The sequence below is a fragment of the Andrographis paniculata genome, unplaced genomic scaffold (assembly GCF_009805555.1).
Source record: "Andrographis paniculata isolate CXL003 unplaced genomic scaffold, ASM980555v1 Contig59END, whole genome shotgun sequence".
NCBI lineage: Eukaryota > Viridiplantae > Streptophyta > Magnoliopsida > Lamiales > Acanthaceae > Andrographis > Andrographis paniculata.
In genome coordinates, this window is record NW_026137594.1 from 4,319,915 (window position 1) to 4,456,816 (window position 136,902).

The following is a 136,902-nucleotide window of genomic DNA, read 5'->3' on the forward strand; positions in this document are numbered from 1 at the left end:
AGCGCGTCTGCTGAGCAGCTGACCAAGTATGTCTTATATTGTGAATGGTTGATCTATGCTACTTGGAGATTGCAGGACAGTATGTCATCTTTATATCAGTCTATTGGAGCTTGTGAAAAAGTTTTTCAGTTAATGCATCTTCCACCCAGTTTCCAGTTCACGTCAGAAGGCAAGATTTTGGTCCTTATCCTTTTATGCAAAATTCCTATTTTGCTGTTCAATTTTACCTTTTCATTTTCCTGACTTTTTATACTCATATATACTTGGTTTAGCAAATGAAAGAGCACAAATGGCTTTCTATTGTATCCTATTGTCTGTGAATCGAATATGCATTGAAGGAATTCAAATGCTACTGATCTTTTGTTATGGTTACACAATAATTGGAAACTAAACTCTACAGGAGTAACAATGAAAAGCCTCAGTGGTAGTGTTGACTTTGTGAATGTTTCTTTTCACTACCCTTCAAGGATCAAGGTATTCTTCAATAACCTCAGATGTATCTAATTGTACGACTTTGAACTTCTGCAATGTCATTAGCTTGGTGTAGTTTGTTATACATATACATTGAATATTTTTTGGTAGCTTTTGCTATTAGTTTTAAACCAGAAGTGCTTCCTTATTGTTGTCTGACTCATGAACAGGTGCCAATTCTGGAAAACATGAATTTCTCCTTACAAGCTAATGAAGTTGTTGCAATTGTAAGGGATACAACACATACTTCTCACCACATGAATTTTTGTGATAATTCAACCACCAACATATGCTCACTGTTGTAAAGGTGGGTGCAAATGGTAGCGGGAAAAGTACATTGATCAATCTTCTGCTTCGCCTCTATGAACCAAGTTGTGGTGAGGTGAGCAGTAAGATTTTTTTGTGGTTTCACGTTATTGCTTATGTATGAATGCTGCAAAAGCCTTATGATAATTAAAACTCTTACTTGTGACTTCTTATTTTTCATAAACTTAAAACTTTTTAAAATTCATTTTGTAAACATCTTAACCTGCTGAATTATTGAAAGGGAAAGAACTATTTATAAAAAGACATAGTATAAATGAGTGTGTGGTTCAGCCAATAATTTAGAAAAAGCAATGAACCGATGATAAGGTCAATTTCAGACTAAAAGCTTGGACAGAGTGCAATTATATTCCCTCAACTCCTTGTCTTGCTTCATTACTTTTCAATGAATAGAATGACCTTGCATTTGCTAATAATAATTGGCCATACTGTTTTTATCTGACAGCAAAGTTGTTTTGTTTATTCTTACTGATGTTCAATTCTTATGTCCAGATTTTAATAGACAGCATTCCTCTGAAAGTGTTTGATATCCAGTGGCTGAGGAAACAAATCGGATTTGTCGAACAGGTTTGTCTTGAGAAGGCTCTGTTTTTGGTGCAAGACTCGTGCGGTTTAACCTCTGAGAGAGATCTATATGACTAATGAGCAGGAACCAAATCTTTTCCATTTGGATGTCAAATCAAACATAAGTTATGGTTGCTTTCAAAGCATTACACAAGAGGATATCGAACATGCTGCAAAGAATGCCCATGCACACGAATTCATCTCTGCCCTTCCTAGAGGTTATGACACCGTCATTGATGATAACCTACTTAGTGGAGGCCAGAAGCAGCGTATTGCCATAGCTAGGGCCGTCCTTAGAGACCCTGCTATTCTGATACTAGACGAAGCAACTAGTGCCCTTGATGCTGAAAGTGAGGGCTATATCCAGGTAAGCTTATTTTCATTTTTTCTCATCATTCTCATAAGAAAACAAACAATGTTTCTTGTAATAGAAAAAACCCTGGAAACCTGCAGGAGATACTTCTTTCTTTGAAGAAAGACCGCAAAAGGCAGAGGACCATCATCATTATCGCCCACAGGCTGACTACGATAAAAGCAGCAGACAGGATCCTGGTAATGAACGAAGGCCGAGTTGTTGAGGTAACACATTATGTTACTCAAAGCTTCCTTGATCATTCATTTTTATTTTTATTTTTGAAGATGTAAGGTCTGTGGTTGAACCATTTCTTTTCTCCCTTATATTGGGAGATTTTTTCAAATGTTTTCATTTTTCTAGAGCTGAATATTTGGAAGAGATTGATTGAAACTTGGAATATCTCTATTCACCGATGTGTGATAAAAAAAAAAAAAAATGCATTTGCTAGAATGGTGTTTATGTTTGACTAAATCTTGTTGATCATCCTTTCATAGTTTCATAGTTTGCACCCCGGGAAGCTCAACTAGCAAAATGTATATAAATCAACTACTACACACAACCATGAGCTGCAAACTGTCAAGAAACTGAACTCCTTCATACAGGTAGGTAATCATGAAGAACTCCAACTATTCACAATGCAACAAGATGTCTCTGGCCGGGAAGAAGGCCGTGTGGGATGATATCTCAACCTTGTCATGCTGTTTCCAGTGCCCCTGCTCGATTGCCGGTTACCTAATCATGCTGTAAGTATTGATTCCTAATTACATACTTATCTGTCACAAGCTGCCTGCCCGCCTGCCCTGGCTTATAACTTGTCATAGTAACACAAATCTGCAATTTTAATTTTTTGTTGACATTGTGGAGGGTGAGAGTGCCAAGAAAGTGAAAATACTTGGAATTAGTAGGGGACTTGAAGAAATTGGTGCAATTGCAATGGTCTTTGCAAAATTGGAAGACCAAAATCTTTGTACAGGACTTTCTCTCAGCTTTTGGACACATTAATTAAATGTGTGTTTGATAGGGTTAGTTTAGTACTGTGATTATGCTTTTCTCCAGCTTTACTAGGCTCTTTTTTAGGTGCATCCTTTTTCTCCTAACAATTGTAAACTGTAATATAAATATAAATCAAACATGAAGCGCATATTCCAATTTGATATATCAATTTTAATAATTCTAAATTATTATTATTATTAGTTAATCTTGAAAAATGAATTTTAATCAAACAAATATAGAATAATGTTGTGTATTTTTTTATTAGTTTTTTTTTTTTTTTTTTTTTTTTTTATATATTGGGTTTAGTTAGACGACTTTTAAGATATTTATTATTCATAAAAAAATTTCAAAAATATTAAATCAAATTTTTTATTTTTATTACTTCATGTTTTATTAAAATTTAATTATAGATACAAAAGATCACATTAATCCAAATTTATATCAAATCATCATATTTAAAATTTTTTAACTCAAACCCAAAATTCAAATTACCAATCAAAACACACCCAAAACAAATCCTCTCTGTTCCAAACAAGTTGCAATATTTGTTTTTTTCATTGATTTTTAGGTGGATAGTATTAAATAGGATAATTTAGAGATTAGGTGATGTTATGGAGGGAGTAATATATAGTTTATTTTTTTATTTGGATGATATAATGAGAAAAAGCTGGTATAAATTAAGTATAATTAATTATTTTATATTTTAAAAATATTATAAAATATTTGAGAGATTATAAAATATTGCAAGATATTTTGGGAAGGAAGTAGTATATATATATTCAGATCACTTTCTGTCTGCAGCCAATTGCCATTCAACAAGCAATCAACGTACACGTTAGACTCATCAAAATTCATACTACAGCAACTTCCTTCACATTCCCTACCCTAAAAACAAACAAATTAAAGACAAACCCTAATATACTTACATTATACGTATGAATTGATCGATCCATCAAATGAAGAAATTACACACCACCATTCACCAATATATATATATATATATATATTATTCGGCCCGCCTAAAGTTAACGGCGAGTCGAGACTTCCTTTGCCCATGGGGTCGATATCCCCAAATATCAACCACATCGTCTTCCCCAACGCTCTTCTTCAAAATCAAATCCTTCCACTGCGTTTTGATGACCACCACATTCAAGCTCGCCCAGCTCCCAACGCCAAGTTTGTATTCAGTTCCGTCGGAGTCGATTCCCACCACTCGGGCCCCCTCTTTTCCTGCCATAGCCGTCCTCTCCTCTGCCGTCAGAAACCCCATAAGTCTTTCGCTCCTCGTCACAAACAACCTGCTTTGCGACGGATTGATATCCGACGCAGTCAACCTCTTCGAATACAAGAACATCACCGGCACTTCCGCTGCGGCAACCGTCACCCACGCCGGAGTCGCCGGAATATGTCCGGCGTCGTCATTCTTCTTGTTGCGACGCTGTTGTCGTTGTCGCTTTACTGGTGCTGGATTTAGATCAGAAATCGACCTCTTCTTCTTCTTCTTCTTCTTCTTCAGTTTTTTACCTTCTTCAGAAACTGACGGCGTAGGAGTGGGGGTTTTAATTCCAGATGGAGAAGAAGACACGCCATATTCAAATTCAGATTCAGATTGAGGATTAAACCCCTGCTCAGAAGTTATATCAGAAACGACATTGCCGTCTTTCACTTTTCCGGCCACTGTGAATTCCTCCCATGGAATAATTCCTAATTCAGGATGTAAAACCCGTATAGGATTTGGATTGTGAATTGTGGTTAGGGAATGGTCGGTGTTTCTGGAGCTGGAAGGATCGACATTAGCAGGGTGAAAATTACTCTTTTGGATGACATTTGAAGTAAGCAATTCCGGCGCCGGCGGCTTCTCATCGACGACGGGAGATGAATCGGAATGACGCCAAACAATGTGACCGAAGAGCTTCATGAAATTATCCCTCTCCATAGCTCAGTTCTCTCTCTCTCTCTCTCTGCATGTATGTGTGTATTTTTTCTGTGGGTATTTGTAGAAGAAGATCATAATGTAGCTAACTCTTGAATAATGGGAGATTTAGATAAAATAAGACATGATTAGATTTTATTTTGGATTTGATGAGATTTATATATAGCAATATTTGATTTTAAATTTTGTAGGAGTATACTAATCATTTATTATTAAATATTTCACGTTATTACAAACATAAAATTTTATATTTTATAAAGTAATTTATTTCATAATGGAAATTATTATAAAAATTAAATATAAAAATAATTGTTAATAATATAATATATAATAATATAACAATACTATTTTTGTATAGTTAACGAGGCGGCAGCGCTCCAAGAGCCCCGCAGAGACATCCAATTTCGAATCCTTAACGAGGCGGCAGAGCTCCCTGGTAGCCTGATCGACAACCGCCGGTGAGGGAGTGCGAAGGCAGCGGCTAATGGCATCCCGACCTGCATCGGAAGGCGACGTGGAGCGAAACTTTTCGAAGATTGCGATAACAGCAAGCTTCTGGAGCGAGGTCTGTGGAATCCTCGTCTTCTCCAGTAGAGCAGCGTAGGAGGAGTCCACCACACTCCTGCTCATGTTCATCGGCGCCAGGGCCATAGGGCCTTGCCCAGGGCCCATTCCCTCTAGGGCCAATAAGGAGCCTATATTAATATATTTATATATACTCCTATATATTAATTAAAACTGATAAACTAATCTGACACGACAATTCGACACAAAATAATTGAATCTTGACACAAATCCGACATGATAATAAACGGGTCAGATTAGGCTCTCAACTCGAACCCCTCACAACAACCCGATTATAATATATTTATATTTGATTAATATATTTATATATATAAAATAATCATAATTTAATAATTTTTTAATAAATTAATTTAAACTAAGTTCAATTTTAAAATATTCAACCTCAAACCAATAAAAACTAACATAACACGGCAAAACAAAAAATTATTTAATTTGAATCAAGAAATTAGACTTAATTATGTATACAGGTCAACACGAGTTAACCCGAACCCGACACGACACGAACTCGACACGATAATAAACGGGTCGGGTTAGGGTTGATTAATTTAATCCGTTTTAAATATTTAACCCGACACGAACCCAATCGATCCATTGCTGGCTCTAATATTAATATATTATTATTTTTATAGAATATATAAAATAAAATTTTAAATAAAAGTTTATTTTATTATTATTTTTTAAATAAATGATTTCTACATTAATTTTTAAATTATTTATTTGTATGTTTTAGTGTGTTTATTTAATGGTATGATTTTATATATTTTTGTGAATTATGTAAAATTAAGAAGATATGATAGAGTAATATTTTGTGTATTTTTGTTATTTTTATTTTATGTCTATATGTTTAAATTTGTATATTTTATTATATTTTTTAGTAGTATTTTTAAAAATTTGTGTATTATGTAAACACTGGATTTGTTTATTTAATCTAAACTTTCTAATTTTTATTATTAGTACTACGCATTTGAAAAATATATTTTTCTCTCTCACAAACATCCCATAAAATATTATTTTAATATCAAATTCAAACCAAACTTTTTCATAAACTTTTTTGTTTGAAATTTTTTTTAAAAATAACTTTTGATTGTTTATAAAAATGTTCTTAAAAAAATATTAAATCAAATATATTTTTTTATTTTTATATTATACTAAACATGTCACATTAATTTTATATTTATATTTTAATTTTTAAATAAATAAAAAAAATATTCTATTAATATATTTATATTAAAAAAATATATAAAATTATTATTATATTATTATAATAATATAAAAAATATTCAAGGACTCAATATTTTAATTTTGACGGCAGCCTAATAAAGTTGAGGCCTGCTTCGCATGTACACATGATGTTCTTGATGTAATGCGATGCTGCAGTTCCTCAACTGCTCTCGATCTCATCTTATATGAAGCCATCGACCACCGTTTCGAAATCTCTTCAACAGAGACCACACAAAAATGCAAGAAATTTTCTATGTGAAAACACCCCTTTATTTTCAACTTTTTTGGCATATTTTTGTAATTTACTTTGAGCTGCTTAAAAGAATTTACTTAAGGGGGTGTGTTTGTTTGGGTTTTGGATTTTGTATTGAGATTTGAATAGTAAAATTTTAAATTCGAATAGTTGTATGATGTGATTTAAATAGGTGTTGATGTGATGTTTTGAATGTAAAATTGATTTTTAGTATAATATAAAAAATAAAAAATAGGTGTTTGATTTGATGTTTTTTTAAGAGAAAAAATGAAATGAATAGTGGATTGAAAATCCAATCCCCAAATAAACACCCTATATATTTTTATATTTTTATTTATTGTATTATAAAAAATTTTATTCTATACAAACCGATATATATATATATATATTGGTATGATGTACTTGCAACCTTTTTATAGTATCTTGTATATGAAGTTTTATTCATAAATTTCATTTTCTTTTTCCCACTTCACTACTCCAAAATTAGTTTCTATTTACAATAATATTTTTTGAAATTTTAATACTATCTAACTTTTAAAAAATGTCACGTCAAATACAATTTTTTTCTCATGAAATATCACATATGTATATATAGATATTTGAGTGGGTCTCGTTGTATTTGTGGGATTGATTCATTTTTCATTCTACAAAAAGTTATCAACACTTGTCCCGTAAGGATGATCTGGTGGTGTAGAGATTGAAGCTGTGACCATGAGGTCATGGGTTCAAACCCCCGACGCCTCGGGTCACTACACATGGTTCGCCTATGTAAACTCCGTATGAAATCTAAAATATTTGATTTTAAAATTCTGCAAATAATTTTTTTTTAATACTAAACTATCTCTATCCCTGTTACTTTTAAATCTCATGCTCATTGCATTTTAATTTTTACTTTTATACATTTTTATTTAATAAAAAAATTATATTTCTTTTATATTATATTTTTATATGTGATCGGTTTTATAAAAATATAATATTTTATTTAAATATACTACTACAATTACATATATTTATTTATAATTACTAATTTTATTTGTATTTAAATATATTACCAATAATATTTTAGATAAATTAATAATTCTAAAAATTATTTGCTTGGTGTATTAGTTTTGTAGTTTGACTTATTTTTATATTAAGTAAGAAAAAAATATTTTATATTAAATTGTTGCATTGTTTAATGTGTAGATTATAAATTATAAATTTTGTATGAATCTGTATATATTAAATTTTTTTAATATTAACCATAAACTATACTAAAAATATTTTTATTAGAACACCCCAATTTGGTAGAAAAATAAATAAAGTTCACAAAGATGGGTGTAGAGTTTAATTTATCACAATAAATAAAATTAGTGGGAGGACAATTATGTCATTTAAAATATAAAAAAATACAAACCCTTCAGTTAGTCTGTAAAACAAACTGAATTTGAAACATATAGATTATGCATAATTTTACCAACCAAACATAATAAATGATTCTAAATACAAATCCTATCACATATAAATCATACTGTAACAAAACAGCTCCTAAAAAAAAGAAAAAAATAAAAAGCAAATCTTCAAAAAGTAGAAAACCGTCAAACAAGGGCTTCGTGGCACAAATAGATACATTACAAAAAAATTTATTTTTTTGTAAGCAACAAGAGATTCAAATATATTTTTGTTACGGAAATATATCATAAATAAAAAAAATATGGTACAAAAGCTATTTCTGCATTAAACAACTTTTTGTTTCGAAAGATATCCGTAACAAAAAAAAGAAATTGATACGAAAGCAATCTCAGCGTCAAATATATTTTTTGTTACCGCCTAAAAAGCACAACAATATACACTGTATTTATTAAGATTGCATGACAAATAACTTAAATGTAGTTTTTCTCATTATAAATCAAAGATTCATTATGATGCCTACAAATTGACGTGAATTCACCAATGTTCATACACATGGCAATAATAAATACATAACCATTACATACATTTCAGCATAGCCAACAACGACGGTGCCAAATACTCAAATAAAACTTGATAAATCCTGAGCCAAAGACATCCTATCCTCAAATTTATAAAGTAGTAATACGTACACAAATGGATCATTCCAATACAACCGTGGTGCTATTGGATATGAAACAACTAACAGAATCAACTATCTATCGGGGACAAATTGGCAAATTTTACAAGAATAAGGATAGACAACCACATGATTAGTGAATGTTGAACTATTTTCAACCTACAAACGGTGACTAATGATACTAAAAATCATTATCAGATTGCAAAAAAAATGATGCATAGCACTTGATAATTGTGAAAATAAGAAGGAACCATACCCATTCAAGACAAGTTTCAGGTGATCCATGAGACATGTAACCTGGAAAATAAACAAATAGGTATAAAGAATAGATTAACTATAACTTTGAGATGCATAGAAGCACATGATAATTGTGAATTTATAGTCAACTTGCACATGAGGAATCAATTTTGTGAGAGTTCGGATAGCAGCGCAGCCCAGTAGAGCATCCATTTTGAAAATTCGTATGAGCGCAGGAAGAAGTAGATGCATATGCTCATGAAAAGTCCCTAAAGAATAATGTCAAAGTATTTCAACTTTATCCCCGTAAGGTGACAATAAAAAGTAAACCAAAAACAAAAGGATGCCACTAACAGCCAAAAACATCGACAGTGCGCAGAATATCAACTAGATAAGTGTAGTGTTTAAACCTCTCGGTTCATACAACTAAAAAAGCACGGACTTGCCAATCTGTAGAAATGTAAATAGTACCTGGTATTTCTCTAATGTATTTGTTATAGCAACAACATCACCTCTGCACAGATGACAAATTCCGGCATTAAGAAGGTGCCCTTTACTCCATACTTCAATAAGTTGTCTCTTCAAATATCTCAATAGCCTTCTGATACTTAAATAAGGACCCATGACGTATTTCACGACATTATACAGGAGCATGGAAGTTAGAAAATAAGAATACTTATAAAAACCAAAGTGTGATTAATTATGAAGACAAGTGTAAAGAGGGAAAGTAATAGAGGAAGCAATGTGCAAATGGGATCGGCCAGCAAAAGTGGCAGCCAGAAATGTCAATTAATGATGTCCATTTTAAGTTTGATGTAAGCTGGAAGCAAAATAAGTTGGAGATGGTGTAAGGATAATGATAACCCAGTAAATACAATCCATGGTTAAATATATTGCAAAGTTCACTTACAAAAGTTTAGAAATGAGATAATTAAAGATGAAATAAACAATACTCTAAGTTATAATATATGAAAAAATGGAACTAGGCAACCGGATTAAAGAACAAAAAGAAAGATAAACAGCTTGCAATTCTAGTTTGAAGCATGGAACAAGAACAATCAGCTAGATATCACTCCGGAGAGAGAGAGAGAGAGAGAGCACGCAAACTTAACTGTTCTAATTAAGCAGAAAATTCAACAACTCTTTCTGTTTGCATTGATTTCCAGATGCTACTTCTTCACTTTGAAAGAGATCGGCAATTCTTTCATAGTAAACAATAGCCTGCTCCAAATTCTGCCCTTGTTCATACAGCTCAGCTATTTCCTGCCCAGTAAGTACAAATATCTGCTTATTGCCTTTCAACTTACATATTACACAATACACACAAGCGTGCATATCAACGACTTAAGATGCCGATTTTATTTTTTGTTTGCAAGTATGACCAAGGCAAGGAAAATTTCATTATATGTATATATTCCCAAGTAAATTAAACGAGGGGTGGAATCAGATTAACAAGGACAAAAATGTCCAGTAATGACATCAAAAATAGCAAATTACTTACTTTGTAATATCTGGCAGAGATACCAAGCCTTTCAAAATCCATAAATAAATTTAGAGATTGCTCTAGGCATGATATGGACTCTGAAAAATACAGTGCAAATTACTAACAGTATTGAAAATAACAGAGTGTCATGTAGACAAGCAACAAGATGAACATAAACTACAATCATTAGCAATTTAATTTTCTCCAACATTGGTTTATATAAATCATAAATTCTAAGATGAGGACAGTATTTGCGCTCAATTAAGGACAACAAAATCGTGCTCCTGTGTTAATTTACCAAGATCTGAAAATAGTTCTCCGATTCATATGCAAAATTCCATCAACACTTTCTATATAACCAAGAAAAATACACCCATTATGTGCAAATATAAAGGCATACATACTGAACCCAAGGATATCTTTGATGCTGGAGAAGGATAAGTTTGCAGCATATCAAGCTGCAAGCCTACGGATCGGAAAGCTTACTTTCAAGTGACTCATATACACTGCTCCAGCCTGATCCCCTGATTAAATAAATATTTAAATTATATTTGATCAACAATTGTTCACACATCAACAGTTATGATCACCGATTCACCAAGAGGATAGATTTCATGGGAGCAATTTAACATTAATAAAAGTTCTTCACAAAAAAGAACTTAAGAGCATCAAATTCAACCTCATTAGGTACTCTCGCCCATTGAGTTTCATACTTTATTAAACAATTAATGGGGGTCGGCATAAGCCATCGATTTGGGGAGGATCCTTAAAATGAGACTATCTTTTCAAATTCTACTTTAGATTGGAATTCGGTAGGAACTATATATGATGCCTGCAGAACATAATCACAGGCACAATTCCTTGTACAGATTACACAGCACTTTCATTCTTTACTCGATCGAAATCAGTTTGTTTACATATATATATATATGTGTGTGTGTGTGTGTGCGCGCGCGCGCAAGAAGAAAGATATATATGAATTGATATGCATGCATGCATGCATCTCACCAATGACAGACATCCAAAGAATATATTCCATGAAATGAAAGACAAATTCGGATCCGAATACAGAATGAATTGTACCAACAACACAATTATTTGGACAGATTTCTACAACTAAGTAGCTTGAGCGCGCAGTAAGTAATATGTATGTTTGTTTGTTTTGGGAACATACAACAATATCCCACACCACACCACACCACACCCACAATATATCTATATATCCACTGTACTCCACGAGCTAAGGTGAGGTGTTCAAAGAACAATCATGCGATCGATCATATATCACATCAATTATGGTTCTTCCTTATTATATGAATTGAATGAATCATGGATAATAAATGGTGTCCTTGTATTGAAACCCTAATGAACCCCTCACTTGGAAAGTATCACCCGCTACAGGGAAGTCCTCAAATCCAATTAGGATTTTGAAAGTCTTGGAAGCAAGATTGTATTTAAGAGCTTTCCCTGGACTACAATAGAAAACCAAGTATGAGGGTGAGCGCTCGGTGGTGTGATAGCTGCTATGAATCACAGCAATTACACCGAAGCTGCCACAATGAAGACCAAGATGGTTCAATTGATAAGGATGATCACGGGAAAGATTAACCTGATAAGTTTTGGTCCATCCAGTTCCAGTGTTGTAGTCGTTCTTTATGCTCTTCATCTGATAGACACTGAATATCATCGTCGAGCGTCCGATTGGAACAAAAGTTAAGCGGTCGAAAGACTCTCCGAAAAAGTAATTCTCCGTCCAATCTGTCTCGAAATCCTCCTCTGTCATAGCAGACTTAATACTCGGCATTATCTGAAGCGAGCCTGTGTGGACGACGTAATACCAGGAAAAGTCGATATCGCCCTCGCAGATCCAGTGAAGTCTTGCATTGCAGTAGACACCATTTTCAAAGTTGACTATGTTCATGTAATGGGGATAAGAAACGATTGTCTCTAGGAGAGGCCAGTAAACTTCGACCCTGTACCCTTTGCACGGGACATAACGAATGCCGACAATTGTGTATTCATTAGTTTCGTCCGGATCATAGACTACGTACATAAAAGAAAGCCTCGGTAGCTGAAACTCCGGTGGGAGGTCTAGTCTGGAGAAGTGACTGGTGGCTGGATGGTAGATCGCATAGCATGGCTCCATGGAGTTAGAGTCACGAGGCATGTAAGTAAGAAGCAACATGCCACCTGAAGAATGCAGAATGCTGGCGGAGGAAGCATTCTTTAAGAACTTATCGTCGAACATGCCGCTCCTCTCCTGATTTGAGTCGATTCGATGATGATGATTCTCATAAGAGAAATATTGAAACAGAGGGTTCTTGCCCAGGACATTGTTGCACACAAGACCGAGTGCCGGATTTGGTTCAGGGCTGGATGACAACCAGTAACGGGGGTTGGTGAGGATCTCTTCCCAGGCTTTATAGGCAAATTTGAGGCGGACTAAGGATTGAACTGGTAGGTTGAAGAAAACCCTTTCGAGGATATGTTCGAGCCACGGCATCTCCTTCTGTGAATTTGAAGGAGCATACGAAGAACAAGCCAAGAAGTCGGGGGATTCTTGGACTTCTTTTCCGGACTTGTGGCGTTTTGAAGATCTTTCTTCTTCTTCTTCTGAAGCCATTGACGTGGGGCGTTTTGAAAACTTTCTGAAGAAGTTCTTGAATATGAGAGAGATGAAGAACCAGAAGGATTGCAGTTAGTATTTCTATAGCAACTGAATTAAATCGTTTAACTATACATATATACATATATATGTGATATTAGATGGGCTATAATACAAGTTGTGGGCCTAGTTAAGTGATATCATAGAAATAAAAAAGCCCAAAGTATTATCATCCTGGTGAGAGAAAGATTCGGATTCAAAAACCCTGTTGTATTGTTTGTGTTGTGTTGTATTGACTCGGACCTCTTTTTTATCTGGTGTGATGTGGTTGTTGGTTTGCTGCTTCCTATTTTCTTTTCTTTTTTTCATTATGTAATCATAACCTAAAACATTATTATTATTATTATTTTTATTATTATTGTGTCGTCTAGCCAGCTAGCTAAGCCATATATGTTATCCTAATTAATTAATTAGGGCCATGGTTAAGGAGGCCGGAGCCTTCTAATTAGTAGAAGCAGCTGCAGTTAGCATTTAGAAATTTTGATTCCATTCTACAACCAATGGCAATGGGTATACAGAAAGACATACTTCAAGAAAAAGTTAAAAAAGGGGAAAATGTCAAGAGTCCTTAGCCAATGTTGATTTAAGTTTTTTTTTTTTTTTTTTTTTTTTTTAAAAAAAAAAAAAAAAGAAGAAACAACTAATTCAAAAGCCACAAATAATCTATTAAGGGTGTGTTTGGGGGTTTGGATTTTGATTCGGGATTTGAATAGTACAAATTTTGAATTTGAATAATTGTATGATATGATATAAATAGGTGTTGACGTGATACTTTGAATGTAAAATTGATTTTTAATATAATATAAAAAATAAAAATTAGGTGTTTGATTTGATATTTTTGAGGAAAAAAAATTGAATGAATAGTGTAAATCCAATCCAATCCCCCAAACAAGCACACCCTAAAAGGACAAGGACTCGGAGCCTTTATGATTATGTCATAATAAAAAATAAATCGTATTTGCAGATAATAAAAATATGTCTTTACCTTCTAGTTACATTTTAGATATAAAGTTGTAAACCTTCTTTTGATATACGACATTTGGTATCAGAGCTAGCCTACCCATGTCTATAATGGCTAAAAATAGAACCAACGCTGGGAGGCATTAGAACAACAATTCTCTAATTTTGCAGAAGAATAGACTATTCTTACCTAGAAACAGGTTCGACGGGCGGAGTCACATCTGGAAACCAAGCTGGAGGCGTTGGAAATCCGTTGAAAAATCAACTTTTTGCTGCAATTACCGAATAGCTAGCAAATGCAACTTTGCAAGACAGAGAAACCACACCTAATAATCTCGCTAGTACTATTCGTAATTCTGCGGATATAGAATCGATCTCACTAGTATTTTGTTTTCTGCTCCGATAGCGAAAATGAATGATACATAAATTTCACACAGTTATAGAACGCCTACTTTAGATTTTCCAAAGTTTAACGGTGACAATCCTCGATTATGGCTAAGGAAATGTGGGCCTTATTTCACTTACAATCATAACCTGATAACGATAAGCTTAGTTTAGTGGCTATGAATATAAAAAGAACTGCAGACCATTGGTTTTTCGATTATATTGAGGATAAATCTAACTTGACTTGGGCAAAATTCACCAAAATGATTTTGGAGAGGTTCTAGAATCCTTCGGGAGGCAGTATGCAGCAGCTCCCTGCTAAAAGAAAATAATAAACACTTAACTGAAGAATACTTTGTTGAGAGCTTCATTGGAAAGCTAGTGACTATCCAGAAGCCACATACATTTTAACTAAACACATTTTGACTAGTCGGTTATACAAGTAGTTTGTATTAAAGTATTTGATAAAACAATTGTTTAATATTTTAATTGTTAATATATATAGAATGAGATTTTATAGTTTGTATTCTATCTTTAATGATTTATAAAAGGTGTGTTTGTTTGGGAGATTTAGTAGAATTGTCACTATACATTCAATTTTTTTCTTTAGATGACCTTCCAAATTTTTACTATTCAAATAAACTCTCAAAATTTACATTTACTAAAATATATATATATATATACATGTATAAATTAACGATCCAATCTTCCCAACACAGCCCAAACCTCAAAGAAACACGCCCATACTACAAGATTGGGAAAGATGATCTTCTGTGAAAAGTAACACTACATAGCAATGAACACAGAACACTATGTGTTAATATCAATACCGTAACATAATATGGATGGTCTAGGGGTGGGTACATAGATCCATACGATCTAGCAAGACGTGAACCTAACTAACTCTTTTCTTAGCTGATTTAAGACTAAATATAGATACTATTGTAGCTAGGATTTTTATTAATTAGTAGAAGTGTATAGATATATTAACAAATTAAGAGTAACATATATAGGGCTTAAAGTAATTCATTCCCAAAATGAAGTGTATTTATTATATGCTCAAAACCTTGAGGGGCATGGCATACATTGCAAAAGATGCAATTACACCCACCCCTCTTATGTATTGCATGCATCAAATGTCAAGAACTTGAACAAGAGTAATGGAACTGAACCAACCAACTTCATCTGTCTGGTCTGCTCTTATGAGATCAATCACCAACAATTAACTATTACTACTTACTTATTTACTTTTACCATGCTCTTTCTTTATTGTAAGGACAGGATTCCAAGGAAATTAGCTTCACCTTATTCTTCTTCGTCGATAGATTCCATAAGCAGCGATAGTAGCAGCTGCAGCTGAAGCCATGGCCAACATAATACCCGCAGCAGCAGTCCAGGTGGCTATAATTTGTTTAGCTTTAGCTTTAACTGTAATTGGTGCTGGGTGGTTGTGGCGCTCATGGAAGGCCACACTTGATTCGTCATCAGCAATACCCATTTGGCCCCTGATTTAATAAATTAATAATGCATCTATGTAATCTGAACTATCAATCTAAGATAAGAAGGGGATGAGAGGAGTGGAGAAAATATATATATATATATATATAGTTAGAGAGAATTGCTAAACCTCCAAAGCCTCTCAACAATTTCACCCTTTAAGATCTGTTCCTCAATTAATTCAGCAACATCATTAGGCGTGACGTATCCATACCTGCGTAATTAGAGCAAGAACTAGTCGTCTATGATCAATCCTTGCGCAATACCTAACATGAATCTATATACACTGTAATTAAAAGATAAAAGAAATATTGTTGTCTGCACAAACAAGAGTAATAAAATACAAAAATCTTAGTCTCACCAATTGCCAGCAACCTTTCCCTCAGAATCACGACTGAAAATAATCACATTGCCTGCAAAGTAGCTTGAATTCCTGTCTCCTCCTATGTGTGAACTGGCCAGCACAAACACCCTACGTTTCAAATCCTTGGCTTCAATCACTTCGTTGAACTTTTTTATCAATGGTGGGCCACAAGCAGAACATCTTTTATCTCGACGTTTATGAGCACATACAAAGATATATGAACCTCTCAAGTCTTCCAAAAACCCAGATGAGCACCACCTCTTGCCCTTAACAATCACTTCATCTACAAATTCATGGACTTCTGAGGGTTTCAGCCTCAGGCGCCTACATATTGGAAACCAGAAATCACATATATGTCACCAGTAATAATCAAGATAAATAAGACAGTTAGGCACGCTTAAATAGTCTGAAATAACAGCTACTCTTATAATTTAGTGCTTAACGATGGTATGAAGGACATGAAAAGCAGTAATCCTTTGCTCTGTTAACATTTTAAGCTCCCAAAAGGCAACCCGAAGCAGATCATAAACAAGTTCATAACTGAATTTGCTCTGTTAGATCTTAATCATAAACAAGTTCATATGGAACAGTAGTTATTGCTGATCGCAGACAATTTTGAGGTGAGACCTGTATACTTGCATGTCTGGAAATACGAGGACATTTCCATCGAAGATCCTCGCATTTTTGTTTTTCTCGCATATAGTCAGGCGGCTCTGCAGCCATACAATACAATGATACTATATTCAGAATTGGAAAATAATTAAAAATCATCAAGAGCCTAGCCTAAGTCGTCATTATTCATTATATAATTGTTATAGTAGATCATCATCACCGGTTTAGGAGCCCGTGAAAGCGTCCTTATGTTCTCCGAGATAAGCAAACAAGGGACCAGAAATCCCGACTTCTCATCGAAGTATGGCGGCCAGCTTTCATAACTCCCGCAGCAAAAGAAAAAGTGGCGATGGTGAGGGTTAACCGTTCCTGCAAGTTCGAGTTTATACATTCCCTCTCGCTCGAAGCCGTACAGGGTTGATTGGTCCTCCTCTGTTCCCTCCTCAGTGGACGAATCCTCCATTCCAAGGATCAAGGGAGCTACGTCCTTCAGTTCTTCGTTCTCGGTGGATACGTTCGTCGTTCCTCCGACCAAAGCAGCTACATCCTTCAATTCTCCTTTCTCGGTGGATATGTTCTTCGTCCCTCCGACCAAGTCAGCTAGATCCTTCGATTCTGCGTTCTCGGTGGATACATTCTGCGTTCCTCCGACCAAGGCAGCTACGTCCTTCGATCTTCCGTCCTTGGGGGATTCCTCCTCCATTCCTCCGATAGAAGCAACAAAGTTCCTGGCTAGTTCCTGCTTCATCCGTCGGGCATCCTTGTCGAATTCGTCCCTCAATTCTCCAGGCATGGTGAAGCGATGATGCGCAAAACAACAGAAAGCTCAACAAACCAGAAGGTTTACACAAGGTTTTTGGTGCACAGAAAACCGCTTTATGTATGTATGTGTATAAATGCGGTGCGGATCGTGCGGTATACAGTTATACAGTGTTTGGCAAAAAATATATATATATTTTTTTAATTGAGCTTTGATTGGTTAAACAACTAATTTAGATATTTCATAAACTAATTTTTTGGAATAATTTTTTAATTAAAAAATTAATTTTTAAAAACTAACTTATTAAATATTTTGAAATAATTTTTTCAATTTATTTTTTTTATTCTTTATATGTTCTCCAAAATTTATTATATATTTTATATAAATAAATATATTTTAATTATTTATTAATTATATTAGAATATTTATTATATTATAATTTTACTGCTATAAATTTAAAATAATTTATTTTTATATATTAATAATTTTAATTGTAAAATATATAAATTTATTAAAATCAATATAAAATAAAAAATATAAATATTAATAATTTATTTTTATATTAAAATTATATTATATATTTTATAAATAAATTAAATTTATTGAAAATTATAAATATAATGAACTAATTGATAATTAACATAATAAGTATATTTACAAAAATTTATTATTTTATATTTTACATCATTTTCAATAATAATAAAAAAATTATTTATATTTTTTAATAAAAATATATTATTTTTTAAATTTAATTATAATAAAAATAAACACTATTTTATAACACTTTTACAATTTTCAATAACTAATAACAAAAAATTTTAGACATTATAAAGTCAAAAGAATACAATTGAATATATTAGAAAAAATAAAATAGAAATGTCCACACAATTGTCATTTTAAGTATAAACAACTAATATTAAACCGTTGTTTTACCATCAGCTAATGAAACTTGAATCAACTAACAGCTAACAACTATCGTGTCCCAAGGTTTGGTTAGATTAAAGGTGTGTTTCTTTCTATTTGGGGCATTTTTATTTGGATTTAATATCAAAGTAATCTTCAATTCTAAAAATATAAAATATAGAATTTGAAAATTTTAAGGTGTGTTTTTTCTATAAAATACTTATTTTTTAAAAAATATTTTTTTAATAAAAAATTAATATATTACCCACATTATTATTTTTATATTACTTATTTAATTTATTATAATTCATACTATTTCTGTTTAATAATAATATGCTACTTGATGAAAAAAAATATTAATATATTAATATTTATTTTTATCATTATTTTTATTATGTATTTATATAATAATTAGTATTTAAAAATGAATATAAAGAGTATAAAAAATATGTTTTTTAATCATTTCATTAAAAAAACACATTTAGAGGATGTTTAACAAATAACTTTTTTAAGAACTTTTAACTTATTGAACAACTTTTAACTGTTTGACCAGTCAAAAAACTAATTTAGGTGTTTGATAAATTAGCTTTTTGGAATAGCTTTTTGGACCCAAAAAGCTAATTTTTGAAAAGCTAACTTACCCAGCGTTTTGAAATAGTTTTTTCTGTAAAATCTTTTTTATTCCTTATATGCCCTTAAAAATTTATTATACATTTTACACAAATAAATATATTTCAATTATTTATTAATTATATTAGAATTTTTTATTATATTATAGTTTTACTTTTATAAATTTAAAATAATTAATTTTTATATAAAAATTATTTTAATTGTAAAATATATGAATTTATTAAAATTAACATAAAATAAAAATATTAATATTAATAATTTATTTTTTTAAAAAAATTACATTATATAACTTTTATACTAAAAATAAATTAAATAAATTAAATTTATTGAAAATTATAAATATAATGAACTAATCGATAACTAACATAATAAATATATATATGAAAAATTTATTATTTTATATTTTATACTATTTTCAATAAAAAAAATTATTTATATATTTTAATAAAAATATATTATTTTTTAAATCTAACTGTAATAAAAATAAATATTTTTATAACACTTTTAGAATTTTCAATAACTAATAACAAAAATTTTTAAACATTTTAAATTCAAAAGAACATAATTGAATATATTAGAAACAAGAATAAAATAGAAATGTCCTTAATTGTCATTTTACTTGTAAACAACTAATATCAAACAATTGTTTTACCAAATATTTTAATACTAACAGCTAATCGAATCAGCTAGTCAAACCAATTAATTGAATCAACTAACAGCTATCAGCTAATTGAATCAGCTACAGCTAACAGCTATCAGCGAATTGCCAAACACCTTGACAAAAGAAACACTATGAATGGTTTGCATATTTATTTTCTTTAATCAAAAGTTAATTGAGTTTCTTAGATTTTAGATTGTTTAGTTGCTCCATCTCGTCTTGCGTCGCACATTTGAATATATATACTTTCCCTGTATTCTTTCTTATTATATAAAGAGTGATATTTGTTTTTTATACATAAATTTTTTAATATTAGTATTATGTTGGGTATAGTAAAAAAGATAAAAATCTCTTTATTAGTTTTATGTAATATAAAAGTGGTGGTATTTGTGTAATATATTGTAAGTTGGAAGGATATTTATTATGTTAGGTAGACAATACAATTTTTAAATTAAAAAATAATACTTTTATTTTGAAACAAAAATGAAAAATAAAACACTTTTTATGAGGCAGATGAAGTATATATTTGTAACACATAATTACATGATAAGTCTTTTTTACCCTTACTGTTATGTCTGCAAGTAGATAATCTTGTTGTGTAAGACTGTACTGATGTATAAAATGTTGATTTTCTTTGTCCAAATATGTAAATTTGGCTTTTCTTGTACTATTGCCCCACAAAAGATTTTTGTCCGACTTTGAAAGGTCTGGAACCCTTACTTTAAAAAAAAATTATTAAAAAAAAATAATTTTTAAAAATATCATTTCCTATGCATTTAGTTGAGAATTTTTCGAAAATTTTTTTTAATTATTATTTATACTTTTTTATTCATATCTATTTTTATAGCATCAAAAAATTATTATGATATAAACTTTTTATTATTTAAAATTAAATTTTCACATAAGTACTCTATCAATTTTTATTAGTTTTTAAATTTATTTATTATTTTTTATATTATATATTATAAATTAAAAATTAAAAATTAAAAAGGAATGGGGTGGGGGGAGGGGGAGGGGGGCTGCCCCTTAGCCCCACATACATCCGCCTCTGATTTTATCTATGTATCACATGCCATAATTGGGAGGATGATCGATGTCTTCCTTGTTTCATCTATGTACAAGAATACAAAATTGAGAGGATGGCCAATGACATTCTTATCTCATCAATGTACAACAACCCCAAAATTGAGAGGATGAACGATGCCATCCTTTTCTTTTCATTTCTTGAGAAAAGTGAAAGACAAGATCTTTGTCATAAGATTATATTTATATGAAAATATTTATATGGTTTAAAGAAATTTTATTATATTTTCGAAATACATGTTGAAGTTTCTTATTTTATAAATTTTTCGTGCAGCATAGCGCATCGACGAGCACTATTATATTTATATACGGTTGCTTGATGCTATCCTAGGCTGTTATGTTGATCGTTGCTAGTTGATAGATAAAATCTAGAAGTCCATAATTTTTATTTATTTATTTATTTATTAAAATGAACTTATATATAAAATTAGCACATAAGCTATCAAGTTATTTTTATATTTTATATACAAATTTAATTTTTTTTTTATAAAAAATACTTATAATTTATGTATATATATATATTTGACAATGTATATATAATTGCATTATTAATAATCCAATTATCAAATATAAAATATTAATCAACTCAAACATAATTAATTAAATTATTTAAAAATTATAGATTAATTAACTATTTTTAAAAATATGTATATATATAAATTCAAATGAAATAATATTGACATGTAATAGAAATAAATGTAAAAGATTAAACTAACCTTATTAGTATTAGTACTGTATAATATAAAAGTAATCACATTTGTGTAATATGTTGTAAATTGGAATGATATTTGTAAGGTTAGGTAGACAGTTACTAAAAGAAGAAATAAATTGATAGTTAGTCAAAGGACTAAAGAAGTATTAAAATTTATTGTATTTCTTTCATATTTTATTTGCAAATATAATTTGTTATGGTTGTTTATATTATTGCAATGAGATTGTGTTTTTTTTATTAATATATACAGTGAAATTCTCACAATAATTTTTTTTGGTTTATTTATGCTTAAATTAATATCGTATTATATTGATTATATTGTTCTTATATATTGATTTATTTTAATATATTTAATCTATTAAATTATAATTTTTTTAAAAAAAATTTAAAATAATTACTATTTTTAATTATTACATATAAATTATTTTATTTGTAAAATATATAAATCTCTTAAAATTAAATCAAGTAGAAAAGAAAAATATTATCAATTAATATATATTTTTATTATATAAATTTTACATTAAAATTTATAAGCAACAATAACATAATAAAAATATATATACGAAACATTTATTATTTTATATTTTACACATTTCAATGAAAATTATTATTTTGTAATTAAAATACTTTTCTCAAATCTAAAAAATAAAAATAATAATTTTATAATAATTTTATAATTTTTAATAATTAATAAAAAAATATTCTTAAAAATTTTAAACCAAAATGAATAAAATTAAATATTTTAAAAATAATATATAAATATCTTTAATTGTCGTTTTACGTATAAACAACTAGTGACAAACAATTGTTTTTTCAAACACTTTAATACAAACAACTAATTGAATCAGCTAGTCAAACCAGCTAATTGAATCAATTAACAGCTAACAGCTAATTGAATCAACTAACAACGAAAAGCTATCGGCTAATTGCCAAACGCGCCCTTAGTTACCGTATTTTTTTTATTTTTGTTTATATTTTTTTATATATAAAAATTAATTTTGACTATTTTCATACAAAGTTTTATTACCAAAATATAATTAAATTAACTATCACATTATTAATCACTCGTCCATAGCACGAGTTATAAACTAGTATATTCTAATAATTTATTGAAACCTACCATTGTCCCTGAGTACAACCATTACCTATACATCACAACTAAGTACCAGATTTTCATATGCTACACAACTATATTGCTATTATAAAGTTATATACGTTAATACTAAAGGTATGTATATGTATTCTGCAAGTATGTTGGTCATGGAGTAAGGTATCTGGTGATGTTAACATGTGAGAACGAATGGTAAATATAACATCATGTCGTTTATATAGTGTTTGAATTCAATTAATGGTAAACACTTATAGTTCTATTAGTAGATTAAAATTTGTCGTACTAACCAATGTATGTATAAAATGCAAAGACATATATAACGGTCTGACATAGGTATGTAAGAAAATAGTAGAGAGATGTATATATATTCAAAAGGTATATTGGTAAACCACTGAGGTACCCGTTGATGCTAACCTTTGTGAAGGCATGACATGTTGTAATATCATGTCATTTTTATAGTGTTTGAAATCTATTATTATGAATTCAATTGTATAGAATATTAGTAGATTATTACTCCCTATTGTTAAATTGTGCAACCATTGCATATCCTATCATAACTAAGTACTATCTTTATCAACAATACAACTATGTAACCCATTGCATATTGTTTACCCACATGGATCATGTTGTTGACTTTTCTAAGAAATTTTTTAAATATTCTAGATTGGTATAATTGATTACGTTAAAGTTAAATATATCTCGTGTATGGATACTGCTAAAGATGATGCTATGCTTCACTTATTGTTCGAGATATGAAGTAGACCCCCCTTCGGGCATAAGTAACTTAACCCGGGGTATTTACTAGCTTAATATAGGTATGTTATTAAATAACTAAGGCCTGTCGTGTTTGACAAGAAATATGTATCAATATGATGAAAGCATAAACCTTCGCAGTATATGTATATATTTTTCTTTTTTAGATGCACCACTAATATACTCAGGTATTTGTGAATGCACTTTTGTTCATTGCAGACATTACTTCAACCATTGCAAGGTCTTATAATGAATTAGTTCATTCTAATTTAAGGGTAGTATGTATAACTTTTCGTTACTTTGTTCGTCTCAGGATAACTTTTCTAACTAATGTGTAACATGTATATGAACATATATATGTAGTTTGAAGGTATTTCGATCTAGTTAGACGGGTACATTGATCCATTGTGGATGTACAACATGTGCAAACACAATCCACGATGTAATCCCTCAAACAGTTTAAACACAATCCCATCGAACATGAGGCGAATTAAGCCAATTCAACCAACAATTCAATCCGAAATAATGTAGTACCCAAATCAACTACAAATAACATAACCCAAATCAATCCTAAGTCCATTCAAATTCGTTCATATCCTGTGCTGCTCATTGGAGTCTACCGTTTGAAGGGCGAACCTTTCAGTATTCTGGTTGTGGTAGCTCTTCACATTATCAAATTTGCCACCGATGCCACCAATGGAATGGAATGCCGGATTTGCGTGGGCGTAACGCTCTGCGAACATGTAGACCAAATGACTGTAGGTGAGAGTGTCACCTTGATGCCGATATTTTACGTACTCGTCTTCCCTACCATAGGCCATCTGTGTGTTGCATTCATGTATAAAGATTAAAATTGTGTCTGCAAAAATAACAGAATATGTACAGTGACGTGGACTTTGAGCTAAAGTTATTAACCAAACAAAGAAGGCGGTACCACGACAGTCTCATCTTCGGGCAGCCCAAAGAACGGCTGAACAGAGTTATTTTTTATTGCTCTAATATGTTCATCCAATATATGTTTTTTCAGTTTCTCCACCTCGTTGTGGAAAAATAGTACTGCACACCGGTTGATAACCGAATTGTATTCCTCATGTGGTTTGTAAATAAATAACATCAGTTCATATTACCAAAATTTCGAATTTATTTAAAAGTTTATCAGAATCTATCAGGAGTACGTAACAACGCATTATGAGTACACAATAGTCCCCTAAACAAAATACCACGTTTGCCAACCCATAAATATGACTACTTACCGAACAATCAAACAAAAATACTAAAATATACAACTTCGGGTAACTAAACATAATGTACATCTACAAAATTAACAAAAATCAAATATTAAACAAATAAAATCACCCAAAATCGGTGTTAGAATACAACACGCAACCCAGTCTATATGGGAAAACATACGAACGGTTTCAAACCCGGTTAACAAACACAACTACACCGATCACCCAAGACTCATCAATACCGAAATGAGGCATACAAACACAGGACTAAGACTTACATTCAAAATAATAGAACAAACTACGATATAAAATACTAATGACAACAAAATCAAAAATAAAAAATGTCCGATAAGACACTTATTTGAGCTTTTCCTGGGGAATAAGAGCAAGTCAGCTTTTTCCTTCACCATTTTTACATCGATCGGTCGCTACTTGATTGCTGGGGGTTAGATAGCGTCAGTTCATCCGAAAATAAAAATAATAGGATTTAAAATTGAGATGAGGGCTTTATGGGAAGTTTCTTGCATCAACTATTTGATAGAGATAACTATTTTTTTTTTTTTTAATTCGAAAAAAATGGTGCGCGATATTTAATTAAAAGTATATAAGAAGATATATAAATATATATATATATATATGAAATATTGATCAACCTATTTAAAGTAGTTGTTGTTGGTAATTGAAGGAAAAATACAAAGGGGAGAATTATAACAAACCTAAGCTATAAAATAGATATTACCGTCTAATTGATTTCCAACTGAGGATGAGTAAATTTTTCTGCCAGAAATTTTAATCGACTTTTACAAAATAAAAAGTGATTTTAGTTTAATTAATGTTCTATAAATTTACCTACCATGCCAGTATCATCAGTATGCCACTAGGAGAGAGGCGATTCGTCCCCTTTTGTACATGCTCGTACCTGGCAAGTCGCAACTTTTGCAGGATGAAAGGGAATGGCAGTGCACGTGTTTGCAAAAGTCGGCACGTGACCAACACTAGCCTAGACTACATCTTTCCAAATTTCACTGCACTTTCCTCCCAAAAACCCTACACAAAACCCTAGACTTCATTGTCCCCAAATTTCCCACAAATTATTGAGAGTATTACGATTCCATTCCTAATTTGAAACTAGTCTTCAGTTCTTACAGCTTAATGGTCTCTCACTCTTCTCCATTTTCACCTGAGCTTGCAAAAAATGTTGTCCTCCGTTCCTTTACTTGTTTCTTCGTCTCTTCTGCTGCTGCTGCTGCTGTTGCTGCACCCGACGGCGTCGCATTCGCTCGCCGGTCCTCATATCGCAGATGTCAATGTCCTTTTGCCTCCTAGAATGACACACCCTGTTGAATACAGGCTTCAGGGCGCCGACGGCTGCTTCAAATGGTGCGTGGCGTTGCAATAGTTGTAGCAGACGTGTTTTTTTTTTTTTTTTTTTTTGCATTTGCTGTTGATGGTCGTTGTTGTTGCCGCTTATCTGTTTATTTTCTTGTGCTTAGGTCATGGGACCATCACGATATACTGTCGGTAATCCCGGAGTACAATTCGAGTATCCAGTGCTCCACGAGTGCGCGTTTGAAGTCCATAGCTCCATATGGTGGACGGAAGGAGACTGCTGTTTATGCAACCGATTTGAACACTGGAATGGTGATTCGTTGCAAGGTTTATATCGATAAAATATCCAGGGTTCAGATATTTCATAATTCTATTAAGCTTGACCTTGATGGGCTCGCCACTCTTCGCGCTCGGGGCTTTGATAGTGAAGGTATGCATACCATCTGCTGATTTTTATTAATTTATTTTTTGAACGCTTGCGTTTCTCTTATGTGAAGTCAGTCTGATTTGCAATTAATTTGTAGCAAGTTTACTTCATCGCAAGTCTCAAATGTGGTATGGATGCAGTGGGTTCATGACACTGTTAATGAGTTGAATGTATGTCTTAATAAGCTTGAATAGCTTGTTTAGTTTCTGGAGTTTCTTGTGTTAAGTCTGCATTCATATTCTGATGGAAATCATGTTAAGGTCTAGCATCCGAATCCCTTGGTCTTCAATGTCACATATGCAACATTAGCAAGACTGGCCATATTCTTTGTGGAAAACTAGGTGCACTTTTTTGTTGAATTTCTTGGAAGTTTGGTTTTGTGTGCTTTGTGACTCCCATATTTGGTGAACAGTAGTCTTTTCTTTTGCCCCTCTGATTTTCACTAAATTATGATATATTTCCTGCAAATTAACTTTAAATGCTGAAACCAGTGATGGTATACGGTATGTTCGTGGCTTACACTCCATATATTATCTTTCCCTTCATATAGTCTGATCCTTTTGTTTTCCTTGTTTTTTGCTTGTGATACAGAAAATGTGTTTTCCTCATTAGTGGGCCTGCAATTCATGTGGCAATTGATTCCTGGAATCCATGGGACACCCCATAATCTCGTTTATGTTCCTTTGAAAGATTCTCCATTGAGTGATTGCAGTGAATTTTGTGGTGACTTAGATATCCAAGTCAAGCTTGAAGAAAGTGGTGTTTTTTCGGACTTGTATGTAGTGAAAGGAATTGAAATTGGTCATGAGAATGTGCATGTTAATTTGTTAGAGCCATCTATGGATCATTTAAAAGATGAGATTGTTTTGACAGTTGCTGAAGCAATGTCTATGGATCCTCCATCACCGGTACATGTCCTTATTGGGGCAGTTGTTCATTATACACTTAAAGTCATTCGCAGTAATACTCCTCATGTAGTAAGTTTGCCATCCCAATTCCATCAGTGGTCAGTTTTGAACTCTTCAGTTGCTCAGGTGGACAGAGCTATGGGTACAGTTGAAGCCTTAAACTTAGGGATGACAACAGTTGTTGTTGAAGACACTAGGGTTGCTGGACACATGCAAATATCATCTCTTCGTGTTGTCTTACCGGATAACTTGTTGTTATTTATGTCTCCTCTAACTGCTTCTGGTGGCCACATTGATGGTATTGAGCCAATCCCCTTGGTGACAAGGTGGTATGTTGTGGTGGGTCGTTTATATCTCATTCATGTTAAGGTTTTTTCAGGACCTGGAACACAAGAAATTTTCATAACGGAAAATGATGAGATAGAGCTCCATGATAATCAGGAAGAATTCTGGGATGTTCTTCCTGTTTCTGAAGGTGCTGTGGCTAAGAGAGAATATAGGCTTCTGAAAGCAAATTCGTATGGACTGGGAAAGATTACAGCAACTCTGGCTTACATCACTGGGCATGATACAGGGAAAGAAGTTCTCAAGGTTGTTCAGGAAGTCATGGTATGTGAGCAAGTTAGGCTTAATATGGAAGGAGATGGGAGTGTCTCTAACACAATATTCCTCCCATGGGTCCCTGGTATTTATCAGGAGCTGGAGCTTAGAGCAAATGGAGGCTGTGCCATAACTTCAAGTGATTATAAGTGGTTTTCTTCAGATATGTCAGTTGTATCTGTATCTGTCTCTGGTGTTGTTCAGGCAAAAAAACCTGGAAAAGCAATTATTAGAGCGGTGTCAATCTATGATTCATTGAATTATGATGAGGTAGTCATTGAAGTTTCTATCCCTTCTTCAATGAGCATGTTGCCTGACTTCCCTGTGGAGGTGCCTGTTGGGTCATATCTTCAAGCTTCAGTGACATTGAAAGCATCAAGCGGTGTCCATTTCTATGCCTGCGATGCTTTCAGGTCCTTCATAATTTGGAAAACTGAGAGTAAGTCTTTCATAGTTGTCAATGCAACTGAGGGATCACATTTTTCAGGCAAACCAGAAGCTATCAAACTCCAATCCTTGCCTGGTGGTTCCCAATGCGCATGGACCCATATATATGCTTCCAGTGCTGGTCGTACTGTGGTTCATGCTACATTAAATAGAGAAAGTCAACAATATGACCATACTTATAGTGGACCTGTTGTCCTGAAAACATTTGCACAGATTGCTGCGTATTCACCACTTATTGTTCATCAGGCAAGTGATGGCAACCAGTTTGGTGGTTACCGGTTTGATTTGGCTGATGCTGAATCTCAAACTCAGCTCAGCAGCTTGGAGTATTTATATCTTGCACCTGGCACTCATGCTGATGTAATGGTTCAAGGGGGGCCTGAAAGGTGGGGCAAGAATGTTGAATTCATTGAAAATGTGGAAGTGTTCGATGGAGATGATTCTTATAAAAAAGGTAGAATGCTCATTCATCAAATGTCTAATAGCAACGGTAATCCATACAGAATAGGATGTGAAGGTTTTGGAACCTTTAGACTTGTTTTCAAACGTGGTAATTTGATGGGGGAAGGGCATCATTTGCCCGCTGTATCTGAGGTGCAGCTTACACTCATGTGTAATTTGCCGTCTTCCATTGCAATAGTAGCTGATGAACCTTTGAATACTGCCCCAGCAGTACAGTCTGCTGCAAAGGCTGAGCGGTTGCCAGGAAGAGTTCGAGCATCTCCAGTTACAGTTGCCAATGGACGCAGAATAAGGATATCAGCTGTTGGTCTCAGTGATACTGGAAGGGCTTTTGCTAATGCATCTTCTCTCATTGTAAGGTGGGAACTAACTGATTGTGAAGGCCTGTTGCTGTTGGATGAAGCCTACAGTTCAACAGCACCTTCCACATGGGAAAGATTTTTTATCTTGCAAAATACATCAGGACTTTGCGTTGTCCGTTCCACTGTTACTGGCTTTGTGGATTCTAAAAACCACCTTGATTCTTCCATGATAAGTTCTAATGACTTTCTCACTGATGCAATCCAGCTGCAGCTTGTTTCTTCTCTCAGAGTCAGTCCAGAGTTCAGCTTCTTGTTTTTCAGTCCTGAAGCTAGGATGAATATCAATATAACTGGAGGAAGCTGTTTATTGGACACACTGGTGAATGATACTCAGATTGTGGAAGTAATACATCAAATACCTGCTTATCAATGTTCACAGGTAATGATAGCCCCAAAAGCCCTGGGTTCTGCTCTCATTACAGTTCACGATACTGGGGTTGTTCCTCCTCTTACTGCTTCAGCCACAGTACAAGTGACTGAGATGAACTGGATTGAACTCTTAACCGGAGAACACATAAGCATCGAGGAGGGAAGTTTTCGAACTATTAATTTTTTGGTTGGGGTTGAAGGAGGGCATACTTTTGAGCCTTCCCAGTATGTTTACATGAATATTCACATTCATATCAAAGATGCCATAGTTGATGTTTCAGAGGAGCATGATTATCCTGTATTGGCTAATAGATACGTTAATGCCCCAAATTTCACTTTACGAGCATCACGTCTTGGGGAGACAGTGATATACCTCAGTGCAATTCAGCACTCTGGACGCAAAATACAGAGCCCACGTGTGACGGTGGAGGTATATGCACCTCCAAGAATACATCCCAGTGATATATTCCTCGTACCAGGAGCTTCATATGTTCTCACGGTTAGAGGAGGCCCTAAAATAAGTTCTCATATTGAGTATGCCAGTATCGATAACCAGACTGCTCAAATTCACAAGGTCTCGGGGAGAGTCTCGGCAATTTTACCAGGGAATAGCACCATAGTTGCCACCATTTATGGTGATGGTGGTATCATTCTTTGCCATGCCTATGCTATTGTCAAGGTAGGGCTTCCGTCATCAGCCATATTATATGCTCAGAGCCCGCAACTTGCCATTGGAAACAGGATGCCGATATTCCCTTCTTTGTCTGAAGGAAACTTACTATCCTTTTACGAGCTCTGTGGGAATTACATGTGGACTTTGGAAGATGAAGATGTGTTGAAATTTGTGGGAAGCAATTCACAAACTATAGCGCAAAGCTCTGTGAAAGCCCTTCAACCTTCTGATTCCCGGGGTAGCCCAGACCTTACTTTTATTCAAGTTCTTCTTGGAAAGTCTTCTGGCAGGACAAATGTTACAGTTTCATTCTCCTGTAACTACACTTTCTCTAATTCTGTCTCAAAATCTGTGTTCTACAGTGCATCTACGTCATTGTTGGTGATAGCTGATCTACCTCTTGCACTTGGATTACCCATTACTTGGGTCCTTCCCCCATACTATACTACTTCAGATCTTTTACCATTGTCCTCACATGCCAATGGGAAAGAGGATTCTCTGGGTGTCCAAGCAGTTGCTTATTCTTGGTCGGGACAGAGTGGGAGGAAGACTGATGTAGCACAAGATGATGACATGCAGATTTATGGATCCAAAATTATAACTAGGAACTCTGGCAATCTTGGTTGCATTCAGGCATCAGATAGGTCAACTGGAAGGACTGAAATTGCAACTTGTGTAAGGGTCGCTGACCTAGACCAAGTCAGAATAATGACCGAAGAATTCCCAGTCCACATACTAGCTGTTGGTGATGAGATTGATCTTCCAATAATGTATCATGACACTCTTGGAAATCCGTTCTATGAGGCACATAACATTACTCTGTTTGAAGTGGAAACGAACTATCCTGATATTTTGACAATCGGTGATAGTGATGACCGTGGGAACATCCATATTTGGGCAAAACGCCAAGGGACTGCTCTTGTTCGAGTAGCCTTTGTCCACAATCCTCAGAAATGCATCTATGCAGTGATTTCTGTGGGTCCGCAGTTGTATCCACAAAATCCAGTCATCCAGCAAGGATCTGGTATTAATTTCAATGTAAAAGGTTTAGCTGATGCACAATCTGGCCGCTGGTCTAGCACCAATGAAAGTGTTGTATTCATCGAGAGGCTATCTGGAAAAGCTGAAGCAATTGGAGAAGGTACTACTCATGTAAACTTTGAGAGTTCGGGTTTTAAGCTTTACACAACTGTTACAGTGTTGAAAGGCAGTATTCTCTCGGTCGATTCTCCCGGAGAGATACTTACAAATGTGCCATTTCCTGCAAAAGGGTATGCCTTCTCCATAAAATTTGATGGCCCTCACCGCCACTCTCATGAAGCAACTGAGAACGATGCACAGTTCTTGTTTGAGTGTTCTGTTGATCCTCCTAGTATTGGCTTTGCAAAGCCATTAAGGGATCTCACCTCTGGTAGTAATTATTGCTTGTTCTTCGCCCACTCTCCAGAGCATTTGGCTCGAGCTTTTGCCAGTTCAGGCAATGACCTACAGCATGCTTCTGTTTATGTTAAGGCTTCACTCCATGGGGACTCTCGTATATCTGGTTCTGCATCTGCACTCTTCATCGGAGGATTTACCATACTTGAAATGGACAGACACACTTTACACCTAAACCTGACTCGGGGTTCCAACAAGAGCATCCTTACCCTGGTTGGAAACACAGACATCGAACTCAACTGGCACGACAAGAGTCGCCTGTCGGTCAGGCCTATCCACAGGGAAGATGGGGAACTGGGAAAGCATGTGCAGTATGAGATTAAAGCTGACGGAGCCGAGAGTTTTAGAGATCATATTATCTTCTCTGTTCCGGCCATCCATCAGAGAGTTGAAATCAATGTCAATTACGACCCAGACGAGAGGCAAGCAGTAGTAAAACCAGGAAATATGACCATCTTGGTTGGTGTATCTGTTCTCCTCTTAGTGACAACGATTACTGTGACGTTCGTTATTTGGTACCTCGACAGACCTGATAGAGTGCAGCCCCGTGGTGCCTCCTTCAGCGCCGGTGCTAGCGTTGCTGCACCTGTCACTCCCGAGCGCAGCAGCCGCCCTGCTGCTGCGAGCGACTATTCTCCTCGGACACCACAGCCGTTCATAGACTATGTTCGGAGAACCATAGACGAAACTCCATACTACAGGCAAGACTTCAGGCGGAGAGTCAATCCCCAAAACACATTTTAGCCTCATAGGTGAAGGGGAAGGAGCAATTTGGTTCGAGTCCGATTATTTCTGTGTGGCTGGCAAGGCATAATTTTTACAATGTAAGAGCAAGTAAATCTGTGTAGGCACGTTTTGATGTAGAATTATGTATGAAAGAATGACTCTGCAGTGTTTTAGGGAATGAAAACTTGCTTGTTGTACTAGTTTTGGCTGAGAAAACTCGACGCCCCTGGCCCGGCCCCGGCCCCGGCCCCATCTGTAAAGTCGTGTTTTTCGCGCAAAGCAAATGACGAACACGCTTTCTCATTGTCAGCGGAGTTCTTTTAAAATCAGGTAAACTATATCTTTAACAGTTTCATGCACTACTATTAATTACGTTTAAAACACATTTTTTTATAAATTACAGTAATATTTTTTATTGATAATCGTGTAATTTTGATTAATAATTTGATTTGAACCATATTTATAGATGTATGATTATTATTGTTGTAATGTTGGGTTCATCTTCAGCATTATGATTGTGTATAATTTAGAAATCTATAATTACAAGTGTTGGCATGACGAATGGGTTAGCACTTAGCAAGATAGGCTCTCGGAGAAGACTTATGCTATGAATTGCATAATAATAATAATAATAATAATAATAATAATAAATGTAAATAAACATGAAAATTGATAGAATTTTTGTCCCCCTTAATGAAATTATATACACTAGTTTATATTTAACAGGTTTGCAAAAATATTTATATGGTAATGAATTTGTTATAATATGCATGCATTCGAAATTATTATTATTATTATTATTATTATTATTATAATAATATAGTAATTACTTATATGTATTGTTGGCGCGTGAGGGGAGAATTTTACACTGAGGAAAAGGGGAAGCTAACGGATACAGCACTTTGTAGTCTGTAGTTTACTACACAAAAACGAGACGAACGGAAGAAAGGAGCGTTGCAAAAGCAAGAAAGCGCGACGGTTAACGGAAAATTCTCCACTGACACTTGAAAACGAGGCTTTTGATTTCATATCGATCTGATTTTTGGCTCTTTCCATGTTAATTTCTTGATTGCGCATGCATTTAAGTAGTTTCTCGGCTGCTTTCATCGATCGTCTTGTTCTTCATTTGCGCATTGAGCCAAGGGAAAATCAAATCCTTCACCGGATTTATCATTATTAGTATTGCATCTTTTGCTGTTCCTTGTAATCTATTGATCATACGCAATAGAATTGGAAACAGAGACGGAAGTTCGTTTGCTTTCTTGCAGAAAGGATGCTTTCTTAAATCGTGACTGGAGAGTGATGAAAGAGTGTTCCGCCATTTGAGTTCTCAGATAAGGTCAGGACGTGTTTTCTTTTTCCGTGGTATTAATCTTTCTTTTCTTTTTACTTGGTTTCGTTCTGTGTTCTAATAAGGTCGAGAAGAAGTATTTGAGACATTGATTGAATTTTGGATTTCATTCCTTATGTTTGCTATCTATAGGAACATACGAAATCAACATTATTAGTGTTTTCATATGTTCTGGATTCTTCATGAACCCGAGTCATCTTTGTTTCCTTTTCTTGTGAGAATATATATAACTTTCTTCTGTCTCAATTGTTTTCTTGAAGAACAAAAGAACTAGGTGTAGTTTAAATTCTGCTGCATTTAAGGGCGATACATTGCAGTAACTATGCAGTAGGGCCTTGATAGAATCACTTGTTGGTGGTGTTGTTTCCTTGCAGATGAATTCTAATGTTGACAACGATTGCACTTCTATCGCTGGTTCAAGTCGTCCGCCCAAACCTCTGTCTATAAAACAGTTCAGATATGATGGACTTTCATCTCAAGATCATCCCATGAAAATCTCCTACGCCCCATCTAGCCATGGCTCCATGATCGTTTCAAAACATGCCTATCAAACATCCCGTTTTATAATGCACAGAGACAGAGATAACACCAGACCGGACAAAGGAAAAGAAGAGCTTCACACAGCCAGTAATGGAGATTGTCGAGTGAAGGAACACAACTCTCTTGTGACATCCAATTGCAATGCTAATCTACAGCATCCAAGCGGCAATGCTAATCTACAGCATCCAGGTGGCAATGCTGATTATTGCAGTTCCAATGAGCGCTCAGAATCTATGAGCTTTTTTTCATTCCCAAATGAAGCCTCTATTGATGTATTAAATGCCCAGTTACAGCCTAGATCAGTTGCGAGCTGTTTTTCGAGCCCTCAAGATAGTTTTTACACAGCCACACAGTTCTCAGAAGCTAAGCAAAGCCTCTCTAATGCTGAAGAGACTGAAAATGGGAGTAATGCATTCAAGACTGGTGCGAGTGGCGAAATTAACAACTCATGTGACTTTACTGAGAAAGTCAGTATTGACAGTGATGTTAGCAACGGTAGTGGCTCCCCGGGTTTAGGCAGTCCTATGCACAAACGACACAGGGGGGCTGATCACAGGTGGGAAGCAATCCAAGCCGTGAGAGCACAAAACAGTGGTGCATTGGAGTTGAAAAATTTCAAGATTTTTAAGAGATTGGGACGTGGAGATATAGGCACCGTTCATCTGGCAGAGTTGGTGGGCACTGGAACATTTTTTGCCATAAAAGTGATGGATAAAGGAACTCTAGAGGGTCGGAAGAAGATCACCCGAGCTCAGACAGAAAGAGAGATTCTACAAACTCTGGATCACCCTTTTCTTCCAACTTTATATGCACATTTTGAGACAGATAATCTGTCTTTCCTAGTGATGGAGTTCTGCCCTGGCGGTGATTTGCACGCACTGCGACAGAAACAACCTGGGAAGTTCTTCCCGGAGCATGCTGCAAGGTAGATAGTACTGATCTATCAGCTTTAACCTCTGATTTTTGTGAAAAAGCTATTACTATATCTTTTAGGTATTAAAGAACTTAGAGGAGTAGAACCTTAAGTTGATCTCATATCTTAGTTTTGTAAAAGGAAGAACATGCTCTCTTGTTGCTATTTCCTATCAATTGAAGGCAGTGTGTGACGGCGCTATGCTGCTTATCTTTCAGGTTTTATCTCGCCGAGGTTCTCCTGGCCTTAGAATACTTGCACATGCTTGGGATTGTCTACAGAGATCTCAAACCCGAAAACATTCTGGTGAGGGAAGACGGGCATATAATGCTTTCAGATTTTGACCTTTCCTTGAGGTGCACTGTCCATCCCACCTTAGTCAAGTCTGCCAATCAAACCATGGGGAAAAAGAATTCGCGATACTGCATTCAGCCGTCATGCATCGAGCCGTCATGCACTGTCTATCCAGCCTGCATCCAACCAACCTGTTTCAGCCCGCGCCTTCTTGGAAACAACCCCAAGAAAGAAAGGAAGCCAAGACCCAAACCAGAAACATACAGCCAAGGCAACCCTCTCCCTGAACTGATAGTCGAGCCCACAAATGCCCGATCCATGTCATTTGTAGGCACACATGAGTATCTAGCACCAGAAATCATCAAGGGCGAAGGCCACGGCAGCGCAGTGGATTGGTGGACATTCGGCATCTTCCTCTACGAACTTCTTTTTGGTAAAACACCCTTCAAGGGGATAGGAAACCGCGCCACCTTGTACAATGTCGTCGGACAGCCTCTGAGGTTCCCGGAAACTCCCACAGTCAGCTTTGCCGCGAGGGACCTTATCAGAGGATTACTAGTGAAAGAACCTCAACACCGCCTTGCATACAGGCGAGGCGCGACAGAGATCAAGCAGCACCCATTTTTTCAGAGCGTGAACTGGGCACTCATACGGTGCGCCAGTCCTCCGGAGGTCCCCCCGCCGTTTACCCTCGAGGACGCCAGAGAACCTTCGCCGGATTCCGGGAAGGCGCCATGCTGCGAGGCAGAGCGTTCCGGTAATTTCTATGAGATGGATTGCTTCTAGTGATTGAAGGTAGGATGATCTGATGATCATTTTTGTGTGTGTTTGCTGAGATAGTTCCTTCCATCATTATCTTTGAGTGAATTTTATTGGATTGGAAGGACTATGAATTTGTGTTGTTCATATCATGTTCATGTTCATATGCTGATGTTCATGTTCATGTTCAACTCCCCTTTGTTGAACACAAGTGTGTGTATATTGTTGCATTTGATTAACCTTTTTCTTTTTTCTTTTTCCGGATGAATAATAATAATGCATGGATATTGTGTAGTCCGGCCCGGTTCCTTACCCCCTCTTTTCAGCCCCTAGTGATATAATCACTTTCACCTTTTTTTTTTTTTTTTTTTTTTTTTTTTTTTTTCTCTCTCTCCCTCTTAAATTTACTATGTCACTAATTTTTGGTAAAATTAAATATTTAATTGATTACAGTTCATTCACTATTTATTTATCCTAATTGTCATTTTTTAATTCTTATTTTTTAATAAAATATATATATGTATTTTTTAATGTTCGCGTCCACTCCAAATATAGTAATTTTTGCCAAGGGAGTGAATATTTACTATAAGTGCGTTAGAGTGGAAATCATCGTAATCTTATTTATATACTATAGGTGCGATAGAGTGGAGGTCAACATAATCTTATTTATATACTATATGTGTTTGACTCCTAATACTATAATTTACTCCATTTAATAAAATATTTAAATTATTCTTTCAATTAAAAATTATTTTATATAAATATAATAATAATACTTTTTTATTATTATTATTATTTTTTTGTGTCATATCTATTTATATATTTTATTGAATGTAGATTTTAATATATTAGTATTTAAGAGGTGATAGTAGAATTGAAAAAAATAAGAAGACAGTTTTTGTAAAATTATGCAAAATGTATATTTATTTATTTATTTATTTTTTAATCACAAATGGCAAAATGGCAAAACTTTAATCAATAAAATATAAATTGAGAAGAATGATATAAAAATATATTGCTAAAAACGTAATTTATAATTTTAAAGATAAATTAATTACTCTTTAATAAATACTAAAATATTCCCTCCGTTACTTAACAATTTATTCATTTTTTCATTTTCGTTCGTCCCATAACAATATATCAATTTCATTTTTTAGTAATTATACTGTGTACTAACATTACAAATATCTTTTCAATTTACCTTTATTTTTACTATATCTCATTATAATATTAATATTTTTAAAACTGCATGCAATAAATTAAATAGATATATAGATATGGGACGTACGGAATATAAAATTATATATATTTTATAGCAATATCAAAATTAAATTTTAATATATTGCTATAATTAAAAAATATAAATATAAAAAAATAAAATATATTGTATTTATAATAAGATTAGGAATGATATTTTGAATAAAAAATAATCATATCAAAATAACTAACCAAAGTTAATAAAATACTATAATTTTATCTAATATTTAATAACACAAAATAAATATTATATTAATTAATATATTGATGATATAATCTATTAGTTCTTCAAATAAACACATTCTATGTGTATATATATATATATATATTATATGTGTATTAGAAGGGACGAGGGGTTGGCAGGGAAGGAAACCGGTGATCTGCTAATATTAGTTTAATTGATCGTACATTTGATTAGACCATCTCCAACTCATTCTTTCGTTTTTGCAGTAGCTACATAAAAATATAGTTGATTTATAGTAATTTTAATTCAACCATAAACTTCAATTTTTCACTCTAAAAAGTATATTTCATATATATTCCTCTTTTATATTATTTTAAATAACTTTTTATATTTATAAATTACACCATAACTTTAATTTATTTTTACAATATAACACAAATATATATAATTACACATTATTGTTAAAAAACCTATATAATTATATATCACTATTCGAAAGGTAAAATTATATATCATTTTAAAAAAATAATAAAATTATACATTATTTTTAAAAAATAAAATTATATCACTTTTCAAAAAATAAAATTATACATAATTTTTCAAAAAATTATAATTACACAATACATCCCAAAAAATAACAAAAATACACAAATACCACAAAACACCACACAAACTCCACTCCACAGTATTACTCCATATTGGAGTAACACTACAGCGGGCTGAAAAAATGGGGGGAATTTAGGGGTGGGTTGGAGCCCTCCAATTTTTGCACAACCCACTACATTTATGCAGTGGGTTGGAGTTGTCCTTACAGTTCTATAATGTAAATTTCAATGACTAAGAATTGCCTTTATTCTTTGGAAGATCAACCTCGTGTCTGGTACCAGTGACGGAACCAGCCTTGCGGCTTTGGGGGGCAAAATTGTTATATTTATTTTTAGTTTCAACTTATTTTGAGCCTTTTTTTTTATTTGAAACGTTGTTTCTGTATGTACAAAAAATAATATAAGAATTTTCTCGTCAATTTTATTAACACTACAATGTGGCTGTAAAGAAGAAAAAAAATGAAAGGAACAATATTTAAGATGAAATATTTTATTTTTTTATATAATAAATTTATAAATAAAAATATTATATATTATTATAAATTAAAATAATAATGATAATAATGATAATAATAATAATAATAATAATAATATGGAGATTTACGACGGGTGTGTTTGTTTGAGGGTTTGGATTTTGAGTTGGAATTTGAATAGTAAAAATTTTGAATTTGAATAGTTGTATGATGTGATATAAATAGGTGTTGATGTGATATTTTGAATGTAAAATTGATTTTTAGTATAATATAAAAAAATGAAAAATATGTGTTTGATTTGATATTTTTTGGGGAAAAAAATTGGATGAATAGTGTAAATCAAATCCAATCCCCAAACAAAATATTAAGGGCTTGGAGGGTCAATGGAACATGCAGTATTCGACAAAATCTTCAAACAATTCTCTTTAAGCTTATTCTCTTTTGTTTCACAATTAGTAAATTGGATTTATTGCCATTACCCCGATTTTTTGACAATGACTCGATGCACTTCTTTTCACACTATTTCGAAAAGGATGAGCTTCGAGTTACACCAATACCCAACCAAAAAGCGATTGTGGTACCAATAAAAAAGACGATTGTTGCTACTGAAAAACGAAATGAATTTTAAAGGTCTTAACTGAGCATATAAAACAAAAAAATATTTGATCAGCTTCGTAATGCTCAACCAGCGGCGGAGCCAGAATGTTCGGATCAAGGGGCCGAAAAAAAGGTCGGAGGAGAATATCTGAAATAGAAAAAGTTATAATCTTTTAAGCATTATATGCATATATATATATATATATTTGATCATATTATATAATAATATAAATTAAATTAAACATAATTATAAGTGTGTAAAAATTTATTGTATAATAAAAATATATTTTATCAAGTTTTAGTAAAAAAAAATTATTATAACTTTTTATTAAAAATATTTGTAAGCGACAAAAAAATAAATACTTCATCCGTCCTATCTTGATTACATATTTTTAATTTTTATCTTACTCGTAATAATTTAAATCTTTTTTTTTGGATAAAATTTATTAAATCAAAATATATTTAAAAAATATAAATCAACTTAATTAACTATATAATATATAACATACCCCATATAAGACCAACTCAAATCTCTTTCATTTTTATCTCTTTTAAAAAATAAATATTTTTATCTACGCGTGTGTTCTTTTAACAAAAAAAAACCAAACACAAATTTTCTCAATAATATTAATATATCATACACATTCATTACTTTTATATTTCCGAAGTAATCCCTTTAAATTATTTTACAAAAATGATTCCTCCTCGAATACCTTCCCGTCGGCCTTGCGATTCTTCGACTCCCTCGAGAACTCGCTAATATAACCTCACACACAACTCTAACGCACGCTAAAAGTAAGAACGACAAAATAGAGTGTTTTTATTGATTCTCAAAACTGAAGTGAAATACAAGTGAGGACTCTTCCTCCGTATATATAGATACTTAAACGGACCGGGCCTAATATGGGCCAAATCAAATTCACACCCGGATACGCTATAACAAAAAAGAAAAAACTAAGAGAAGAATGAAAATAGAAGAAAAGAAAAAAAAATGATGTCCTTGTTATTAAACAATATAAATTATAAATTAGGTAAGTAATATAAAAATACTAATGTGGGTAATATTTTAGTTTTTTTATTATATATAATTTTAGAAAAATATGTATTTTATAGAAAAAACACACTCTAAAATTTTCAAATTCTATATTTTATATTTTTAGAATTGATTATTGCTTTAATATTAAATCTAAATCAAAATGCCCTCAAATCGAAAGAAGCACAGCTTTAATCTAAGCAGACTTGAGGTGAGTTTGACAATCAGCTAATAGATTTTAGTTGTTAGCTGATTCAGTTAGCTGGTTTGATTAACTGATTCAATTAGATGGTTGACTAGCTGATTCAATTAGATGGGTTGACTCAACTATCTATTTGTATTAAAGTGTTTGGTAAAATAACTGTTTGATATTAGCTATGTAAAATGACAATGGAAGATATTTATATTTTAACTTAAAAAAAAATTTAAATTGTGTTTTTTTAGTTTTAAAAATTTTAAAATTTTTACTATTAGTTATTTGAAATTACAAATGTGTTATAAAATATTTTTTAATTAATTATAGATTAAAAAAATAATAGTATATATTTTTATTAAGAAATATGAATATTTTTTATTAAGAATAATGTAAACTATAAAATAATAAATTTTTGGTATATATATTTATTATATTAATTATTTATTAATTTATTAGTATATTTAGAATTTTTAATAAATTTATTCTATTTTATTTAATTTTAATACTATAAAATTAAAATAATAATAAAAGCATAATTATAATTTACAAATAAAATTAGTTATATATAAAAATTAATTAATTTAAATTTATAAAAATAAAATTATAATTTAATAAATAAAATATTAAAATTATTTATAATTACTGCAGTATAAAATATATTTATATATATGTAAAATAAATGATAATATTTTAAGAATAAATAAGAAATAAATAAAATTAAAATATTTTTTTAAAAAATATTAATTTATATAATTTTTTAGAAATTAATTTTTTTAAAATTAATAAATTATTTCAAAAAATTAATTTATCAAATATTTTTTACTAATCAAATCGTTAAAAGCTCTTAAATAAACTAAAGCTCTTTAAAAAGGTGTTCCATACAGCGTCTTGGACTCGCTTCAGAATGAATTCATCATGGACTTGTATAACTGTATACCGCACGATCCGCACCGCATTTTTATATATATATATATATCAATACTTAAAGCGGTTTTCTGTGCACCAAAAACCTTGTGTAAACCTTCTGGTTTGTTGAGCTTTCTGTTGTTTTGCGCATCATCGCTTCACCATGCCTGGAGAATTGAGGGACGAATTCGACAAGGATGCCCGACGGATGAAGCAGGAACTAGCCAGGAACTTTGTTGCTTCTATCGGAGGAATGGAGGAGGAATCCCCCAAGGACGGAAGATCGAAGGACGTAGCTGCCTTGGTCGGAGGAACGCAGAATGTATCCACCGAGAACGCAGAATCGAAGGATCTAGCTGACTTGGTCGGAGGGACGAAGAACATATCCACCGAGAAAGGAGAATTGAAGGATGTAGCTGCTTTGGTCGGAGGAACGAAGAACGTATCCACCGAGAACGAAGAACTGAAGGACGTAGCTGCCTCGGTCGGAGGAACGGAGAGCGAATCCACCGAGAGCGGAGGATCGAAGGACGCAGCTGCCTCGGTCGGAGGAACAGAGAGCGGAGGATCGAAGGGCGTAACTGGCTGGGTCAGAAGAACGGAGAGAGGAGGGTTGACGGATGTATTCTCTGAGGAGGGAAAAGAGGAGGACGAATCAAGCCTGTACGGCTTCGAGCGAGAGGAAATGTATAAAATCCAACTTGAGGGAACGGTTAGACCTTACCAGCGCCACTTCTTCCTTTGTCACAGGACTTATGACACCTGGCCGGTATGGTTCAATCAGAAGTCGGCCGATCTGCTCCCTCAGTTGTTTACCAATGAGCACCTAATGGCCCTAAGTAAGGCTCCTATGGAGGTCAGTAATCACTATTCACAGGCGGATTGAATCAATGCGGATATGATATATATATATATATATATTATGCATTAGTTTCTAGCAAGGAATAATGACTTAGGCACTTGATGATTTTTATTTTCTAATTCTGAATAATATAGTATCATTGTATGGCTGCAGAACCGCCTGACTATATGCGAGAGAAACAAATTTGCGAGGATCTACGATGGAGATGTCCTCATATTTCCTGACATGCACGTATACAGGTCTGACCTCAAAATTGTCTGCTATCAGCACTAGCTGTTCCATATTAGCTTGATTATGATAATACCCAGTGTCAATTGTCATGATCTGCTTCGGGTTGCCTTTTGACTTTTGAGAACTTAACATGGTAATAGAGCAAATTCAGTTATGAACTTGTTTATGACAGTGCCTGTATTATGATCTGCTTCGGGTTGCCTTTTGAGAGCTTGAAATGTTAACAGAGCCAATCCAGCTGTAGGATTAATGCTTTTTTATGTGTATTTTAGTTCCTTCATACCATCGTTAAGCACTAAATTATAAGAGTAGCTGCTCTACAGTTTGCACTTGGTTCAATTCTTTTTCAATGGTTGCTTCTTTTGACAACACGAATATATTCACTACCACTTTCGTTTTTATTTTTCATTTCAGAATATTTAAGGGTGCCTAAGTGTCTTATCTTGATTACTGATGATATGTGGTTTCTCCTTTTGAATACGTAGGCGCATGAAACCCGCACAAATCAGAGGATTTGTAGATGAAGTGATGATTAGGGGCAAGAGGTGGTCATCTGGGGAGTTGGAAGAGTTGACTGGTTCATATATCTTTATATGTGCTCATAAATTTCGAGATAGAAGATGTGGTGCTTGTGGCCCAGCATTGATAAAGAAGTTCAACCAAGTGATTGAAGCCAAGGATTTGAAACGTAAGGTGTTTGTGATGGGCTGTTCACACACAGGAGGAAACAGGAATTCAGGCAGCTTTGCAGGCAATGTGATTATTTTCAGTCGTGATTCCAAGGGAAAGATTGCTGGCAATTGGTGAGACCAAGATTTCTATGGCTTGCTATATTTTATTATCCTTCTGCAGACACTATTTCTTTTATTTTTAATTACAGTATATATATAAGTTTTTATAGATTCATGTTAGGTATTTGATAACACCATAATATGCACTCATGCTCTGTAATTCTGGAAACATACATACATTTGTGCTCTCTTTTTGTGCAAGGATTGATCATGGATGACTAGTTCTTGCTCTAATTATGCAGGTATGGATACGTTACGCCTAAGGATGTTCTTGAATTAGTTGAGAAACAGATCATAAAGGGTGAAATCGTTGAGAGGCTTTGGAGGTTTAGCGATTCTCTCCGACTATATATTTTCTCCTTCCCTTCTTATCTTAGATTGATAATTGAGATTACATGCATTGCATCAAATCAGGGGCCAAATGGACACCACTACCAGCAAATATGATTACTCAAGTGAGGCCTTACTTGATAGCCACAACCCACCAAAAAGAAACACCTCCTGGATTCCGACTATTTTGTTGGGCATCATTTCAGCTGCTACGATTGCTTATGGCATCTACCGAAGGAGGTGAAGCTTTCTTTAATCTCTTTGCCGTGCTTACATTTTACAATAAAGAAAGAGCTATAGTAAATACTAATAATAGTACAAGTAAGTAGTCATGAGTCTTGACCGTTGGCAAGATTGATCTCATTAGAAGTTTCATTACTCTGTTTTTTTTTAGCCTCTTGACATTGATAATGCAGATGCATAAGGAGGGCAATTGCAGTTTTTGCAATGTATGCTTCTCAAGATTTTGAGCATATAAATACACTAGTGAGTTCTCCATTTTGGCAATGAAACTTTAAACCCTATATATGTTAATACTAATACAATCCTAGAATAGGATATGTGCCTACAATATATTGTTCTATTTAGTCTTAATAGTTAGGTTGGATCTATATAACCACCCCCTAGACCATCAATATTATGTCATGATCATGATATTTACCTTTGAATCTTTTTCAATCTTATAGTATGGGCCTGTTTCTTTGAGGTTTGGACCTTCTTTGGAAGGTTGAATTTTTAATTTAAATAATACTGATATTTTGATGTATTTTCAAGAAATATAAATTTCAAAATAATTAAAGATTGAATAGTACCATAAAAAAATAAAACACCCTTTTCATCTTCTCCCAATCTTGTACTAAGATATTGTATGGAAAAGGTCCTATCCATATAAGGTTAATGACAACCTTCTCTTTGTTTGGATTATCTAGGCTTATTTTTGAAACACAAACAATTATGAAGATAGTTTTTACAGTTCGAGTTACCATATATTTTTTACTTAAAAAGTAAATATATATATATATTTTTGTATAAAATGTAGTACTCCCTCCGTCGTTGAAATTTATTCTCACTTTTCTTTTTTGATTGTCATCCAAATTTATACCCATTTCTTTTTTTAGTAAAAAAATACCACTTTTCTTTACAAAAAAAAAAAAAAAATAAACATTTTTATTCTTACATATTTTTCTTAAAATCCGTGTCCGGTCAAATAAACACATAATTGGATGACGGAGGAAGTATTTTCTTTAGCCGAGTTTTCCCAAATTTTACTATTTGAACACTGCGTTTTTTGAAAAAAAAATATATTTTTTCCCTCAGAAGACATATCATCAAACATTATTTTCAAACCAAACCCAAATCAATTTTTTCTAAATCAATTTTTTCCAAACTCATTCAAAGAAACACACCCTGAATATACATTTATTTTTTTGGCACTAAGTTTAAAAAATAATAATATTTTAATTTAGTTAAAAGTAATGTAAAAATAATTTTGTTCTTTTTTAATTGTAAAAGTAATAATGTGAAAATAAGTAGAGATATTTATGAAAAAAAATTGATATTCAATAAAATTGTTAGTCGGATAATTCAAAATAAAAATATGTATATTTTAGTCTGATGGAGTAAATATAATATTTTTAATGATAGCCGATAGTTTTAGTATGTAAACACTATTTTACATTATAAAATTAATAGAAAGTATCTATATAAATAAGTATAATACATTGTAGGAAATGAGAATGTTAATGGTAATGTTAGGTATACATATAAGCATATTTATTCAAGAAAAAGATTTGGGGTCCGTTTCGCAATTAATTGATAGCTATTAGCTGATTCATTTGGCTGGTTTGACTAGTTGATTCAATTAGCAGTGTTTGTTAAAATAACTATTTGACATTGGCTGTTTATACATGAAATAACTATTAAGGACATTGATATGTTATTTTTTTAAATATTTAATTTTGTTCATTTTAATTTGAAATTTATGAGAATTTTTATTATTAATTATTGAAAATTATAAGAATGTTATAAAATATTTATTTTTATTTTTATTATTTAGATTTTGAGAAAATTATTTTTACTAATAATAATTTTTTATTGAAATTATGTAAAATATAAAATAATAAATCTTTAGTATATATATTTATATTATGTTAATTATTATTTTAATATACTTTCTCCGTTTTATAACAAAGTATCTATTTTTCCATTTTAGTCCGTCCCATAACAAAATATTTTTTTTTTTTTTTAGTAACTGTATTATCTACCTAACATTACAAATATCCTTATAATTTACAATATATTACAAAAATGTCATTACCTTTATATCACACGTACTAATAAGATTATTTTAGTCATTTCTACTTTTATTCTTACTATATCCCAATATAATAATTAATATTTCTAAAACTACGTGAAAAAAACAAATTGATATTCTTGATTTAGTTTTAGAAATTTATATTATATTTTATAAATAAAATAATTTATATGTAATAATTAATAATAGTAATTATTTTAAATTTACAAAAATAAAAATATAATTTAATAAATTAAATATATTAAAAATAATTAATAAATATTGCTATAAAAATATTTATATGTATAATAGAAATAATTAAGTTTTAAGGGTAAATAATAAATAACCAAAATTAAAATAAAAAACTCTTTCAAAACGTTGGTTAGATGAGCTTTTCAGAAATTAGCTTTTTGAGTCCAAAAAGCTCTTTAAAAAAAATTAATTACCAAACACCTAAATTAGTTTTTTTACTGATCAAAGGCTAAAAGGTTGTTCAATAAGCTAAAAGCTTTTCAAAAATTTATTTCCGAAACACCCTCTTGAAATATATAATATGATAAATGGATTTTATTTCAAAGATATTAATAAAATAGTTACAAATAAAAAAATAAGTAAATATTCCCTGTCATATGGAATTAGTCCAATTTTTATTCAGTTTTAAGGAGTATTGAATTATATAGTTAATTAATTTTATTTACTTTATGTAATATATTTACGATATAGTATTATACTCCCTTCGTTTCAAACAAGATACAACATTTGTTTTTGGTACGAGTTTTTAGGTGGGTAGTATTAAGTAGGATAATTTAGAAATTAGGCGATATAACGGAGAGAGAAATATATATTTTATTTTTTTTATTTGTATGATATGAGTGGATAAAAATATAATTAATTATTTTCTATTTTGGAAATGTTCCAGAGTGTTTGAGACATACCAAAAAGAAAATATTGTAAGGTGTTTGAGACGGATGAAGTATTATTTATTTTTAATTGGGTAAAGAAAAAATATTTATTTAAATTTTTTTATATTGAATATTTTATGTATTGATTTAATTTTTAAAAATACGATACAAATTATAAATTAATACAAACAATTAAATAATAAAAGTAATTAAAGTAATTTTAAAAATTCAAAAGCAATTAATATTGAAGACAATGTGCAATCATAAAATTTTTAATTTAAAAAACATTTTACATAAAATTCCCCAATTTTCTTACTCATAAAAGTATTTTAACTAATTTCCACTCGTACTGTCCGTTTGGATTGGTTTAAAAAATAAGCAGAAGTAAAAACACAAGCAGAAGCAGTTTAATTTTGTATTTGGATAAATCATTATAAAAGCAGTTTTTCGTAAAAAACTGTTTGGACGTTATATAGTTGAAAGTGTTTTTAAACTGTTAAAATTATTTAAAAGGACATGCGGTTAATATTAGTATTTTTTTTATAACATTTTTATAATTTCATTTAAAATTTATAAATTATATTTAAAGATTTTAAATTAAAGTATAAAAAATGTACTTTTAAATTTTGATTATTTTTATTTTAAAATTCTAATTTAAGGATAATATATCAATTAAACATAAAATTACAGTATAATATTATATAATTTATATTTTATAATTTATTATAAAATTTTATAAATTATTTTTAGTAATTTAAGTATAATTAAAAAATTTATATACTCCTATTTACATTCGGTATTTAAATTTTAAATTTTAATCCAAATATAGTACATAAATTAAAAATAATAAATTAATTATATTTTTTAAATTTGTATTAAAATATAATATATAAGTTATTTATTTTTATATTATACTCCCTGTCCCACATACCATGTCCACGTTACCGTTTCTGTCTGTCCCACACATACGATGTCACTTTTCTTTTTTGAAAATATTATACACTTTAATTTCATTTTAAACTTTTTAATTTATTTTTTTAAATTTTAATTAAACTAAGTTATCTTAATCTTAATTTATAATTATTTATATTATAGGATAATTATTTTCATTAATACTATTATATTATTGTATTTATTATTATTATTATTATTATTATTAAGAATTCTGATAAAAACACTTTTCAGCTTCAAAAGCTGCTTTTGCTTTTGGACAGAAGCCAATGCAAATAGGTGCAAACTGTTTTTTTTTATAAGTAGAAGCCAAAAGCTCATGCAGAAGCTAATCCAAACCGGGCCTAAGTCATAAATGTCATGAACATTTATTTTATTTTATTTTGAAAAAGAAAATTAATTTAAATTCAAATCAAACTGTTTATTAATTTTTTCTAACTAAAATATTAACTTAAACACTTGTTTCTATTTTTTAATGGTACGACCAAAATTGATTAAAATTGTTTATAATAAGATCAAAATTAATTAAAATTGTTTATAATGAGATCGAAATTGATTGAAATTGATTATAATGAGATTAAAATTGATGAGTTTTTTTATATTGGGACCAAAATTATCATTAAGACTAAAAAATAATGATATTTTAATATCGAAGTAATATAGATTAAAAAAAAATAAAGTGAGAATATTATGATAAAAATTTGTGTAAATGATTGAAAAAAATTAGTGGAATAACTAAAAAAAATGACAATTTGATTATTATATGTTAAAATAAGAATAATAAAATTATAAGAAAGATAAAATTATTTACTATAAATAGATTCTATATAAATTAATGGATAAAAAATTATATAATTTTGGCGTACAATTGAAGTATTATGTTATATTATTATTTGTTTGATAGTCTTTTGTATATCAAATTCTAAATTAAAATAATTATTTAATTTGATATAAATAAGTTAAACTGATATTTTCAAGTGAAAAAAATGTAATTATATTTTATAAAAATATATATATTTTTATAATTTTTTTGGGGAAAAACTTCGATTATATTTTAATACTCCATTTGTCTCGAATATGACGTTATCATAATTGTAAATACAAAAATTTAGGAGAGATGCGATTAATAAATAATTAAGAATGTATTAATAAAATAAATTACAATATGATACAAATAATTATAAATTAAAACAACTAATTAGTCTAATTAAAATTAAATAAATTATAAATTATAAAATTTAAAATGTAATTAAAATTTATAATTCTTTTCAATACAACTAATTAGTCTAATTAAAATTAAATAAATTATAAAATTTAAAATGCAATTAAAATTTGTAATTCTTTTCAATGAGATCTAGGACAAGTAGAAATAGAAACCGTAATGTTATGGGTGTGTTTGTTTGAAGGATTTTGGTGGATTTCCACTATTCATCCAATTTTTTCCCCCCAAAAATATCAAATCAAACACCTATTTTTCATTTTTTATATTATACTAAAAATCAATTTTACATTCAAAACATCACATCAAACCCTATTTATATCACATCATACAATTATTCAAATTCAAAATTTTTACTATTCAAATCCCAACTCAAAATCCAAACCCCCAAACAAACACACCCATGTAAGACCAAATAAATAGTAATTTTTTATAACTTTGTATGTAAATATTATTTTGTCACTGTTAGGGATGGAAATAGGTCAGACTTTGGCTAAATAAATCTGGTATGTTTTAAAAATATCTGGCCTAAGTCTGGTTGTAAGCCTGAAATATTTTTTTTAAAAGCTTGAGCCTAACCTTTTTAAATGGCTGGTCTCGCCTACAAGTTTATTTACATCTATAATTATACATGGTCCGTATACTTTCTAGGTCAACTGTCACGTCACATCCGTCGTGTCCATGTCAGCAATTTCTGTTAGTTTTTAACGGTGAGACCAAAATTGATTGAAATTGTTTATAATGGGACCAAAATTGATTGAAATTGTTTATACTATGACTAAAATTGATGAGTTTTTTATATTATGACCAAAATTGATAAATTTTTGTTATATTGAGACCAAAATTGATTTTTTTTCTAAATAAATATATATTTTTTATTCATTTGTATTATATAAAATTTTATTGTCTACGAAATGATACCTATATTGCAAGAATTTTATTGAGATATAATTATAAAAATATTTAAAACACCAACAACATTACACATATAAAAAATAATAAAATATTATCTTAACTTATTATTAATAACTTAATAACCTACCTTACCTAAAATACCGTCTCACTAACAAAAAGTTTCATCTTCCTGGAGACAACAGAGGAAGTATAAAAATAACAATTTATGTAATATATTAATTTTTTATTGAAATTATATTTTTGGAGAAATATATATTTTATAGAAAAAATACACCCTTAAATTTTTAAATTCTATATTTTATATTGACAAATTTTTTCAAATTTTATTATTTAAATTTTACATTTTCTAAAAAGTACTTTTTAATCTTACAAAAACAACCCATCGAATATTGTTTTAACAACAATACCAAACCAAAAGTTTTCTAACTGCAAAAGTAACACACACTAATCTAACCAAGACTTGGTCTCACATTCCATCATGGACTTGTATAACTGTATACCGCACGATCCGCACCGCATTTTTATATATATATATAAAGCGGTTTTCTGTGCACCAAAAACCTTGTGTAAACCTTCTGGTTTGTTGAGCATTCTGTTGTTTTGCGCATCATCGCTTCACCATGCCTGGAGAATTGAGGGGCGAATTCGCCAAGGATGCCCGACGGATGAAGCAGGAACTAGCCAGGAACTTTGTTGCTTCAATCGGAGGAATGGAGGAGGAATCCACCAAGGACGGAGGAAAGAAGGATTTATCCACCGGGAACTTACAATTGAAGGATGTACCTGCTTTGTTCGGAGGAATGAAGAACGTATACACCGAGAACGGAGGATCGATGGACGTAGCTGCCTTGGTCGGAGGAACGGAGAGAGAAGGATTGGAGGATGTCACTGAGGAGGACGAAGTAATCCTGTACAGCTTCGAGCGAGCGGAAATGTATAAATTCGAACTTGCAGGAACGGTTATTCCTTACCCGCGCCACTTTTTCCTTTGCCACTGGACTGGCAGCTGGCCGGCACAGTTAGATGAGGAGTCGGCCTGTCAGCTCCCTAAGCTTTTTACCAGGGAGCACAAAAGGGCCCTGGGAAAGGCTTCTAAACCGGTGGTGATGATATACTATAACAATTACTCCTATATAATCAATAATGACGACCTAGGCTAGGCACTTGATGATTTTTAATTATTTTCCAATTCTGAATATAGTATCATTGTATTATATAGCTGCAGAGCCGGCTGACTATATGCCAGCAAAACGAAGATGCGAGGTTCTCCAATGGAGATGTCCTCGTATTTCCAGACATGCACGTATACAGGTCTCACCTCAAAATTGTCTACGATCAGAAATAACTACTGTTCCATATGAACTTGTTTATGATTAAGATCTAACAGAGCAAATTCAGTTATGAACTTGTTTATGATCTGCTTCGGGTTGCCTTTTGGGAGCTTAAAATGTTAACAGAGCAAAGGATTACTGCTTTTCATGTGTCCTTCATACCATCGTTAAGCACTAAATTATAAGAGTAGCTGTTATTTCAGACTATTTAAGCGTGCCTAACTGTCTTATTTATCTTGATTATTACTGGTGACATATATGTGATTTCTGGTTTCCAATATGTAGGCGCCTGAGGCTGAAACCCCCAGAAGTCAGAGAATTTGTAGAACAAGTGATGGTTAGGGGGGAGAGGTGGTTGTCAACTGGGTCTTTGGAAGTGTTGACTGGTTCATATATCTTTGTATGTGTTCATAAACTTCGAGATAGAAGATGTGGATCTTGTGGCCCACCATTGATAAAAGAGTTCAACCAAGTGATTGAAGCCAAGGATTTGAAACATAAGGTGTTTGTGACGGGCTGCACACACATAGGAGGAATCAACAATTCATGCTGCTTTGCAGGCAATGTGATTATTTTCAGTCGTGATTCCAAGGGAAAGGTTGCTGGCAATTGGTGAGACCAAGATTTCTATATTTTTATTACCCTTGTTTGTGCAGACAATAATAATAATATTTCCTTTATTTTTCATTACAGTGTATGTGGATTCATGTTAGGTATATTTGATGACACCATATATATAATATGCGTTCATGGTCTGTTATTAGGATTGATCGATCATAGATGACTAGTTCTTGCTCTAATTATGCAGGTATGGATACGTTACGCCCGAGGATGTTCATGAATTAGTCGAGAAAGAGATCTTAAAGGGTGAAGTCGTTGAGAGGCTTTGGAGGTATATCAATAATTATATTCTCTGTGACTATATATACTATATCTTCTCCTCTGCTCTCCTTCTTATATGAGTATCTTAGATTGATTGATAACTCAGATTACATTACATTACATAGATGCATTATTAATTTCTAAGTTATTAAATCAGGGGCCAATTGGATGCTACTAGTGGCAACTCTCTAGTGTCCTTATATGATGACCGGAGCCCAGTACCAATTACGGTTAGAGCTAAAGCTGAAGCTGAAGCTAAAGCAAAAAGAGATGCCGCCTGGGCTGTTGCTAGGGTTATTATGTTGGGCATGGCTTCAGCTGCAGCTGCTACTATTGCTGCTTATGGCATCTATCGACGAAGAAGAATAAGGTGAAGCTAATTTCCTTGGAATCCTGTCCTTACAATAAAGAAAGAGCATGGTAAAAGTAAATAGGTAAGTAGTAAGAGTTAATTGTTGGTGATTGATCTCATAAGAGCAAACCAGACCAGACAGATGAGGTTGGTTGGTTGGTTGGTTCAGCTCCATTACTCTTGTTCAAGTTCTTGACATTTGATGCATGCAATGCATAAGAGGGGTGGTAAAATAATTGCAGCTTTTGCAATGTATGCCATGCCCCTCGAGATTTTTTTGAGCATATAATAAATACATTTCATTTTGGGAATGGATTGCTTTAAACCCTGTACATCTTTCTCTTAATTTGTTAATATACTCACTACTAATTAATACAATCCTAGCTACTATAGTATTTATATTTAGGGGTGTATTCAATTGGAATTTTAATGAATTATTTTTTATTTTAAAAAGTTTATGGATTTACATTATTGAGAAGACTGGATGTGATTTTTTTAATGTAAAATTGATTTTTAATATAATATAATTTGATTTTTTTTTGAGAAAAAATAAAATCAATAATGTATTTAAAATCCAATCTCCAAAGAAACCTGCGGTGTATTGTTTGAAAAAAAGACAATTAACAATATAGGGTTAGTTGAGAATTGTTATTGCAAATTATGGCTAGGAATAAATGAGATATTGGTAGGTGTATTGAGTTATAATAAAATATATACTCTCGGTGAACTTACCATTACCTATTAATAGTTTTTAGATCTTACTTTCTTCTGTTATACATTTCTATTTAAAAGTAATGACAAATAGATTTTTATCTGGAACTATTAATATACTAATTTCATAGTTTATATAAAGAAAAATAAATATAAATATTTAAATTATATTTTTTAAAAATATATCAATTTGCCCTATAAGTCTGCTGCATCCAGTTTTTTTTTTTTTTTTTTTTTTTTATATATATACTGTAAAGAAGTGACAATTTATTTTAATAAAAAAATATAATTTTTCAGTCATTCAATTGATTCAATTAGATGTTCATTTGATAAATTTAAAAATAAATAAATAAAAATAAAATTTTTACTTTTTAAATTAAAAAAAAAAAGTAAAAACAAAATTGTAATATTTTACTAATAAGAACCGTAATAAATTTAGATGAAAAAAAAAATAGAGATATATACAAAATAGTCACTTGGAAATTCAGCAGCAACCTATTTTTTATTTAATTCAATTATAATAATAATAATAATTATATATATAACTCTTTCTGTCCACTTTTAAATCTCATATTTACTTTTACCTATATTTTCTATTTAGTAAATTAATTCATTTTAAATATAAATTAATTTAATTAAATTTCACTTCACTCAAAATCTTTTTATTCTATCTCTTTTAAATAAACAAATATTTTTATTTTATAAAATTAGTTTTCAAGTTAATTATAAATAAACATATATTTTATTTATTTGTATTATATAAAATTTTATTTTCTATCAAATAATATATTATATATTTTATTGAGGTATAATATTAAAAATATTTTAAATATCAATATCACTTTGTATAAAAAAATAAAATAATATCATAATTTATTATTAATAACGACACTCTTTAAAATATAAATACAGTGTCATGTCTGGACAGAGAGTATGTATATTGATATATTTTTTATTTAAATTTTATTTTAGAAATAAATTTGATAGATATAAATATAAATATAATTTAGTTTTTTTATTAAAAGTGAAAGAAAATATTATAGTATAACTTGGAAGTAGAGAAACCTTTGTTGAGTTTTTCTATTGCTATGGTCTAGCTGCAATAAGCATATTTTCAAACCCCACGCCAGTTCCATGTCATAAAAAAAAAAAAAAAAAAAAAATGATAAATTATAAGAGACATCATTGTAGTTTATTAAAAATACATAAAATACTTTGTACTTTATTTATTGAGTGAAATTTTTTATGTTAATAAAAAATTTGTATGAAACACTTTCCTTGTTCAAAGCTAATGTTTGATTCGAAATAAAGACTTAAATTACGTCAATTTTATAAAAAAAAAAAACATAAAATATCTTAAATAATTTTTTTGAATAAAATAAATAAATAAATAATTGATCAAATGAAGGATTAATAAATTATTTATTTATTTATTTAATACAAAAAAAATTATTTAAGATATTTTGAGCTTTTTATTTGTATAAAATTTGCGTAATTTAGGTATTTATTTAGAACTAAATATCAGTTTTGGACAAGAAGAGTATTTCGTGCAAACTTTACATAGGATTTCAAGCAATAAATAAAAACACATGGTATTTTTTATATTTTTATTAAAAACACAAGGGATGTTATATAATTTGCCCTAAAAAATATAGTACTATCTTTTTATTAGAAATAAATAGTTTTCTCTCTTTTTGCTAAAAGTATGCTTATTTTTTATATATATAATTTATAAGAAAATAAACATATATATATATTTTTATTTTTTGTGGACATAATTTTAGTTTGAAGTTAACCAAATAAGTCCTCAATTTTAGTATTAATATTTGTTGCAGTTTGAATTTTAAATAATAAAATTTTAAATTTTAATAATTGTTTAATATGATATTTTAAATGTATAATTGATTAATAATATAATATAATAAGTAAAAATAAATAGTTAATTAGATATTTTCAAGGAAAAAATTTATGTAAGTGCACAATATAATAGAAAATAAAAAAATCTTTAAGAAAAAATAAAATAAAAATTGGTGTGTTAACTTATGTTTTATATTGTTTAAAATTTAAATGAAAATGATTAATAATTATAATAATAGTAATAGCTTGTTTTGCAAATGTTAAGTTTGAATTAAGGTTGAGAGTAGTCATGTCAGCTCTACCAAATGTATATATTTCTCATACAAGTTTATACATTTTCCTTTAAATGGTAAAAATGGGTGTGGGTGTGGGTGTGGGTGTGGGTGTGGGCTAAAACAAATTATAATTAAAAATGTGGATGTTAATAAATATATATATATATAACTAATACTCCCTCTGTTTAACATAATTTGACCATATCTTTTATTTTAGTTCGTCTCACATAATTTATTATTTCTATTTTTGGAAATATAATTATGAACTTTAATCGCATTTTAAAATTTAAAATTTAAAATTTTTTTAATTTTAATTAAATTGTTTAGTTATCTTAATCTTAATCTATAATTATTTTTACTAAATAATAATTATTTTTACTAATACATTTCTTAATTATTTACTAATTATATTTTACCTAAATTCCTGTGTCTAAAGTAATACACCTATATTACATGGGACACGGATGGAGTATATATCCTGGTGGACAAATAGAATATCAGTTGCGACTCATTGAATTGAATATTCATTAGGCTGATTCATAGTACTCTGTTATCTGAATATATTTTTATTTATTGTCATTTAAAATTTATTTTTTCTTTTAGTCACTTTTTTTATATTTTCTTATTCAAATAAATAAAATTTTTTATTTTTATATATTATTTTAAAAATTTATATTCGATCAAATGAACAATGATATTAATGACAAATGAATTATATTTTATATAGAAAAAACAAAAGATGATCAATCGAAGAATCAAAACCTCACTCGCGTCCACCATCCACGTCACACACAAAAAAAAAAGGAAAATCTCACGACGACGCACATGTAAACGTCAGAATTCCCATTAGGCCACGTGTCGATAATCCTGACGTGGCGAGAGTTTTCTGGGAACAAGTAGCTGCTCTCCCTATTCTTACCATATTTTATTATATATTCAGTGGATAGAAATTGCCATATGTTCCTCAGTTTTGGAAGTTTGAATGATCCATGGTTTGATTTGATTTGTTGATGAATTGCTTGTTGTTTTTTTATCTTGGTTGCTGATTGACATTGCTGCATGATTGTATATTATTTATTCGGCTTCCGTGTACAATTTGGGATCACAAGTTAGTGGCTGCAAGACAGCTCTTCATGCTCGCAATCGATTTCTATATTATTATCATCTCTGCATTGATTGTGTTTCGTCGCTTTCATCGTTTCAATCGTTTTCAATCAATCATTCAGCTGGTTCGAGGTTTTGGCTGCTGTTCTATATATATATATATATTTAAACAATTTGTAGGTGTTTCATCCGTGGAATTAAAGGATTTTTTCACTTTCCGGAACTTCGAATAATATCGTCATTTCTGTTCTATTTTGTGTGCTGAGGACATAAGCGATGACGGTTGATATAATACTCGATGGCGGACAATCGCCTCGGGTTGTATTGTCAGAGCCAAGTGGTTCGACAGCTGAGGTTTGTGGCGGATTTCGTAGTTGTGATCGAAGTTGTAACTGAGAATTTTGAATATCGTTTGCAAGTTAATCGGATGTATTCATAGCTGATGAGTTGTAAGACTGACTCTATGCATACGGTTAATTTCAAGCAGACACGATTGAGTTCATTATGATTGATCCACTTGACGATTGCACAGAAATCTAATCCTACCGTTTTCGTTTTCGGTTCATATTGCTTCAGGTGCTCCTGTATGGTGGTCAGGTGATATCTTGGAAGAACCAGAAAAGAGAAGAGTTACTATTCAGAAGTAACAAGGTAAACTTGATATAGATTATTTAGCTCATGAACATCATTTGCAGAATCTGAGTCTCGACTGTTCTTGTTTAATTGTGGAGTGTTCTTTCATTTCCGTGAATGGATAATATATTATTTACTTTTTCCTTTTTTTTTGTTTTGTTCAAATAGATGTGCATTTTCTGTTGTTTATCAGGCTCTGTGGAAGGGAGATAAGACAATCAGAGGTGGAATAACCATGGGCTTTCCACAGGTGAAAAAAAACTTGAAGAACTAATATAGTTACAGATTCTCTCTTTCTGTTAGGATTCTCATCTGTTGCATGACCTTTTAGGTTGCCAATTTTGGTTCGCTCGAGCAACCTGGATTTGCAAGGAATCGATTATGGTCATTGGACAGCTCTCCTTCCCCTCTGCTTCCTGTCAATAATCAGTCAGCTGTGGATCTTGTGCTAAAATCCACAGAAGAGGATCTAAAGACTTGGCCACATAGGTGGGGAAAAATTGCATGATGTTCAAGAGCCATTAGTTAAAGTAATTATTCATATTTTCAACCACGGTTTAGTTTTATTTGGATGGTGTTTGCAGATTTGAGTTGAGGCTACGAATTTTGGTTGGTGCTGGAAAACTAACCTTGATTACTAGGGTGCGAAATACAGATAGCAGGGCCTTCAAATTCACCTTTGCCTTGTGCAATTACCTATCTGTATCTGATATCAGGTTTTCCTCTTAACCATTCAATGATTTATGCATTATTATGACATAGTATTATAAGATTGTTAGATGTTAAAGAAACTATATTTATGCCGTATACATAATTTCCATGTATGTTTGTTTCCAAACAACGTTACTTTTTAATTGCAAGCTTTTCAGTTGCTCTAAAGCTGCTTGACATTTCATTTTCTCATAGTTTATACAATGCTGGTTGATTTGCAGTGAAGTGCGTGTAGAGGGCTTGGAGACACTTGATTACTTTGATAATCTGTTACAAGGAGAGAGATGTACTGAACAAGCAGATGCACTTACTTTTGATGACGAGGTAAAATGCATCATTTACTTTCACTTTCATCTTGCCATTGTTTGCATGCTTGCATATCCATTAGAACTGCACATTCAGCGGCCATTTTGATAGTTGATTTGCATATAACAACTTTAGGTGCTCACACACAAGCATTCTTTTCATGTCTTTGCAGAAGATTCGTCTGAAATCCAGAACTCCTGAATTAAGCATTTTTTTCATGTCTTTTGATAGATTGACCGGGTGTATCTAAGCACTCCACCCAAGATAGCCATCATAGACCATGAGAAGAAGAGAACCTTTGTACTCCGCAAAAAGGGCATGCCGGATGCAGGTTCATATCATCGTTTTCAGGCGGACTTAAAATTTTATTACCAAAACTTTGCTGCTGCCATTATAACACTGGGAAACGGAAATTGTTCTAAATAGCATTCACCTCTTTTGCAGTTGTACGGAACCCATGGAACAAAAAATCAAAGGCTCTACCTGATTTGGGGGATGTGGATTGCAAAACAATGCTATGTGTTGATTCTGCTTCTGTTGAATTACCAATAATTTTGAAGCCCTTTGAAGAGTGGAGGGGCTATCAAGAGCTGTCAACTGTCTCCTCAAGTTATTGCAGCGGACAATTAGATCCTTGGAAAGCTCTTCACGGATTAAACTGATAAAAAATTTTACAGTGCACATAAGGTTGTTATCTACCAACTCCTGTTGTGTATATTCTGTTTGTCTTTTGTATACAGGCAATAATTCTGGATTACATATTAGTAAATATGGTGGTTATGTCTAGGCTCCAGCAACCATGCTACTCGAGTTTCATGTTGTTGAATGATCTTTTATGTCTTTTATTTCTATATGAAAAGAATTACACTCATCTTGTCTTTCAGATTTGTTGTAGATCCGCATATATGTCAAATGCCTAACTGGAAGGACTGAAACCTGACATATGAGATTGAGAACTCTCGGCATCAATCTCTTATTGAACATTATTAGGAACAACTTAAGTAGGCTCCGAATTTTATTTCATGGGGACTTAGTCAGTAGTCATCACTTGTCACCAAGTCCTCAGAAGAGAGAAAGTAGGGACGCCCCGAATTTTTCCTTTGCTTCTTTGTCGAAAGGATCTTCTCCCAAGTACATGTATATGTATGCCCTGCAAAGCAGTTCATTTTCCACTGTGCTCACAATCTCATCCTTAACTGCATTGCAGAAGATCAAATGAGTTGGCTTCGAACCATTTTACTAAATTATCTTAAAAGATTATCTGTGTTTGATAAGCTTGCTAGTAGTTATATTTGTACCTTTTGCTTGGAGTTTATATCCTGGAAGCCTTGATATCTCAATCACCGAACCTGGTGTAAGCTTTATGTCATCTGATGCTTCTCCCATTATCCTGCAAGTGATAGATAATATTGCATGTCAACCTGCAATTGAATTATATGATATGGTTGAAGGCTGTGGTATTGTAGTTACTTCTTTGTGAGCTTTTCATTCTTGGTTCCAGTGAGTTTCTTGATGGAGGCTCCGAGCCCTTCATCAAAGTTCTTCTTTACCATGCTTATGGTTAGGCCATTGAAAACAATGACCATGCGAACCACCATTGCCACATCACTGTCGATGATCATTTGATACATTTCTTTTGTTGCCTTAGCTGGTGCTTTCACAAATTTTGCCTTTAGAAGATCTTTCAGTTTGTCATTATCTGCATATATACCTGCAATGTAGAAATGGTGAGTGACTTTACTTGGTTAATTGATGCATACTTGTTGATGCAGTCTTCTACAGTGTTGGTTAATGGTGACAATTGATGCATGAGTGATTGTATTAATGGTGTTTCTTATACTATTATGTACGTGCATGAATCGGTTAATCTGTTTCCACTTTGCCAATAATGTGATTTTTCAAGGGTGAGTACCGAAGGCATATATCTTGATGCCGAGGCCGAGCATGCTCTTCTTTCTGAGGCCAACAGCAGTCAGCTGCTTTGCGTCATCCAGCACAACTGGAAACGATACTCCAGTCTTGGCTTCAACTTCAACAGGGACATCCTCTTTGGTCTGTTCTTCTTTCTCATTCTCCCCTACTTTTTTGGATGAAATGTCTTTGCTCTCACCTTCCATTTTCTTTTCTAGCTCATTGTCCAGCAACTGTGCTTCTGTCTCGGAGCTGGGATCTTTTCCAGTTGACTTCAATGCTGCAGCACCAACGGCCGGGTTTATCTCCAACATCTCAGCTTTCTCCACGACTTCATTCACAGAGGTAGGCATACTTCACTAATGAAATGATTTTGTTTGTTGTTTGAATGATTGGTAGAATGAGTGCAATCAAGGTTATTTATAGGTGATGAGTTCTCACCCCTAGAAGGGTGGCTCACCTGCAATATTCAAAGCCATGTGTTTATCTCAGGGGCATTATTGTCTGAAATAGGTAGTCATTTAGTTTGCCTGCCAATTGCCTTTGCTTAGGGGACAGTGCTATCTCGGTATGAGCATTGTGATATGGAGTTTGAAATTTTTGAATTTCACTACTTACCACTCCTCTTACTTAAAAACAATACTATGCTTCACTTCTATCATATTTAATGAATGATCTAGTATCTACATTTGGTTATTAAGTCTGTGTATACACTCATTTTGTTAGCTTAATTCAAATATGTCTGAGGAGTAATTTTTTTTGCCTCTCTTTCCTGCTATTAGATGATCAGTTTTCTCACTGTTTTGGCTACACACTGTGGCATCCTGTGTGCTTATTTTATTGCTTCTGTGAAAAGGAAAACACAAACATCTTGGTTTTGTAAATATTTCATCTGATCCTGATTGGATATTAAAGAAGGGATAAGGTGGGAGAATCGAGTAGCCTGTGGGAAACAAGTGATGAGGAAAAATATCACAAGAAACCAAGTACAACTGCATTAAAATGAAGCCTTAGTTACCATTATTATTGTCATAACACAAAACTGAGAAACCTATAGCAAACGTAGACAAATTGTACCAAGGTTTGTCTTACAAAGCTGAGCTCTTGTTTTTGTTACCACTAACCAAAGTGACTTTATTAGACAACCACCTTTGCCGCTGTGACTTAAATTTGGTTGGGACCAACCGGCCTTTTTAAATTAAATAATTTCACTTTCTACTTCATCTAAAATTCACTGTATGTTTTTTCTTGAGGCCTTGAGGTTAAACAGATTGTTTTTGTACTTGTCCAATCCAATCATACAAATATGTCTGTTTTACTTTATATCTAGATGTTTTTGTATCTTTTTCTCCATTAAAAACATGCTCTTTTAGTTTAAGTGTTTTGAGTTACATCAAGTTTACTTTAGGTTAGAGATGAGATATGAGATAAGAAAGCAAAAGGTTTTGGTAAATTCTCTCATAAAAAAAACAAAAAAATAAAAATAAAGGTGTCTATTGATTCTTGATCAGTTATGCTCATCACTAAAACCTTCACTTTATGCTTACAAATATCTACCTTGTTGAGTGCATCAAGTTCTTAAGCAATGATGTGTATCATTATTTCTTATGTGATGATTCTGTGTTTGAATATAATATTTTGGATAAGGACTGGTAAAAAGAATTTAGGCACCAAAAACTATTCTTAAAATGACTACCAATGGTAAAAGGATTTAGGCACCTAAACTATTCCTGTAGTGTTGATGGGAAAGCTTTCAAATTAATCTTAAATTAGTTTAATCTGTTTTTTTCTTCACTTTCATGATTTTGTGTGTGTGTGTGTGTGTTTTTCATTTCTGTACCTCCGTAGAACTGTTAATATTGACAACCACGTCACCTTTCAAGAAAATTAAATATGCTATCAATTGATCCTAGAAAGCATCCTACCTGCAAGGTTTACAAAGTACAGTCTGACTAATCTAAAGAGGAGAAAATTAGTTTCACCGGGACTATTTCAATTAGGGTGGAATAGATTGGGTTTGATGATCCATAATCTACAATTTTCATATTTGATAGAGTAATCGATTTTGACTCGATCTTGATTCATAAAAGTTTAACCCATCCCAACCCAACTAATTGGAATTAAATTCACGTTGATTTTCCTGTTTTTAATTTCATCAATGTTATTTAATTTTCATTTTGGCGTTCTCACCTATGTGAAGCATCTGGATTCATTCAGCCATGACCCCTTGATAGAATTAGTTGGAATTGGTTGGGACTTTGTGAACAGTGGAAATCCGTAGTCAAATCTAAACAAATCACCGACTGGAAGGTCCGTCACAGGATTCATTCATCCCCAACTCCGAACCATACATACAGCTGAGCTGACGAGGGATTTTAACTAGAGGACAAACAGGTCAAAAAAGAGGAGCAGCAAAGAGGAAAAACAGGGAAGAAAAGGTCATTCATCTCAATCACCGACGTCTCAGTTTCCTTTTGTCGACGCATAATAATTTTTTGACTCTTTGTGTGAGGAAACTTCCTGCCCTGTTTCTTGCATTTTCACCTACCAAAGTCAACTTGTGTTTATGTCCCTTTTTCTTATCTTTATGTGGGGGATTTAATTAATTGATTATTATAATTCGTGTTTATTGTTTTGATTGTTGATCGGGCAAGTGGCTAGGTTTGGAGGAAGGTTAAAAAAGGGAGTAATACTTGCAGCAAAGGATTGAGGAGATGAGGTGATAAAAATGGCAGAAAAAGACAATCTTGGCAGAATCATGAGGGAAAGAAATATAAATCTAGAAGCAGAAACTGGTGGGATCATTGGAACTGGTTGAGTGGTCTTGTCCCCTCCGTGAGTGTCCTTTCCCATGTGCATAATTTAATACTGCTAATTTTTGCTTTTTCAACACCTAAGCTTAAAGAATTATATATGTATTTGTATATACACTCTTGATTAGTTTTTTAAAAAACCATTTCTTTCTCCATAGGGCATCTACTGCGTTTCCATATCTGCTCTTGAGTCTTGAATGCCCCCCACCCTCTGCATACATATTCATTATCCCTTTGTAAAATAATTCAAAAAGACAAGATAGAAAGGCCCCACTGTTTCCTGACAGAGACACAATTCCTTCCTTCCGCGGCTTTATCTCTGTTGGGAGAGATCGTAAGCACTAAGAGGAGAAACAACCCACTGTTGCACGCGGTTACAAGGTTTAAATGAACCCTTCTATACTTAATTTCAACATCCTTTTTGCTTGGAATTTTGGTTCAATTCAAGGGTTTTATTTTTTCTTTTCTCGGTTGTTTTGTTTCTTCCTGTGATTTTGCTTCTCTCCCAATTTGATTGCTCCTTTGGGGAAGGGTTTTTTATGGTGGGGATTTCTTGCAGCTTCATTCTTTGACTACTGTAACATAAAACATATGCAGTATTTGTTTAGGTTTGGGTTAGTGGTGAATTGAAGTGGAGAGTGATGCAATTTTTGATTTATTAGTTTGGCTGAGGAGAATTTCTTCTGGAGACATTGTTGATGTTGGATTTGCTCCAAATGTCTGGACAATTGATCCAGTCTTGATCTTGGTGCAATTTCAATAGATGCCAGAGAGTTTGGAGGGGGAAAGAGAGTGAGTAAGCAAGAAAAATGGGATCTGGGAATGGTTTTTACTCAGGAGCAGAGTTCAGTTTGGACCCCAGATGGTTGGTTGATCCGAAGCTTCTGTTTGTTGGCCCAAAAATTGGCGAAGGAGCTCATGCCAAAGTGTACGAGGGAAAGTAAGTTGACTTTTTAGTCTCCTGCCTGTATCTTCTTCATCATGGAAGTGAAATTTGCTTTGTGGTTTCTGCCCTATAGCTACTGAAGAGTAGAAGGAGAAATCATTAGAGAATCTTTTAAAGGGTTTGGCTTAAGTGTTTTTTCTCTGGTTTTGGAACTATCAGTGTTGGAATCATAATGCACTGTGAATATAATCATTACCAGTACATGTTTAGTCAATGTTTTGTTGATGACAATAGTTTGTGCAATCTTTTTCTGTTTCTATTGCCCAACATAGTTGCAGTATATGATGAAATTTCATTAGAAATAAATAATGAAAGTGGTCTAAGTGGAAGGACTGTAGAGGATTGGTATTGTAGAAGAGTCTGGGAAGATTGAAAACTGCAGTTTAATTATCTGACCTTGAAATTACTTATCTGCGTTTCAGATACAAACACCAGAATGTTGCTATCAAAATTGTTAACAAGGGAGAGACGCCGGAGGAGATCGCCCGCCGGGAGGCCAGATTTGGAAGAGAAGTTGCTATGCTCTCCCGTGTTCAGCACAAAAATTTAGTTAAGGTTGTGCATTTAATTAATTGCTTTATAAATGATCTCCTACTGCACCGTCGATGTTGATTTCATTGAAAAAGAAGTTTCTGTCAGTGCCTTAGCTACACTTGTTTCTCTGCAGTTCATTGGAGCTTGCAAGGAGCCTGTTATGGTTATAGTAACCGAGCTTTTGCCTGGTGGGACATTGCGGAAGTACTTGGTTAGTTTGAGGCCGAGGTGCCTCGATATGAAGGTTGCTATAGGATTTGCGCTTGATATTGCTCGTGCAATGGAATGCTTACACTCGCATGGAATCATTCACCGTGACCTGAAACCTGGTAGTTGTTTGTTTGTTTTCTTTTCTGAATGCATCTTTTCAAGTTTGTCTTTCACAGTCTTCGATTTTGAATTGGAATATGCATCAAGATGCGACTAAATGCTGCATTTTTCCGGTTAAAAGTTTTGAATAATCAGGCTATGATTTTTCTTTTGCCTCCAGAGAATTTGCTCTTGACAGAAGACCATAAGACCGTCAAACTCGCAGATTTCGGTTTGGCAAGAGAAGAGTCATTGACAGAGATGATGACTGCCGAGACTGGAACTTATCGTTGGATGGCTCCCGAGGTACCTCCCACTGTGTTTCTACCTTTTGCCGTGTTCGAATATTTGTGCAATGATTGACCTGAATCTTTTCTTTTCATCCTGCAGCTGTACAGCACGGTCACACTAAGACAAGGAGAAAAGAAGCATTATAACCATAAAGTTGATGCGTATAGTTTCGCCATCGTGCTGTGGGAGCTCATACATAATAAGCTGCCGTTTGAAGGCATGTCGAATCTGCAGGCTGCCTATGCTGCTGCTTTCAAGGTAATTCCTTTCGTACCTCGAATTGTTTGGCTTAGTTCCATTTCAATATAGGCAAAATTTTCGAAAATTATTGGAACAACCATCCATTATTGCCTGTTTGCCGATATTGATCTGTTCTATGACCCCAGACAACTCTGGTTTACGCTCACTACTTTTGTAACTTTTTGCACAGTAACTTTTTAAAAGAACTCCTCCAAATATTAACTCTACCCTATTTTCAAAATTCCAAAACTCTTTGTCTAAAAGGAGCTTACCCGTTTTGGTGTAATTCAATGTGAAACTTTGTTCCCTTTTAATTTTGCTAACAAATGCACGTAAACTTGACATGCTGCTGCACAATGTATCGAATGTTTTGGTTGAAGATCAAGCTACTAATCATCTGAAATTCATGTTTCCCTTTTCAGAACATGAGACCAAGCGCCGACAACCTTCCAGAGGATCTTGCCTTGATTGTGACACTATGCTGGAAAGAAGACCCTGACTCCCGGCCTAACTTCAGCCAGATAATCCAGATGCTTCTTCACTACCTCTCCACGATATCGCCACCCGAGCCAGTCATACCGCACAGGATCTTCACTTCTGATCGCAACATTGTGTTCCCGCCCGAGTCTCCTGGCACGAGCTCTCTGATGGCCAAGAGGGGCGACACCGGTGACACCCCGAAAGCCCCGAGCGACGGCGATGGCCCGAGGGGGTTTTTCTCATGCTGTAGCTAGCTAGTGCTCTGCTAATCTGTGGTATATTTCTGTCCGAGGGAGTTGAAGAATTCAGCTACCTTAAGGAAAGAGGTTAATAAAAAAGATCAAACAAACAAACAAAAAAAAAGTTTACTCAGAGAAAGAACATCAACAAGTGTTTGTTGGTTTGATTCTAAAATGTAATGTAAGGGCTTTTGGGAGTGTAGATTAATTATGGAAATGGGATTAAGTGTCAGTGTCGTGTATTTATTATTACAATTTACATTAACACTTGTATAAATAAGGTGACCTTTTACACTCCTTCTCCATCTCTTCTTTGAAATTCTTATCACCATTATTCTTTACTTTCAACAAAAACACCAACCAAGAAATCTGGATTCGTTCTTCTTAACTATATTTTAAAATTTTGATCATATAAGTTTTTATTTCTTGTCTTCTGTTAAATATATTTATTTATATATAAAAAAAATGGATGCATATCTTTTTTAGAATTTTTTTTTTAAATTTTACTATTTCAAATTTATATTTTTTTAAAAAAGAGTAGTATTTTTATTTTCTTTTAAAAAATATTTCCTCCGTCCCAAATAAGGTGTAATCTTTATTTTTGGCACGGATTTTTAAGTGAATATTATTAAGTAGTATAATTTAGAAACTAGGTGATGTGGATTAGGTGATGTGATGAAGAGAAAAATATATATTTTATTTTTTTATTTGAATGATTATTTTAGAAATATTGGACGGTGTTTGGAACATACTAAAAAAAAATATTGCAAAGTATTTGAGACGTAGAAAATAAGTATTATTTAAATATAAATTTAAATCAAAATTTGTCAGATTCAAACAAAAAAAAAAAGAAAACACCCTAAAAAGACTTAAGCGGGCTAATTGATAATTAATTTGAAGTAAAGGGGGAAAATTGTTAATAAGCTAAATTGGTAAAACCCCTAGAGAAACCTCGTCTTCAAAATCCTCCACCGAGGTCGCGGCCGGTGTTGATTGTCCGGGGATTTTCGGCGACGATGTTTTCTGGTTTGGCGAGGAATCTCCGAAGACATTCTGTTAGAACCCTCTCTTCTCTGCTCCTCAATCAAAGGTAGTCTTTATTCTAGGAATGATTGTTCAGTTTTCGGGAAATTACTGCGTACATACGTAATGGGGATTTTGATTTATTTATAAACAGCAATGAGGTTCTTACGGGCGGTGGTCCGTCGAAGTTGACGCCTGGAACGAGGAGCTCGGGTTTCCCGATTTCCGAATTGCCTCCTGCGAAAGGTTGGAATTTTCTGAGTGGAGCTCGTGGTTTGTCGGCGAAGAGCATGAGGAGTAAAGTGGAGAAGCGGATGCAAAGGGAGTCCGGCAAAACCCTAAGGGAAATTCGGAGGGCAAAGAAGTTGAGGAAGAAATTGATGACCGATGAAGAGCGCCTCATCTACAATCTCAGAAGAGTACGTTACTGTACATGATTCGCTGTTAAGATTTTCATCAACTGCTTTGGGGAAAGATGAATACCTTTATGTTTAGATTCAACCATTTCTTCATTACAGATCAATGAATAGTTTCATAGTTATTGAATAGAATTGTTTGTTTGTTCTGAGTGATGTTTAAGGATCTTCTGTTGCTTAAAGTATTGTTTCTGCAAATGTTCTTCCATCTTAACACATCAAATTTTCTTGTAGGTTTAATTTTACCCTGCATTTGGTATTCTATGTGCTGAATGTATCAGTTCTGTATTACCTCAGCCTCTTTATTTTGCGCGGAAAATTAATAATTTGTGATCTTGTTTGATTGACTGACTAGTGCAGGCAAAGAAAAAGATTGCTTTGCTTCTTCAGAAGCTGAAGAAGTACGAGTTGCCGGAACTTCCACCACCGCGCCATGACCCTGAGTTATTAACACCGGAGCAGTTGCAGGCATACAGGAAGATCGGTTTCAGAAACAAAAATTATGTTCCTGTTGGCGTTCGTGGAGTCTTTGGAGGAGTTGTCCAAAATATGCACCTCCATTGGAAGTTCCATGAGACGGTGCAAGTTTGTTGCGATAATTTTCCAAAGGAAAAGATCAAGGAGATGGCAATCATGCTTGCAAGATTGAGTGGCGGGATTGTCGTAAACATACACAATGTGAAGACCATCATTATCTTCCGTGGCAGAAATTATCGGCAGCCCAAGAATTTGATACCCATCAATACACTTACAAAGAGAAAGGTCGAATTTTGTCTAATCTTTTTATTCTCCAATTAGTTATAACCCAATATTTTTCTCAGAAAGACTGTATATAATCGAAGGTGTCGTGACATGCAGGCTTTATTTAAGGCTCGATTTGAGCAAGCTCTTGAGTCCCAGAAACTTAACATAAAGAAAATAGAGCAAGAGCTTCGGAGGAAGGGTGTAAATCCTGATGATCCGATTGCCATGGCTAGCATCCAGCGAGTCGCGTCCACATTTTTCAATGCTATTGACAAGAGAGAAGGAAGTCCCTATGTTTTCCGAGAGAATAAAACCGAACAACCAGAATCTGAAAGCAGCCTTCAGCAGCCGCAAGAAGGTGGAGATGACAGCGACCAAGAGGAGCTTGATCGGTTTATTGCTGAGATTGAAGATGCTGCAGATAAAGAATGGGCTGCCGAAGAAGCTGCTGAGAAAGAGGAACTTAGTCAGATTAGATACTGGAATCGACAAGATTTTGGTGGTCGATTTCGAAGATCTGAAGGAACCGGTAGTGAGGATTCTGATGAAGAAAACAGGGAAAGGCCAACAAACTGGAACCGCACAGATAGGAGGAATTTCGACAACAGTGAGAGTGAAGATGAAGATGATAATGAATGGGATGGTCGTGGGATGAGTGACAGTGACAACTCAGAAATGGCAGCAAAGGTCGGAAAGCGGCAACATCATCATATTGGCAGCAGCCGCAGAATGGATTTTAGGAGAAATGGCTTTGAATATGAAGGCAGGAAGAAGAATCGGAACACTGCTTCAGACGGCATGTTGAGCGACCTTGAAGACATAGCTTCAGCTTCAGACAACGAGACACCAACTCAGAAATCATTTAGCAGGAACAAGAGCGGCCGTAATTTCAGGAGAGATTTCAATAGAGGCACCAAACACGATGATTTGTTCAGTGAAGCAGAGCCTGAGATATGGGAGTCGGACGCCACATCTGGAGACGAGGACATGCCAAGATAATGAGATACTACTGTAACTGATCAGAATCGAATAGGCGTTTGATGTAATTTTGTCGAAAGGCCCCGGATTGAATGAGTGATTATAGAATAGAAGAACTGTTCTTCCTCCATCAATGTCCTGCTGCTGCTGCTGCATATCAACATTCAACAGTGAGACAGATAGAGATTATTATTCATGCGGTTAGCTCTTGCATCAATGGTGATTTTTCTTGTCCAAAGTTTATTATGGAGAGAACCCATTCGATTGCAGCATTGGCAGGTATGCATGCATACCTCTTGTTTTAAAATTTTAAATTATTTAAAGTATTGATTTATTATTATTATTATTATTATTATTATTATTATTATTATCGTTAATGTTTTATTCTCTTTTGGAGACCATTAGAACCTTACAATGTTCTTTTGTAGAGCTGGCAATAGGTCGATTTGTGTCGGGTTCGGGTTGACTCATGTTGATCCATATACATAATTAAGTCGAATTTCTTGATTCAAATTAAATAATTTTTTGTTATTTTGTCGGTGTTATGTTAGGTGTTATGTTAGTTTTTAGTGGTTTGAGTCTAAATTAGGTTGAATTATTTAAAATTGAATTTAGTTTAAATTAATTTATAAGAAAATTATTAAATTATGATCATTTTACTTATATAATAATTATATTAATCAATATTAATATATTATAATCGGATTGTCGTATCAGGTTCGAGTGGAGAGTCTCAACCCTAATCTGACCTGTTTACTATCGTGTCGGATTCGTGTCAACCGGTATACATAATTGGGTTAAAATCTTTGACCCAAACCCAATTATTTCGTGTCGAGTCGTGTCAGGTAAGTTGTTGCCCGTTCGATTCGTTTGATTCAGTCCATTTCATCTATTCAAGGTTGGGATCTGAATTTGAATTTATTTCTCTACGCTACAAATACCAAAATTCACCCCAATCTAAAATGAAATTTGTTAAATATCATCATCCTAGTTATTCAATTGGTTGTTTAACCACAACATTGTAAATGTATGTAATTGAATTATAATATAAATATAAATTTAAATTATATAAATTTATATTATCTTTAGATTTTTTAAGTTACACATATTCTCTCTTAAATAAAAACTATTCATTTTTGTTGTAAAAAGGGTTTTACAATTTTGTCTATGCAAAAAATTAATAAATATTTTAGTGAATTATGCCTATGTTTGGATTGTGGATGTAGGTTTGTTGTTAGACCAATTCTATTATCTTGTTGTTTATTTTTTTTCTCTTGTGTGTTTCCAACAATTCTGTCTCATTTTAATTTACATTTTTCTATTTTTTTCAATCTTATCAAAATATATTTAAAAAATATAAATTTAATTAACTAAATTATATGTAATTCACTCAAAATCTTTTTTATTACTATCTTTTTCCTAAACAAAACAAATATTTTTACAATCAACTTCTTTTATAAAATTAGTTTATTTTAATTATAAATAAATATATTTTTTATTTACTTGTATAGTAAAAAAAATTATTAATAATATTTATATTATATTTTTTTTATTACTATATAATTTTTAAAATGTGTAAATACATATGATTACTTTGTTCTTTTTATTAATTTTTTTAAACGTTTTTTTAAAAAAATTTAATACACTACACATTCATTATGTTTATATTCTCTATACATTTATATATTTTACATATTTTTTTTATAATATTTTTTTTATAATTCACTATTATTAACTAATTAAATAAGTATCATTATTTAAATATTGTATCACTAGTAAAAATAATCAATTGTTCTAAGATAATTGGTTTGTTTTGTAAAATAATTTAAAAAGATATATTTTTTTATATAAAATATAAAAATTAGATACATAATATAAAAATAATAAATATTTAATATATTAGTAACTTTTTAGAAAAAGAAAATGTATATTTTATTAAATGTATGTAACTTTTTTTCAAGACAAAAACTATAAGCCAATATCAAAGGGTGTGTTTAAAATATATCAAATTTTATTACTCCATCCGTTCAGGCGTAAGGTTGCAAAAATACCATGCAATATAAAAATAATTATATTTGTGTAATATAAGTATAAATTGGAAATGTAGTTATTATGTTAACAGGGAGTACAATTATTAAATTATGGGACGGACAATATGACAACTTTTCCATGACACGAATAGAGTATTTATATTTTACGTTTTTAAAAATTCTTTTACAAATACAAATCTAAATTAAATTTTCTCAAACTAAATTCAAATAAACGGACCCAAAATGTTTTCTATTTTAAGTAATTGAAGAGATTAGAATAGAAAGCACTGTTGTTGGAGCCAAGGATCCGGTCCCGGTCCAGGGATCCCGGATCTGGGTGCATCAATTGAAACGGCAGGTTTATAGTGGCTCAGTCTGCAAGCAAGAGCCCACTGCCCGCATCCTTGTATATCGAGACATCCGTCGCTCCCGGTTCTCGAACCCCAGTGGAATCGTGGCTAAAATTAAAATAAACAAGAACCCAAATCAGTCCCATGTCAGGTCAGGTCAGCCTCTCTCTCATTCCGATCTCTATCGATTTTATAGGCTGGATAAAAGGCGGTTAATTTCTTCCCATTTTTCTTGTACTATCCATTCCCATAAAAGTAGTCTGCGCGGACTGAATCCATCAATGGCGGGAGGTGTGATAGAGCACCGAGCTTATGCTCGGGTTGGACTGTTGGGTAATCCCAGCGATGTTTATTTTGGTCGTACCATATCATTCAGCCTTGGCAATTTCTGGGCGTCTGTTAAATTGCTGCCTTCCAAAGATTTGGTGATCGTTCCTCATCCGACGCACGATCTAGTTCAATTCAATTCCCTCTCTCATTTGGTCTCTCTCTCTCTCTCTCTCTCTCTCAGTTGTTTGATCAATTTTGTACTGCTTGGCTGGGGTTTTTTAATTTGTGATTAGGAATTCATTTGATTTTTTTTCGGAGTAGTTGTTATTTTCTATTACAGTAGTTTCTATCTTGTTAGATCTTATTGACGGTCAATGGAGATCGAAATGCGAAGAAAAATGATTCGCAGGTGGTGATAATTTGCACCTGTATTTCATCTACATTTGGTTTTGATTGATAGGTTTGTAGATAATCTTGGTTTAATTTGCTACTGGTAATGGTTACGAAAACATTATTCCTAAAAATTGTGTAGTAGTTGATTTGTATGTTTATTGATCTCCTCCCTTTGTTGTGGTTTTTGATGATAATGTTCTTCAAGCTAATTGATTTTGATTAAATGGTGCTCGATGTTTATTTAAACGTTCGGCAGAGATGGAGCATTGGGCTAAAGTAATGTTGATTTTTGCACATCATGATCTCTGTATGTTAAAGATTTTGCTCCCTTTTTTCATCTTGCCTACGACTGTTTTGTAGGTTGATCGGCTGCAAAGTGATAGTTATTATGGAGGAGTGCGTCTGCTTCTGGCAATTTGCAAAATATTCTATGCACATTGCAAGGACAACGGCATTCGTCTCCATGAAAGGAATTTTACTCTATCTTATGATACTCACATACCTCGCCAGGTTGAGCCTTTCGATCTTCATTGTTTATCCTCATTGTTTGAGCTTACTTTCATTCAAGTATTGGTGTGGAGTGATTTCAATATTTTCTTTAATCTAATCTTTCCAAAATACTTATTTACCTTTGGCTGGTCATTATGCTTTGGGGCAAGCAGAGGATATAATGAGAGTTGGGAAAATGAAACTTATCTACAATCTATGTCGATAGACATACTCTTTTTAAATCTTTTGTTTAATCAAATGATAAGACAAAGTTTTGTATTTTCTTGCTTTGGTTGAAATCTGACATATTTGATGCAAATAGAAGTCTCCTAGGAGGCAATACTATAATGGCTCTCCATCTCCTTTTTACCCGATTCTCATATACTTAGGTTCTGTTAAAATAACCAATCAGCAAAGATCATAGCCCACGGAGAACCATGATAATGTATTAGTTCTATCAGTTGCATTGTCAGCGGCTTTGTTGTTTTTATTAGGATTCCTAGATGTTATTTTCTTTGCTAAATAGTTCGGAATTTCAACTTACATTCCTTGGTTCTTGTTCATGAAAGCAATCTAGTTTTTTTCTTTCACCATCTTTGAATCTCGTTTCTGCTTTTAGCTTATGATTAACTAGAAATGAAAGTATAAACTGTTTTTACGAATCATCTTCCATACATTAATTTGCATTTTGCTTGGGTATGTGAACTTCTACGTAATTCGTAGATGATGCAAATGAATGTAGGGTGAATTAACCTTTATACATTTTTATTGTGTTAGACGGGGCTTTCTGGTTCCAGCGCAATCGTCTGCGCTGCTCTTAGTTGCCTTCTTGATTTCTATGAAGTCAGGCACTTAATCAAAGTTGAGGTCCGGCCAAACCTAATCCTTAATGCTGAGAAGGAACTCGGCATTGTTGCTGGTCTCCAAGACAGAGTCGCTCAGGTTTATGGAGGCCTTGTCTATATGGTATGCCCTGGCTTCATTTTTCACAAATAAGATTTCTTTTTCCCATTCTCTCAACCATTTCGTCCCTTAGGATTTCGACAAGAAACACATGGAGGAATTCGGGTATGGCAAATACGAAGCAATGGATATAGATCTTCTTCCCCAACTCTACCTCATCTATGCTGAGAATCCCAGTGATTCCGGAAAGGTAATTAAGCGCCGTGTTATATATATCTTCTCATTTAGTTTTTGCACGTAGTATTCTTACCGTGCCATTGTATTACAGGTGCATAGCACTGTAAGAGAAAGATGGTTAAACGGCGATAAGTTGATAATATCATCAATGGAAGAGGTTGCGAAGCTTCCATTAGAAGGACGAACAGCATTGCTCGCGAAGGACTACACGAAATTTGCAGATCTAATGAACCGTAACTTTGATTTACGAAGGTAGGTGTACCGTGCAGGATAACTTTGTGAAAAGACTTTTTAACATATCCTAATAACGTTGTCGAAATGAAGCTATCTTCTTGTTCTGCAAACTCTACTGCAGGCAAATGTTCGGCGACGAGGTTTTAGGCGCCATGAACATAGAGATGGTGGAGGTTGCTCGGCGTGTGGGGGCTGCATCTAAATTCACGGGCAGCGGTGGGGCCGTGGTGGTGTACTGCCCGGATGGAGCAGCGCAGGCAAAGCTTGTGGAGGATGGTTGCAAAGCGGCTGGGTTTGCCTTCCAGGCTGTTAAGGTTATTCCATCTGTCTTGAATGAAGAAGATGATCTTTAGACAATGTTCTCCTCTGTCTGGCATTAGTCGTTGCTCAATATTTTCTCATCTGATCATCTGAATCATTAAGTGTATCAGCATGAAAGTCTGTTTTTTCCGTTTCTATTAGGACTTTTGTTGTCCCAAAATAATAATTTTATTTTTATAAATAATCATATCACTGTAAAATTACTTTTATTTTTTCATTATTATTACACAATTGTCACTGCTTAAAAGGTAAAAAATGTCTTTTACTCGTACTTTTACCCACTGTCAATATAATATCAATATTTCTTAAACTTCGTATCAAACACAATCCAAACTATATTTTTGGGATGAAGGGAGTATTAAATATTACTTATATTGAAATTTCCATATATTTGAATTCAATTAAAACCGAAAAGAAACATAAGTCTTGTTTGGTTTTTTCTGGACAATTTTTATCAAGAGGTCTTGGTTTGCATTTTGATTTGATTTTATGAGAGAAAATGGTGGTGTTGAACAAATGATATTGTCTGCTTTCGGGTTGAGTCCGCACGTATTTGTTTTTGGTCTTCGTTCAGTGGAGTTCATTTGGGACTTATAAAATGTGGAATTTTATTCGCAACTTTCAACGTGGGACTTTAGTTTATATCGCAACAATCTTATATACTCACTCCGTCCCATAAGTAAATATCCATTTGTTTTTTGCACGTAATTTTAAAAATATTAGTATTATATTGGGATATACTAGGAATAAAGTGTTAATGACTAAAATAAGATATAAAGGTAATTGTTACGTACGAAATTTAGAATTAGGTTAAAAGCCCAAGGTAAAAAGAAGAATGGGCCTGGCAATAGAGTTGATTGAACTGACTGAAGGGTACCATGAGGAAATCAAGGAAAATAGGTTTATTACTAAGGAAAGTCCTCAGGTCGGAAGGTCTTCAGGTCGGTAGGTCCTCAAGACGGAAAGTCATTAGGACGGAAGGACCTCAGGTCGGTAGGTCCTCAAGACGGAAGGACCTCAGGTCGGAAGGTCTTCAGGTCGGTAGGTCCTCAAGACGGAAAGTCATTAGGACGGAAGGACCTCAGGTCGGTAGGTCCTCAAGACGGAAGGACCTCAGGTCGGAAGGTCTTCAGGTCGGTAGGTCTTCAAGACGGAAAGTCATAAGGACGGAAGGACCTCAGGTCGGTAGGTCCTCAAGACTGAAAGACCTCAAGTCGGAAGGTTTTCAGGTCGGGAGGTCCTCAGGACGGAAAGACCTCAAGTCGGAAGGTTTTCAGGTCGGGAAGTCCTCAAAGCGGAAAGACCTCAAGTCGGAAGGTTTTCAGGTCGGGAGGTCCTCAAGACGGAAAGACCTCAAGTCGGAAGGTTTTCAGGTCGGGAAGTCCTCAAGGCGGAAAGACCTCAAGTCGGAAGGTTTTCAGGTCGGGAAGTCTTCAAGGCGGAAAGACCTCAAGTCGGAAGGTTTTCAGGTCGGGAAGTCCTCAAGGCGGAAAGACCTCAAGCCAGATGGTTCGCAAGTCGGGAGGATTGGCGGTCGGACCCATACTATTGTAGATTGGCAGTCGGGCCAAAAGAGCGGAAGGTCTGTGGTCGGCTCAAAGAGTGAAATATAGGGATAATTTTGGTCTGCTGGGGACGCGTGTCAGCATGAGAAGGGTTGGAAGACGGTTGGGAAGGAGACGTTGTAACCGTTCGGGTGACGGTTTTCGGTACGGTTTCCCAGAGAATATTTAAAGGCTTGGATAATCATTTGACAAGATATCTTCAATCAACTTCAACAAAGCAAAGTCAGATTTGGGGATCACCACTTTAAATTTCAGTCTTTTATTTTCCAGTTTATTTTCTGTACGTTACAGTGTTTAGAGATTCCTAATCTCAGGCACTAATTAATCAAGTTTAAGGATATTTTCTATATCTTTGAATTTTACTTTATTTTTGTTGAAAAATTACATCAACAAATTGGCGACCACAGTGGGAGCAAGACAAAATTGCTCATTCCAATTCCGGCGATAATTACATACGTTTAAGATCCGGCCGTATCATCGGAAGGGTCCATATGGCAGGTTCACAACCTCAATCATCGTCGGCACCGGTGGGAGAATCCGTTCCACCACCTAATGTGCCAAATGCCGGGGAAATCCCACAACCACCAACAGATTGGTGGTCTTATGTTCAACAAATGTTGCGTGAGCAACAAACGAACATGTTGCGTGAGCAACAGAGCATGATGCAGAATATGATAGATCAAGCATTGTCAAGGGTTAGTCTTCAACCCACTCAAACTCCACCAGGAGTATCACCGTCCAGACTACAGACAAATTTCGCAGGGCCATCATTCGTGGATAGTACATTTCCAAGTGCCACAAATCCCAACCGAATGGATAGGGGAAAGTCTCCTCTGACTTTTCCCAACACTGTTCCACTAGGACCAAGGGTTACCAATCCGCAGACGAACAATACAAGGGAGGACAGGCCTGAAGGATATATACATGATCCTGTTCATATTCCTGTGCAGGATCCGTTCCATGTTCCTGATCATCAACGCTTTCATGTAGATCCTGATGAGCTTGCACATATATTAAGGGATCAGTATGGATTAACTCCTCAGATGGCTAACCGCCCTGCATATCAGAAACCTTTCCCAGAAAGGGTCATTAATGAACACCCTCTCCCAAGGAATTATCGACCACCCGATTTTCATGCATTCTCAGGGGAGGACGGATCTTCCACCATAGAACATGTTGGTCGGTTCACAGCACAATTGGGAGAAGTTGGTAATAACCCTTTTTATAAGTTGCAACTGTTTGGTTTATCTCTTACTAGAACCGCGTTTTCGTGGTTTGCAAGTCTGCCCCCTGGACAAATTCAGACATGGGAAGGACTGGAGACGGCATTTCATGCTAGATTCTTCAATCCTTTACCGACTGTTTCTTTAACAGATTTACTGGAATTGAGGCAGTATCCAGAAGAATCTGCTTCACAATTTATAGAAAGGGTGCGATTGATGAAGGGACGATGTCCTACGGTGATCAGTGAGAAAGAGATGACCAATTTAGTGGTCCGGAATATGCATACTCGCTTAAGAAAGGCGCTCACTGCCCTGGATGTTGAGGATTTGGCAAGTCTTGCATCCAAGGCAGGACGTTTAGAATCTTTGTTTAGAGAGGAAGATCAGCATAACAGGCGTAATAGAGGCCAACATATGGCGAGTATGGGAACAGAAACATGTGACTTTGATTTTAATCAATCAGAAGAGATGGCAGCCGAAATCCTTTCTGGGAAACCTTATGTATGCCCTAAGTTGAAGCCAGTACTAGGATCTGAAGGAAAAGAGCAACCGACCTTTGATAGTTCGAAAGCTGATGAAATCTTTGATATCCTACTGACTGATGGGCAGATCCGTATTCCAAAGGGGCAAAGATTGGCCACTAAAGAAGAAATCAAAGGGAGACCATATTGTAAGTGGCATAATTCTTTCACACACAATACAAGTCAGTGTACTCATTTCAGGAAGGAAATTCAAAAAGCCATTAAGACAGGTCGGCTCAAATACATCACTCTAGGTGTAGACCAGCAACCGTTTCCGAAAGTAACAACTGCAATGGTTGACATCCAACCAAGTTCGGAAACAGGGAAAAGTTCGGCCAATGATGGACATACAGGGGAACGAACTCAGGCAAACCCTGGAACTAAAAAGGGAAGTCAGCCGAACAGTGGCCGACCGGAAGAACGACTCAAAGTTGTTGAAAGACCAGTCGCTGAAAAATGGGACCGACCAGACGGTTCGTTTAATGTGGAGGTGAAAGAAAGGGTTGTAGTACGTGACCACCCGACCAGAAAAACAGGATCAGTCGGGAACAATTGGGCTCAAAATAAAAAGCCTTTGCCAGTTGATATAGATCCTCGTTTCCCAGGTATGAATCGTACACAGATTCGCAATGCCAAACGCAGGTATGCTGCAAAGTATGGGAAACGAGTTCCTTCAGCAAAACAACTAACCGACGAACAAAAAGCAGCCGACCACTTGGCAGGAGATCGGTCCGTTAGAGTCTCCACAGAACAACCGACCAACGAGCAGGGAGCAGCCATTCAATCTCTAAAAAGTCGGTCCAGTCGGGTCTGTTCAGGAAAGCAACCGAACGACCGATTAGGTGCTTCCGACTATACCAAAGGAAGTTCGTCGGGACAAGGGAAAGGTAAAGGAATGGCAGATGAAATAATTAAAGGTTTTAGATGCCAACATTGTGAACGGATCAACATCAATCCATCTCTTGAAGAATTCCGTATTGAATCTTTGACGGTTCAATCTCGGGATATGACAAAGGAAGAAGTAGTAACTACAGAGGAAAGTTCAAGATCTGTTAAATCTCGTCTGGGACCACGAATCCCTTGTCGAATGACAGAGATTAATCAGATGAGTGATGAACCGATGTGGGCAAGTCTGGTAGATGATACTCTGGATGAACCTTTATGGGCATTCTTGGCAGATGACGAATTAGAGGAAACAGAGTGGGCAAAGACTATAGATTCCGAGCCTCAAACGGAGGCACCTTCGATCGTGTTTCCTCCCATTCCAGAGGGTGCGATCTCCCATTTGAAACCACTGTATGTTAATGCTCACATTTGTGGGAAACCAATCACAAAGGTTTTCGTGGATAATGGAGCAGTCTTTAATGTTATGCCATTGAAGACTCTCAAGAAGCTAGGGAAAGGAATTCATGATCTGTCTCCTGTGGAATTCGAAATGACAAGTTTTACAGGGCAGCCGACTAAGCCTGAAGGGATGATGGTTGCCACCATTGAAGTCAGACCAAAGAAGATTTCCACTGTTTTCTTTATTGTGGACGCAGATACTACATACTCTCTCTTGCTGGGTAGAGACTGGATTCATGCCTCTCAATGTGTGCCTTCAACCCTGCACCAACAATTAATGTTCTGGGAGGGAAATCAGGTCTTCAAAATGGAAGCGAATGACAACCCATTCGATGTATCAGAACAAGTTGAAGAGTCAGTGTTTTATTCCAGTCATTTGGCTTCGATGTCTCAGTTGTATATGGCCAGGGAATACCCACTCAAGGGTTATAAAGTCACTGGCCAGAACTCGATGTTCTATTAAAAGAACACCTTTATTGTATGGCTCATGATAAAGCCACACCCATTCCCATATAATTTGTTTGTCATGGATGATACAAGCTTAGAAGTATGTAGTTCTCTTATTAATAAATTCTATTTAAAGCAGTTATTACATAAAGCAGAAAATAGTAAAGAGTACCAGAACATGGTTGATGTTCTTTGATGGCTCTACCTCTGGAAACAAGTCAGGAGCAGGGGTCTTTTTGCAAGGACCTGATGGTCAAAAGATCAATTTGCAACTACGATTGGAAGCCATGACCCATAATTCGGCAGAATATGAAGCTTTAATTTTGGGTTTGGAGGCTTTAATTGCCAGGAAGGTCCAGTCTGTAATCATAAGGGGGGATTCTCAGTTAGTAGTCAACCAGGTAAACAATCAATATGTTTGCAATTACCCTCATCTTCGCAGATACAGGGACATTGTGGGTCGGTTACTGGCAAAAATCTCAGAAGTAATAATTGAGTTCATTCCGAGGAAGGAAAACCAACGTGCCGATGAGTTGGCTCAAAGGGCCTGTAAAGGAATTCTGGAGAATATGTGGTCGGAGGTCAAGTCGGGCATAGAAGAAAAGACAGACCCAATATGTGACCGAATGGTCGGGCAAGAGACGGTCGGTCAGGAGCCCGACTGCGAAGTTACGGTCGGGCAAGAGGCTATTGGACAGGAGCCCGACTGTGAAGTTATGGTCGGGCAGGAGATTGTCGGACAGGAGCCCGACTGCGAGGCTGTCGGGCAGGAGACGGTCGGTCAGGAGCCCGACTGCGAAGTTATTGTCGGACAGGAGTCCGACGGCGAAACAGTGCCCGATTGGAGAACAGAGCTTATCCTGTATTTACAGAATCCAGGTGCGAGTGTTTCGATTGCGACACGATTGAAAGCTTTGCGTTTTCAATTGATAAATGGAATTTTGTATAAGAGATCATTTGAGGGTTTACTTTTGAAATGTTTGGGGTCTAAAGAAGCTCTAGAGGTGATGACAGAAGTACATGGTGGGATATGTGGAGCTCATCGGGCAGGTCTGAATATGAGATGGGCCATTCATCGTTTGGGGTTTTTCTGGCCAAAGATTTTTGAAGATTGCATACAATTTGCCAAGGGCTGCCAGGAATGTCAGAGACATGGAAATTTAAACCATTTGCCAGTAACCGAATTGCAATTTTTGGCAAAACCATGGCCTTTTAAATCATGGGCTATGGATATTATTGGTAAAATACATCCTGCTTCATCGAAACATCATTGTTTCATTTTGGTCGCAACTGACTACTTTACCAAATGGGTAGAAGCAGTTGCTTTGAAAAATGTGGATCAGAAAGAAGTGATAGACTTCGTTTTGAACCAAATTATTTACAGATATGGTATTCCTCAGTCTATAACAACCGACCAAGGCTTGGTCTTCACAGGGGAAAAGTTCTCTAGTTTCTTGGCAGAATTCGGTGTTCGTTTACATCATTCGTCACCTTATTATCCCCAAGCCAATGGACAGGCGGAAGCAGCAAATAAGATTATTATTGGGATTATAAAGAAGATGGTGGAAGGGAACCCAAGAAAGTGGCATTTGTTATTGTCTCAGGCTTTATGGGCACATAGGAATACCAGAAATACGGCCACAGGGTTCTCACCTTACCAACTCACGTTTGGCCAAGATGCTGTTTTACCAGCCGAAATCCGAGTATCATCTGGCCGGACAGAATTTACTGATGGTGGTCTTACAGAAGAATACCAACAACTTATGATGCAACAGTTAGAAGATTTGGATGTTAACCGACTCCATGCAATAGGGCGAAGTGTGAAACAGAGTGAAATCAGAGCAAGGAGTTATGGAAAGAAAGTTCTTCACAGGACATTCCAAAAAGGAGACCTAGTCTGGAAGACCATTCTTCCTACATATAAGAAAACTGATCAATTGGGAAAGTGGTCACCGAATTGGGAAGGACCATACATTGTTCAAAAAGATATTGGAAATGGCGCGTTCATTATTGTAAATCATGAAGGTAGAAGAGTACATGATTGTATTAATGCTAAATATCTGAAGAGGTATTATCCTGCCTTTTCAGATAACAAAACTGCCTGAAACAAAATATTATTCAGAACCCATTTATGGGGTTCGAACCTACTGGAAGGTTCATTTCTGTTAGTCATCGTGTAGTTGTGAGAAATTTTCTGCCTCTGAATCAGACTTTTCATCCCAGTGAGTGGATATTAGCTCTGGTTCTTCTTCAATAAGATCTTCCAAATCTGGTCGGTACCTTTCCCATTGGCTTTGCATGTCGTCTAGATCTTGATGGGTACGTGCTTGCATGTCTGTTATGGCTTGATGTTCACGATCAACAATGGTCCGTAATCTTGAGAAGACTTTTCGTTGATTGGAAAAGATGTTATCCCAACCAAGATCTGGAAGTATAGTTGCTGCGTGATTTTCTATCATTTCCATATGGTGATGGAGATCAGGAATGCGGCTAAGGATGTCACGAAGAGGTTCATACCCCTCAATGACTTTTTCCATCAGGCGGATGACGCGATGAATGGTTCTTCTTCCTCGTTGGGAGAATCGGAATTTGAAGTCTAGTTGCTTGAGTATATGTAACAAGTCTTCTGCATGGCCTCCAATAGGGTGATTACCCACAAAGAAGGGTTGAAGAACACCCTGCCAGTTGTTTGATGGAACATAAGGTCGGTCATTCGCCATGTTTGTTAACACTTCAAGTGTTGTGATTTTCAAAATATGCCTTGGAATGTGTTTCTTAAAATGTGAGAAACAATGTTCTTTTAAAGAAGGAGTTTGTTTCTATTCCTACAAAGTTGGAAATTGAAAGGTGATCCTTGTTTTGAGAGACGACAGAAAAAATGGATTACTAAGTCAAACGTTGTTACAGAGGGGGAAATATTACAACAATGCCCCTAGGGCAGTTTTTATATGGGTCCATTTGATTTCATCCCTGGATAGCCTTCTGGTATTGGCAGCCGTCTGATATCTTATGATGAATTGGGATCGGGCTTGGGTTTTCAGCTCTTGATCCAATTCAGCCTCATTTTTGGTATACTTCTCAAATAGACGCTGTTCATTGGTAATTTGCTTATCCAGGGTAGACTGTTCTTTCCTCAGCTCCCGCAATTCTGCCTCCTTTTTCTGAATAGCTTCATCAACTTGAGCCTTCGTGCTAAGGAGACCGCCCAGCCTTCCGGAAGTCTGCTGAAGGGATTCTCGGGTCTTAGCCAAAGAATTCTCCAGCGTTGTTTGATCGAAGTCGGGCTGGGGGGTTTCGGTTGACAGGAGTCCAATGACTAACACTTCAGTCTTGAGCTCTGTAAGTCTTTCCATCAGCCGATGCAGAATGGGGACGGCTGGTGATTCCGTTGGAGTGTAAAAAAGAAGGCCACCAACCGTCTGAATGAGTTTGTCCAATAAGTCGGATCTCAATTCTGACAGGGGATGGTTAATGGCCTCAGTGAATATGGTTCGGGCCTCCGCCGGAACCGGAACAGTCGATAGGACAGCTAAGTCCGAAGGCCCCTGCAAGTCCTACAGTGTCAATAAGTATTCCAAGGGAGGTGCAAATTTATTCAGATAAGATAGGTGTTACCTCTGGGCGGACTGCTGTCAGTGAGGGGGGCAGCAATGAGGTCGGTCGAGTAGGGCAGACAGTTGGTATGATAGCAGCCGACTCGTCGGCTGCTGCGAATGGTCGCTGAGGTGCCGACCTGGGTCCCTATGGAACGTAGTATATAAAACAATTAGTGTTTTCTGAGGGAAACATTGTGGCATGGATTGGTGTAATCTTACCAAATTTACAGAAGTCTCCGAATCGGATGAAGAAACTTCTTCCATTTCTGGATGTTGGGCTGCCACAGGTGGTTCTTCTGCCTGCCACTCGATTGCTGGTGGGAGCGCCGCTGCTGGCTGGACGGCTGCAGGTTGGACGGCTGCATCTAGAGCCACTGCAGCTGAGGCACTTTCAGTCTCCAGCACGGCTGCACCCGATTGGACGGTTTCGGGATCAGCAGCTTCCGGGACGTCGTATGGAGGGTCAGCTTCGGCAAGGGCAGCTGGTGTTTCCTTCGACATGGATGAGTCTGATGCTATGTATGGCGGTCGACCCATCTGGGAAGTAGTTCCCTCGCTGTCAGAAGAGACCCCTGCTGCCGATCCGATGGGTGAAGGTGTCTGTGAAAAATCATGGAAATGTTGTTGATTGAATATATCAAGGTTGGTCATTAAAATCCTAAGTATTGCTGATAAGAGGACTTACTGGTTCTATAGGCAGTTCTTGTAAAGATTGCCTCCTGGTCGGGTGCCTGGCCCGACCACTCCTCGGTACGGGAGGAAGAGTTTGCCTCCTCGTCGGGTCCTCCGTCCGACTGCTCATTGGCAAAGTGAGAAGTGGAGTAGGGGTTTGGAGAGGAACTGCCTCAGTCGGGACCAAAGGTTGGTCGGCTGGGGTTGGCGTTGGTTGTGTGGTCGGTGCTGCCAAGGTCGGTTCTGGTGAATGATATGTGAAATCAAAGTTAAGATATAGTGAATTGGTTCACGGTTTTAAGAAAAATTACCTATTCGGGGTCGGATCCTTGCTGATGTTTTCGTAGTTCCAAGGTCCGCTGGTGCTTGCTGGTCGGCCCCAGAGGTCGGGGGTGTTGGCAGCCGGGACGCCTTCCTTTTTCGCGTTGGAACAATAGACCCGGTCCCCGGGGCGGCTGTTTGTTGTTGAGTGCTAGTATGTCTAGCCGCCCCTAGAACCAATCCTTGGGGTGGAAGGAGTATGTTCAGCAACCGACCCTCATCAGGGGAAATCAGGGGCCATACAACCGACCACCATTCATTGAAAGTATCTACAGTCTCAGGGTTGGAGCGGAAAGGAATATAAGAATTGGAAATTATATACGTGGTGAGTTGGGAGATATAAGAAGGGATTGAATTCGGTAGGACTCGTCGGTCAGGGCTTTGAAAAATTATATGCGGACACACGACGGGTCCAGGGATACCTTGGCAACAGCCGAACTGGCGCGCCATGAATTGAGGTTCATAATTAAAAGTGTAAAAGGTTTTCTGCCCTTTTTTATCAAGTTTTTTGCTACTAAAAAGAGACCTGGGTTTGAGGGCAACGTCCCAGGCAAAAGGATAAGTGGAATGAGGACAAGGCTCAGGAGTCGGAAGCGGATTTGGTACTGGAAAAGGCCAAAAATGGTCGGGAGCATAGCCCGCATATTTTTTATACATAGAAAATCGAGAGTTACTGCGGGTATCTGTTAAAACTGCGATTATTATTGGATCGGAAGATTGGAGGTTATTGCGTCCTGAGCAGAGTCGGTTAAGGGCTAGTCCCAAATGTTTTTCAGCTGTTGGCATAGTGGGCGGAGATCCTAAGTTAAACGCATTGGGGAAGTAGAGCCGGAACCAAAGTTCTAAAAACCAAAAAGGACCCGACGCGGCAGTGTCTAATTTCCTATTATCATTATCTGTTAAACGAAGGCTAACTCTAGTGAGTCCTTCAAACAGATTGGCTAAAAACAGGGTGCCAAGAGAGAAAAAACGACTTGACGCGATATGAATGGCTAGGTCGAGATGAGAAGGAAGAACACATTTGGAAGGGGAAACAATGACGTACCTACAAAGCCAAAAAAGGATAAAGGCCGTATGCTCCCGGTCGGTTACAGGGGTCCCTGGAGCCCCTTGCTGGTCGGTTGCGAACTTTGTCCAACCCCATTCCTTCACACCTTGTAACGACCACCCTGGATGGTCTTCTGATGGCTCCTGCCCATCTAGGGCTCCCATTACAGGGTCTTCACCCACGACTGGGAGATGCGCGATCATTGCAACGTCCATAAGAGTTGGGCCAAAGGGGCCTGATGGGAAGAGGAAAGTCCCATTTTCCGCATTCCAGAAGGCAGACATGGCCAACAACACCTTCTCATGCAGGTTGATAGGCATGGTGGACAGTAGTATTGCTTGGTCGATTTTTTGGGAACGCCATTGGGTCTGGAAGTGTTCTGCTACCCGTCGATACCAAGCGCGGTAAGGATCTTTTGGGTCTGTGAGATGGGTTTTGATGCTGTCTCGAATGCGAACTGCTTGGTAGTTAGGGCTGTTGATAGCCAAGGAATTTCGGGATTCCAAAACTTCCCTCATCCGATTTGAATCTTCAGGAGTAGTGCAATATGGACGGATCGTCGGAGTCAGTACTTTCGAGGCTGAAAATGGGCCCTCCGGGAGGGTTCCGTCGAAGGGAAGGGCAGGAATGTATTGATTCGCCATGGTTAGAGTGTTTTGGGATTGTGATTCACAAAAGCTTGTATTGCGGAGAAGGAAGTTAATCAGGAGTGTTGCAGTAACTGGTGCAGTTGCTAAGGGAGTTTTTCAAGAGGGTGGTGATTTATGAACTTCCAAACATTGATTGTTAAATGGCGTTTGAAAGTCCCTTGGCGGCGGGCAAGTTGTTACGTACGAAATTTAGAATTAGGTTAAAAGCCCAAGGTAAAAAGAAGAATGGGCCTGGCAATAGAGTTGATTGAACTGACTGAAGGGTACCATGAGGAAATCAAGGAAAATAGGTTTATTACTAAGGAAAGTCCTCAGGTCGGAAGGTCTTCAGGTCGGTAGGTCCTCAAGACGGAAAGTCATTAGGACGGAAGGACCTCAGGTCGGTAGGTCCTCAAGACGGAAGGACCTCAGGTCGGAAGGTCTTCAGGTCGGTAGGTCCTCAAGACGGAAAGTCATTAGGACGGAAGGACCTCAGGTCGGTAGGTCCTCAAGACGGAAGGACCTCAGGTCGGAAGGTCTTCAGGTCGGTAGGTCTTCAAGACGGAAAGTCATAAGGACGGAAGGACCTCAGGTCGGTAGGTCCTCAAGACTGAAAGACCTCAAGTCGGAAGGTTTTCAGGTCGGGAGGTCCTCAGGACGGAAAGACCTCAAGTCGGAAGGTTTTCAGGTCGGGAAGTCCTCAAAGCGGAAAGACCTCAAGTCGGAAGGTTTTCAGGTCGGGAGGTCCTCAAGACGGAAAGACCTCAAGTCGGAAGGTTTTCAGGTCGGGAAGTCCTCAAGGCGGAAAGACCTCAAGTCGGAAGGTTTTCAGGTCGGGAAGTCTTCAAGGCGGAAAGACCTCAAGTCGGAAGGTTTTCAGGTCGGGAAGTCCTCAAGGCGGAAAGACCTCAAGCCAGATGGTTCGCAAGTCGGGAGGATTGGCGGTCGGACCCATACTATTGTAGATTGGCAGTCGGGCCAAAAGAGCGGAAGGTCTGTGGTCGGCTCAAAGAGTGAAATATAGGGATAATTTTGGTCTGCTGGGGACGCGTGTCAGCATGAGAAGGGTTGGAAGACGGTTGGGAAGGAGATGTTGTAACCGTTCGGGTGACGGTTTTCGGTACGGTTTCCCAGAGAATATTTAAAGGCTTGGATAATCATTTGACAAGATATCTTCAATCAACTTCAACAAAGCAAAGTCAGATTTGGGGATCACCACTTTAAATTTCAGTCTTTTATTTTCCAGTTTATTTTCTGTACGTTACAGTGTTTAGAGATTCCTAATCTCAGGCACTAATTAATCAAGTTTAAGGATATTTTCTATATCTTTGAATTTTACTTTATTTTTGTTGAAAAATTACATCAACAGTAATGACATCTGTGTAATATATTGTATTTTGTAATATTAGATAGATAGTAGTACAGTTACTAAAAAATAATACTTTGGTATGAGACATACTAAAATGGAAAAATGGATACTTTGTTACGGGAGGAAGGGAGTATCTTATATGGCCATGGTTCGTGGTTGCATATTGGTTTCTACGGTTTGATCAGTCAAATATCGATCTACATAATTATATATATAAAAATTTATAAAAATGGTAAATTTGAAATAATAAATTTACAAGTTATTCTAAAATATTAATTTTAATAAAAATCAATTTGTATAAATTAAATAAAAATTAAATACAATAACAAAACAATTAAATCTATAAAGTAAATAACAAATTAATAAAAATAAGTCAGCATTAATTCCAATCTAAAAATTAAATTAATTAATTAATTTTATATTATATTTATAAAAATTTAAATTAATTGGACTAATAATATAATTAATTTGGGTGATTACCAAATTATCTCAATCTAATTCTTTCTAAACACAAACCCTAAACCATTTCTTCTCAACACCCACCTTCTTCCCCCAATCCTCCCAACCATTTTCAGTCAACGGAGGCAGCAGGAGGCATACCTTTGACGAAGACTACTCTCACTAGATTTACGTCAATTCTTCTTTAATGTCGTCTTCTTTTTCCCAAGTTTCAATTTTTTAAAATTTGAAATTGAAGAAGTGCAAAACAGAAGGAAGGTGCCAAAAAAACCTAATTTACGTGTTGCTTAAATTATTTTTTTTAGAAAGCTCTTTGTACCAAAAAAAAAAATAATAATAATAATTTTTAATTGAGTTTATTTATTTATTTATTTATTTTTTATTTACTTTTAAAAATTAATTATTTCTTTCATATATAAATATATTTTTATTATAATATATATTAATTATTTTTAATATATTTTATATATTAAATTATAATTTTATTTTTGCAATTTAATATAATTACTATTATTAATTATTACATATAAATTATTTTATTTATAAAATATATAAATTTATTAACATTAAATAAACGAGAGAAAAGACAAATATTATTAATTTATTTATCTATATTTTTATTATATAAATTTTACATTAAAAATTAAAATACAATAATTAAAACAATAAAAGTATATATATATATGAAAAGATTTATTATTTTATAGTTTACATAATTTTTAATAAAAATATTTTTCTCAAATCTAAACAATAACAATAAATATTTTATAATATTTTTATAATTTTCAATAATTACTAACAAAATTCTCAAAAATTTTAAACTAAAATGAATAAAATTAAATTTTTTTAAAAAATAATATATAAATATCACTTATTGTCAATTTACACATAAACTACTAACGTCAAAAAGTTATATTATCAAACACTCTAATACAAACAAGTAATCGAATCAGATAGTCAAACCAATTAATTTAATCAACTAACAACTAATTGAATAAACTAATAACTAAAATCTATCAGCTAATTATCAAACACATCGTTGGTCTTGCAAATGTTAAGGCACGAGAACGATAACTGTGAACGGTATGTCAATAAATGCACTCAAATAATTTTTGAGCAATATAATTTCATTTATCTGAAAATATAAGTAAAACATATAAAATATATTTTATAGTTTCAAATTATATAAAATTAACATATAAAATATGTCTGGGTTATCATAGACTCTTCAATATAAAATATATATGATGTTTGTCTAATAACTTGAATTTCATTGTCTCATTGTTATATTTGCATTAATGTAAACTTGATATACAATAGTAGTTAAAAAGTTCTTTTAGAAAATTTTTATATCGTGAGAATATTGAATAACTATCAAAAAATAAAATTCGATATCAAATAATTTATGGAAATAAATTCGATAATCAATAATAATTTATCAAAATAAATTCGATAATCACGACAATGTTATCGAAATAAATTCGATAATCTCAATAATTTCATCGAAATAACTTCGATAATCAATTTATCGAAATAGATTCGATAATCACGTCGAGTTTAGGTAAAACCTCTCTCTGTAAAAACGAATCCCCGGTAGTGCCTCCGGTTCGTAGCGCAATCAATGATAAAATGACATTCGTCTCCGAATTAGGTGGCACCCCAATATTTCGGAGCTCCAGCAAACTAAAATGAGGTGAACTCGAGCTATGTCGGGTGGTTTGAACATGAATAAAAATTACCGGAATATTAACCGAAAACTTGCCGAAAATATTGTCGGAAACTTAGAGAGGTAGAGAGGGAGAGAAGAGAGCTTTCTCTTATATGGTGTGCCAAATGGAGTGGTGGAGGTGAACTTATATAGGTACTCCAACCTTAGGGGTATTTAATTCCTAGTTGAAACCGCCGACGTTTAATGGTCGGTAACCGCCGAGAATTAAATTCTGATAACGTACAACCATAAACACCAAATTTAATTCTGTTTATAAATATATTATTTGAATTTTTGAATTTTAAATAATAATTTATCATACATGCATGTAATGATAATATTTGGATCCGGGCAAGTGGTACATGCGCTTGTGGCTTACCGGCATTTATATGTTTAACCACACTATTAATAACCACCATACAATCTACATGCATTTCAACTCACCCAATAATCGGTTCGGAAAATTATGAATTTAATTTAAAATTAAATTCTATCGATTAAATAATTAACCGATTTCCAATAATCCCCCACATGAGTGAAAATGCCCATTAATTTGTCAAACACACAACTCAGTTCCTGTGACATCGACACGTCGGGATAGGTAACTTGTGGCTTTGAACATTCCTTAGTCAATATTATTGTATGTACTATTGGTCTAGTTGACACGATGCATTGAACTATTTCACCTTTGTGTATATTTTAGTCAATAATTTTGATATGTCGCTATCTTAACCTCATTTTGTTCTCACATTTTGATCTGTTTCGGCCATGGATCACATATTTGAATTCATAAGTGTTTCATTTGAAGCGGTCATCACTTCACACTTATATAGGTAATCATATCTTAAAGTATCCAACTCTACTTATAGGATTATTAAGAGTCAATGACTCAACCTCACCACTTTGCACATTATAACACCCGTAGCTTTTCAGGGAATGGTGATCGAGTGTTTGTGCCGAACTATTACAGCTTATTTTTCCCATTGAACCAAAACTTGAGATCTTCAAGTGATTTGGTTGGGTTACCATTGTAATTGTCTCTTAATTTTGTAGATTTCAGATCAATTCTCTTTAACAGTTTATACATTTGATCACGATTTAACGTTTTGGTTAGCAGATCCGCAAGGTTTTCTATTGACATATTGTCAATATCTATAACCACATTAGTGATTAATTGTCTCACAGTATTGTGTCCGTATCGGATATGTCAGAATTTACCATTGTAAGTTCCATTTTTAACATTTATTTTTTCAGTTTGGCTATCACAATATATCATTGTCGGAGGTACTAGTTTTCTTCCAAAATGGATCGAGCTTCACAAGTTTATTTTGTGGACTTTCACGAAATTGATTCACCTCATGTCATAAAGACATATCCGTTTGTAGACAACGAATATTCCGCGTCAGATATCCCGTTAACATCAAAGTACCCTTTAAGTACCGGAGGATATCTCGTGTATTGTATGCCTAAAGTCGAGAGTATATTTTAAATACCTCAAGACTCTTACTAACTCTACACGACCTACCGCTTTCTCAGTGATTTTTTTGAGAGACGGTACTTACACCCCTACACTTTAAATATTTGTATGAAGGTTTCTTGTCTTTTCACAATTTATAAGGAGTTTTATCCTTATTTTTTGGTGGAATTTTATTCATGCGTTTTGTGACGCCATTCGATTATGATAAGTATGATGAATTATGCAGCACAATTCTTCATACAGAACTACACATTTGTTTCTCTAATAATTTCGAACTGCCTTAATATTATATCTCAGCTGATTCACTGTGTTATTATTATTGCTTCTCTATTACCTCTTAACAGGTAAATGTAGCAATTTCTTATGCAATCATTTATAAAGGTGATTTTTTTCCACCTCAAATTTGCATTTTTTTTTTAAAAAAAAACACACACACATCAGTGTGAATTAAATCCAATGGCTTCGTATATATATATTATATTTTATTGAATAAAACAATAATATAGTCGTTTTTACCTCCATACAAACTTCTCATTTAGTTTGAGTATTTTACTTCTTTTTTTTTTTTTTTTTCATATTTAGTAAATTGAAATTTACTAATCATTTTATAGCATTTAGATTAGTATTCTTCAATCTATAATGCCATAAATCGACACACTCGAAATAATATTTTGTTCTGTCTGACCAGCCCCTGTCGACAGAGTAGAAACGTCGACGCTGGATGTGCCTACTCTCGAATTTCCAACAACATCCATGATGTTGACAATTTGATCGAACGACGATATTCTCGCAATATATCAAAATAGCAGTGAGCAACCAGTTATGTGATTACAATATTCAAACCAATCAATATTCACATAATTTAATCTCCACTTACCCAATAATTAATTAATAAATAATAAGTAAGGGTTAGCTTTCTGTTACCAAATCCAGGGTACAATTTAAAATTCTGATTCGTGTTAGCTTCCGGACACGTTACATATGATATTAGAGTGGACCTTTGACACTGTTGGCGAACAAAGCGAACGAGTGGGCAATTGCTTGAGTGGAGGAGCATGTCAGTCGCACATCAAGGATGAGCATGTCCTAAGGGAATTTGACATTCCAAAGAGGGAGTACTTCTAGGGTGGGGGAGTATGTTCGACGTTGCTGGAGGGCCAAGAGAGCCGAGCTTTGTTCGTGAGGGAAAAATCACGTTAAGGACGATATTCGGGTGAAAATCGTGCAAGCCGCAACAAATGATGTCCGGGATGGTGTGTGGAGATGCGTTGTGGAATGGGCCACATGTGGGTTGTCTATGACAAAAGATCTCGTTGGTTGTTGGTGAACACATAAAATGAGGGTATGCAGAAGAGGGTCAACGGAGTGACGCCGGAGACATACTGAGGGTGCAAGAAACAACGTCAGTGCACTTGAATAGTGTCTCACAAAGGCGTTTGCGAAATTGAATTGGGGGAGTATTGTTACGGGCTGACATTCTTGCCTTAGGTTCTCGGCCATAGTTCGTCTCATGTATGTGAGGCTTTGTCCTATACGGTTGATTGACGACATATGTCTTGGTGCAGGTAAGTGTTATGCATTATTCTCTTATATTGTATGATATATCCTGGATGTGTTGCGCACAAGGGACGGCTGATTTGGGCCTCAACGCGGGCGTGGCCTAGGCGCCGGGCATGTCAGCTTTTGGACACGTTACAAAAAATTCAAAAAAAATTTATTCAAAAACTTATTTCAAGAAATCGACTTCTGCTCCCAGTGGAAATCTCCTCGTACAAAAATTTTGCTTCTACCATAAAAACACAGCTTAAAAAACTATACAAAAATAATAAAATATAATTAATAAAAATGAGTATGAATAAAATAGGAAAAATAAGGTAAAAATATGAGGAAGAAATAAAACTTTATATTAGAAGATAAAACACTTATGGTAGAAATGTATCTAGTTTCAAATCTTATTTCTACCGTAAAAATCACTTCATAACAAACTAACACATTTTAAAAAGAATTGTTACTATTGTAAAAAAAATAGTGAAATATTAGAATAATGAGGTCCTCATATATATATATATCTATGAAATATTCTAAAAACAATTCCTACGATAGATGTAAAGAAATATTGGATAATTTTTCTATAATTTTTTTAAAAATAAGTATGAAAGATGAGGAAAAAAAAATCTTTATGTTAAAAGATACAGATCTTATTTATGCTATAAAAAAACATGTGTAAAAAAAAACTATACAAAAATTCAAAAAAAAAAAAAATTATTAAAAAACTTACTCTCTTCGTCCCAACTCAAAGTACCATTTTTATCATTTTTGGCAGTCTACCTTCAAAGTATCTCTTTCTTATTTTAGTAAAAGTAATCATACACCAATACCAAAATATTTTTTAGCTTTTACCTAAATTACAAACATACCATTACAAATACAATTATTTTTTACATAAAGTCAAAGAACAAAAATGTCAAACCTCTTACGCACTTCCACTAACTAATAAAATATTATTCTTTTTTAATCTACTACAAAATCCCAAAGGGCCCTTTGGACTGGGACGGAGGGAGTATTTCAAGAAATCGACTTATGCTCCCGGTGACAATCTCCTCAAGTATAAAAAATTTGCTTCTATCATATAAAAAAAAAGAAAGCACAACTTAAAAACTATACAAAATTTCAAAAAAATTAAAATTAATAAAAATAAGTATGAATCAAATAGCGGTAAAAATACGAGGAAGAAATAAAATTTTCTATTAGAAGATAAAAAAAACTTACAGTAGAAATGTATTTAGTTTCAGATTTACTTCTCCCTAACAATCACTCCATAAAACACTAACACATTTAAAAAGAATTGTTAATTCCACCATTGTAAAAAAATAATGAAATATTAGAATAGTGACGTCTACACTGAGCTCTTTTATATAAATATATATATATATGAAATATTCTTAAAAAAGTTTATACGATAGATATAAAGAAATATTGGATAATTCTTTCAAGAAATCGACTTATACTTTCGGTGACAATCTCCTCAAATATAAAAAGTTTGCTTCTATCATAAAAAAAATAATAAAAAAAAAACAATTTTAAAACTATACAAAAATTCAAAAAACATAATTAATAAAAATAGTATGAATCAAACTAACACACTTAAAAAAACTAAATTGTAACTCTACTATTGTAAAAAACTGTAAAAAGAAAAAGAAAATTAAAAAAAAAAAAACAAAATTAATATTAAAATTGTGAGATTGTAGGAAAAACTAAATATTAGAATAGCGGGGACACTGAGCTCTTTTATATATATATATATATTATATCTTATAAACACGAGATTCTACCACTTGAAAATTCTATCATGCCTCTCAAAATAACAATTTAGCCCTTAACCCACCTTTGTACTGGCTTGAAAAGACGTTTTGGAACCGTCGCCAGCAACCATCGTCAACCGCCCAAGACGAAACGTTTTGAAACGTCGTCTGGTCGGTTACATCGACCGCCTTGCCAAACGCCTCCACCAGTTCCAGAACTCAAATAGCCCAACCGACCAATCTAGAGACCAATCGCTAGACCAAAAGACTCCTTGGCTGCACCCACCAAGCGACCTGTCTATCCATCTGTGGACTAGCTGACTTGCCTATTCGACCGCAGACCAGCCGACCTACTTTATCCGATCGCAGACCATCAGACCTGTCTGTCCGACCTGCTGACCATCAGACCTGTCTGTCCGACCGCTAACCATCCGACTGAGGACCAACCGACCAGACCAACTGACCGAGGACCTTCCGACCTGCCTATCCGACCGCTAACCAACCGACCTGATCATCCGACCGAGGACCAACCGACCAGACCAACCGGCCGAGGACCTTCCGATCTGCCTATCCGACGGCAAATCAACCCACCTAACCAACCGACCAGACCAACCGACCGACGACCAACTGACCTGACCAACCGACCTGAGCGCAAATAATTCGATTGTATTTTTGTTTTATAGTTTATATATTAAATAAATAATGTTTCACTACATTACATTATAGAATAGTCACGCGGTATACCGCACAAATGCGTGTTCTAGTATATATATATATATGACAAAATTGTCCATAACTCCTTGTAGTTTCGAAAATCCGTAAATATCTCATTTACTTTAAAAATTGTATGACACCCCTTGTACTTTAAAAAATATTGCATGAAACCCCTTTGTGGTTTCAAAACTCAGCGTAAATTCTTATTTTACTTTAAAAAATTGCATGACACCCTATACTTTTAAAAATATCGTATGAAAACCCTGCCATGCAAAAAAACATACAGATAGAAAATCATTTTCTCTTCACACAAGGAAAGTTTAGGTTTTCATGCAATTTTTAAAGTATAAGGAGATTTTACACTAAATTTCAAAATTACAAAGGAGTTATTAACAATTTTACCTATATATGATTTGATATATGATATGATTTTATGACTGATGCATTGTGTAATTAATCTTGTCTCATCCCATGAGGGCCCCGGTGGTGTGGAGATTGAATTTGTGAGATCACACGTTCAAATAATAAAAATATAAGAGTGTGTTTGTTTGGAAGATTGAATTAGATTTTCACTGTTCATCCTATTTTTTTTTCCAAAAATATCAAATCAAACACCTATTTTTTATTTTTTATATTATACTAAAAATTAATTTTACATTCAAAACATCACATCAACACCTATTTATATCACACCATACAACTATTCAAATTCAAAATTTTTACTATTCAAATCCCAACTCAAAATCCAAACCCCAAAACAAACACACCCTTATATTCCTTAGAATAATTTGTTATCAATTTTGTTTTCCAATATACTAACCATTTCCATCCCACTATCAATTTTGTTGGAGATGGTTATTGGCCGAAAATTCGATAGTATTACTGTATTAGTGTCCCTTTTTTTTTAATCCATTTCAAGAGACACATTCATCGTACATATATGTATAAATATTATGCAGACGGGGTTCAAGATTCAGTGGGAGGCAAGCACTGCCATTTCAATGGCGAAGTCGCCGCACCTACATCTGCTCCTCCACCTCCGCCGCTCAATGTCTCTGTATGCCTCTCCAACAACGCCCTCGCGCTTCCTTCCCTTCTACTCCCTGCCGGCCAATCTCAATTGCGCAAGAGTCTTATCCACCGCCACACGGTATCCGCTCCAGTACGAAATGATTGTCTCCCGCCCCCTCAATCCACCAGCTCCGGTACCCTCCCGCCGTCTCCGACCGCCACCGAAGTCGCAATTGCAGGATTCTGAACCCGACTCGGGTATGGGCTTCGAGGAATGGGTAGATAAGAAGCTGTCGAGTAAGGAGGATTCAGAAAGTAAAGCGGTCATGGACAAGGCTAAGAGAAAGTATTACAACAAAAGGAGGAAGAGGATGTACGGCGAATCTGAGTCGGATGATGAGAACGGCCGGTCGCGGCGGGGCGAGAGTGATTTCATCGAGCTGAAGCAGGAAGTGGTGGAGCCGCGCACGGTGTTCCACAGGGAGGAAGAGTTGTACTTCTACGACACATTTGCGTACCCGTGGGAGAAAAACAAGCATTACCGCATGGTTTATCAATTGGAGAAGAAGTATTTCCCCGATCAGTGTTTCGACAAGGCATTTCTCCAGCCAGGGGAATCGAATGCGAAGAAGGGGAAAAAAGAAGTAGAGAATAAAGGAGTGGCAATAAATGATGATGATGATGGTGATCGGAGGATGGTGTTCTTTGATGAGAGTGAGAAGGAAAAGAAGGATATCAAGGTTGGAGATGTGGCTGAGAAGAAAGTGGAGGACTTCTTCAAGTGTTTGAAGAAATTCCCCAATGAAAAAGATGGAGATGTTGCATTTTCAGAGCCTTTTCTTTCAACAAGGAGTGTTGGGCTTCCTCCCAAATGGGATGGTCCCAATGGCACTGTGGTTTTGGTGAATAAACCTAAAGGTCAATTTCTTTGCCCTAATGTTTCAGTGCATTCAGGAATTTATGGACTAGGATTCATTAGACAGTTTCTTGTGGTATTTGAGCTATGAGTATGGATTTTATCATCAAGATGATTGGGACTGGAACTTCAAGTGGCCAACATTGCTAGTTTTGGAAAAACAAAAAGGGATCATAGCTTGTTATATTGCTAATTAATAATAATAATCTGTGATGTAATTGTTATGTAGATGTTGAATATATTTTGAAGGTGTGGGTAGGTTTTTGAAACAATTGCTTTTGAGTGGAGTAGTAGACTTATATCTATTTGATTTTGAGTGAAAGGTGTTTTTGCATTTCCTGCTTTTGTTAGTGTTAGTATAACCAGATTTATTATGGAGTGATTTTCACAGCTAAGAGCAAATGTTAACAGGCTGGACATCATTTACTGTTTGTGGGAAGTTGCGTCGTCTTGTCAAAGTGAAAAAGGTTATACATAACCTCAAAACTGGATGATTTCAGCCTTGCTTTATTTTGAATGTATTTTCAAAGAGAAACTTGTCTTTTGCAGGTTGGCCATGCCGGAACACTAGATCCTATGGCAACTGGTTTATTGATTGTATGTATTGGTAAAGCTACAAAGGTGGTCGACAGGTAGCCTGTTATGGATATCTCTGCAGTTTTTCTTAGGGAAAATTTGGGTTATATATTATATCTCTCTAACTCAAGTTTTCTCTACCATGTCTTAGATAATCTTGTGTTCTGTTTTGATAATAGTTTCTTTATACCTTAGCAAATATAGTGAAGCTTTGTTATACTTTCCGCAGATATCAAGGCATGATAAAGGGATATAGCGGAATCTTTCGATTAGGAGAAGCAACCTCAACCTTGGATGCTGATTCACCTGTGTGTTCATTTTCCTGAAAAAAAAAATAAATTGAAAAATAGTACCTTCTTTGTATTTGAGGCTCTTGGTTTGAGTTCTTTATTATTACAAGGCACATGTTGGCCTTTAACTTACCTAACCAAGTGAATACTATGAAATTAACTATTCAGGTTATCCAACGGGAGCCTTGGGAACACATCAAGGATGAGGATATAAAGAAAGCTACAGCATCCTTTTGTGGAGAAATATATCAAGTCCCCCCGATGTTCTCTGCTATCAAAGTAAAAATTTCTGCGACCATAGTTTCTAGCTCTGTTTTCTCATAGATACATGCTACTCTAGCTGTAAGTATTATAGTTAGTTTTAGGACAAGGCGCTGGATTCAAGGCATAGTTTATTGCTCATGTGCCGCATTCATGAAGTTGCGGAAATAACTCTGTTGAAGAAAGTCATGAATTGTGGAGCATACATCATTGAAAATTCAGCAACTTAGAATATGACTCACTTTCCATTTTGAGGCACTTATGGTTTTCAACTCTCAACTCTGTACTTTCTATGTATGATAGGTTGGTGGAGAGAGGATGTATGAAAAGGCTAGAAAAGGAGAAACCATTGAACTCTCACCAAGACGGATTTCAATCTTCAGTTTCGAGGTTGAGCGAAGTTTAGATGACAGGTTGTCTGCAATTCTATTATTAAAATCTGGTGAATTATGCTTATGTGTGTTTTGGCTATGAACTGTTGGCATTTCTCTAGCATGATTCATCTCCAAGTCACGTCCGTTTTGAATGAATTAAACTACGGATAATCTTGAATTTTGTGTTGGTGTCAATATTTAGTGCATGGTATAAGCATAGTGAATATATTCTTGATATTTCTACCCAACTAGTCAAGAATCTCCATCCGTTGGTTATTTTCCCTGGTTATAATTGCAATATGTTATACTATATGAACAATTAATGAGAATTCCCAACAATTATAAAAGGGGATGTTCAAATATTTCCTAGGCGACGATACCCGTGACACCAATGACCAATCTGCCATTCGTCCACACTTATCCATGTTAAATAACTATATCTATCCTGGACTTGTCTTTTTCTCTTTTAGGTTATGAAACACTATCAGTGATGTTTTTCTAGGGGAATGCTTATCAATTGCTTTTCATTTCTCTCTTCTATTGTGCTATAGCCTGTGGAATGTCAATAACTTTGAACCCTTTGCCATGGCAATTTGGTTCTTGAATGAATTGTGCCTTCTCTCGTTTTTTCATTAATACTTCTCTGGATGTTATGTTATCATCATTAGCCATTTATTGTTCCACTGCATTCATTTGTTTAAATGGCTGCTTTCTGATCACCCAATTTCTACTACTTATTTGCAGGCAAAATGTGATTTTCCGGGTGATTTGCTCGAAGGGAACTTATGTGCGGTCCCTTTGTGCTGATTTCGGGAAGGCTCTAGGCAGGTAGTGTAGCTAACATGATTTTTTTGATCTTGTGAATCATCCACTCATCGCTACGTAATTTTGGCATATTATGTTTGAACAGTTGATGTTTTTATTGGAGAAATAACTCATAACCTTTTCTTTGGCTGCTTCTTTGCTTCGATTGTTACAGCTGTGCCCATCTGACTGCTTTACGGCGAGATTCAATAGGTAAAGCCCCATTACTACAGATGTTCTCACCGCTTATTCATTTCCCATTCGTAGCGAAGCTGATACTCTTGCAATCAAAGTTGAAATATATCATATGCCCGTTTGGTTCCAAGAAAATAAACACACATACACTCGTTTCACAATTCTGCTTGTTTGTCGAAAGCAACAGGCATTAGCGAACCTTTTTGCTTTCACTAATTCTACAATAATCGACTTATTCTGTGTATGCTTCGTTTTTCCTAGGAGAATATTCAGCCGACGACGCCTGGGAGTTCCAAGAATTGGAAGAACAAATCACCAAAGGGTACATGTAGCAGCTTCAATTATTGATTCAAATTCTGTCAACATTTTCATTCGGAATCATTTGTCACACAGTTTTTGTTGGTTAAGTTATATTTCCTGCTTTGACAAGAAAATGATTCTTTATGTACATGTAATGATGTAAATGAAACACAACTGAACTCACTCACTCACTTCCTTAATCAACAATGCCAATGGTTTCCACTTCACATTTGAAATGTTTAACCCAAAGCAACCCTAAAAGAGGCACAGCTAACCACCAAATACAACACACACTATATATATATATATAAAATCAGAACTAACATATCAACTGATAAGTGCAATAACAAGACTCCCAAGACTAAGGAAATGTAGAAAAATTTGTGGCAGGAATGTCAATACCCAAAGCCTGAAAATAAGCTTTCTCGGCCCCGGCCAGGCGATCCTGAAACATACTCCATTCATTCCTACACCTCTCGCGCACCCCCTCCCATGGCGCCTTGCCTTTCTCCGCCTGCCCCTGTTAGAAACATGAAGATATTACCTTGTCATTCAGAAGAATAGATCGATGAGCCAGCTGGGAGAGAATACCTGATTTCCGAGTGAAGGCACAGTTTGGTGCACTATCCATTGAGAATCAACCACTCCTATCTTCTCATGCGCCGGCTGCTTTCGACAAAGGCATCATTTAGTACAAAGAGGTACTTACTATACATGAACATGGATTTTTTGTTTTTAGGTGTGGAGACTAGAAGATAACCTCAACACATTTTCGGAGAGCAAAATCCAGTCCCCATCCATGGACTAAGTCATTCTGCAGTAGCATTCAAAGTAATATCTCAGATATTGTTGCATATATGTAAAAGAGTTGTGTTGTCGATACCTGAATCATGTGCCACACGCATCGCCATGCTTCCCGTGAAAACACTGGGGCCATGATCTCGACAAAACTGCAAATATTAGATCCTGATAGGTTCAAGTTAAACTACTCATGCTAAGGTATATATATGTAATAGCTAAATCATGTGCATACGCTGCGCAGGGCGGCAAATGAGGATCAGTGCACCAGCCTGGCCGTTCCTCGGTGTCCCTGTGGAAGTAAAAATGTCACCAGAACTGTGTGTCGAAGAACTTATGCAGATGAAAGCAAGTGAACATTCTTGTCTGTACTTGTGGACTTCAGTGTCTTCTCGTCTCTTTGTCATCTGCCATGTCATTCCACTGTCCGGGGACAATCCTGGCTGCGAAATATCCAGGCCATGTTTCTTCACTAGTTTGATGTATCTGCCATGGAATACCATTTCAGAAAGCTTTTTTTCTATTTTATTTTATCCAACACAGCTTATTCGTATATCGTTCGAGAACATAAGTTGTTTTGACTCACTCCTCTGGGTCGAAATTGTCGACACCTAGATCTTCATCCCAAATGAATATATAGTCATAGGGTGCTACAATGTCTGGATGCAAGAATCGTTTTGCATACCACCTAACAAGATGAACTAAGCATTCATTCATTCCATCATAAATCATGAATGTGAGAGGAGTAAACTGATCACTACAATTACCATTTAGTCTGCTTCCGAACACTCACATGGATAGCCCGTTTGGACCACTCGAATTCATCCCATTCGCTCGTTCGACCATCATAGTGAAACAATAATATCATGAAGTTTTCTGTCAACTGTAAAACTCTGTCAACCAACTACCGAGCAACAAAAGCACAGCCAAAGCCAAGAGAAGTGTACAGCAATTTCAAATTACCTTCTTTACAGCTGCATCAATGTTATTTTTCTGATCATAGCCAACTGTAAAAGTGATGAGATATCTTGGCTTCACAATTAGGTCCTGAAATGGAAAACCAGTTTCTTCAGAAATCAAAGGGAAAAAGATACACAATTTAAGTGGGGAAATTTTCAGAAATTGGGGGGAAAAAGATACACAATCTCAATGTATTAACCATAAGGCTGATTTTATTCTCCAACTTATTGTAATAAGGCAAAGTTCCCTCTACCGGGATATTGAGTCACTCAAGTTAGAACAATGCAACCATGTGATTTTGTCGAAATATACACACCTCACTAGGAAGACCCCATAATCTGCGAGTGTATAAATCAGACTCAGGTACAATGATACCGGGTGGTAGTCTCTCAGCACCTCGAGGATTGTTTGGGACCCAAATCTGCACATAAATATTCCTTTACAGTAAAGAAACATGAATTGCAATAGGAAGATGAACATCTCGCATGCTCAAGTTATTGACTCGATTTAGATCAGGATAATGGTTCACCTTAGTGTCATTAGACTTGGGCGATAGGCCCCGTCGACCTCTAAGAGAAGACAATACATTTAACACTGCCTGGGTGGAGATACCCGAGTACTTATCCTCCATGTATGCAAGATCAATGGAGGGAAATATGTTGGACGACAGACTGACCTGGAAAAGCATAAAATCAATCCAATGGAACGAGACTGAAGCATTGCACCAACAAATTGAGTTCTAGGTGAAATGAAATGACTTAGACGAGTAAAGTCCTGCCTTTGTCAATGAAAGCTTGGGGAAAGATAGACCCAAAAAGAAGCCGAATATAATCCCTACAGACGTTGTAAGAATTAACCTCATCCATTCATTTGTCCTCCTCACATGCCAGGTGCTGCTGCTACAACAAAGTAAACACAGAAATCATTGATATACAAATGCAATTCAATGCAATGATTCAAGTAATTCAGATTTAAGAAATAATGAGAGATGTGGAAGTGGAAACAAACTTTGAAAGTGTGGATCTTCGCCTGGGAGTGGCCATTTTGATCACAATACTTGCAGAAGATATTCTCAGTTCACATACAATACGTACCAGCACCTCTCACGTTTGCATTTCTTCAAGAATCATACAGTGTATTTCTAACAGTACCACCCAACCCAAGATCCAGAAGGTGGTAAACAAGAAATCTGCTCGCTGGACAGGAATTCGACTACCAAACATCATTTTGGACTCAGTGATTTAAAAATGTATATATTCGAAACATGCTTGTCTTAAAGATTGAATCCCATCAATGGCAATTATAAGATCACCTAATAATGAGGTAGCTTGCTGTAGATGTTTGAGTAGGTCAAAGATGCAGAAACTTAAATCACCTCCAAATGCTTTCACTTCAAGTCTCTGATCATTAAGAAGTTGGAAGGACCAAATCAAGGAAATTCAATTTTATCGAAGCTGAAAAAGTTTACAAGATTCAACAAAGTGGAAAATGAGAAGTGAATCTCACCTTTTTGGAAGAATTTTGAATCGAGTCAACAAATCTGATGCTCAAAAACAAATTATTGGCAGCAAATGATGAAGCTGCTTCTGCTGATGATGAAATGAGAGACGAAAAGGAAGCACTCAAAGCCTAAAAAGGCTTTTGAAAGCTCAAATAGCAGCAATTTAACAAGGACCAATGATGAGAAATTGGTAAACCACTAGTAAATAAATTAAAGACACAGGAAAACTGTGGAGCCCAGCGTCGAATATAAATTAAGTAAAAAACCACACGGAGACGAATGGACAACGATGAAGCTAGCTATTCAATTCAGGCTCAGAAGACTGTTCTTCCATTGTAAAAATCTTACCTCTTACATGAAACGAAATGTCAATTTTTGAAACTTCTTTCTGTGTATTTGGATGGGCACTTTCTTCCCTACTTGTCTTATTCAAACAGAAGCTTGCTTGCTTGCTGCAGGCCAACCTGACCGAGCTTGTCGTTCCCTTGTCTTCTTCCATCTTCTTCCAGACCGCCATGGATTTGCTCGATTGATTCAAATTTTGGATTGCGTAAAAATTAGCCCATTTATAATAATGTTGTCATATTGGACCTATATGATGGGCTAAAAATCCACTAAGAGGTTATTTGGGCCTATCCACATTTATAATTGGGCCCTATTGGGCTAAACAACAGGCCCATTAACTTCAAATTTGGGCTTCAATTATCACATTACACGAACTATGAGTTCTTAGCTATTGGGTTATTAATGGGCTTTATTATTAGGCCTCAGAGCCCATTTGGTTGGGCCATTAAGGGTAAGCGAGAAAAACCATGCGGGAGCCACGTGGCCTCCCCAAGTTACATACATACTTCCAAATTACCCTTTAAGTTTGACCCGCCCTAAGTTCATTGCCTCCCCACCCAACTAAATCTGCCTTTGATTCGTCGGAAGAAATGCAATTCGATTCAATTCTGAATCTTGATTCCTGAATGAATGTGTCTGATTAGATTCGTTAACTTCCTCGATCTCGGATTCGAACTTGCGCGATCGATCTCACGATGTCGACGCCGGACATTGCAGGAATCCTCGAGAACTCGAAGGAGCTCGATCGGCTGAGGAAGGAGCAGGAGGACGTGTTGATTGAGATCAACAAGTTGCACAAGAAGCTGCAATCCAGTGAGTCGCGACGACAACTGTTATCGCTCTGTATTTCATTCTCATTGTAGTCGGTGATCAGAATTATTGAGTTTGTCTTTTCTTGATTGTTCGATTAAACCTCGTGATTTGTTTTTAATTTTAATTTATTTATTTCTCTGGTTTCTGCTCATGAGTGACAAATGTTTTATGGCCGTAGTGTTGTTGGCTATCTCGATGGCTACATAAATTGAGAGTTTTGGAGCCATTCTACATTGACTTGACAATTGTCAATTTTGTTTGTTGAACTAGTCTAAATGCATTTAATTATACGATTGTCCTGAAGCAGCCGTTCAAGAATCAAGAAGATCTCTTTAGATTCCTTATATATATATATATATATATATATAATATTATTAAAACATGCTTCATTGTTCTTTAGTAATTACGCAATCCTCATTCAGGATGAGTGTAGACGCGACTGACCCTCTTTTTTTCTTGATATTGGCGTAATATTGTTTGGTTAATCTGATTAACCTTATGTTATATCTTTCCTTATTCATCTAAATTGTTGGGGGAATCTTATTTTTTTCTTTTCATTCTGTTTCAGTTGAGTTTTGTTCGTGGAGATGTGCAATAGTGTGGATTTATTTTCTACCTCTACCCCAACTGACTGATATTTCTGATTTTTTTGCAAACCCTAATGTATAGAATAGAATAGTTTCATGATCTCTGGACATGTTTGCTATTATTTGGATTGATTAAGGCTCCCTGTAAATCAGTAAGAAGATATGTTTAGGTGATAGATTCTTGACAAGTTACTGTTGTTATAATCTTTCAACATTTAACCTCCATTTTTGGTGAATGCAGCTCCAGAGGTGGTTGACAAGCCAGGTGATAATTCACTGTATCGGCTCAAGGTGTTATACACTCAAGCAAAAGAGCTATCAGAGAATGAAATGACGTATGTTTGGATCTTGTAATCTGATTGTGATAGGTGCTAATGGTTTTCTGGTTTCTTCATATCACTTTTAAAAATCCAAATCCAAGCAAGACTTGTACCTTCAAGTTGGAAACACTGCTAGATAAGGATAAAGAGAGAGATACTCAACTGCAGATAGGATATCTCATGGTTTATTTGGATTTGCAGTATCTCCAGTCAATTATTAGGACAACTGGATGCACTGATGCCTTCTGGAACTGCAGGACAACGAAGAAGGATAGGTGTGGATCTATGTCAAGTATATTTAGTTATTTTTCTGGGTAGCACTTAGCACAACTGCAAAACGTGATCATGTTTTGTGCTTATATGATGTTGACTCAAATTTCATGTTTTTTACTTGTCAATGTAATTTTCGTTCATTAATGACAGAAGCTGGTGAGCCGAAGAAGAGGAGGATGAAGGCCGATTTGGAAGCCCCGAGGCAGTCTGCTTCTGCTAGAAACAGCCTCGACTCACTTGCAAATTTGAAGGGTGAACAGGTATGGTGTGGTGTGGTGTATTCAACTTACACTCTTTGATCAGAGACTTGCATTGCGTAGCTGTTGATGATTCTGTTTATAAATGTTGTTTTAATGTTTAGGTGGCTGCAAAGGTGAGTCAGGACGATGCAGGAAAGGATGAATGGTTTGTTGTTAAAGTGATCCATTTTGACAAGGAAACAAGACTGTAGGTGTTTTTTTTTTTTTTTTTTTTTTTTTTTTTTTTTTTTCTATATGTTGATGTTTTCGAATAGCAAACAATCAATTCCTTTGGTAGTTTCTCATTGAAAGATAATGTCTGAATACTTTTTGTTGGATTGTAGGTTTGAAGTGTTGGATGAGGAACCGGGCGACGACGAGGATGGCACTGGGCAGAAGTTGGAACTTGCTTCTTCCCTCATATTATTATTATTATATTTTCAGTATCAAATGTTGTGTATAATTGATTTGATTTTGGGTGTTTTGTGGTTCCAGAAAATACAACCTGCCAATGTCTCATATTATACCTTTTCCGAAGCGGAGTGATCTGTCGAGTGTCCCCGACTTTCCTCGTGGAACGCATGTATTGGCTGTTTATCCAGAAACCACTGCACTCTATAAAGCAACTGTTGTCCAGGGTCGAAAGGTATTCTTATTCTTATTCTTATGATTTGCTATTAATTTTTGTTGGTTTGTTAATGTGAAACTTACCATTGATTGATCCATTTGCTGCAATACAACACAATGAATGAATGCTATGCTGGTGACACTCTTGTCCCAATCTGTAGAGGAAGATTGATGAGTAAGTAGCAGAGCTTTAAATACACTAGTGTGATTTGTAGTTGGTTAAGAAAGAGCAGATTGAGGTGAGGATAATGTTTTGTTTTGTTTTGTTTGGTCTGTACAGTTACATTCTGGAATTTGATGATGATGAAGAGGATGGATCTATGCCACAACGATCTGTGCCTTTCCACAGGGTCGTTCCACTTCCAGAAGGATATCGACAGTAATAAAAATAGATACATACATATAATATATATATATATATATAGTCATTTATTACATGACATGACATGACATGATTACTATATTTATTTTGTAAAAAGCTACCTACCTACCTACCTGGGATGGGAGTGTTCTTTCTATCTATGCCTAGTGCACTCTCTCTCAATGTAAGTAACCTGACTCAAGAACTACACAACCCCTTTCTATCCACTTCTATTTTAGTTAATTAATTGTCTTTCTAAAAGGTTATATGATCAAATATATGAAAATCGTTAAGCAAACTGTACATAACAGTCATACTCAAATTTAGAGTTGTTAAATGAACCGAACCGAGTTGTTCATGAATTCGGCTCGATTAAAACTCGTTCGCGAACATTAACGAGCCGAGTCAAACAATAGAAACAAGCTCGTATGGTTAACGATCGAGTCTGAACTTTGTTCGCGAACGTTCGTTTAAATAATAATATTTATTATAAATATTATATATACATATAATAAAATAATTTTAAAATTCTTTTTAATTTATATATAAATAAAAAAAAGTAAGACATGCGAGCTTTGAACGAACTTGAACGAGCTTACTCGAGTCAAACATGAAAACGATTTAAACAACAAAAATTCTTAACAAGCCGAACTCGAAAGCTTAACGAACGAACACGAGTCTTGTTCGCAAATATTAACAAACATTTAAAATTTAGCTCGGCTTGACTCGTTAACAGCTCTGCTCAAACTAGAGATAAGTACATGAAAATTTTCAAGATTCAAAACATGGATGGGTGCTTGATCAAAATATGATTTCAATCACCACAACAATTCCAGATACAATCTCAAACAAGTCTTATTTCTTTCTGGTGATGAATGCCGAGTATAATTAACAACAATGCATTTTATAATCACTGCATAGTGTAATTAACAAGCATTCAATTTCAATGGTCAGACAACTAAACTGCCCACTACCACAGGCATCAGGTTGTCCTATAAATTATTATTAATTTTGTCAACTTTAACAATGGCGTCGTAACGAAAATAAATTCACAAATTTAGGGAATAGTTAATAATTTCCATTGCAATTTCATTTGAAAAAGAAGAGGACATGCTCTCTTTTTTTGTATAGTGTTCTTAAGAACATGCATTAGATATGGGCAGAGGGGGATCAGAATAGGACCCGTTAAGGATGCGCGTGGCAATCCATTCATTAGCTGCTTCGCTGTAGTGAACCCCATCCCAGCTTATGCATGTCCGTGGCGCGCTGCACGCCGTCCCAACCACCTCCGTCCCGTTGATCCTCACTCTCTGTCCGCACCATACGTGCACGTTGTCCTTGTGATGCCCACAGCATATCTTCATCGGGTCATCGAATCCTGTATATTTATCATTTACATAATAGACAAATAAATTAACCACTACTTAGCAGCATTTCGTCAAGATCAATTAACAAAAGACATAGGTTAATTGGTTTCTCTATCCTGACCATAGACTTTGGCATTGCTTATCAAGTGATATTTAGCAGAGTAGATGTCGACGTAGACAAGGGAAGCATGACGAAGGTGAGCCCTGAGCAATGCGACCCGAGCTTTGAGCTGCCGGTTGAACTCAAGAGCAATGGCATTGTGACCTCTGATGCATCCATGGCTGTCGAAAAGTCCAGGCTGTTTGCTTCTGAAATACATTCTTGTTCCTGGCAAACATCCAATGGGTCCCGTATTGTGAATCCAGAAAGCTCTTGACCCTTTTTGGTACAAATTCTGGAAATGTATGTATGATTCAGAATATATTCAGCCAACAACTTAGAGGATCAAAGAAGGAAACTATATATAGTTTGTCACAGATATTAACTTACAACAACGGCAGCAGCAAACTGATTAATAATATCAGGAATTTGAGCCTTAATTTGAGGCATAGTCAGCTTCCTGAAACCAACAACGAGGTCATTCTGGCCAATGTCAAGGGTATAGAGAGCCCTGGAGAATTCCTTAGGGTTTGGGAGTGTCATTGTATCACAATACCTTGCAGCTGAAATTAATTGGAGAAACACAAACAGAACAATCACTATTGTTTCTCTGTAAGAAAATAAAATTTTGATTTACGCGTCGTTTAGGATCAATCACCATGACGATGTAGTTCAGTGGTCCGATCTTTGAATTGAGCAAACTGCGAAGTTTGAATATCCAGTGAGAATGGACTCACGCCATCCATTATCGTTTCGTTCTGCCTACGAATGGGCGATCCTGCGGTAGCAAAATTTGCGCCATGCCGAAAATCTGTGCCTATGGAATCGAGATAGGAGCTCAAAAGCGGCAGCCTTAACCGTTCCGCTGCAGAGACATTTCATCAAACACATGTAAGCACAATATACGCGCATACGTCCATAACACACACTTGAATAATTAAAATTCCACTCATACCAATGAAGTCTATGATAAGACGGCCATCGGAGTGTCTTCCTGAAGGCTTTCGAAAATAGGTTACACCATACGGCGGAGGAATCGGCCAAAATGCTGCTGATATTGCACCAGTATCAGAATTTGAATCGCCGAAGTTGTAAATTGCAGGGAAATTGCAGCGCGAGGCTGCGGGAGCTGAACTTCCATTAATACCTGAGATCACAGAAAGTAAAACAGCAGCAACAAACACAGTAGCTCTTGCATCCGCCATTGTTCTTTTCATAGAATCGATGATCATCGTAGTGGAGCAATTTAATACTGGATGAAAAGAAAAGCATGAAGGAGTCCGTTGCTCTACTTTTCGCCATTTTGGGGAGAAAGCCGGAAAAGCTAAATCTATCACGCCGGAAACGTGCCCTGAGTCTGAATTGATCGATCAATTCTCCGACATAAGCCAATTATTCTGGCGCCGTTTTTTGCTTTATATAATGGGCCGAAAACGGACCCTTATTGAATATCTGGCCCAGTAGTGTATAAATAGGCCCATTCTTTTATTTTATTCTCAACTCTAGTGGAGGCCCACTTATAAGAAACTCGTGTTTTTAAATTCTAGCGACACCTGAAGTCGCATTAGCTCAGAAAACTGCTTGCCTAAACCCTAATTTGCTGTCCTGATCGTTTCTTCTTGGGCTGGCTATGTCTCCTACAGCCGATTCAGTCCTTCCCATTCCCTTCTAGCTAAAGGCGTGTGCAGCAAATTTCACGATTGTTTGATTTTTTTGTTGTGAACTACATACAAATCATATCTGATTGGGTTCAGTTACAGAAACTGCTTGCCCTAAACAGAATAGGGTACGTGCAATGGGGAAGCATAAAGGAGAAGGAAACACGAAGTCCGGCGAGCAAATGGAAGGGCACAATTTACTAGGCGCGCCGACGTTTGAGCAGCTGGAGAATGGCCGTTTCAGATGTGTGGAAACAGGCCACGAGATGCCGGCTCACGCTAGAGACTCGTACGCCGAGTCCAAGCACTGTCGGTTGGGTCTTATTGATTTCGCCCTAGCTCGCAATAGGCCTCCACTCAACATGTTTAAGCAGGACCCAGCTTCACGGTAATTTCTCTATCTTTCATTAGGAAATTGTGAACTTTCGATTGTCTGTGTAATGGGAACTTGTGTGGAGAAAGGTTTTGGCCATAGCCAGTCAAGGGAAGAATGGCAAGATATGTTGGATTGTTCTTAATTTGTATGCATAACGAATGTGTTTCCATAATATAGCTGAGGTTTTATGATGGATGAGAAAGAATATATGCCAAATGTTATTAATTTTTATTGAATAGTTGTAAGGATTTATATACATGTGTGTGGTTTTTTGTTGGTATTGCAGTTCTAAGTTGATCTGCAAATTAACCGGAGTTACAATAAATAAGTGGGAAGAGCATATATGGAAGCATATCAATGGGAAGCGTTTTCTCAACATGTTAGGTTTGTTTATTTTTTCATTGTCCTTGTCAGCTTTTGAATTGAGAATACATAAATAAGAAAAAAAGAATGGGTTTGATGGTGATTTGAACATGTTTGAGATGCTGCTGTTGATGCAACAGAGAAAAAGGAGGCTGAAAAAGAAATGCCGAACGGAACACCTGAGAAGAAGGATGAAGGGAAAATCAAGAAGAAGAAGAAGAAGAATAAGGCTAAGAAAGAGGAAAATATTGATGAAATTATCAACAATGTAAGGGATTCTGCTGGAAAAAGCAGTGAATCGGATGATGAAACCGAATTTTGGATGCCTCCTGTAGGGGAACGATGGGATAATGATGATGGGGGCGATCGATGGGGCTCTGATCCTGACTCTGAACCAGTGAACGACAATGATGACAACGGTGGTGATGAAGGTTTAGTTTCAGTTTTAAAAATTTAAGTTTGTTCTGCTTTAGACTTGACGGTCTTATGGAAGTACTTAGATTAATGGCTGCTGCTAAATTTTGGTTTTGATAATATACTTGCCATGACTTTTGGAGCTGATTCTACACTATAGTTTTATTTTGAACTTATAATGACACTTTCTGTACAGGAATTGAAAGCGATAAACATGAAGACAATGACCTTTCTAACCGGTATGTCAAGTTGTATTACTGCTGTTTATGGCTTTATAGTAGTGACCCTCAATAATGTTTCGCAATATCCATGAAGTTATAGGCTAAAAGCAATCATTTTTCTGAAGAAAATTAAAAACTTTTTCGGATATGCAGGACTAAGCGAATGACACTTGAAATCGGACCTAGTTCCTTTGCCTCGAGGAAGAAGAAAAGGAAGACCGATGATGCATCATCATAGCAAAAGTAAAAATACATATGAAAGGTGAGGACTTAAGTCATTCCAAGGAAAAATGTTCAAGGCATTTTTTTGTGTGTAACTTTTCAAATTTTCAAGAATTTGTTTGTGTTTACTGATTACCTTGTTAAGTGATTTTGTCTGTAGGCAGACGCATCATAATATGAAAAATAAAATAAAAAAATCTTCTTCTTGTTTTGGAGGTAATATTAAGGTGGTGTTTGTTTGAAGGATTGCTAGGGATTTGTACTATCTACACAAAAAAATTTTCCTATGAGTATCAAATCTAGTATATAATTTTTCATTTTTAATATACTTTTAAAACTGTGACTCTTCGTGCGTCCAATCTCTTAGTGGCCCTTTCTAAAAATCTCAATTTTTAAATCCATAAAATTACAAATATATATTTTTTTATATATAGAGTAAAAATAATTGTATAAAATCACTTAATATTATACTAAAAATTAATTTTATATTTAAAATATTATATCAATATTTATTTATATTATATTATATTACTATTTCAATTCAAATTTTTTATTATTCAAATTTCAATACAAAATTCAAGCCCCAACAAACACACGCTTGTAGTTTACTTTGATGATGTTTCTTACATATGAATGAATGAAAAAGGGCCCTCCATGAAAAAAGTATTTATACCTTTGACAAACAAATCAGTGACAACATGTATCCCAAAAAGCTAACAAACCGTATGTCATCGAGAACAGCACCCCTCCAACCTATTAGTAATTACTACACCAAACATAAAACTTGTGTGTACACAACACTCACATATCTTCTTCCCATAGTGATTTTCTTGCGATGAGAACTCGTTCTTCAGTTCCCGACAGAGCATCGGCGCTAGGCTCCACCTCGGAAGACCATTTGTCCCACTTCATCGAAGCCAAGTGCCTGCGAATGTAATTTACGACGGAAGGTTTGTCTCTAACGATGATGAAACCTTCCGGCCGCACTATTCTATCCATTTCTATCAGCAGATCCTCCACGCTGCAACCTCTTTCCTCAATTTCGGAGAAGACTGACCAGGCGTGAAGGAGGTCGTATGTTCGAGGGTACGTTGAGAATGACTCGCACCTGTAATATCAGAAAGTATAATCAACTTGGAATGAATATTGGAACAAGTGGTTGTGCTGTGATGTGCATCATCATACCAGTCATGAACTGTTCCGATGAAGCCTCGATCGTAGACAATCTTCAGTCTTGCTGATGCGTTGACAGGAGCGACGTTCATCACCCAAACATCCTTGTCATTTAGAGCTGCGGCGAACCCCCCAAGGTTCGAGTTCATATCCATAATGTTTCTGAAGGAGTTGGAATGTGTGACGGATTTCATTTGCCTCCAGTACCCGATCACTCTGTCGTGCCATGTATTCTGCACAACATCAACGCACACCTCGATAACTAATCAATAATGCAGTTTCTCGGCCAAGATGGGATTGCGAGTCTTCTTACCGTGTCTTTGTGAAATTCCTCAACGCTTACGCCAATCTCTTCCAAACGCGGTGGAGCTGCGATGAGCCTCTGCGGCCATGGCTTCAGTCCGCTCCACCTCTCCCGATGCATTTCTGCCGTTGAAAAAACGAGCGATTAGAGATACTGTGAGCTTATCATCTATCAATGGCATAACTTGAATCATCGAAAAAATTGTCAACACTGATACTTAAATAAATTGTTTGTGAGGAGGAGGGTACGCACTTGCGGAATATGGAGTGATGCACGTCTTCATCGGTACGTTCCACGCTGCATCGGGATCGTCATCAGAGCTACACAGAAGTGGGAGAGTCCGAGGACGCCTTTTCATATAGCAACTGTTGCTCAGTGGCTTTGCCCATATCACTGTTTGATCTCTCCTTGAAACAACTCTCCAGCACATTCTTCTCAAAAGATCATACATTGAACTCCATATTCTTCGATTCTCTGCATCTTGTGCATAAGCTTCTGGGGATGAATAAACAAAATAGCCTCCAGGTCTAAGCAATCTGTCCAGTTCCAACAAAAGAATTCCGTCCCTCTGGAGCCAATCAATCCGGCAACGAGAACAATGAGCCAACTCGAAAGACCTGCTGGGATATGGCAGTCTTTTAGTGGCCAACACTCCCAAAGTAGCGGGAATACCCCTTTCTAATGCAAACTGTATTTGATTCTCGTGGACATCATTAGGAGCTAACGACATGGCTATTATGTTTAGAGGTAGGAGATATGCTCCAAAACTTGCAACCCCACAGCCCACATCAAGAACATTCCGTATACGGCCACCATTGTCGAGCCTTTCACCAGGAAATTTAAGCATCTAGACAAAGCAGAAATGTTTCAACAATCATATATCACATTGAAAAGTCAAGCAATCATAAGGCGAGCAACGCACCCCGGCTATAGCCGCAATGTATTTGTCTGCCCCTTTATGGAAATGAGTACCACCCCCCGGGAACTTTATCTTCTCCCCATCCACAATCATCCAGTTCTGATCTGACTTCTCCTGCGCAAGATGTGTGTGGGGTATGTTTGCCTTCCAAACTTGGTCCCGACTGGCAGGCCATCTAACTGGGATCTGGATTTCTAACAGAGAATTCAATTGGAATCAAAACTAACACAGTGAATGGCAATAAGTATATGTCATATACCACATGCATCATCACTCCATTAAAGGGCCCCAGGAAAGTAAAAGCATTGCATTCATATCTTACTTATTATCCAAATCAAATGAGGGACAACAACTAGCCAAAACTACTCCAATCCAGTAAAGAATGATTCGAAATTCCAACAACCCAAAATCTTCACATGGTGGTTGGTACAAAACTTGCATCGGTGAAAAAGAGAGCAAAGAAAACAGATAAACCTTGTAGCCAATGGGCGGAGGGATAAGGCAATTGTAACGACGCTCCTGTGGTGGGCAATGCCTTTCATAGTGCTCCATTAAGCTCAAATTAACCTTTACTTTCATTTGGTATATCAAATTCCTATCCAGGCATGGAATCAGCTCCGAATGCCTCAAATCACAGACCTAGAAAAATGTGAGAAATTAAGTCCATAAAGTCGACGATTGCAACCCTAAACTGATTCCAAATCGGTACCAAAATGACTTACCGGGATGGTTTTCATGATATCGAGATTGTGCTCTTCATCCTCGAACAATTCATCGAAATCCTTTTTCGCGACATAGCGTCCGGTGACCGGGTCAACTCCATCGTCGAACGATTCATCGGCGCGGGGCAAAGCAATGGAGAACAGCGAGCCATTGTAGAGACAAAGTAATCCAAGAAACACCATGAGCCCAATCAACACATACTTGAGCAACCGAGGCGTGCGGACTGTATCACTCTTTAGATTCATTACTTCCCCAAACGAAAAACACCAATGAAATCACCGAGAAGCTGAAACCCCAATCCTCCCAGATCCAATAATGCCAGCCAATCAACCAAATGCAAGAAACGAGTCAACCGAATTCACCCTCTTTTCCGCGTGTCCTTGATTTCCTCCGCCTCGTCCTCTGTATCTATACAAATTCAAGAAAGACGAAGCGTCGGAAACGGAACAGCATACACCAGCTTGCTTCCGGATTGATTAGATGTGACTCTAAAATCGAACTTAGACCGCCTTACTCACGCTTCGAATCGAGGAGAACACAGCCCCAAGTTCCCCTCTGGGAGTGCGAGCCGCGCGGTGTCCTCGGCTTCTGCGTGGGAAGGAGAAGAGAGCCGTGAATTGTGAAGTGAAAATGGAATAAGTCTTTGTTGGGAGGATTTTTATTGGCTGAGCTGTTTCTTGCAGCCAATCAGGTTAGCCTTTCGCCAGAGCATAAAAACTGAATTCCCAAAACTACCCCTGCCGATTTTACTCATCCTTTAGTCATGCACTCACTTTATATAAAAATAGATAAATAAATATAATTAAATAAAAATATAGATGTATACTATTTTAAATTAAATTAAAAAAAAAAAAAAAAACCATACACAAATCCCTACAGCCGCCGCCGCGCCGTGCCCTTCTTCCTCATCTTTCTTGTTCTCCTTCTACTGTTGCTGCTCTCGCCGGCGATTAAGTAATATATCAGGTTAGTTTTAGAAATTTACGAAGAGAATCAAAACTATCCAAGAAAAAGGGGGAATTGTTTAGATTAGAAGTCGAGTTTTGGTTTGATAGGTTCCTGAAAGTACACTATTCAAGCAATATTTTTTATTAGCAAGCTGAATAGTATTTTGCTCGCATATTGTATTGAATTTGGGGTTGGGGTAGCGTGCAATGTCGGAGGAAGAATTGGAGAGGAAGAGGCCGAATGTGTCTGATGCAGATGGTACCAGGATCAGCGAAGCCGAGCAGACAGAGAAACGGAAAGAGAAAAGAAAGAGGCGGCTACAGAAAGAGGCTGAAAAAGCGGACAAGCGAGGTGTTTGCTATTTAAGTCGTGTCCCTCCGCACATGAATCCCTTGAAGCTTCGACAGCTTCTATCCCAGTATGGAGAAATTCAAAGGATCTATCTCACTCCCGAAGGTGGTGGATTCTTGTAGTTATAGTTTCCTGCTTATGATTTTAGCATTGTGTGTTGTATCTACTTGATTGTTTGATAGAATCCTGCGCTCTTACATAAGCTTATTCCCTATTGAAAGTATGTTATTAATGGCGTGTATTTATTTGTGCTTTGGATTATTTTGGATGTGAATTTGGTTTTGTATATAGAATAGTGTATAGTTTGATGGTTTCCATGAAAATAAGCTCTGGATATTATGGTTTTGGATATTACACTATAAATTTGCGAAACTGTGTATACGAAACAAAAACAATTAAACAAACCCTTAGTAGGTTGGTTTGGTTTGTTTGACCTTTTGGCTATGCCTTCTTCTTTAATGTAGATCCTGCAGCACAAGTGCGACGGAAGAAAGCCGGGGGATTCAGAGGACAGGAATTCTCAGAGGGGTATGCTTATTGGGTTTGTTTGTATTCTCGAACTCCTTCTCATAGCAATATATAATCACAATACTTCTCTTTGTTGGAACTTGCCTAGAAGAATTTGTGTTCAAGAACCTGGAACTGTTTCTCTCATTTGATTCAATTAGTTATTAGATGTGTTGGTTTGCCGAGTTTTGATTGTGTTTTTCTCCATGCAGGTGGGTTGAGTTCACAGACAAGAAAGTTGCCAAGAGAGTTGCAAAGATGTTAAATGGGGAACAAATCGGTATGGTGAATAGACCGGAACCTAGAAACCAATATAATCCTACATAAATTTGACTTATTTATTCCATGTCTTTTTCACTTCTTCAAACAAGCATATATACACTCTGCTGAAGCTTACTTGTTAAATCGTGAGTGATATATTGTTGGTAGGCAGAGTTGTTGACGAACAACTTAATGTGAAAATACTCTAGGATGTTTGATAGCCCTAATTTATATGATCCAATATATAGTGTTTGTATTGATTTTGTTAATTATTCAGAAGACGATTAGTGGGTTTTTTTTTTTTTTATTAGAATTGATTCCATATACTACGTTTAGGTGTTAAGTCATTTAGCCACAGACTTGCATTTTCCTTAAGAGCTGGAGGATTTTGTAATTTTCATTGTAGGGGAGAATTGTTCAAGCTTTTTTTTTTTTTTTTCTTTTTTCATTTTTTTTGGCTTTCTTTCGCATTCTTGAAAGTACTGTAACTTAACAAGTTTCACTCTGTCTTTCAGGTGGAAAGAAACGATCATCATTTTACTACGACCTTTGGAATATCAAATACTTGAGCAAATTCAAATGGGATGATCTTACTGAAGAGACCGGTACATGATTCAATATGTCTGGTGGTGGTGTCTAACTTTCATAAGCAGAATTGACCTGATATATTTTTAAATTCTATTTTCAGCATTCAAGAATGCCATTCGGGAACAAAAGCTGGCCCTGGAGCTCTCTGCTGCGAAAAGAGAGCGAGACTTCTACCTCTCAAAAGTTGATCAATCTAAAGCTTTGAGTAAAATAGAAGAACGATTAAAGAAGGTAATCTTTTATTCATACTCTGATGTATTTATTCGCCATTTACTGCCTTCATTTTGTTATCCTTCTACATCCCAAAAGGATTTAAGCTAAGCTAAGTTAAACTCTTGCTGATTACAATGATCTTTGCTGATGGATGATCTTCTTTCTGGCCAATTCTTTGACCAGTAAATATTCTTGGAATGATAATAGTATTGTTGTGATGTTTATTTATTTATGCAGAAGCAAAAAGTTGAATTGGCACCGAAAGTTATTCGGCAGTATCCTCAGAAGAAACCAGTTGAGGGTAAAAATGCCGGAGATGATAAGGGTCAGCTGTCGAGGGATATTCTGGCTGGGGTCTGTCTTTCTCTGAAAACCTACGCGCCTGTTATTGTTTAATGTCTCTTCTATCATTTGGGTTGGATTGCTGCTAAATGAAATTTCTTTTACTGGTTTCAGGTCTTTGGGGGTTCTTCATGATCATCAGCATGGGCAAATTTGTAAGAGATTCGATTCAGTTTTCGACATTGCAATCACTTAACAATATACAAGTAGTTTGTGCTTGTCACATTAGTTATGTCTTTATCTATGGCAAGGATTGAATCGATGTTTCTACAACATTATATGATGTGAAAAAGGAAATTTTGTGTTAATCTGTTGCTAATATTTAACTCTGCCAGAAGTAAATTATTATTGTAATTTGATTGATAATAATATATGAGAGAGAGAGAGATTTGGCTTTGGATTTGTGGGGTTTCAGTTCCAGTTTCAAATAATTATTAAGGCATAGTTTTCCCTAATTAATAACAATGTGTGCAGACGCAGATGCCATGCGTCCGGTCCAGCCGGATCCGAGACTTGACTCGAATACACATGGTTGGATCCAATTATACCCGGATTCGATCATACCCGAACAATATCGACAAAATTTGAAATTTTTTTTACAATTCTTAAAATTTAACTTAAAATTGGATGCGAACTCGGCTCCGACTTATATTAAAATATATATATTTTATTCAAAAATATTATAATAAAAAAGTAAATAAATAAAATTTTATTTTTATTTTTAATATAATTTATATTATTAAAAATTAATGTTTTTATATATATAAATAATATATTAATCGGGTCAGAAGTAGATCCAGATAGGATTTACCTTGGACCCGACAAGGGTACATAATACCCGATCCAAATCTGAACTCGATATCCGAATAATTGAACCTGATCCAAAATAAATAGATAGGTTAGGTCGGAGTCGGGTCTACCGGAACCGTTGGCATCCCTGTGCCAAACCCACGCCATCCCACCCCTCCGGGAGGAACTGAAATCTGACAGCTTCCAAACAACAATATTTAAATTAGGGCAGTAGATATCATCAACAATTGAGATATATATATTATATATATTCACACACAAATGCCAATTAATTAATTAATTAATTGCCTTTGACAAAATTGCACCCATTGCCGTTTATATATATATATATCATATATGCTTATGCGTAATATGCATGCACTCCGGATTAACTTTAATTTATATAGAGATTTAATTTGCAATAATATATACAATGATGATATATTTATGTTTATTTATTTATTTTTGAATGACGCGGGAATCGTACTCGCTATTCGAAAACGTCGCACTGTTTAATTATATTTATTCATTACATATATGAAATGAAGAATTCAAAATAACGAAAACGTCGCACTGTTTATTTATATTTATTTATTACATATATGAAATGAAGAATTCAAAATTATTTTCTTACCGATTCTTGAGAAATTATTAATGCATATAGATATTTATAGCCCGTTTTAGTTGCATTTTTTTCACTATATAATTTTGTCTGTTACCAAGTAAAAGCATACTAAATTTTCAGTACAAAATAACATATTCGATCACTCTCTTACCTAAAACAACAAAAATAGAACTTATAAATTACAAAATAGAAACCTTACCTAAAACAACAAAAATAGAACTTATAAATTACAAAATAGAAACCAAACGCAGGAAGAGATCCTCAGCCCATCTTTTATCTGTCCCACGTATATACACTAATGTATTTATACATGGGTGCACATCTAAGCATAGTTGGTATTATTATTTTATTGTTGTTGTTCAAATAGATTTAAAAAGAAATAAAAGAGGATTATTAATTTTGTTTGGATGTAGATGTGGCAAATTATTAGTGAAGATGATATATAGGGGCGGATGTACGTGGGGAAGGGGGCTCCCCCCTCTCCCACCCCACTCCTTTATAATTTTTAATTTTTTGTTTTTATTTTATAATATATAATATAAAAAATAATAAATAAATTAAAAAATCACAAAAAATTGATAGAATATTTACGTGAAAATTTAAATTTTGAATAATAAAAAAAATTATATCATAATAATAATTTTTTGATAATATAAAAATAGATATGAACAAAAAAAAAGTAATAAATAATAATTTAAAAAAATCTTCAAAAATTTATCAACCAAATACACAGAAAATGATATATTTAACAGATTTTTTTAATAAATGTTTTTATTATTTATCAATTTCATATAATACAAAATTCATGTTGTAATATGCAGTTATCAATGTAGATTGATATTTTGCAAGATTTTCAAAATATGATAACTCCATTGATAAAATTATTTGATAATAAATAGATGATGATCGTTTCAAAATTTTAAAAATTAGCCCCCCTTTCATACTGGTCTGGTTCCGTCTCTGGATATATATATATATATATATGTGTGTGTTTTTAATTAAGCACTCTAATTCAAATCACACATCATGTGCTTACCAAAAATGTCGAATTAAAAGTAAGCTTTATGTAGTATCCATGGAATATGTATACTCTAGATTCTCAAATGTAAAGTAATAATTAAATAATGGCATTGATGAAAATATTGCATGCATACAATATATTAAATTCTAGATATAGACTCACTATACAATCAATAAACACAGTAAAATATGTGTAACAAAAAATTTAAAATTATATTTCCATGTCTAAACAACCGATCGACTATAAGGGTATTGATAATGGAATATTTATTTAACTAGTTTATACACATCGACTATGCATTTATGTATATAATTAGTTATTTTAATAAATACTTAAAAAATTAGCATAATAAAATGAATTTTAAGATTTTAGTAAACTGGTTGATTAAGTTGTCCATTTATAAATAAGAAAGCATATTAAAAAAAAAATCCTTCAACTATTATTTTAGATTTTTTTATTATGCAATCATCCCATTTTAGTAACAAATAGTATGTTTTTTTTTTCCCTCCATTAAATATTACATTAAAACTATTATTTAAAAATAAATAAATAAATAAACTATACTTCAAAAGAAAATGCAACAAAAAATAAATTTGTTTATTGTAATTAACATGTTACTTTATTATCAAATACTATAAATTTTATCTAGAAAAATGCCACAAAAATAAATTATAAACATACTTTTCAAAATCTATTAATACAAATAGAAAAAGATGAATAAACATTTAGATATTCTATACTCAACATTTTATTTAATACGAACAAGCATTGCATGTATTGTGTTTAGTATGTTATTGTACTATCAAATATTATGATTATTGCCACAAAAAATACTATAAACATTATTTTTATATACACTAGTGATTTCACTAATATCCAAACAGAAAAGAAGTATCAAAATACCAGATTAGAAAATGCCGAAATAAACTTGGATTCGCGACGGGTCAATTGGGTGACTGGTGGTGGTTCGTGGCAGATCCTAGATTGGTGGAAGAACGGAAGTTTTCGGGAGCAATTTGGACAACTAGTGATAAACTATTTGGAGGAAAAAGAAAAAGGGAGGAAGAGATATATAGAGAAGAAGAGGAAGATGGCGGCGGCTGCTAGGGAGACGCTGCCCGTGAGAGAGAAAATGAAATGAAAGAGAGAAAGAGGGAGTAAAGAGAAAGAGAGATTTACGTACACACAGACCTACCATTTAATCTTTTTTTTTTTTTTTTTTTTTTTTAGATTTAAAAAGACAATATTATGGATGATTCATATTCTATCAGCATGGTGCCGATAGTGCACCCATGAGCACCAGATCCACCTTCTTAAATATATTTCATAGGTTAATACATAAATGGTACCAATCTTTTTTTTTTTTTGGGCCAAAAAATAATAACAATAATAAACAAAAATTTGAATGATGGATGAAGTTCAAATTAATCTTTTATACGTTCAACTTGCAACGGCAACCCTTTCTTGAAGTCCAAATATGGATACAACATTGGACAATCATCTCCCAATAGTTTCCACCTGCACAATATATATATATATATGAAATCAACCCCACAAAAGTCTATATGTACACATATAAATATAACAAAGTTTGAATAAATTAATTAATGTCAATGCATGCATTTGAGTTTATTAATTTGTAAAAATACCTAAAATTGAGGACAAAATGGTGAAGAAAAATAGCAATCTCAAGCTTGCCAAGGTCAGAGCCTGGACAGACCCTTAGCCCTCCTCCAAATGGGTTCACCTTTTTTACCGTTGATGTATCCTGCCGATCAATTAATTATATTTTTAAATTATCACCATTAATTAATATCACAATAATGTATGATATATATATATGAAAAATACAAATTTGACAACATAATGAACAAGCCTGCAATATTATATGAATATGGTACCTCCCATCTCCAAGGATTAAATTCGAAAGGATATTTATGAAGACAAGGGTCTAAATGAGTTGCTGATATTATTGGGAGCACTTGCCATCCTTCAGGAATCATGTAATCTACATATATATATATATATTTGTATTATCGTTCAAAATCTAATATTTTGGGTAACAATTTGATAATAAAAGAGAACGAAGATTAATTACTAAAGATGAATGCAATATTTAATTGATTATTTACCTTTGAACTTAACATCTTTGATAGCTTTACGGTGCACAAATTTGACTAAATTCCCACACCGCAGACCCTCGTTTATGACCTGTAATTAATGTGTTTTGATTCGATTAATACATTCATTCATTTATACATAAAATATACATGCTAGATTTTTTCCGTATATAAATATAAATTGAGAATTCGGAATAAATTACAATTACTTATAACTTACATACATGATAAGTGAATTCCATTTTCTTGTAAGCTTCCCAATCCATACGATCTCCTTGCTTCCTTATAGCCTCGTGTTCTTCCTAAACAACATATCATATATTAATTGGTCGGTGTCCCATACTACATAAAAATTTAATCAAGATTACAAAAATTTGCTAAATAAAGAATAATAAGGTTGCTTAATAGCTCACTCGTAGCTTTTGGTAGGAAGCCGGGGATTGGGCTAGAAAGTAGACAATAAGGGCCATGAGACCCGACGTAGTCTCATAACCGGCTAGCAAAAGATCGAGTAAAAGGCTAACTCTTTCGTCGTCATTCAAGGAAGCATTCTTTATTAATTGGTCTAAAAAATCGACTTTTTCTTTCGCCACATCAATGGAATTCTCCCTCTCTTTTATCATATCTTTCAAAGCCAAAGAAATGCTCTTTCTTGCCTGAATAGTTAAAGAAATTTTTTAAATAATTCACCTTTCAATTACATTAATTAATATATGATAATAGGAAGTTTAATTGGTGTTACCTTGACAGCCTTAGAGTAAGCATTCCCAGGAATGTTAATAGGCAATGAAACGAAGCCTTTCATGAATGTCTGAAACTCTTTGAAGAACTGTTTTGGCAATGGATCCTCAGCCTCCATACTCAACAGTACTTTCACCATCAAGTAAAACGTCAACTGCACCAAAATTGAATCAATCAGCAATCAAATTCAAATTAAACACATACCCATATACACAAAATTGTGAACCTCTTTTGCCTCCTTGAAGAACAGCAATTGGTTTTTATTCCGCAGAGAGGCGACGAATTTAGCAGACAAGGAATCGATGGAGGAGATGAAATCAAGCCGCGAGGCGTTGATGAATCCGACGGTTACGCTTCGAAGCTTCTTATGAAGGCTTCCTGACACCAGCATCATCGACAGCTTCCCAAGGACGTCGTGGATTGGTTTCGGATAACTGCTCTGGAAATATTTCTCTTCGTTCTGGAGGACGAACGTGTTCAGCTCCAAATCGCACGAAACGATCGTCGGACATCCGAACAGATGCGATCTGAACACTTTTCCGTATCTGCACGTCCAAAACCTAATAATGACTACTTCCGTCGCCATCAATTCCCCCAAAAAATTGAGAAATTTTTAATTACTTACCTGGAACACTGTCGCTGTAAAAAACCGCCTATGTTATTCGATTTGTGTGGGTTGAGAAACTGCAGAGTTTCGCCTAACAATGGAACTTGCCAGAGACTTCCGTTTGGTAGAGCTGCAGGAGCTTTTCTGGATCGAAATATTTGGAGAAGAAGAAAGGTTAAGAACAGCACAGAACCAGCAGTAGCCATAGCAAAAAATGCAGCCATTTTTCTCTGCTGGTGTTTCAGTGCTTCCCAATTTGGTCCTTTATGTATGTATATATATATATATATATATGTATGTATCTATATATACTCCACGGACGGGTGAGGATTTTAGAAAGTCTACCTCACCATTTAATTTGGAAGTTAATAATATTTTTAAAAAGTAATAAAATATCTAATAAATAATCAGATTATAAATATTTTTAAAAAATTACAGATTTTCAATATAATATTTTAATTATAAAATAAGTTGAATATAATTTTCAATATAATATTTTAATTATAAAATAAGTTGAATGTGCTTTTTTTAATAAAATAAAATTAATTATGTAAAAAATTTGAAATGTCTGTTACGTTGCTTATTAGTATTATTCTATAATGATAGTACGAGCATAATTTTGAATATAATTCATTGTAAATCTCTAGCACAATAGATTATATTCAAATATTCTTTATATACCTATAAATTTAATTGCAAGTTTTTCTAATTTGTCTCTCTAGAATAAAAGTTTATACTCTATCCGTCCTATAAATATAGTCTTAATTGAGTTGGACACGGGATTTAAGGAATATAAATTGGTAAAAAGTATAATAAAAGACGTTTTTGCCCTTAAGTAGTGGCAATTGTGTAATAAAAATGAAAAAAGTATCGGTAGTTTTATGGTGATATGGTTATTTATGGAAATAAGACTATTGTTGGCAATTGTGTAATAAAAATGAAAAAAGTATCGGTAGTTTTATGGTGATACGGTTATTTATGGAAATAAGACTATTGTTTTGGGACGGATGAAGTATTATTTTTCAGTATCTGGACAGAATTTTTTTTTTTTTTTTAACTATCTATTTTTTTTAAATATATTACTCCCTCCGTCCCAGATACTCCACGTTGCCGTTTATGTCCGTCCCACATATATGTCACTTTCCTTTTTTAAAAAATAATTACACACTTTAATCTCATTTTAATTTTTTAAATTTTATCTTTTTTTTTAAAAAAATTTTAATTAAAATAATTAGTTATCTTAATTTATAATTATTTATATTATAGGATAATTATTTTTACTAATACATTCTTAATTATCTACTAATTATATCCCTCTTAAAATACCGTATCTATAATGTAGCAGACACGGTATCTGGGACGGAGGGAGTATTTTTTCTAACGGTAATATAATATTTCAAATCTCTATCTAAAAGATTTATTAAATGTCACTCTTCAAATTAAAACACAAAACTAATAAACCCCAAGATTTTCATAGCTATTTTATTTAATTTAGTTACTATGTATATATATGTTAGAATTTAAACTTTAATCGTATTTGGTAAAGCAAATATTATTGCACGAGTGCTTTGAATAAAAATTAAAGTTTGCATTTAAAAAACTTGTAACCTTAATTATCCGCATTACTGAATGATACTAAATATATATTTGCAAATTAATGGAAGTAAATAATTGTCCTATATACATTGGGTCAAGGGTCTCTTTCTTTGGTGCTTTAAATTTTGAATGATAAATATTTAAAATTCAAATATTTATTTGATACAATATTAATATAAGTAATGTAATATTTCAAATTTAAAAATAATTTTAACAAAATATTAAAAAAAATGCAAAATTATTTTTGAAAGAAGAAAATCAATAAAAAATAAAATATATTAAATACTCCACAAATACTAGCATTTTTTAATATTTTCCTTTACTATCCAGTTTTCTATTTTTACTTTAAAAGTATAGGGTCAAGTTATTTTATATAAAATATTATTTTCTTAATAATTATTTAATCTTAAAAATATCAAAATCCAAAATAAAAGTACTAGAAGTCAGCTTTTCAATATTGCTAATATAAGGATATAGGGATGACATACCGTATCGTACCGAAAATATCGGTCAATACTGATATCGTATCGAATTTTTCGATATGACTAAAATACATATCGGTATTGTACCGAAAGTTTCAATATACCGAATTTTGGTATACCGAAATTTTTGGTACGGTACCGGTATATACCGTTTATACCGAAAATTTCAATTTCGATACGATACCAATATATACTGCTTATATCGAAAATTTTGATTTCTGTATATACCTGTATATACCGATTATACCGAAAATATAATTTTAAATTTCAAAATAATTAAAAAAAATTAATAAATATCACTATTCTTCACCACAAAAATATTATTAAAAAACCAATAAATTTTCAATTGTTTACATATTTTTTTTGTTATAATTTTAAAAAATATTAATAATTATTATTTATATTAATAATTAAATTATTTAATAAAAATAATATTGGTACGGTATCATACCGAGATACCGAACTTTCTGAAAATTTATACCGATACAGTACCGAAAAACTTCGGTATGCTATCCATACCGTACTGAAATTTTTGATATACCGAAATTTTCGGTATTTTCGACACGATACAGTACGATAAGTTGGTATTTCGGTATGTTCGGTAAATTTATCCATCCCTATATGGATATATGTAAAAATGTAATACTCACTTTGTCCAATCTACCTTGTGTATTTTATTATAGATACGTGAATTTAGAATTCATATAATTAGTAAATAATTAAAAATATTAGTGAAAATAATTATTATATAATAAAAATAATTATAAATTAAAATTAAAATAACTAATTAATTTAATTAAAATAAAATATATAATTAAAAATTTTAAAATAGTTTAAAATATAGTATAATTTATTTCAAAAAAAATAATAAAATAAGTGAGACAAATCAAAAATAAACCGGTAAAGGAGACAGAGGAGTACAACATTATTGAATTTTTATTAATATGAGGAAATATTACCATTACCTTTCATATTATCTTAATAATTATTTTTTAAGTTTTTATTATAATAAGAGTTATTACTTATATTAAGAAATACAATTATCACATAATATTTCATTTTCTAAAAACTAATGGCCTCACCTAATAATAATAATAATTAGTTAATTAATTAATTATTATTTAAAATTTATTAATGATTTATCTATATGAATGTTCTATTATATTTATTTAATTTCAATAAATAAATTTCTCTAAATTTTCATGTTCAATTTTAACAATAAGTAAAATCATAATCTTTTCAATTAACTTTTTAATCAAACTCTTAGAAACATAAAAATTCTTTTCAACTATGCATCAATTCAAATTTATTTTAATCATTTAAATTTTTAAATGTCGCTAATTTTATTAGGTTTCCAAATAATTTTAATATTTTAAAATAATAAAAGAATTATATAATCTCATCATAATTTATATAAATCAATATATTGAAATTAAAATATAATATTATATAAAAATATTATTTATATATAATTAGCCAATAAAACTGTATAAATAAATAATTGTTATGAATTTTGTAAAATAGTTAACATAATGAATTTTGTAAAAATGTTGTTTGGTTGAGGCTTAGATTGATTGGAAATGAGATGTTAAATTTAAATTTTTATTTAAATAGGATTTTGATATAATATTTTATCAAAAAAATAATATATTTTTATTAAATTATATATCCCATGAAATAATAACAAAACACACTTTTACATGATTTTTTTTATTTAATATTTCAACATTAAGTTTAAAATATTATATATTTTATTTATTTAATTTAATATTGACATATTCCATTAATATATTTTTAGCAAAATTACATAATACATATCAAACTTATTTTTATTAAGATAATATAGTATTTAACCTATAAAAATTTAAAATATTAAAAAAAATCTCTAATAAGCACTTACAAATTTTAACCTACAAAATTTAAAAACTCTCTAATAATATCGCGTATTACAAACATGCTATTACACGTACAATTACTTTATACATAAAGTCAATAAACAAAAATGTTAAAATTTCTTACACACTTTCACTATCTGATAAAATATTATTATTTATTAATTTACTATAAAATGCCAAAAGTCTCTTTTGAATGAAATCCTTCAAATGAGAAGGAATGAGTATTAATTTCAATATAAGCGAATATGTTCATATACACACTCATAAAATATGAATGGTCGGTATATGATTGTAATTAATGAAAAATATATTGTATTATTTGAAATTATACGTCAGTGAGTGCTAATTAGTACTAATTAGTGCCCTAATCTCAAAATATAATTAGGATTGTCTCGAACTTTTCAACGTTCCGAGCAAAAACTCAATTATGGACCATATAAATATACGATAAATATATTTTTAAAATAATATCACCGAGATGGTGGGCGGACACCGCCATCGACTAGACAAAAAGTTGAAAGCAGCGGTCCGACGGTATCGACTCAGGAGAAGAAGATGGAATGTGGAAATCAATATACTTCACGGTGGTGACTGGAGGTTCGAAAACCGAAAGAATAGGGGGAGGACAAAAAAAAAAAAAACAAAAGAGGACGACGATTTAATTTGCGATTTGAGAAGATGGATAGGCGTTGTTAGAAAAAAAAATATATATCTGATTTAAAATTTATTTTTAAAATTAAAATTAAATTAAATAATTATAAAAAAAAATAGATAAAAAAAATTAAAATTTAATATATCTCATAATAGTAAATTAAAATTTTAAAATATAAACCCTCTTAAATTAGAGGTCTGAACCATTGTTCAGTGTGCTCTTCGCTAAAATCCCCATATAATATATACGAGCTTTGCATAAGTCAACTATATGGATAATTCAAGAATGTATACTATTAATTAAATTTTGATTGAAGAAAACAAAAAAAATAAATAAATAAAAAAATAAATAAATAGTGAACATAAGACAATTTGAAGAGGGTTATGGTTAAGCTATTAAATAAATGAGTTGCTCCCGAACTGATAATTATTTAAACTCATTAAAATATTGTTTACTAAGCCAAATGAGGCAGACATAATTAAACACAAAATATAGGTCGTTATCATCTTATGAATAAGCTCAAACTTTATTAGCATAGCTCCATATATAGTAATTAAAAACTTAACTTGATGAAGTATTATCCTAAGGGTGTGTTTGTTTGGGGGAGTGGATTGTCTTTACACTATTCATTTTATTTTTCTCCCCTCCCCCCTAAAACATCAAATCAAACACCTATTTTTTATTTTTTATATTATATTAAAAATCAATTTTACATTCAAACATCACATCAACACCTATTTATATTACATCATACAACTGTTCAAATTCAAAATTTTTACTGTTCAAATTCCAACTCAAAATCCAAACCCTAAACAGGGTGTTTTTCTGTGGGCCTGGTTTGGGCAAAATTATTGTGCACAGCTAAGCTGCACTCTTTTTTTTTTTTTTTAAAAAAAATATTATATTTATTTAATATTTATAATAGTTATAGTTTAATAAAATATATATCATTTTGTAAAGTAATTTTTTGATAATACAAATAAATTAAAATTTAAAAATATATATATATTGGATATAATATAAATTTATAATCAAGTCATATTATTATTAATTTTATTAATTAAATTTAATACACATTTATATTATATTATTCATTATCCATCAAATCAATACTATCAAAACTTTCTAAATCAAAACCAAACTTAAACACAAAAGAAACACATAAATTCAAATAAAAATCAAATAGTAAAGAAACACACCCTAAATATTTATTTTTCAAATAAAATACTACAATTGTCTTAAATAAATGATCCATTTTCTATTAGTAATAAATTTGTTCATATTAAATATTTTTTAAAAAATGTAAATCAATTTAATTAAATATTTAATATTTTATATGTAAATCCACTTAAAATTTTCTTATATCTAATTTTTTCATCAATAAACATATATTTTTATTTATATTTAAAACTTCTCATTTTCTAGAGAACTAATTTAAGTTAATTATAATCAAATAAATATATTTTTTTATTATTAATTCGTAATATATAAAATTTATTATCTAAAAAATAATATCTATATTCTATATTTTATTGAATTATAATGATAAAAATATTTAAATACATATTTTAAATTATAACTCACATTCACATAACATAATATATATATATTACGCATTCACATAAAAATTAATAATTTAATATAAAATATTATTCTATGCGCTTTTAATCCAAAATTTTTCTTTAAAATTTTATAATAAATTAGTAAATAATAATATTTAATGGATTAATAGAAATGTTTAATATAATTTGATATTGTTGTCTTTTATACATAATGTATAAATTAAAATCAAAAAATATTTTAGTATTAATATCATTATTTTTACTATAATAAAAAATAAATACTTTTGAGATGATAAAATTGGCACTTTTAGTTGCAACAAATGAAAAATAAAAATATACTTCCCGTCACACATATCATGTCACACTTTTTATTTTTACTGTCTTACCTATTATGTCATTTTCTATTTTTGGAAAAGTATTTTACATATTAATTTTAGATATTATAATTTATAATTTTTAAAATTTTTATCGAACTAATTAATTATTTTAAATTATAATTATTTATATTATATTATAATTAATTTTACTAATATTTTTTTAATTATTTACTAATCATACTCCTCTTAAATTTCCGTATATACCGTAAACATGATACCATAATTAGGACAAAGAAAATATTATTTATATTACTGATACACTTTCTAATAATTTTTTTTAAAAAAATTATACTCCCTCCGTCCTACTGAAAGGTTGTCAATTTTTATTTTTCATCCGTCCCAAAACAAAGTTACCGTTTTCTAATTTAGTAATGGTACTACCACCTAATATAATAAATATTTTTTTAACTTACACTATATTACACAAATGTTATTACTTTTATATTACACAATACTAGTAAGGGTATTTTTGTCTTTTTCACTATAATTCATTATAATACTAATTTTTAAAAATTTACGTACAAAAAGTAAACGACAATATTGCACCAAGACGAAGGGAGTATCTCAAATTAACACACTAAACAAAATAACAAATACCTCTAAATAAATTGATTTGAATTAATTAAAATTTTACTTATGGTGACAACTAAACATATACACAAAAAAAAGAAAAAAAAAAGAAACATTTGACATATTTTATTGGAAAAGAGGGAATATTATATATAAACGGACGCTAAATTCTTTTGCTTGTGACTTCCAACAAATGAATACAAGTCAAACTTGAATTATTAATATGTAAAAATTCAAATATTAAAGGCCTAGCAGTTGTATAAGAAATTCGTATTTCCTGCTAATTTAATACCTCCGTCTCATGTACCGTGTCTGCTACATTGTAGATATGATATTTTAGAATGAATATAATTAGTAGATATTTAAGAATGTATTAGTGAAAATAATTATCCTATAATATAAATAATTATAAATTAAGATTAAAATAACTAATTAGTTTAATTAAAATTAAAAAAAATTAAAAATTTAAAATGAGATTAAAGTGTGTAATCATTTTCCAAAAAAGAAAAGTGACATGGTACATGGGACGGACAGAAACGGCAACATGGACATACCCTTTTTATGTCCATAAAATTTATACTTCCTCCGTCTCACATATCATGTCTATATTGTCGTTTCTGTTCATCTTAATCTTATTTTAAATTTTTTAATTTAATTTTTTTAAATTTTAATTAAATTAATTAATTATCTTAATTTTAATTTTAATCTATAATAATTTATATTATGAGTTAATTATTTTTACTAATACAATTTTAATTTTCTACTAAATATATTTATTCTAAATTCTCGTGTCTACGGTGACCAAGATTTCCTATGTGAGACGGACGGAGTATTTATTTATTTTTATAAATAAAATAAACGGGAGGAGTATATAAAATGTTGTGTAGACAAAAATTTTAATAGTTTTGAAGTTTTTAAAAAATATTAAAATTATAAAATTTTATTATGTTTTTTTTTTCTTTCAAAAGTGTTAATAATAATGTCAAATTAAAGTGTAAATATATATATATATATATAAATAGAACTTAAATATATGTATTATTAAAATATTGAAATGGGACAAAAGAAGAAAAAAGTGTCCGTGTGTGCGTGTGGTGTGTATTATATATAATTATAATTATATAATTATAATTATATATAATGATTAGTTTCGTAATGTGCAGGCAGGCAAAGAGGGAACAATTTGAGGGCAAAGTGGATGACTTTTGAAAGTAATGTGGGAACGATGTTGACATCTTCTGTTCAAATCCGACCGTGCTTAATTCGCTCTTCTTATTATTATTATTATTATTATTTTAATCATTTGTTTCTGACTACATTAATTAATTAATTAATATACTGTACTACATATAAATTCTTGTGTAGAGACTGGGTCAAAGTTCGCACGGATTTGTTTTTGGATATTCCTCAAAAGACTTCATATTAGTAAAGTTTATTCGGGATTTATAAGGTGTGAAATTTTTTTCATAACTTCCGACGTGGACTTGGATTTGCACGCCCAACAACGTCTTGTTTGATTCAATTAATCGTATTTCAATTTCGTATATATAGCAATAAAATGACGTAATGGGGTGTGTGTGACACTGTGACTGTAACTCGCGACAACTGCTACTAAACTAACACAGACAGGACCACCGCCCATTATAATAATAAATCTATATATATATATATATATTTGTTTGTAATCATTGATTTTTACATTATATATCTGCAACTGCATGCAAATAAATAAATATGTATGAATGATTTAAATAAATAAAATCATGAACGAGTTACACATTATTAATTAGCTAATTATTGGTCCTACACTACATAACTCCAACTATATATATATTATTATTATTATTATTATTATTATCAAATAAAAGAAATGTGAAAAGAAGAGAGAAACGTGGAAATGATATGATGCATTTTTGCACGAGTGAAAGTGAAAAAGCCAATAAAAAAGGATACTAATTTGAATGACTTTTCGAAAGGTGTTGTTCTCCTCTTCATCTTTATTATTATTCATTTCGTCTATATAATTTGTCTTTATTATTATTTTTTTATTTTACATAATTTGTTATTTTATTTTTTAGAAATATAATTATACTCTCTTCCCTCGGTCTCTTAAATATATATCTGCATCTATTTTTTCTATTTTATCTGTTTATAGTAAAATATCCATTTCTTTTTTTTAACAACCCTAATACCACATGCTATTAGAATTACCCTTAAACTTATGTTATATTACATATATATCACTTCAATAAATTTTTACCTTAAGGATATTTTAGTCATTTTACCTTTATTCTTACTAAAAAACAAACGAATAGATAAATATGTGACGGGGGAGTATATTTTAAGCATGTTTTAAATCTTTTAATTTTAATTAAAATATTTAATTATTTCAATTTTAATTTATAATTATTTTTTATTATACAATAATTATTTTTACTGATATATTTCTTATTTGCTTACTAATTATACATTACCTAAATTTTCGTATTTGTCCAAATTATTTGAGACAAGAGGGAGTATTATTATTAATTCCCTTCTGATATGTCACTTATTATTATTATTATTATTTGTTGGATACAAATAAAATACTAAATTGCTTAAGAGGTCAATTCCTCTTGGTTTAAGGGACAACATATTTAGAAAACTACAAGAAATTTACACTTCTAAAAAAAACACGAAGGTTGTTCAATGATAAAAATGTTTGTATATATGCAAATGATATTTGTCTATGGTTGGTCAATACAAATACAAAATAAAATAACATACAAAATTTGATGATCAATTCGATATAACAACCTCCATCCGTCCATGAGACGACCACGTCGAATAAGCCTCTATCCAAATATTAGAGCTGTTAAACGAATCGAGCCGTTCGTGAACTCGGCTCGGTTCGATTCGACTCGGTTAAAGCTCGTTCGCGAACGTTAACAAGCCGAGCCGAACAACATAAACAGACTCGTTTGGTTAACGAACAAGCCCGAGCTTTGTTCGCGAACGTTAGTTTAAATAATATATTTATTATAAATATTATATATATATATATAAAATTATAATCTATAAATAAATAAAACATCAATTTAAAATATATAAATAAAATAATTTTTAAAATTTCTTTATAATTTATATATAAATTTTTAAAAAATAAGACAAACGAGCTCGAACGAACTTAATCGAGTCTAAACGAGCTGAACACGAACACGAGCTCAAACAACAAAAATTTTTAACGAGCCGAGCTCGAAAACTTAACGAACGAACACGAGCCTTGTTCGCGAACGTTAACGAACACTTAAAAATTGGTTCGGCTCGACTCGGATCGGATCGTTACCAGCTCTACCAAATATACAACAGATTCTACAACTCAAGCGATCAAACTACAACTAAAACACTAACAAACCTCCTGTCTAGTTGAGGGTAAGTGTGATAATTAATGTATTTATCTTCTTCTCCGATCCGATCGGAAAACTAAATCTCTCTTCATAAGTAGGGAAAACAAAATTAGAGAAAACAAAAGTTTCTCTCACCACCAACAAACTCAATTTTTTTCTATCTTATCAAGATGTCTCACAGAGTCCGTAAGTGAGAATGAACTTATGATTGTGAGATCATATGTTGAAATATTTATTAAAAAATATAATAAAAAAATGATACATGCACAATTAAACTCAAAATGAAGTGTTTGATTGGTTCAATTTTCAAATCTCTTTTTGCATATGCAAAATTTAATTGTATATGTTTATATTAAAAATTATCACAATTTTAACACCTATGATTTATTTTATTTAAAATATCATACCTAAAATCCATTCATTTTGTTCAAAATTGCGCTAATTAATACCTTTTTTTTTATTATTATTACTATTAAAAATAATATATTAATATTTTAAATTAAATAACTTACTATTTCTAAAGTAATAATTAAAAAGCATCTAAAGCAATTGAAAAAACGAACAAGGTAGCTTGAGCTGGATATCACCAAATATATCCAAAGTGCAATATATAATAGTACTCCATAATATAACATTAACATATTTAAAAATATAGCTACATGCACACGTGCACGTGCACGTGCACGTGCATGTGTAGATAATGTTTTGGTCAAGAGTGGATTAACAGTGCTAATATCATTTTAGGATGTCTTAAGATCATCGGATGTGATGCTATATTTTCTAATAAAATAATTATTAAATATGATATATTAATTTATAATATGAAAATGATTAAAAAGATAAATAGAAGTTGATGGTCTCTTGCATGAAATTTTTTTATTTTTGTGGAGTTTATTTACTCACAAATCAAATGAAATGATCGTAGACTATCATTGACATTTGTGGTATATACAACTCCAAACTTGTTTCTATCATTCCATTTTGTTTTGCTGTCTTCTTGCATGCCTATTTATTAATTAGGACCACAATTGACCTGCATACACTTAATTATTAATTATGATATACAACAAAAACATTGTCTGTCAACTTATGTTTTTTGCTCTGATTAATCTTGAATAAAGCATATAATAATCAGTCAATTAATTAATTAATTAATTAGTAGTGTGTGGGGAGCCACCTTCACGAGCACTCGTGGGGGCTGCCTATTATCATTTTTCATAATATATATATATATTCATTCAAGTATGACTTTGCATCATATATATATATATATATTAAATCAAATAATCAATCATCCTGTCCCTATATTATGTATTTTAATGTTTCTTTTCAAGAGTCTAATGTTAAGATCTAATTTATAACCCAGAAAATCGAGTTATAAAAGTTAAAGAGAATCTATCACTAAAATAAGACTTATAATATATATATATATATATAATACACACGGCGGTTGTTTTAGTGCTAATAGGGCATTAGGAAGTATGGTATTGTACGTGCTAATATTAGCATAATAATTAACTAGTCTGTTCACCATGCGGTTTATACTATCAATTGCAATAATATTAGATAAATAATTTATTATATTATCAAATATATGATAGAAAGATACAAATACAAATATTGTTCAGACCAATCAACAATTGATAAAAAATCTACTATGTGACTATTTTTCTGTCGTACCTGTGAAGGGTGGAGCTAGTACTATAATGTTATACAATTTTCCTGTCATATATGTGAATCACTTTTATTAGGAAGGTTTGTTTTTCTATCTACCCAACTATATATATATATATATTATCCACCAGGCCCATTCCAAACATGAGTGAAGCCCAACAAACACGCCCGTGTTGCTTATTTATCCATTCCATTCCAATCCATTTGCCATTATCATTATCATTATCATTATCATTATCAAGAGAAACTCAGAAGGATCATCAAATTCATGTCCACCATTCTTCTTCACCAAAAATGCTACTTTCCCAACCCAACCCATCTCATTCAAAACAGTATCCTGCTGCTGCTACTGCAGGCCATCATCATCTTCATCTTCGTCTTCATGTTCCCTCCAGAAAATTATATGCATCCAGCAGCAGCAGCAGCAATCAGAATAATCCCAGCAGCAGCAGCAGGATCAGGCGCCTGGTGCTCACCCAAGAAGGCAGAGCAAAGTTCAACAACTACCCAGACAGGGACTTCTACGCCTCCCCACGATTCGTGGCCCATGTCGACAACACTTTCATCTCCACACTCACCAATCTTTACCGGCAGATACTGCGACCAGAAATGGAGGTTCTTGATCTCATGAGCTCCTGGATCAGCCACCTCCCTCCAGAGGTTAAGTACAAGAAAGTAGTCGGACATGGACTTAATGCCCAGGAGCTCGGGCGTAATCCCCGCCTCGATCACTTTTTCGTCAAGGATCTTAATAAGGACCAACAATTTGAACTCAAGGATGACAGTTTCGACGCTGTTTTATGTACTGTCAGTGTGCAGTATCTTCAGTACCCTGAAAAGGTTAAATTCACAAATCACTCTCACAATGCTTCATGCAATGCATATATATTGATGGGTATATATATACATGTATATATATATACAAGGATTGGTTACCATGCTGATTTTCCTAATGCGTGTAAAAAACTAGCAAACAATATATAATTTCAAATAACACATAGTATACTGTACGGACTATATCATGTGCTGAAATCAATGGTACTATGTACTGTGTAAACTATTGTCATGTGTTATTAGTTTATGTATTGCATTTGGATTATATTAACAAAACTTGTATGTTGCCTATCATCATATCATGTGTTGTCTCCAATTGAGCATTGTACTCAAATCAAAATAACGGCATGGATATATATTTTTATATAATTATATATATAGTCGAAGGAACTGACCTGGTGTGTTGGACAGGTGTTTGCTGAGGTTTTCCGGGTGCTCAGGCCTGGAGGAGTCTTCATTGTCAGCTTCAGCAACAGGATGTTCTATGAGAAGGCAATTGCCGCCTGGAGAGA

The 136,902-nt window shown here is 33.8% G+C and overlaps 22 protein-coding genes across 40 annotated transcripts in view; 14 read left to right on the top strand and 8 right to left on the bottom strand.

The window, feature by feature from the left end:
- LOC127258261 (ABC transporter B family member 26, chloroplastic-like) overlaps positions 1 to 2,745 on the top strand; it is a 6,230-nt gene extending 3,485 nt beyond the window's left edge. Inside the window, exons 10-18 of one of the 2 annotated variants that reach the window (XM_051285049.1) lie at positions 1 to 169; positions 401 to 474; positions 642 to 698; positions 779 to 853; positions 1,288 to 1,362; positions 1,445 to 1,726; positions 1,813 to 1,938; positions 2,321 to 2,457; positions 2,579 to 2,745. The exon at positions 1 to 169 is cut by the window's left edge and continues 42 nt beyond it. In XM_051285049.1, coding sequence (XP_051141006.1) covers positions 1 to 169; positions 401 to 474; positions 642 to 698; positions 779 to 853; positions 1,288 to 1,362; positions 1,445 to 1,726; positions 1,813 to 1,938; positions 2,321 to 2,457; positions 2,579 to 2,600 — 1,017 coding nt within the window. In that variant the 3' untranslated portion in view covers positions 2,601 to 2,745. Of the gene's footprint in view, positions 170 to 400; positions 475 to 641; positions 699 to 778; positions 854 to 1,287; positions 1,363 to 1,444; positions 1,727 to 1,812; positions 1,939 to 2,316 lie in introns of both variants that reach the window. The other variant, XM_051285050.1, reaches the window with a different exon arrangement.
- An 8,744-nt stretch (positions 2,746 to 11,489) lies between these two features.
- LOC127258326 (uncharacterized) lies at positions 11,490 to 14,407 on the bottom strand. 2 transcript variants are annotated; one of them, XM_051285125.1, is made up of 3 exons: positions 14,303 to 14,407; positions 12,097 to 13,146; positions 11,490 to 11,954 (listed from the first exon to the last, which is right to left on the bottom strand). In XM_051285125.1, the coding sequence occupies exons 2-3, from the start codon at positions 13,108 to 13,110 to the stop codon at positions 11,907 to 11,909; spliced, it is 1,062 nt and encodes a 353-aa protein (XP_051141082.1). In that variant the 5' UTR covers positions 13,111 to 13,146; positions 14,303 to 14,407; the 3' UTR covers positions 11,490 to 11,906. The 2 variants fall into 2 exon arrangements, with proteins under 2 accessions (XP_051141082.1, XP_051141081.1); XM_051285124.1 differs by having other exon boundaries at positions 11,490 to 13,146.
- Positions 14,408 to 15,514: 1,107 nt separating this feature from the next.
- On the bottom strand, positions 15,515 to 17,856 carry LOC127258283 (uncharacterized). Of its 2 annotated transcripts, none has more exons than XM_051285076.1 (5): positions 17,190 to 17,854; positions 16,985 to 17,070; positions 16,355 to 16,681; positions 16,124 to 16,207; positions 15,515 to 16,001 (listed from the first exon to the last, which is right to left on the bottom strand). In XM_051285076.1, exons 1-5 carry the CDS (start codon positions 17,760 to 17,762, stop codon positions 15,797 to 15,799), a joined length of 1,275 nt encoding a protein of 424 aa, XP_051141033.1. In that variant the 5' UTR covers positions 17,763 to 17,854; the 3' UTR covers positions 15,515 to 15,796. The 2 variants fall into 2 exon arrangements, 1 of the variants encoding a protein (XP_051141033.1); XR_007840282.1 differs by having other exon boundaries at positions 15,870 to 16,001; positions 16,124 to 16,259; positions 17,190 to 17,856.
- Positions 17,857 to 25,836: 7,980 nt separating this feature from the next.
- LOC127258019 (nuclear pore complex protein GP210) lies at positions 25,837 to 32,873 on the top strand. The gene is made up of 3 exons (XM_051284658.1): positions 25,837 to 26,188; positions 26,302 to 26,567; positions 27,156 to 32,873. The coding sequence occupies exons 1-3, from the start codon at positions 26,004 to 26,006 to the stop codon at positions 32,564 to 32,566; spliced, it is 5,862 nt and encodes a 1,953-aa protein (XP_051140615.1). The 5' UTR covers positions 25,837 to 26,003; the 3' UTR covers positions 32,567 to 32,873.
- Positions 32,874 to 33,816: 943 nt separating this feature from the next.
- Positions 33,817 to 36,736, top strand: LOC127258020 (serine/threonine-protein kinase D6PKL1). Of its 2 annotated transcripts, XM_051284660.1 has the most exons (4): positions 33,817 to 33,887; positions 34,274 to 35,364; positions 35,571 to 36,441; positions 36,701 to 36,736. In XM_051284660.1, the coding sequence occupies exons 2-3, from the start codon at positions 34,274 to 34,276 to the stop codon at positions 36,430 to 36,432; spliced, it is 1,953 nt and encodes a 650-aa protein (XP_051140617.1). In that variant the 5' UTR covers positions 33,817 to 33,887; the 3' UTR covers positions 36,433 to 36,441; positions 36,701 to 36,736. The 2 variants fall into 2 exon arrangements, with proteins under 2 accessions (XP_051140617.1, XP_051140616.1); XM_051284659.1 differs by lacking the exon at positions 36,701 to 36,736 and having other exon boundaries at positions 35,571 to 36,562.
- A 4,978-nt stretch (positions 36,737 to 41,714) lies between these two features.
- Positions 41,715 to 44,491, top strand: LOC127258595 (uncharacterized). The gene is made up of 5 exons (XM_051285502.1): positions 41,715 to 42,512; positions 42,672 to 42,757; positions 43,235 to 43,552; positions 43,783 to 43,866; positions 43,955 to 44,491. Exons 1-5 carry the CDS (start codon positions 41,820 to 41,822, stop codon positions 44,112 to 44,114), a joined length of 1,341 nt encoding a protein of 446 aa, XP_051141459.1. The 5' UTR covers positions 41,715 to 41,819; the 3' UTR covers positions 44,115 to 44,491.
- Positions 44,492 to 50,710: 6,219 nt separating this feature from the next.
- LOC127258596 (altered inheritance of mitochondria protein 32-like) lies at positions 50,711 to 53,040 on the top strand. 2 transcript variants are annotated; one of them, XM_051285503.1, is made up of 5 exons: positions 50,711 to 51,253; positions 51,370 to 51,461; positions 51,767 to 52,093; positions 52,290 to 52,373; positions 52,521 to 53,040. In XM_051285503.1, exons 1-5 carry the CDS (start codon positions 50,771 to 50,773, stop codon positions 52,735 to 52,737), a joined length of 1,203 nt encoding a protein of 400 aa, XP_051141460.1. In that variant the 5' UTR covers positions 50,711 to 50,770; the 3' UTR covers positions 52,738 to 53,040. The 2 variants fall into 2 exon arrangements, with proteins under 2 accessions (XP_051141460.1, XP_051141461.1); XM_051285504.1 differs by having other exon boundaries at positions 50,711 to 51,250.
- Positions 53,041 to 56,526: 3,486 nt separating this feature from the next.
- LOC127257967 (putative glucose-6-phosphate 1-epimerase) lies at positions 56,527 to 59,183 on the top strand. The gene is made up of 8 exons (XM_051284576.1): positions 56,527 to 57,016; positions 57,239 to 57,313; positions 57,489 to 57,545; positions 57,627 to 57,784; positions 57,880 to 58,011; positions 58,228 to 58,330; positions 58,544 to 58,643; positions 58,757 to 59,183. Exons 1-8 carry the CDS (start codon positions 56,939 to 56,941, stop codon positions 58,972 to 58,974), a joined length of 921 nt encoding a protein of 306 aa, XP_051140533.1. The 5' UTR covers positions 56,527 to 56,938; the 3' UTR covers positions 58,975 to 59,183.
- LOC127257968 (chalcone isomerase-like protein 1) lies at positions 59,131 to 60,633 on the bottom strand. The gene is made up of 4 exons (XM_051284577.1): positions 60,225 to 60,633; positions 59,783 to 60,023; positions 59,611 to 59,702; positions 59,131 to 59,508 (listed from the first exon to the last, which is right to left on the bottom strand). The coding sequence occupies exons 1-4, from the start codon at positions 60,574 to 60,576 to the stop codon at positions 59,375 to 59,377; spliced, it is 819 nt and encodes a 272-aa protein (XP_051140534.1). The 5' UTR covers positions 60,577 to 60,633; the 3' UTR covers positions 59,131 to 59,374.
- Positions 60,634 to 62,795: 2,162 nt separating this feature from the next.
- Positions 62,796 to 66,307, top strand: LOC127257966 (serine/threonine-protein kinase STY13-like). The gene is made up of 7 exons (XM_051284575.1): positions 62,796 to 63,058; positions 63,195 to 63,976; positions 64,405 to 64,537; positions 64,650 to 64,845; positions 65,007 to 65,131; positions 65,216 to 65,374; positions 65,779 to 66,307. The coding sequence occupies exons 2-7, from the start codon at positions 63,846 to 63,848 to the stop codon at positions 66,088 to 66,090; spliced, it is 1,056 nt and encodes a 351-aa protein (XP_051140532.1). The 5' UTR covers positions 62,796 to 63,058; positions 63,195 to 63,845; the 3' UTR covers positions 66,091 to 66,307.
- Positions 66,308 to 67,005: 698 nt separating this feature from the next.
- Positions 67,006 to 70,236, top strand: LOC127257793 (CRM-domain containing factor CFM9, mitochondrial). The gene is made up of 5 exons (XM_051284259.1): positions 67,006 to 67,165; positions 67,253 to 67,517; positions 67,875 to 68,276; positions 68,373 to 69,515; positions 69,954 to 70,236. Exons 1-4 carry the CDS (start codon positions 67,092 to 67,094, stop codon positions 69,255 to 69,257), a joined length of 1,626 nt encoding a protein of 541 aa, XP_051140216.1. The 5' UTR covers positions 67,006 to 67,091; the 3' UTR covers positions 69,258 to 69,515; positions 69,954 to 70,236.
- Positions 70,237 to 71,642: 1,406 nt separating this feature from the next.
- LOC127258576 (glucuronokinase 1-like) lies at positions 71,643 to 74,704 on the top strand. Of its 4 annotated transcripts, none has more exons than XM_051285472.1 (7): positions 71,643 to 71,767; positions 71,876 to 72,098; positions 72,640 to 72,789; positions 73,546 to 73,734; positions 73,805 to 73,921; positions 74,000 to 74,160; positions 74,264 to 74,704. In XM_051285472.1, the coding sequence occupies exons 2-7, from the start codon at positions 71,898 to 71,900 to the stop codon at positions 74,493 to 74,495; spliced, it is 1,050 nt and encodes a 349-aa protein (XP_051141429.1). In that variant the 5' UTR covers positions 71,643 to 71,767; positions 71,876 to 71,897; the 3' UTR covers positions 74,496 to 74,704. The 4 variants fall into 4 exon arrangements, with proteins under 4 accessions (XP_051141429.1, XP_051141431.1, XP_051141430.1 ...); XM_051285474.1 differs by having other exon boundaries at positions 71,650 to 71,772; positions 71,873 to 72,098; XM_051285473.1 differs by having other exon boundaries at positions 71,650 to 71,772.
- Positions 74,705 to 95,811: 21,107 nt separating this feature from the next.
- LOC127258088 (uncharacterized) lies at positions 95,812 to 99,772 on the top strand. Its single transcript, XM_051284732.1, has 9 exons — positions 95,812 to 96,787; positions 97,197 to 97,252; positions 97,335 to 97,417; positions 97,591 to 97,669; positions 97,820 to 97,930; positions 98,216 to 98,325; positions 99,031 to 99,114; positions 99,266 to 99,303; positions 99,547 to 99,772. The coding sequence occupies exons 1-9, from the start codon at positions 95,812 to 95,814 to the stop codon at positions 99,615 to 99,617; spliced, it is 1,608 nt and encodes a 535-aa protein (XP_051140689.1). The 3' UTR covers positions 99,618 to 99,772.
- LOC127258089 (uncharacterized) lies at positions 99,761 to 103,343 on the bottom strand. 6 transcript variants are annotated; one of them, XM_051284734.1, is made up of 16 exons: positions 103,193 to 103,343; positions 102,850 to 102,981; positions 102,656 to 102,743; positions 102,352 to 102,539; positions 102,122 to 102,242; positions 101,873 to 102,019; positions 101,660 to 101,764; positions 101,347 to 101,430; positions 101,151 to 101,266; positions 100,970 to 101,071; positions 100,756 to 100,869; positions 100,619 to 100,675; positions 100,469 to 100,535; positions 100,346 to 100,399; positions 100,177 to 100,251; positions 99,761 to 100,105 (listed from the first exon to the last, which is right to left on the bottom strand). In XM_051284734.1, the coding sequence occupies exons 4-16, from the start codon at positions 102,384 to 102,386 to the stop codon at positions 99,947 to 99,949; spliced, it is 1,236 nt and encodes a 411-aa protein (XP_051140691.1). In that variant the 5' UTR covers positions 102,387 to 102,539; positions 102,656 to 102,743; positions 102,850 to 102,981; positions 103,193 to 103,343; the 3' UTR covers positions 99,761 to 99,946. The 6 variants fall into 6 exon arrangements, with proteins under 6 accessions (XP_051140691.1, XP_051140695.1, XP_051140693.1 ...); XM_051284738.1 differs by having other exon boundaries at positions 102,122 to 102,236; positions 102,850 to 103,343; XM_051284736.1 differs by having other exon boundaries at positions 102,352 to 102,532; positions 102,850 to 103,342.
- Positions 103,344 to 103,714: 371 nt separating this feature from the next.
- On the top strand, positions 103,715 to 106,652 carry LOC127257807 (SAGA-associated factor 29 homolog A-like). Of its 2 annotated transcripts, none has more exons than XM_051284273.1 (9): positions 103,715 to 104,002; positions 104,831 to 104,924; positions 105,111 to 105,184; positions 105,333 to 105,442; positions 105,544 to 105,629; positions 105,766 to 105,819; positions 105,917 to 106,067; positions 106,210 to 106,223; positions 106,329 to 106,652. In XM_051284273.1, the coding sequence occupies exons 1-9, from the start codon at positions 103,885 to 103,887 to the stop codon at positions 106,429 to 106,431; spliced, it is 804 nt and encodes a 267-aa protein (XP_051140230.1). In that variant the 5' UTR covers positions 103,715 to 103,884; the 3' UTR covers positions 106,432 to 106,652. The 2 variants fall into 2 exon arrangements, with proteins under 2 accessions (XP_051140230.1, XP_051140231.1); XM_051284274.1 differs by having other exon boundaries at positions 105,336 to 105,442.
- Positions 106,653 to 107,404: 752 nt separating this feature from the next.
- Positions 107,405 to 109,225, bottom strand: LOC127258408 (GDSL esterase/lipase At5g14450). 4 transcript variants are annotated; one of them, XM_051285239.1, is made up of 6 exons: positions 109,169 to 109,225; positions 108,832 to 109,023; positions 108,535 to 108,741; positions 108,267 to 108,439; positions 107,898 to 108,171; positions 107,405 to 107,787 (listed from the first exon to the last, which is right to left on the bottom strand). In XM_051285239.1, the coding sequence occupies exons 1-6, from the start codon at positions 109,176 to 109,178 to the stop codon at positions 107,546 to 107,548; spliced, it is 1,098 nt and encodes a 365-aa protein (XP_051141196.1). In that variant the 5' UTR covers positions 109,179 to 109,225; the 3' UTR covers positions 107,405 to 107,545. The 4 variants fall into 4 exon arrangements, with proteins under 4 accessions (XP_051141196.1, XP_051141198.1, XP_051141197.1 ...); XM_051285241.1 differs by having other exon boundaries at positions 108,832 to 108,924; positions 109,024 to 109,211; XM_051285240.1 differs by having other exon boundaries at positions 108,832 to 108,927; positions 109,024 to 109,211.
- Positions 109,226 to 109,448: 223 nt separating this feature from the next.
- Positions 109,449 to 111,156, top strand: LOC127257802 (uncharacterized). Its single transcript, XM_051284269.1, has 5 exons — positions 109,449 to 109,922; positions 110,197 to 110,294; positions 110,414 to 110,704; positions 110,884 to 110,926; positions 111,062 to 111,156. Exons 1-5 carry the CDS (start codon positions 109,672 to 109,674, stop codon positions 111,144 to 111,146), a joined length of 768 nt encoding a protein of 255 aa, XP_051140226.1. The 5' UTR covers positions 109,449 to 109,671; the 3' UTR covers positions 111,147 to 111,156.
- A 629-nt stretch (positions 111,157 to 111,785) lies between these two features.
- On the bottom strand, positions 111,786 to 114,887 carry LOC127258363 (probable methyltransferase PMT9). Its single transcript, XM_051285171.1, has 7 exons — positions 114,249 to 114,887; positions 114,001 to 114,165; positions 113,530 to 113,712; positions 112,860 to 113,454; positions 112,617 to 112,729; positions 112,316 to 112,536; positions 111,786 to 112,238 (listed from the first exon to the last, which is right to left on the bottom strand). Exons 1-7 carry the CDS (start codon positions 114,492 to 114,494, stop codon positions 111,932 to 111,934), a joined length of 1,830 nt encoding a protein of 609 aa, XP_051141128.1. The 5' UTR covers positions 114,495 to 114,887; the 3' UTR covers positions 111,786 to 111,931.
- A 202-nt stretch (positions 114,888 to 115,089) lies between these two features.
- Positions 115,090 to 117,767, top strand: LOC127257789 (pre-rRNA-processing protein ESF2). 2 transcript variants are annotated; one of them, XM_051284254.1, is made up of 8 exons: positions 115,090 to 115,215; positions 115,398 to 115,653; positions 116,013 to 116,076; positions 116,268 to 116,335; positions 116,832 to 116,921; positions 117,005 to 117,135; positions 117,355 to 117,471; positions 117,574 to 117,767. In XM_051284254.1, exons 2-8 carry the CDS (start codon positions 115,404 to 115,406, stop codon positions 117,592 to 117,594), a joined length of 741 nt encoding a protein of 246 aa, XP_051140211.1. In that variant the 5' UTR covers positions 115,090 to 115,215; positions 115,398 to 115,403; the 3' UTR covers positions 117,595 to 117,767. The 2 variants fall into 2 exon arrangements, with proteins under 2 accessions (XP_051140211.1, XP_051140212.1); XM_051284255.1 differs by having other exon boundaries at positions 115,097 to 115,653.
- A 3,499-nt stretch (positions 117,768 to 121,266) lies between these two features.
- On the bottom strand, positions 121,267 to 123,586 carry LOC127258082 (cytochrome P450 724B1). The gene is made up of 9 exons (XM_051284723.1): positions 123,381 to 123,586; positions 122,982 to 123,300; positions 122,757 to 122,909; positions 122,428 to 122,670; positions 122,239 to 122,316; positions 122,027 to 122,105; positions 121,796 to 121,902; positions 121,544 to 121,662; positions 121,267 to 121,412 (listed from the first exon to the last, which is right to left on the bottom strand). The coding sequence occupies exons 1-9, from the start codon at positions 123,584 to 123,586 to the stop codon at positions 121,319 to 121,321; spliced, it is 1,398 nt and encodes a 465-aa protein (XP_051140680.1). The 3' UTR covers positions 121,267 to 121,318.
- A 12,264-nt stretch (positions 123,587 to 135,850) lies between these two features.
- Positions 135,851 to 136,902, top strand: part of LOC127258600 (uncharacterized) — a 1,411-nt gene continuing 359 nt past the window's right edge. Inside the window, exons 1-2 of the mRNA XM_051285509.1 lie at positions 135,851 to 136,396; positions 136,802 to 136,902. The exon at positions 136,802 to 136,902 is cut by the window's right edge and continues 359 nt beyond it. Coding sequence (XP_051141466.1) covers positions 135,851 to 136,396; positions 136,802 to 136,902 — 647 coding nt within the window. The remainder of the gene's footprint in view (positions 136,397 to 136,801) is intronic.
- Positions 135,944 to 136,902, bottom strand: part of LOC127258599 (glycerol-3-phosphate dehydrogenase [NAD(+)]-like) — a 3,888-nt gene continuing 2,929 nt past the window's right edge. The window contains exons 11-12 of the mRNA XM_051285508.1: positions 136,786 to 136,902; positions 135,944 to 136,388 (exon numbers count right to left, since the gene is read on the bottom strand). The exon at positions 136,786 to 136,902 is cut by the window's right edge and continues 669 nt beyond it. The gene's annotated coding sequence lies outside the window, so the exon portion shown is untranslated. The remainder of the gene's footprint in view (positions 136,389 to 136,785) is intronic.

Excerpts from the sequence above, each read along its gene's own strand:
- LOC127258326 (XM_051285124.1), bottom strand. The coding sequence starts at position 13,110 with ATGGCTTCAGAAGAAGAAGAAGAAAGATCTTCAAAACGCCACAAGTCC.
- LOC127258082 (XM_051284723.1), bottom strand. The coding sequence starts at position 123,586 with ATGGCTGCATTTTTTGCTATGGCTACTGCTGGTTCTGTGCTGTTCTTA. Across the intron at positions 122,317-122,427 it reads CTTCCTACCAAAAGCTACGA|GAAGAACACGAGGCTATAAG; the intron begins GTGAGCTATTAA and ends TATGTTGTTTAG. Across the intron at positions 121,663-121,795 it reads TTAATCCTTGGAGATGGGAG|GATACATCAACGGTAAAAAA; the intron begins GTACCATATTCA and ends ATTGATCGGCAG.
- LOC127258019 (XM_051284658.1), top strand. The coding sequence starts at position 26,004 with ATGTTGTCCTCCGTTCCTTTACTTGTTTCTTCGTCTCTTCTGCTGCTG. Across the intron at positions 26,189-26,301 it reads GCCGACGGCTGCTTCAAATG|GTCATGGGACCATCACGATA; the intron begins GTGCGTGGCGTT and ends TCTTGTGCTTAG. Across the intron at positions 26,568-27,155 it reads TCGGGGCTTTGATAGTGAAG|AAAATGTGTTTTCCTCATTA; the intron begins GTATGCATACCA and ends CTTGTGATACAG.
- LOC127258408 (XM_051285238.1), bottom strand. The coding sequence starts at position 109,108 with ATGATCATCGATTCTATGAAAAGAACAATGGCGGATGCAAGAGCTACT. Across the intron at positions 108,742-108,831 it reads TCTTATCATAGACTTCATTG|CGGAACGGTTAAGGCTGCCG; the intron begins GTATGAGTGGAA and ends ATGTCTCTGCAG. Across the intron at positions 107,788-107,897 it reads AAGCAATGCCAAAGTCTATG|GATTCGATGACCCGATGAAG; the intron begins GTCAGGATAGAG and ends ATAAATATACAG.
- LOC127258595 (XM_051285502.1), top strand. The coding sequence starts at position 41,820 with ATGCCTGGAGAATTGAGGGACGAATTCGACAAGGATGCCCGACGGATG. Across the intron at positions 42,513-42,671 it reads TAAGTAAGGCTCCTATGGAG|AACCGCCTGACTATATGCGA; the intron begins GTCAGTAATCAC and ends GTATGGCTGCAG. Across the intron at positions 43,553-43,782 it reads GGAAAGATTGCTGGCAATTG|GTATGGATACGTTACGCCTA; the intron begins GTGAGACCAAGA and ends CTAATTATGCAG.
- LOC127257968 (XM_051284577.1), bottom strand. The coding sequence starts at position 60,576 with ATGCCTACCTCTGTGAATGAAGTCGTGGAGAAAGCTGAGATGTTGGAG. Across the intron at positions 60,024-60,224 it reads CATCAAGATATATGCCTTCG|GTATATATGCAGATAATGAC; the intron begins GTACTCACCCTT and ends TCTACATTGCAG. Across the intron at positions 59,509-59,610 it reads ATATAAACTCCAAGCAAAAG|TTAAGGATGAGATTGTGAGC; the intron begins GTACAAATATAA and ends TCTGCAATGCAG.
- LOC127257967 (XM_051284576.1), top strand. The coding sequence starts at position 56,939 with ATGACGGTTGATATAATACTCGATGGCGGACAATCGCCTCGGGTTGTA. Across the intron at positions 57,314-57,488 it reads TACTATTCAGAAGTAACAAG|GCTCTGTGGAAGGGAGATAA; the intron begins GTAAACTTGATA and ends GTTGTTTATCAG. Across the intron at positions 58,644-58,756 it reads AAAGGGCATGCCGGATGCAG|TTGTACGGAACCCATGGAAC; the intron begins GTTCATATCATC and ends CCTCTTTTGCAG.
- LOC127257966 (XM_051284575.1), top strand. The coding sequence starts at position 63,846 with ATGGGATCTGGGAATGGTTTTTACTCAGGAGCAGAGTTCAGTTTGGAC. Across the intron at positions 65,132-65,215 it reads ATCGTTGGATGGCTCCCGAG|CTGTACAGCACGGTCACACT; the intron begins GTACCTCCCACT and ends TTCATCCTGCAG. Across the intron at positions 65,375-65,778 it reads CCTATGCTGCTGCTTTCAAG|AACATGAGACCAAGCGCCGA; the intron begins GTAATTCCTTTC and ends TTCCCTTTTCAG.
- LOC127258283 (XM_051285076.1), bottom strand. The coding sequence starts at position 17,762 with ATGCCTGGAGAATTGAGGGACGAATTCGACAAGGATGCCCGACGGATG. Across the intron at positions 17,071-17,189 it reads TTTCACGGGCTCCTAAACCG|AGCCGCCTGACTATATGCGA; the intron begins GTGATGATGATC and ends GTATGGCTGCAG. Across the intron at positions 16,682-16,984 it reads CCAGACATGCAAGTATACAG|GCGCCTGAGGCTGAAACCCT; the intron begins GTCTCACCTCAA and ends TCCAATATGTAG.
- LOC127258089 (XM_051284734.1), bottom strand. The coding sequence starts at position 102,386 with ATGGCCACTCCCAGGCGAAGATCCACACTTTCAAA. Across the intron at positions 101,765-101,872 it reads CCAAGTCTAATGACACTAAG|ATTTGGGTCCCAAACAATCC; the intron begins GTGAACCATTAT and ends ATTTATGTGCAG. Across the intron at positions 100,106-100,176 it reads TGCCTTCACTCGGAAATCAG|GGGCAGGCGGAGAAAGGCAA; the intron begins GTATTCTCTCCC and ends TGTTTCTAACAG.
- LOC127257793 (XM_051284259.1), top strand. The coding sequence starts at position 67,092 with ATGTTTTCTGGTTTGGCGAGGAATCTCCGAAGACATTCTGTTAGAACC. Across the intron at positions 67,166-67,252 it reads TCTCTGCTCCTCAATCAAAG|CAATGAGGTTCTTACGGGCG; the intron begins GTAGTCTTTATT and ends ATTTATAAACAG. Across the intron at positions 67,518-67,874 it reads TCATCTACAATCTCAGAAGA|GCAAAGAAAAAGATTGCTTT; the intron begins GTACGTTACTGT and ends TGACTAGTGCAG.
- LOC127258088 (XM_051284732.1), top strand. The coding sequence starts at position 95,812 with ATGCAGACGGGGTTCAAGATTCAGTGGGAGGCAAGCACTGCCATTTCA. Across the intron at positions 96,788-97,196 it reads TTTGGTGAATAAACCTAAAG|GCTGGACATCATTTACTGTT; the intron begins GTCAATTTCTTT and ends AAATGTTAACAG. Across the intron at positions 99,304-99,546 it reads TTTACGGCGAGATTCAATAG|GAGAATATTCAGCCGACGAC; the intron begins GTAAAGCCCCAT and ends CGTTTTTCCTAG.
- LOC127258020 (XM_051284660.1), top strand. The coding sequence starts at position 34,274 with ATGAATTCTAATGTTGACAACGATTGCACTTCTATCGCTGGTTCAAGT. Across the intron at positions 35,365-35,570 it reads TTCCCGGAGCATGCTGCAAG|GTTTTATCTCGCCGAGGTTC; the intron begins GTAGATAGTACT and ends CTTATCTTTCAG.
- LOC127258596 (XM_051285503.1), top strand. The coding sequence starts at position 50,771 with ATGCCTGGAGAATTGAGGGGCGAATTCGCCAAGGATGCCCGACGGATG. Across the intron at positions 51,254-51,369 it reads GAAAGGCTTCTAAACCGGTG|CTGCAGAGCCGGCTGACTAT; the intron begins GTGATGATATAC and ends TGTATTATATAG. Across the intron at positions 52,374-52,520 it reads GTCGTTGAGAGGCTTTGGAG|GGGCCAATTGGATGCTACTA; the intron begins GTATATCAATAA and ends TTATTAAATCAG.
- LOC127258576 (XM_051285472.1), top strand. The coding sequence starts at position 71,898 with ATGGCGGGAGGTGTGATAGAGCACCGAGCTTATGCTCGGGTTGGACTG. Across the intron at positions 72,099-72,639 it reads TCAATTCCCTCTCTCATTTG|GTTGATCGGCTGCAAAGTGA; the intron begins GTCTCTCTCTCT and ends ACTGTTTTGTAG. Across the intron at positions 74,161-74,263 it reads CGTAACTTTGATTTACGAAG|GCAAATGTTCGGCGACGAGG; the intron begins GTAGGTGTACCG and ends ACTCTACTGCAG.
- LOC127257807 (XM_051284273.1), top strand. The coding sequence starts at position 103,885 with ATGTCGACGCCGGACATTGCAGGAATCCTCGAGAACTCGAAGGAGCTC. Across the intron at positions 105,443-105,543 it reads CAAATTTGAAGGGTGAACAG|GTGGCTGCAAAGGTGAGTCA; the intron begins GTATGGTGTGGT and ends TTTAATGTTTAG. Across the intron at positions 105,630-105,765 it reads TTTGACAAGGAAACAAGACT|GTTTGAAGTGTTGGATGAGG; the intron begins GTAGGTGTTTTT and ends GTTGGATTGTAG.
- LOC127258363 (XM_051285171.1), bottom strand. The coding sequence starts at position 114,494 with ATGAATCTAAAGAGTGATACAGTCCGCACGCCTCGGTTGCTCAAGTAT. Across the intron at positions 114,166-114,248 it reads ATATCATGAAAACCATCCCG|GTCTGTGATTTGAGGCATTC; the intron begins GTAAGTCATTTT and ends ACATTTTTCTAG. Across the intron at positions 113,455-113,529 it reads ACATTGCGGCTATAGCCGGG|ATGCTTAAATTTCCTGGTGA; the intron begins GTGCGTTGCTCG and ends TGCTTTGTCTAG.
- LOC127257802 (XM_051284269.1), top strand. The coding sequence starts at position 109,672 with ATGGGGAAGCATAAAGGAGAAGGAAACACGAAGTCCGGCGAGCAAATG. Across the intron at positions 109,923-110,196 it reads AAGCAGGACCCAGCTTCACG|TTCTAAGTTGATCTGCAAAT; the intron begins GTAATTTCTCTA and ends TTGGTATTGCAG. Across the intron at positions 110,705-110,883 it reads TGACAACGGTGGTGATGAAG|GAATTGAAAGCGATAAACAT; the intron begins GTTTAGTTTCAG and ends CTTTCTGTACAG.
- LOC127257789 (XM_051284254.1), top strand. The coding sequence starts at position 115,404 with ATGTCGGAGGAAGAATTGGAGAGGAAGAGGCCGAATGTGTCTGATGCA. Across the intron at positions 115,654-116,012 it reads GATCTATCTCACTCCCGAAG|ATCCTGCAGCACAAGTGCGA; the intron begins GTGGTGGATTCT and ends TCTTTAATGTAG. Across the intron at positions 117,472-117,573 it reads CGAGGGATATTCTGGCTGGG|GTCTTTGGGGGTTCTTCATG; the intron begins GTCTGTCTTTCT and ends TACTGGTTTCAG.